At 33.7% G+C, this 143,080-nt stretch overlaps 8 protein-coding genes across 17 annotated transcripts; 4 read left to right on the top strand and 4 right to left on the bottom strand.

Annotated features, from left to right (window-relative positions):
• The first annotated feature begins 352 nt into the window (after positions 1 to 352).
• On the top strand, positions 353 to 24,426 carry LOC126771013 (hrp65 protein-like). 2 transcript variants are annotated; one of them, XR_007669506.1, is made up of 14 exons: positions 359 to 499; positions 572 to 747; positions 1,411 to 1,761; positions 2,068 to 2,265; positions 3,228 to 3,449; positions 3,538 to 3,839; positions 3,932 to 4,040; positions 4,121 to 4,275; positions 4,773 to 4,995; positions 5,078 to 5,143; positions 22,688 to 22,729; positions 22,922 to 22,979; positions 23,376 to 24,006; positions 24,360 to 24,426. XR_007669506.1 is itself a non-coding variant. In XM_050490645.1 (11 exons), exons 2-11 carry the CDS (start codon positions 574 to 576, stop codon positions 9,506 to 9,508), a joined length of 1,926 nt encoding a protein of 641 aa, XP_050346602.1. In that variant the 5' UTR covers positions 353 to 499; positions 572 to 573; the 3' UTR covers positions 9,509 to 11,921. The 2 variants fall into 2 exon arrangements, 1 of the variants encoding a protein (XP_050346602.1); XM_050490645.1 differs by lacking the exons at positions 22,688 to 22,729; positions 22,922 to 22,979; positions 23,376 to 24,006; positions 24,360 to 24,426 and adding an exon at positions 9,383 to 11,921 and having other exon boundaries at positions 353 to 499.
• A 117-nt stretch (positions 24,427 to 24,543) lies between these two features.
• LOC126771032 (lipoprotein lipase-like) lies at positions 24,544 to 26,511 on the bottom strand. Its single transcript, XM_050490680.1, has 3 exons — positions 26,361 to 26,511; positions 25,909 to 26,112; positions 24,544 to 24,805 (listed from the first exon to the last, which is right to left on the bottom strand). Exons 1-3 carry the CDS (start codon positions 26,473 to 26,475, stop codon positions 24,582 to 24,584), a joined length of 543 nt encoding a protein of 180 aa, XP_050346637.1. The 5' UTR covers positions 26,476 to 26,511; the 3' UTR covers positions 24,544 to 24,581.
• Positions 26,512 to 29,252: 2,741 nt separating this feature from the next.
• On the bottom strand, positions 29,253 to 83,749 carry LOC126771006 (protein turtle). Of its 8 annotated transcripts, none has more exons than XM_050490628.1 (17): positions 83,419 to 83,749; positions 44,164 to 44,289; positions 42,714 to 42,856; positions 41,547 to 41,693; positions 41,311 to 41,446; positions 40,790 to 41,031; positions 40,044 to 40,314; positions 39,173 to 39,433; positions 38,792 to 38,862; positions 37,211 to 37,402; positions 36,595 to 36,816; positions 36,374 to 36,482; positions 36,159 to 36,242; positions 35,766 to 35,951; positions 35,177 to 35,404; positions 33,656 to 33,725; positions 29,253 to 33,460 (listed from the first exon to the last, which is right to left on the bottom strand). In XM_050490628.1, exons 2-17 carry the CDS (start codon positions 44,234 to 44,236, stop codon positions 32,476 to 32,478), a joined length of 3,420 nt encoding a protein of 1,139 aa, XP_050346585.1. In that variant the 5' UTR covers positions 44,237 to 44,289; positions 83,419 to 83,749; the 3' UTR covers positions 29,253 to 32,475. The 8 variants fall into 8 exon arrangements, 7 of the variants coding, with proteins under 7 accessions (XP_050346585.1, XP_050346587.1, XP_050346586.1 ...); XM_050490630.1 differs by having other exon boundaries at positions 42,726 to 42,856; positions 83,419 to 83,748; XM_050490629.1 differs by lacking the exon at positions 83,419 to 83,749 and adding an exon at positions 47,130 to 47,304.
• Positions 83,750 to 86,941: 3,192 nt separating this feature from the next.
• Positions 86,942 to 96,886, top strand: LOC126771010 (polyphosphoinositide phosphatase). The gene is made up of 12 exons (XM_050490642.1): positions 86,942 to 87,107; positions 87,416 to 87,626; positions 88,914 to 89,334; positions 89,619 to 89,939; positions 90,486 to 90,830; positions 91,364 to 91,562; positions 93,013 to 93,146; positions 93,581 to 93,808; positions 94,030 to 94,213; positions 94,927 to 95,081; positions 95,233 to 95,427; positions 96,306 to 96,886. Exons 1-12 carry the CDS (start codon positions 87,033 to 87,035, stop codon positions 96,544 to 96,546), a joined length of 2,709 nt encoding a protein of 902 aa, XP_050346599.1. The 5' UTR covers positions 86,942 to 87,032; the 3' UTR covers positions 96,547 to 96,886.
• A 1,251-nt stretch (positions 96,887 to 98,137) lies between these two features.
• On the top strand, positions 98,138 to 103,801 carry LOC126771008 (synaptojanin-1). The gene has a single exon (XM_050490636.1). It carries the CDS (start codon positions 98,252 to 98,254, stop codon positions 101,537 to 101,539), a length of 3,288 nt encoding a protein of 1,095 aa, XP_050346593.1. The 5' UTR covers positions 98,138 to 98,251; the 3' UTR covers positions 101,540 to 103,801.
• Positions 103,802 to 105,991: 2,190 nt separating this feature from the next.
• On the bottom strand, positions 105,992 to 109,015 carry LOC126771029 (uncharacterized). Its single transcript, XM_050490677.1, has 3 exons — positions 108,811 to 109,015; positions 108,552 to 108,731; positions 105,992 to 106,204 (listed from the first exon to the last, which is right to left on the bottom strand). The coding sequence occupies exons 1-3, from the start codon at positions 108,883 to 108,885 to the stop codon at positions 106,064 to 106,066; spliced, it is 396 nt and encodes a 131-aa protein (XP_050346634.1). The 5' UTR covers positions 108,886 to 109,015; the 3' UTR covers positions 105,992 to 106,063.
• Positions 109,016 to 109,819: 804 nt separating this feature from the next.
• On the top strand, positions 109,820 to 110,744 carry LOC126771030 (ubiquitin-60S ribosomal protein L40). The gene is made up of 3 exons (XM_050490678.1): positions 109,820 to 109,932; positions 110,191 to 110,422; positions 110,509 to 110,744. Exons 2-3 carry the CDS (start codon positions 110,197 to 110,199, stop codon positions 110,670 to 110,672), a joined length of 390 nt encoding a protein of 129 aa, XP_050346635.1. The 5' UTR covers positions 109,820 to 109,932; positions 110,191 to 110,196; the 3' UTR covers positions 110,673 to 110,744.
• A 2,117-nt stretch (positions 110,745 to 112,861) lies between these two features.
• Positions 112,862 to 127,046, bottom strand: LOC126771011 (WD repeat-containing and planar cell polarity effector protein fritz). 2 transcript variants are annotated; one of them, XM_050490644.1, is made up of 13 exons: positions 126,853 to 127,046; positions 126,474 to 126,772; positions 126,279 to 126,403; positions 126,023 to 126,189; positions 125,169 to 125,283; positions 124,868 to 125,095; positions 124,152 to 124,285; positions 122,803 to 122,923; positions 122,386 to 122,627; positions 119,259 to 119,416; positions 114,959 to 115,599; positions 114,592 to 114,748; positions 112,862 to 113,869 (listed from the first exon to the last, which is right to left on the bottom strand). In XM_050490644.1, exons 1-13 carry the CDS (start codon positions 126,927 to 126,929, stop codon positions 113,814 to 113,816), a joined length of 2,520 nt encoding a protein of 839 aa, XP_050346601.1. In that variant the 5' UTR covers positions 126,930 to 127,046; the 3' UTR covers positions 112,862 to 113,813. The 2 variants fall into 2 exon arrangements, with proteins under 2 accessions (XP_050346601.1, XP_050346600.1); XM_050490643.1 differs by having other exon boundaries at positions 114,592 to 114,763.
• Positions 127,047 to 143,080: the final 16,034 nt, after the last annotated feature.

Here is a 143,080-nt window from a genome sequence, read left to right on the forward strand (position 1 = left end):
AAATAATACTAATAATACTACTAATACTAATAATAGAAGTTACAATAATGTCACTGAAAATTTAATATGTTGGCAAAATAAAAATTGGACGATAATAATTATCGTACAGTTGCAGCGACGTATTATCTTCTAGTATCGATATTAATAATAATATATGTGGAGCGATACGAATAAATATAACGATAACTTTTAGTCATTCAATAGACTATGAAATTGGAAAATTATTATAATTGAAATATGTATTGCCATCATATAATTTTTATTGAATTAAAATATCTTCTGAATGTTGGCCATTGTCATATCCTAAATTTGAAATCCGGTCTACGACGGATAATGGTAGCCATCTTACAACGCCATTTTGTAACTATCAGCGGCGTCACTGCTTGTGTTCGTTGCAATATTATTGCAAAAGATACTTTAATTGTGTAAAAACTGCAAAGAACTACTTATTTTTAGTAAATTTGAGAATCACTAGTTGAACTTAATATTTATTGTTAAGGTAATAGTTATTTTTATAATTCTAAACGGTAATTAATATTTCCTTATACTTTCACCGAACGGTAATTTTTAGCAATGCAAATGCAAGGAATGAATCAATACGGAAATAGAGGTTATGGAGGACCTCCACAACCTCAGCGTCAAGGAGGTAGACGCGGAAACAATAGAGGAGGCTTTCGCAATTCTCGATTTGAGCATAATCAAAGAGGAGGGCCAAATCATCTAGGAGGTCAACGTCCTAACAATGAGGTCAGTATTATCCGAATATGAATATGATGATCTATTATGCTGGTGGCTAATTTGCGATTAATAGTGAATTTCACTATTATATTACCTGATACGTTATAGGCAATAATTTTGTCATTCAAGATATAACCGCCATCTTGTCAGAAGTACATGGGTGAAGCAGAGGGATAAATGCTAAGTTTACAGCTATGTTGAGCCTATTAAGTGTATAAAAATTAAAAAAAAGTGTAATGGAACGAACTACTAATTCGATTTAATTAATATAATTTTATGTATTTTAGGTACTTTTTCAAAATCATCAAATCAAAAATTTTGTATTCCAAATTTAGAAATATGGTAATTCAACTTTTTAGAAAAATAAAGTCATATTTTTATCAGATTGTTGTGGTCTATTCTTTGCTTAAAATTATGTTTATCGTTCGGAAGTAATGTAAATTTGTATCTATGCAGTTTAACGTGCGTAAAACGTGTTTTTATTAGAAAGTGTACAATATTTTAATGTGAAACATAAAAAGAAACTTTTATTTCACTGAAGAGCACAAGATGTATAATAAACATGTAATCAAAAATTAAGATTTGCGCATCTGAACCATCTTGAGTCTTTTCATAAAAGAACCATTGTTTTTTTATACATATACTATTCAAATGTTTATTTTTATTATGTAGATGCCTAAGCCTGTGCAACAGAATGATAAACCACCACAACAATTGCCGCAACAACCACCCCAAAATCAACAAGCACAATCTATTCAAAAAGATAAAGAAATACCAGCTCCTCAACCTCAACAACAGCAGCAACAGTCACAGCAGAAGCAGTCACCTCAGCCACAAAAACCTCAACAACCACATCCAAAACCTCAACCACAAAATCAGCAGCAGCAACAACAACAGCAGCAGCCACAACAATTGCCAAACCAAGGCAATATTTCAAAATCTGATTCTCAAGACAATGTTGATAAATCAATGCCTAATGAACAAAAACATCAAAACCAAAATAATCAAGGCACATTCCAAAAAGTAAGTAAAAGTTAAATTAAAAAAAAAAAAAAAAACAATTATTAATTTTGAATGTTTATGAATGAGGGATGCTTAAGAAATTCGCATCTCGATTTTGATACTAAACTTTCTTTATTTTGCTTTATTTTAACACTGGACAGTGAATGCCTATAGACAATATATCTAATACTATGTCATATAAAACTATTTTGTCTAGTGTACTGTCCAGGTTGATTAACATTTATGATACTTGCTGTAGCCTTGATTGGTGGTGAATATGAGACCAGAACCTAATTCAAATGTAAATATTTTGTTTTCTTTTTTTAGAATATTAATGGAAACTTTGGAGGAAATAAACCTGGTGCATGGGGTCAAGGTGGACCTGGCATAAAGCAGGGTGGTAATTTTGGGCCAAAGGGCTTTAACCAGAAACCCGGAGGTCCTGGACAAGGACCAGCACGTAATCAACAAAGAAATTCTAATCGTGGTACTCAACAAGAGGGAGGAAAACCTGTGCAGAGAGAGGTATGGCCTTTTTGTAATTCTTTTCTTTTTAAAAAAATCATGATCTTTATGTTAGTTTCATAGACATAAAAAGTTGCAATATAAAACATTGGCTGAATACTTGAAAGCAGAAGTAAAAAGTAACGAAAATTGTTAAATGTTACCATAGCTTACATTGCCAATGTTCAACCAACCTTCGGAAATAAGATGTTATGTCCCTTTTGCCTGTAATTACTTGTTGTTAATTAATGCTGAATATACATGCTCTTTGTATATCTAAAAGATTAATGGAAAGATGTATATATATTTTTCCTAAGCTAACTAGGTACTTACTATAGAGATGAAATGGATAGTTTTTTGGTTGGATCCCCGATCAAAAGTCAAAAATCTTTATTCAATATAGAAGCGTTACACTTACTTATTGTCATAAATATACCATCGGTATCAACCAGTACCGGATATCTAGTGATTTGTGATAATCGGACTGATATTCAGCCAATTGCCACATTGTAAAGTGACACATTGAAATACTAAAGCCCGAACATGTAGTGCATATGTGATCGGGAAATTCATCTTTGTTAGTAAGCCAGAGTGCTAGACGGTACTTAATAGACTTTAAAAGCAGGCCTCATACAAAAACAAAAAAGTGTGGGTTATTGGTAAATACTAAAAAATTTCGTCATTGTTTAACGAAATTAACCATTATTTAAGTTATAAAATTAGCAAGAAAACTGTTTTAAACAAAGCAGCATTAAATTTTTTGTAGAGTTATTAGTTACTTATAACGAATATAGTAACGATTTATTATTACTATCAATTTTCTCTTACCAATATTAAAAATTAATTTGATAGAATTTCCTTATTTTACAAGTCAATTTTGTGATGTTCATCAATCAGCGAATATTCGGGCCACGCAACTAATAGAAATATTTGGCGTAATATTTGTTGCAACACTACATAATATACAATGTTTTATCATTCAGGAACATATGTTAGCAAATAAGTTGAAGGACCTTATGGGGCCGTTGATTGATTTGCCACCACTTGAACAAACTGAAGTTAAGTTCAATGGAAGAAGCCGTTTGTATATTGGAAATCTATCAAATGATGTGACTGAAGAAGAGATTCAGAATTTGTTCAGTCAGTTTGGAGAGGCTGCTGAGCTATTTATAAATAAAGAAAAAAACTTTGGTTTTATCAAAATGGTAAGTTGTATTTATATATTGTTTCTTTTTCTGTCTGGAAACCTGCTTAAAATGTATATATCTAATAAATAAATAAACATTATTTTAGGATTATAGAGTAAATGCTGAGAAGGCAAAACGTGAGTTGGATGGCAAGATGAGAAATGGCAGAAATCTTAGAGTTAGATTTGCACCTCACAACAGCGCTGTGCGCGTGAAGAACTTACCACCTTTTGTGTCAAATGAGTTACTGCATCGTGCTTTTGAGATATTCGGTAAAATTGAAAGGTCATATGTCAAAGTTGATGAGAGAGGAAAAACATTAGGAGAAGGCATTGTTGAATTTGCAAGAAAACCTAGTGCTCTATCTGCTATTCGAAACTGCAATGAGAGATGCTTTTTCTTAACTTCGTACGTTATTGATTTCTTGATTATGTTACCTATTTTGGTCATGTTATATTATCTCTTGAATATAATTTATATATTTTGTATAATGATTTAAGGTCACTACGTCCAGTCATTGTAGAAAGTTTGGAGGAACCTGATGAATTTGATGGCTATCCTGAAAAGAATATACCTAGAAAACATCCAGAGTTCTTGCGCGCCAGAGAGGTTTAAAGCACAGATTTTATTTAAAATACATGTTTAAATAAGAAGCATCTATTGCAGGTATAATACTTATCTTATTTCAGATGGGACCACGATTCTCCGAGCCTGGCAGCTTTGAACATGAATATGGAACAAGATGGAAGCAGCTGCATGAACTCCATCGCCAGAAGGAGGAGGCGCTGAGAAAGGAGCTTGCCGCTGAGGAAGAGAAACTAGAGGCCCAGATGGAGTATGCCAAGTGAGTGTATTTTTTTTTTAACAGTCGTCATAGGTGTCTTAGATTGTTCTGTCAAAAATTCTCAATAGGAGCCTGCAATCTAGAAGTTGGTAGTGTATACATTCCCAAGCTTCAGAAAGCACTTAAAGCTGTTGGTCCTGCGCCTGAATTTAGGAAGAGTCTTGTTGAAGAGGATTGCCGTTCCATCGGATTATGAGAGTTAGGGAATAAAGAGTGAGAGCACCTGTGTCTGAGTACACACTTGTGCACTATAATATATCCTGCGCAGTTGGCTAATCTCTCTTGAGATTGGCCGCCGTGCCCGAAATCGGTCTGGAGGATCTTACTTACAAAGGCGTCTGCTATGGTTCATTGCGCTCAGATCTGGCTCCCTATGGTCAGTATCAGTATATTGTTCCATCAGCTTATTTCGCTTTATAACTAACGTTGACATATTTACCGGACGTGCCGCGTCAGATATTACTAGCAGAGTTTGAGACGTATGCGGTGGTCGGCAGGTACGAGCACGAGACGGAGCTGCTGCGCGAGCAGCTGCGCCAGCGCGAGCAGGATCGCGAGCGACAGAAGCGCAGCTGGGAGATGGCCGAGCGCGCCGCCGACGAGCGCCGCGAGGCCGAGCGCCAGCAGCGCCTGCGCCACGAGGAGGAGCTGTCGCAGCGCATGCGCCAGCAGGACGACGAGCTGCGCCGCCGCCAGCAGGAGAACACGCTCTTCGTGCAGGTAGGCCCGCGCCTCGCCGCCCCTCGCCGCCCCGACCGCCTCCTGTGTGTGTGCACTTGCTGATTACGAACACTATTCACAGGCACAGAGGCTCAACTCGATGCTTGATCGTCAGGAGCAGGGCATGTTCGATCATCAGCAGCCTATGGTGAGTACGATATGATTTTTGAAATAGATTTGAATGTTGTATGTCTCGACTGGGACGATTTAATATGTTAACATTAATAGAACGATTATGCTAAGTCTAGGATTTTTATATTATCTTTAAACAACACATATTTGAAACATAGTAGTTTTTACATTGTCTTAATAAAATACATCAATTTATACTTGCGTGCCGTATTTACGCCCATAGAATCTAATAGTGCGTATACGAATTCTAAAAACAAAAATGAACCAAGCTCTATTTGCGCAATTAGCAGTATATGTAACGTTATAATTATTTTAGCCAAACATACCAGATTTGGTATCTCCGGTGGTTATGTTGAAACTAAGTACATTCGCCTTTCCTTTCGAAAAACGAAAATGAATTGCAATACTTGTTTTATTGAATACTACTAAGCTATTTAGTATCGGATGAAACGAATATTTCCGTCACTAAATAACATTAAACAAAAATTACAAAAAACTTGTAGTGTTATAAATTATCATACTCTTGTCGTAGTAAAGTTATTTATTTAAGACTCGTTATGTGTAATACTGGTTAAAACTCAAGACTTATGTCTTGTTTACTGCCAACTATTTTTATAAGCTATTGGTACGCATGACTTTATTAACTCTAAATCTTGAAAATATATCTCCATTACGTTATTTGTTCTTTGATAAATTCCATAGTACGCAACTTGTCATTTTTAATGAAACATTAAAAGTAAACTCAATATACTATTTGTAATCTCACAACCTTCTAAAGACGACTTAAAAAATAAGTGTTTAGTTTAGTGTATTATCCTCGCAACTGTCTTATATATTGCCCGCTGATCCGATTATTTAACACAAAATGCATGGTATTTTGTGTTAATATTAATTAATCTGAGCAAAATATTTAAATGTTTTAAAACGATACGAAGAACCTACCCCGACAGAATTGTATATACAAATTTAACAATCAATGTTTTTTTAATATTTCCATAAAGTTTGTTACTAGTTTTCATTCATGCAATGGTACTTACTTTACTACTTAACAGTTATTGAAAACATCGATTTAAGAGAATCAACTACATGAATAAAAAAACAACTTACAAATCTTACAATTGAACTTAACGAAACAGTATTTGTTACCACAATTACCAAGAAACTACTGATCCCATCTTATGTTATAAGATTGGCATTTGTGTCAATGCAAATTAATTCCGTAATAAAATAACATTTTGATAGCCGTTGTCTGCTATTCTAAGAGTGTAAATGACAATGCCAGATTCTGCCTTTCTATTAATGTACCATGATGTAAATTTGATAAAAATATGAAAATAGAAACTTTTGATATTAAATTGTATTGTACATTTTGTAAAACTTTAATAAAAAGAGGGTAATAAAAATGTATTTGCTCCCTGCCCATCTATCCATTTACAATCCGTCATGATTTCGCATTTTCCCGTTTGTTGTACAAAACATAATTGGACTGATTGATTATTAATATCATCATCATAATTTTGTTTGGTGGGTAGGCTTTTGCAAGCCCGTCTGGGTAGGTTCACCTACTCATCCGATATTCTAACGCTAAACAGCAATACTTAATATTATTGTATTCCGGTTTGCCAGTATAACTACGGGCACAAGTGACATAACATCTTCGTCTTCAAGGTAAGTGGCGCATTAGCGATGTAAGGAATGGTTAATGTTTCTTACATCGCCAATGTCTATTAGCGGTAGTGACCACTTAACATCAGGTGGTCCACTTGTCCGCCTACCTATAAAATAAAAGGTATATAAAGTAAATATAAACAATTTATTTTAAATACTCGCCCTCTCGCCGGCTCTTTGCTACTTGCCCATAAATTCTGATCATTTTTTGCGATTGAGGTAGTGACGTCAAGGGGCTTAATTTGTCACAAATGACAAATTATGTGTCATTACTACGGAAATCATTACAGCAGGAGGTATATACTAAGTCAAAATATTATATGTTGCGCTCATTGTTTAAATTCCCGTCCATTATATAATGTTTAAGTACGTTTGTTTATTTAAGCAGATGTTTTAACCATATCCCGAAATTTAAAAAACTCGCCAAATATTGAGGACAGAGCCATCTAGAAGTAAATCCAGTTAAATAACGAAAATAATATTGATCTTAGATCTTGCCCTTAATTCTCAAGGCGTGTTTAGGCTTATTTTTAGTTATCAGTAATAAAGTGCTATATCAGGCATGTATAAACACGCCATATATAACACGAACTGATTTTCTGTTGGGTCAAAGTTCTATAGTTAATAGCATTGTTCTTTAGTTTGTGGTAAAGGACAATACTAATCGGATTAAAGAAATATCTAATACGAAATGCTCATTTAATTTACGAAATCATGTCTATTTACGATTCATGGATGTTTGTTTCATTGTATTAACAGAAGTGACCAACATATTTGCTAAAGGAGAACTTCTAATGGAGAAATAATAAAACGTCTTCGAATAAACCCACTTTAATGTATAGTTTAAAATATGGTTACCGACGTTTTCAATAATTATTTTACGCACGACACGTTATTATGATATCGTCATATATCCCTAGTAAATAATTAAGAAAAAATTGTTACAAAAATGCGTCTTTACTATGATTACTTGTCAAAGGACAAAAAACAACAATGGAAAAAATACTATCGCTCTCATGGACTATTTTAGAAAATAAATCATGAATAATTTTAACGGTTTAATTTTTTGTTGTATAAACAGATTTTACATTTACCATTGGGAATGTAACCGCTTAATCCGCTGTATTACAGAAAAAACTAATTAAATGTCTATCACATACAGCATTTTCATATTCAATTTTATATTTCGAAATTCAATTATTAAAACATCGCCAATATGCTGACGTTCTTGTAATTGGCCCAATATATTTATCATTATCATTTTTGTGTAGCCTATTCCAACCATAGGAGGAGTAAAGAGAAAAAAAAACAATTTTGACATTGACGATGCGATATAATTGGTCGGAGTTTTAAATAATAATCTATGGTATAATATTAGCGCGCGATCAGAATGTTTGTTTCGGGGTCGACGACCCTCATACGTACGTCCCGTTAACGCTTAGGCGTATGACGGCGCTTATAATGCACACGTCCCTCCATCCCGATTTCAACGGCGTCCTAAGCCGAGGTCCGGCCTCACAGGAAGGCACCCTTAGGACGTCCGTCTCTCTTGAGCCCTCATGTGAGTCGGCTGAGTTCAACTCGCCCATTCTGCCCGGTAACGCTGTAGAGGCCAGTAGGGCCGGCCAACAGCAATACACAAACCGAAAAAAAAGCGATCAGAATGGGATCCTTTAGGAACTGAGACATGCGCTGTCCGCGCCCGGTAGCAGAAACATCGGCAAACTCACGTCGATGACTGACGAGACGTTACTTGTGTGTTAGTACGGGATGGATGGGTTTGCTCTTGTATAGTTTTTTTGAAAATACAACCACGAAATAATTCCTGCAGTTGCACGTACATACAAACACCTACATAGATATAATTTGATAAAATCGTATTACCCTTTTGGCTTTACCAGAGTTGGATAAATTACTTTTGAGAAATTCTTTGCCAGCCCTCTCCTTTGCTAGAGGACTATCATTTTCGTTATATTTTGACAAAGCTCCGCACCATTCTCATAGTGCTCGAAATATATTCATTATTAAGTTGCAAAAAATGGCGCTTTGAATATCGGCGAAGTTTTAACTTAAATCGGAAGTGAAATTAAAGCTCGATATAAGTTGCTGCACAATAGTTTCGTTGTTTTATACATAAAGATATATTAATCAAGAACTTTAGTGCATAATAGCGTAGCGTAATCGCATGATTTATGTTAATCTAAGTTTATATCTACTCCTTCGTTTGGAATAGGCTATACTTCATAATTTTTAATAATATACGTCATATACCATAATACTCTTACAGGTCAAGATTTTTTTTGTTTTAATTTGACAAAATATTGTTGGTGTACCTTAAAGTTGATACCACTGATATCAGATATCTTCGCTTCAAGTCATTGTTGCACACAAATAAAATTAATCGTAAAATAACGTCGTATTCGTAAATCGTATTCGTATTGAAGTTGACCAATTTTAACTAGTGTGCTTCTCGGAGTGTCTTAATGTCCGTCGAATTGTGATGACGCGATACATCGTTTCCTTAAACATAAAGGATCCTATTCTGTAAACAAGAAATATTGGCCAGTTTTATGATTGCTTACTTTAGGATGGAGGCTTCAGAGAGCAGTTCGACATGCCACGTGGAGGTTATGACGACATGCAGCAGAATCGCGGTGGTTGGGATTCATCGCGCCAAATGGATGATTTTCCTAATAAACGTCGACGCTTTTAAATAATTACACACTTGCGGTTCATAGCCCGACTCTGTTATGGGATATCCGCTCTACTAGATACATTTTTACTTTTGATTGTGATCATATAGGGGAATGATGTCCATTTAGTAGCGACGACTTATGTACTGATTGTATTAGCTTCAGTTAAAATGTCTATATCCTATTTGAAATGATCAAGGGTAACGTTTAATAAGATGTGCATTGTCCGTGAATAAAACACTTTCAATCGTTTAATTTTTAATATCACACTGTATTAATTGTAAGATTTAGAATAGCAAATTTTTTACCAGCGGAGAACTTCTAATGGAGAACTATAAGAATATAATTTTTATGTAAAGTGTATGGGCCTGTGCACTCATTTTCTTCTAAAACATAATCGTAGTACATTATTTATTGTAAGGATGTAGTTTTTAAGTCTTATATGATGCATAGGTGGATTTTAACTATGAAATAATACATGTCGTATCGTCTCGTTCTTGAATGTTAAAAAAGCAATTTCTTAAACTCCGACACTCCTGTCGGCTCAGATAAAACATAAAAATATATTAATTTCATATATATATGTAATTATATTTCAAACTGCAATGTTACTAGTAACTAATTACGCATAAATTATAATTATTATTGTTGAAATAAGAATACAAAAAAGCTACTTCTAATTTTTTTTATTAAAAGCATGAATAGTGCTTATTTTAAACCTCCTTATTACGTAAAATAGATAAAAAAAACATTTCACAATCATGGTTATGTTTATGACGATATATAACGCGAAATAAGCAGCCTGATTAATTTTATATTTTAAGTGTTTAATAATATTACATGACAAAAGCGAATGTATCGATAGTTTTGTGGGAAATAACACTTATTGAACACTGATATGAATTTCTGTTGTTTCTTTTAGGACAATACAGCTGATGCTTTTCCAAATGATTATCGACACAGTGCTAAAAAAATGAGAAAAAACATTAATATTATAATACTTACGTCTTATATATAACATTCGAGTAACTCCGGCATCAACTATTCTCTTGATCTTAGTGACTAGAAATGTCCTTTTTTCGGGATGTGACATAACATAGAAAATATTTGTTAACTGATTGACTCATACTTAACGCAGAAGCACGATATTATTTTATAAATTCTTTCTCAAATTTTCCAGTTCATTTTTGCTACAACTCTATGCTCGTCTCTGGGGGTTTCGTTACAAGGCAAAACTATCGATATTTTTGCAATCGCTTTCTATTTTAAGGTGTGGCGATGATCGTGTCATACGTGGGTACTACTAGCGATGTCTATAATATATTTTGACAAGGATTTGGCCAGAATTACATTTATCAGAATCAATTCGCAATTTAGCTTTATGGTTTAGTTACTTGTTGTACACTTCCAGCTAAATCCTTCATTAGATTAAGCAATGCATTCATATCCAGTTAATGATCGTTAGCATCCTTTAACTATAATTACACCCATTTAAAACACAAAAATGCGGAAGTTGAATCTATGCCGAAATAAGAATGTTCGCATCTTCATACAACAAAACTATTTTTAATTGATAAGAAGAATCGATGTTGATATGTGTAATTCAAGACTTGGACAGAAGGTCACGGTAGCGCTACGGATAATATTACATTAAAAAAGGGTTATCTTAACGATGTCAAACCTAGTAATTATCTTGTTTCATTCTACTTAACTAAAATAATTTTAAAACATGTGACAAAAGGATGTGTTGGTACTTAATAGCGGGAATGCTATACAAATGCACCTAAAACCGTACATTTCATAGTGTGCGTACGCTCATTTGGTCTATTATGACATTCTATACCAGTTTTAATGTTCTTATTTTTGCCGTTTAAAAATTATACTGGAAACAGTTAATTTAATAAGTGACGTGTTCAAATTATAGATACCTATATTTAAAAGATTTATATTTAGGATCGCGGTCCCGCGTTTGAGTTATCGAATTAAAGGAATTTGCATGGACGACTTGCCCAAAATATTTACGTCCGTTTATATTTGCTACCCGAGTTCAACCACCTGTTTGGTTATTAAGACACACGTTTGATTTAGCTGACAACTTTAACACAAATATATTAAATGAAATATTAAAAAACGTGTTAACCATAATGCGGCACTCAGATAGTAAACAATAAACTTTCTACCAAATTATTTTTTCGAACAAAATTGCATGCATTGGTCATATCCACCTCTGTCACTTAAGGTAAATTGTATAATGATATAATTTTGTGTGTTAGGATGCTAAATCTGTCTTAAGTTTATACTAAGTACGTGAGTCTTAGTTAAAATTTCTTATATTTAACTGAATTTAGTTTATTAGTAGGATCATAGAATAAACCTTGTAATTTTTCTAAGTTATACTAAATAAATAAACAATTTAATTAAAAACGAATGACTTTCTAATTTTTGTTTTTGTTTCCTGTTTTATGGTAAATGATCTTTGACTTTGACTGTTTCATTTAAGACAAAATCTTAACACTAATAAAGTATGCTAGCCTCAGATTTAATATATATAGATATATTAAATATTATATATATATAATATGTATTATATTATAGATGTATAATATATATTATGTTATATATGTATAATATATTTATAATAGAGATATGTAGATATTCCTACCGCAAATGCGTCAAATTATAAGACTACCAACTAACTTATCTACAACCTTATCAAATCTTATGAAATACAAATCCTTACTAACTTATCAATTCTTTTCTGTTCCAGCTGAACAAAGCTTTCTAGGCTTTAACAAACTTTATCGAACAAAGATTATATTAATTAATAGATTTTTATATTAATTTATTGACGTGAATATTTACAATAAAACAGTATATGCAAAATATATTTGAATAAAGATTTTAAGCCATTGTTCTAATTTTAGCCACCAGAAAATTATCATTCTGCTTGTGTTATGACATCACTATATGCTACATATATGACTGAAGGATGATAAAATCAAATGTACTGCCCGGGCAAATAACAAACAATGGTGTCTTTCAAGCTGGATTTACACGCTTAATATTAATTATTGTATGAAGTTTGACACAAAATCACATTGATTGAAATCAATTTATTTTTAAGTAAAAGATAAAGCGATCGTGCTTTTTAATTTTTAAGGTAAAAAATAATATATATATATATATATATATATATATATATATTTATATATTTAAGTTAAGTATTACTGTGTTTTAACTTAAACATATATATATATATATATATATATATATATATATATGTTTAAGTTAAAACACAGGTACCACAAAGGCTAACAAGTCAGCTTGAGCACTAAATGCCAAGAGACGCCAAAGCCCTAAAAGCAATTAAAAACAAAAAAAAATGATGTAGACAATTTCTGTCATCAGGCCTGCGAGTCTTAGATTATAATGGGCATAGTGTTAAGAGTTTCTTTATAGGTAATTTGATATAAAGATTACATTTAGACACGCATGATTATGATATGATGAATATTGCGCGGTCCCAGGGGACACCAAAGACCATCTCGCTCTACCCTGGAAAAGGCCTAGACATGGGACCTGTTAGAATCTAAAATTGATTCTAACAAACAAACAAACTTACAATGCGCTTTATATAGTAGTGCTTTAGTTCTGAAATAAATTTGAAATTATAGGCGAATATATATATTTATATATTCGCCTGGCTGTAGATCAGATTGCATACAATTTGCGCATTGTACTAATGAGTGAAATGGAAAATAGGTAAATTTGGGTTATCTCTCTTTTGCTAATATAAGAGATTTGGGCGGTGAAACATTTATAACCGTGAGAAAGTGCCTTGAAACATTAAGCATCGTATCCAACAAAATTAAATTCCTACCACAAAAAGCACTATCCGCTACTCGCATTATATATATATGTATATTATACATATGCCAGATGCCGAGATGGCCCAGTGGTAAGAACGCGTGAATCTTAACCGATGATCATGGGTTCAAACCCGGGCAAGCACCACTGAATTTTCATGTGCTTAATTTTTGATTATAATTCATCTCGGGCTATACGGTGCTGGAAAACATCGTGAGGAAACTTACATGTGTCTAATTTCACTGAAATTCTGCCACTTGTGTATTCCACCAACCCGCATTGGAGCAGCGTGGTGAAATAAGCTCCATAACTTCTCAAAAAGGGAGAGGGGGCCTTAAGCCCAGCAGTGGAACATTCACAGGCTGTTACTGTACTGTATTATACATATATTTTGACATGACTCGATATTATCCTGTATATTATCAAGTCATGTCATGTTTTTGTAAAACTCCAGTATATTATTATAATAAATATATTTGCTTTCAAACGACATCAAGATTTCAGCAATATATTTTTATGGAGCCGAGATGGCCCCGTGGTAAGAACGCGTGAATCTTAACCGATGATCGTGAGTTCAAGCCCGGGCAAGCACCACTGAATTTTCATGTGCTTAATTTGTGATTATAATTCATCTCGTGCTATACGATGAAGGAAAATATTGTGAGGAAACCTGCATGTGTCTTATTTCACTGAAATTTTGCCACATGTGTATTCCACCAACCCGCATTGGAGCAGCGTGGTAGAAAAAGCTCCAAACCTTTTCCTCAAAAAGTGGAGAGGAGGCCTTTAGCCCAGCAGTGGGACATTCACATGCTGTTACGGTAATTTTATTGACGCGGTCAGATAGCAATTGAGGGATCAGAGCGCAAGGGCGTGACGTTCGCAGCTTACGGTAGAAGTAATCGCCATTTTTTAATTACCAAAAAACGAATAATAATTAAAAGAGTGGTTAGATATTGTAAATGTGCAATCATAATTACAAAGTATGTTAACGTTACGAAAATTCTCACAAAAAGATATGGATATAATACTATTTACTGCAATCGAAATACTTTATATTGTTCATCGATAAAAGCACGTAATACGCTTTATATTTAGTAGAGAAACATAATATTATCTCACTCACTCCCTAGGTCTCGATCTTGTCCTCTTTGCCATTGCCATAATCAGCTAGTTTTGATTCGAATTTTGTTTGCGTTTTGGAAATCGAGGAAAGGTATCTGTCTCTTCAAACAAAAATATAAATCTTATAAAATAAAATAGTTTAGGTATTCCACTAATTATTCTGAATACTTATATTTGCTTGGGTAGATAATTTTTAATTTTTATTTCATTTTAAACTGTTTTATCAAATCACATTACATTTTAGTTACCAAGGTTTGTGGTGCTTTTGCAATATAAGGAATGATTAATATTCCTTGCGGCGTCAATGTTTATGGGAGGTCTGGTGGTCACCACCACTTACCATAAGTGGCCCATTCGTCCGTCTGTCCCAATCTATTTTATGAAATATTTATATACTTATATTATATCAAAATTTAATACGATTAGTAGTAGTAGTATTTGTGCTTAAAATTTAGGCCAAAATGTATAGTTTCGTGACAAACTCACTCGATCCAAATATTGTAAAGAAATTAAAACGTATCGGCGTGTCACTTTATTGAAAGCTTCTATTGTTTGCATTTGCACGCTGTATGCTGTAACATAAACACTAAAAACGTATGTTTTCACCTAGACATAAGTCGACACCGATAATATAAGTGTGTAGTTGCAAGATGTAAACGATATATAAGATGTAACCATCGCAACGGTTATCAAACTGGTGGCGCCGTGGCAAAACAGTACTGCTTGATAATGACACATCGACGCATACGCACGCACGAGGTAGTTATTGATTTTAACCAACTTCAAAAAAGAAGAATGTTTGACGAGTATGTGATTTTAATTTATTATGAGATACTTAAAAACTGAGACGGATTTCCACGAATTAAACTTATCCAATTGAAGTATGTTCTCATGTGGTCACATATATTTTTCTCTGATGGCACATATACCGTTTTTCAGAAAAAAACACATTTATTAGACTTTCATCATAAACTTTTCATGTATTTTCTGTTATTACTCAATAACACGACTATTTTTTATGATTAAATCTGCGTTATATTTGTTAAGATTAGGTACATTACCGCATATTTTTTTAGTTGAATACTGATATACATATATAACTCTGAAAGAAAAACTCCGGAAATATTTATCTCTTGTTGGAAGCGTTGGGCGTAATCAACCACTTATGTAATGATTAATACTCAGATTGAAAATTATCATGATTACATGAATTATTACGTTTAATACATGTTATTGTTAAATTTGATTATAGAAATCAAGATCACAAATATGTGTTATAGAGTTTAAGTTTGAAAAAGTTAGACAATGAATTTAATAATACTTAATATTGAGTTATAAAAACGTTTAATTTATGCTCGACCAACAATTGCTCTTCTCAAAATCAATCAAAAAATTATCAAAGTTGCGGATTACAAATGAATAATTGTAAATAATCACTGAATATGATTACTTTTTTTAATACTTTCGTTAATCTGTAATCATTAAACTGAATGTCAAATGCATTAAGAACTAAAAACGATAATAATATATCTTGTAAATACTCGTCTGAAGCAGCAATTGAAGTATGTTCTCATGTGGTCACATATATTTTTAACCACTATAGAAGGCACAAAACAGTCTCTTGTCGCCTTTGGATCCTCACTATGGCACTCATAGAATCATGCATATCTAAATCGTGTCTCGTTTATCACCCTTTCTTATTAATTAACTCTTACAACTTGTATTGGAGTTTCATTTATTTGTCATTTAAACTTGTCATTTTGGCGCGTTTTGCCACTTGACCTTTAGAGCGATTTCGCTCCGTCTTATTGTGGACATACTCTGGTCTGAAATCTACAAGCAAATATTTACGACAATGGCAGGCAGAAGTCGCATTCGCGTGACTATACCGCCAGCAGTGCCGTCTAACTTATTAAGTAGTTGGATGCGGTTTACAATGAAAATATTGATAATATTTCAATGAAAAATCTGCAGCCGATTTAGATATTAAATTGATCCAAATGTATACAGAGCACCTGAGGTGATTTGGATATCAAATAATCTACGAATGCTTATTTCGCAATCTTAACGTGGACGTGGTGGTATGTATGCATTATTTATTTAAAACATCACTTACATTGCAGCTGAAATTAATGGTAATATTATCGTATATTTATTGGTTTTATTTTTTCATCAAATCAAATTATTCGGTAATACAACGGTTGATTAAAAAATCTTAGGGCTTACTTCATAAAAGCCGATTTCAAACAACAATTTTTACACTTTATTACATTAACATATATGAATAAGTTTGACTTCAATGCATGCTATTAATTTACTTTATATGATCTGCATCTATGTAATTCAAAATCTTACTGTTTAGCTTAACAAGATAGTATGTTTTTTAAAGAATGTAGGTAATGTGTTATATATATATATATTTTAGTTTGTCTATATTAATCATATTTTAATAATTTAAAACGCAAACTGAGCTTAAACACAAGTGCACTACGGAGCTAAATGCCCCATCTAGCTTAATTTAATTGTAACTGTCATCTCAGTCGTAGTTATCTCAAAACTTCGTGTTTGTATTTCTTCATGTTCTTGATATACATATACAATTGTTCATCTAAAAATATTATCATGTTTTGTTCTACTATTGTATAGCTCGCAAACTTTAATATATTGAAATTAAAGTTTATGCCAGTACTTGACACAAATAACACCAAAAACGAGACGGAAGTTTTATTTTTGGATTTTAAATTTATCATAAAATAAAGTTTCCGTCGCATTATCGGTTCATATAAATTGTCATATCATCGTTAGTGGTCGAAATGCAAAATTTCGTTCGTAGCACTTTATTTTTTGAATGATATACTTAAGTTATAGTCCTATTCCCATTTAGATTAAATAACACTTTATAATTTACTTAATTTTTCGATATTAAGCATATTAATTATATGCTAATAACTACATAATTGTTTGAACTACGGATTCCGGCTTAAATTGTAAGTATGTTAATGTTACTTTAGTAACATTTTGTATTTCAGCAATTATTTCAGACATCAAGGTAACAGGCAGAAGGGATGATTTTGTGAAGATTGAGGACAAATTAATTTTGCATTTGTTGCACCTTCATCATTTTCGTTTTGTTAAAACTCTATTTATGTTTCTATAAAAAGTACTTATATTTTAATTTTTTTTCTAAAATAATCAAAAATAAATAAGGTCATTTGTACAAGTAACGTTTTAGTGCTGCTAAGCTGCATTTACAAAATATTTTCAAACATTAACACACTAAAACGTTTACTAACATAAATTACATTTTGCTATTATTGTAATTAACCATAACTGAAATGCATCTGAATTATTAACGATTTAAGAATTTGCTTCATATCATGCATCATTCTAATAGAAAAGTAATTTCAAAACAATTTTCAGGTGGTGATGCTGATTATTAACATTCTATAAATCATGATGACTTACAGTAATTGTTTACTTGTATATTTAATTATTCAATCAAAAAAAGTGATGGTAAAAAGCAATAGAAAATTATTTTATTTGAAATACAAACAGTAAACAAATAAAAGAAACGTTAAATTTAGGACAAACGCCAATTAAGATTCCACTTAAGAAATAATCTATTGAGCAAATAAAAATTAACGTATTTAAAATGGTGCGTTTCCACTGAGATAGTGGACAATTTATGTGCTTGCAACGGTTTTTAACCTTTCAGAAAGTCTTGTTGTAATACTGGCATCTATTAATCGTTAGATTGCTAATTAATGCAGTTAATGGAGTCTTAAACTTCCAAAGTTATAAACCTCGTGCAAGTTTCAACAACTATTTATTTATTGTATATTGATTTAAAAATAAAATATTAACAAAGTATAAAATATAATTTTAATAATTACCTGGATTAAGAAATCATTAGCACGCTTTTTGCTTCTTTTTTTTTTTTTTAATTCAGGAGCACGCATTAAAATTCCTTAGATATATAAGTAGTTAAGATTTACGGTAAATAAATCTAAGTTATAGTAACAATATTAACACAGATAAGGAAAACAATCTCGATTCATAATCGAAAAATAACTACAATTGAATATTTACTGTATACTGACTGTAACGGCGCATAATAATAAAATAAGTATGTTGCTTATTTCTTTCTCGAACTTCAGTTACAGCCAACCCCTCCCTAATAAATCAAACTCTAAATATGTACATCAACATTACATTTAACATCATCTTTGAATTCCATTCTCAATAGTTTTAAAATTAATGTAATATAAAGTCGAAAAAAAATTTTGCAATACTTGTTGTAATTATTGATACTACATGAACCAATCGATGCTGTAGTTAACTATTCATTAAATATCTGTCATAATGTTCACGAATCGTTTCGAAGTTATCTTAAAGTAATTGCTACATAGATTATTAACGTCCCCGAGTAATACACCCGATGATCGTAAAGTTCAAATTTAATAGAAAGAAAATCCAAGATATATGGTCCATTTTATACAGTGGCTTATTGTATACCGTCACAATTTAAAAAAAAAATGTACGGATAAAAAAGAAACTTTGATTTAAGAAGTTTTCGTTAAATAGAAGGGATTTTCGCTGTGTGGTTATATAATTAGATATTGTACCCTGATTTTATATGTACCTATATATAGGATCTGATTGAAGCCATAAAAAACAAAACTTTATAATTGCACATTTTCGGCTTATTACTCGGTGGCGTCGATATGGGTTTTTTATACAAATTTTAATATGTCTAAAATAAAAAAAAAAGCAATTTTATAACTGAAAATACATAACTAGCTATCAACAACAACCCCGATTTAATGTTGGCTAAGTAACCAGAATATATTTTAATAGGTACTAAATATATATATGTAGTTCATTTTATCATTCTGTAGCCTGTTGCTTAAAGGTCCAATATCAATCACTCTTACTTTTGCTAATATAGATATATAGACCAATGAACAGATGTTGGTTGTCACATATAATATGACATTGATGGGGCACTAGTTATATTAAGATTATGTTGAACGAATGAATTTATTGTTTTATTTTGCAAATGGCAACATTTACATTTTGCTCAAAAATGTATTTTGGCTCTTTTAGCAACAGGCCACAGTATCATATTTTTATTAAAGTTATTTTGTTAATATTTGTTTTTCCCATTCAATGGACTGGTTTTAGTAGTAGAATGAAAACAACGTTGATCTTACGTGTTTTATATCTACTGCGCAAATACATAACATGTTATTTCGTCTGTGCAGTTTATTCTTTTTACATTCTGGTCGATTTTTATACTCGACATTTGCATGCATGCATTTATAATCATGCAATTTCTTTAAAGAAAAAACAAACTAAATTTGGTTTTTTCAAATTTTTGTCAATACGTTCAGTAATTTTGTTTTTAAAATTAAAAAGTGTTTTTTCTACTAAAATAAGAAAAAAATATCAGTAAAAAAAAATATAATTTTTGTTATATGAAGTTACTTTCTATCCCCCCTTTTTTCTAATTATGTAGCTATTGGTAATATTTTGTCTTCTGTATTTGGTTAACCGAAAAGGCAGTGAATTACAACTTTTACCCTGGCCTAATTGTATTACGCTCATTCCACATAACAGCAACCTTATATCTCTGACGAGCGAAGATGCTGAAGAAGAGTGTAAAATTATGAAAATCGTCGGATTGACTTATTGAGAAAAATGTCTTTCTTCAATGAAGACACGACTTTGTTATTTTGAAAGTATGGTAAGTTAAGATACGATCACGTAAGATTTTCTTGTTGAATATCTTATTTTTTATTAATTTCTACTTCATCTTTAAGATGTAAATGTTGATGTAAAAAATATCACAGTGTTCAGCTATTTCGCGATTTTTTTAAAGTTGATAACGTTACGTTGTTGATAAGTTCGTAACGTTTTGTTACCAATATATATTGTACTTAATATTCTTAGTAAAACATAACCAGGATCGGATAAATAGTTCCTTCTTCTGATGATAATTTATATTAATAACAAAACGTAAGAGTGCTGAGAAGAGTTGCTACCCAAAAAATACTTTTAATAAGCATAAAACTAATTTACACACAATAATTAAATGTGTTTTGCTGTAACAAGTTAAACAATTTTGTGGTATAAAAAATATCAATTTGATATTGCGTTTTTAACTTATAAATTGGCATTTTCATATATATAAAAACCTTGATAATTCTAGGAAGTGTAATTTTTCTCTTTATGTATAGAAAACATAAAATGGAAAGTCAGTCATGTAAATTTCTTGAATAAGAAATTAAAACATGCAACTAATAAAATTTAAGCTGATAAACGCTACCCAATTTGGGTATTTCATAGTTATCGTTTGGTAACCAATAAAAAAATACTTTTTCAATGATATCGTAAATTTAAATTATATTCTAAATTTTTGTGCTTTTGTTTTTATTCTAGGTTTAGTCTGTAACGATACAGAAAAAATAAACTTATTTGCGAGGCCATTTTCGAACGTGCCTTTCATAATACCGCATAGTTTAGCCGAAAATTCGGCGGCGGCTGACAGCCACGCACCTGACCGAATTTTCGGTCAGTGGCGGGATATACTGTACGTTACAAGTGATTCAAAAAATCTTAAAATATCTTAAAAATGAGAAAAAGAAAACTAATTTGTACTAACGAGACATAATTGCAACTACTACGAGCAGTGTGTCAATAGTCTATTCTCCACAGTTAAATTATTTATTGTGAATTTGTGGAATGGGTATAAAAGATTGGCCAAATATCTGATTATACGGATCAGCACTTAATATTTATAACGTTTCAAGAAAGTAGTTTATTGTCAGAGTTGACACTACAAATAGGCATCTTGAAATAATTTTCACGGCTAATATAAAATGACCAAGTTATCTATAATTAATATTTTAGATTTTTTTCTTAAAAAAATGTTGCTACAGCGAATAACTTCATTTTTATAAATTACATGTTTTTTTTGTTGTGTTAGTGTTTACACTGGCTAATAAATAATGACTCCCAAAAAATATGTCGAATCATGTAATTTTTTAAAGTATAGTGACAACAACAACGACGTGTTAAGAACAAAAAAAAACTAATATTACCGAAATTTTGGTGATTCATAGATTATATATATTGTTTTTGTTTCATATATAAATATACTAAGTACACTGTTAAGTTTTCGAATATTAACATTAAATTTAAACCATTTGTAGTCAATAAACCTTTAATTTGTTTTATTTATTAGTCATTATTGGTAGACATTAATAAACACTATTGACTTTTTTCTTATACTGTATAGCTTTTCTCTAAAAAAAACGTCCGACTGTTTTTGTCAATGATGTATCGTATGCAAAGGTATATATAAGTACAAAATTTATAATGTTAAGTGACATTTTTAATAAATACCGCTTTAGCTCTGCTAAATTTTGCACTACAAATAGTTTAATATATCTTTATTTATAATACAACACTATTCTAACAATAATACTTCCAAAGTTCCCGTTACAACTTCGCCAACATTCAAAACTCCATATTTACGATCCATAAATAAATACGATAGATTATATTAGATCTTGACCAATGAGACCATGTTAATTCAATGTCATGTTATTTATTGGTCTTTACTCCGGTGTTTGAAATAAGCTATATTATAATAAATAATACTTTCTAAGACTGGTAATAATTTTAATCCCAAAAGCTGATTCCAAAGAAATAATTATCTCCGTCTCAAAAACTTTATTTACTTTAATTCCTTATTATTAATTCATCAAATGGTATTTTAGGTCATATAAAGGAGCATTTATCTAGGTAAATTAAAGGAGCCTGGTTCTAATACAAAAAAAAATTACCTTACATTTTTAAATTTTGTCTTTAATGCGTACAAGAGATTAAATTAAACTACATTATCGCTACAAGAAACAGTTATAATGATTAGTATTTCGCCTTGTGACGTAATTTTATCTACATACCTAAAATATTTAATATTACATAGGGATCGAAATCTTTATTATATTATTTTTTTCATAATTACGTATTAAAGTCACCATAATGTCAAATGAAACTGATAATAGTACCAAATATATTGTAAAATTAAGTAATTAAATTGACTTTAAATGTGTATGTTACTGTAATTTATTAATGACTATTTATAATCTATGGACATAATCTATATTTTTAAGTTACTAATATTTAACTTGTATTTACAGGTGTCAGTATATAGCTAGATGTGGGTTCCTATAATAAAGAAGGTAAGCAGCTCTCCGAACATTTTTTATTGTGATAATTAGGTTAGACCCCAATATAAAATAAATCTTGACTCCTTCAAATGGAGTTACGTTATTTAAATAGATCAAAATACGCATGTGTTTTATAAAAACTTACTTGATATATATTATAAGTTAAGAGAAGTTATGTTTTAATAGATTTTTTTTTTTTTACAGAGGGCTTTGAAAATAAGAGTCGTGCCGAAATTGGTTGCCGCTGAATTGCCGTTTAAAGGTAAAGTTTTGAAGATATCAATCATATATATTTTTGTAACACTAATATATCGTTTAAAAGTATATGATGATTTAATTTTTTTGTCTTCTTTTCCCGACTGATGCATAATGATGCAAAAACAATCTTGATCTGATATTGGAGATTATACTGTATTGTTGTAACTTTTTTTTTTAATTCCATTTGAGAAATATCAGCAATTTGATAAGGCAAATTTCTTTTTGTTTTCTTTAGCAACATACCTTATGTTTATTTGAAATCTTATTTTTTAGGAATTTTTATTTTAATTAAAACTATAAAATCATTAAAAGAAAAGTATAATCTCCCAAAGGAAAAAAAATTGAATATATGAATTATTTTTAGTGTTCGTACGAATCAAATGTTTTTTTTTATTTACAGAGTCTGGACATCCATCATCGTCGTTAGTGTCGCATACAAGACAGTTTCCTTTCAATTACACGCACTTATACAATTTTTAGAGTAGATGGTTCTAAGAATTTTAAGAAAATAGCATTAATTGAAAATTAAATTAAACTTATTAATTCTTAATGCATAGCTTACCAAAATAAAAATCGATAAACTTATATAATGATGGGTCTGTTAATGGAATATATTATGTGAAATTCATAGGTTCATAGAAATACTGTATATAGTGAATACGTTTCTTAATACGATTCTACATTTGATTTTTTTATTGTTTCATCGGAACGTGTATGTACTATTACCATTAAATAAAAAGTTTTTCAACCAAAAAAACTAATAAAGCTACTGAGTGTAGCATTGTTTTTAAAATACACACTTATATTGTAAAGTAATAAATATGTTAATAACTTATTTCGTTATATCGAGTAAACTTATTATATAACTTGAATATAATTATCAAGTCTCATTTGTCAATGTATTTGTAGCTATATTGAATGAAAACTATATTTGCAATCCATTATAATAATCAATATTTAAAATTCTTTACTGTTTATAGTTACAGATCCATAAAATTTAATATTTACAAGATGTCTACTTATTTTAAAAGGTAAGTTTTTAAGTAATTCGCTTATTTTAAATTAAATTTGCCATTATATAGTTAAATTTTATAGTGTGACATAGGTACAGTTAAACTAATGAATCGCAATGGCTGTAATAATTTCAGCAATGTTTTTGTTGCCACCAAATTTTTAAGAAACTACCGTAGAAATATATTTGAATTCTTGCAATTTTTATTTGAAATATTAACCTAGTTATAAAATGATGATTTATCAGTTTTTGTCTTCTTTTCCCATCTGATACATAATGATGTGTCTCTGTCTTATCTGAATAGCCATTGCAATAGAAAAGCGTTAAATTTTGTATGACTTTTCATTAAGCCTGTTTTTTTGCTTGTTTCAGATTAAAGAGAAAAAATCAAAAGCATTGAAGTATTTTAAGTTTATTGTAATTCGAATGAAAAGAAAACTTTTGGATGTTTCATACGAATCATTTGAAATATTGAATATTTTCGTCGTTGTATGTACAATGTAAATATTATGAATGTAAAAATACTGTGTAACTCAATGGAAGAATAAAAATTATCTTTTGAAGACATTTTATTGTTTTACCCAATATCAATTTCTAATCATTACCGATAGCGAACTTAGATTCGTTTCGAGTACGAAGATAGTGATTGCCAATACTCTTAACATTAGCGTTGTATCCCATACTAGTTGGATGTTCTTTGCATTCGCCATTGTCAAATTTTTTCCAATTTTCACAAGGGAAAGAAATAAAGCCTGTGTTATATTTATATTCTATTGATTCTTCAAAGTATTCGTGCGATCTGCCATGACTGCATGAATCTGTAAATTGAAATTGATTTAATTTTATAAAGTAAAATACATAGATAATTATACAATTTGAGTTAAATGCAGCCATACTCAACCTTCTTTTATAGGGGCCACAAACACGTGTTACGGTGTTATAGGCCGCAAACAAAAAATATGTTTTGGGATTAATTAATAAAAATTGAATTAAATAACTATGAATAGATCTATCGCGTATATTTTAACATTTTTTATCATTTCCTTATGTTTCACTTGGCAGTGTCCGTGGTCACAAGCAGTTGTTTAACTTAAATGATTTAGGTGTTAAAAAAAGCTTTGAAACATAAAATGGTTGAAAATACAAAAGCCTGGCGGGTCGAAGGTTGAGTACCGCTGGTATTAAACAAGTACATATAACCTTTTCATGACTACCAACAGGAAACCAGCGATAGAAGACACGAGACGAAACTCATGGTCTCAAGTCGTTATCACTGGAATTTGGAGCCTTAAATAACCAATTGTTTTTACTTTTCTTCTGTTATAATATAATACGCTAGTTTTATAACTTTCGATATATGGTTTCACTACACATAGGGCTATACTGTAAGAAAAAACTTGAAACTCGCCGCAGAAAACGGCCGTGAAATGTCAGAAAGTGATATGCGACATTAACCATTATAATTATAACATTTCAAGAATACACGCATCAAAATAGTATATTACAATAAGTCGATAGTAAATTTTTTACAAGTGAGTAATGAAGTGAGATTTCACAGAGTAAAACTGCTTAAGTTGTAATAAAAAACGAGTTGATAATTACAACTCAGGGTATACCTACATACATATATATCTAAGTAATCTAAATATATGTAGCAGGCATCTGGCTTATTTAGACTTAATTGATAGCCTAGCCTTTATACTAAACAGCGTCGTTCAATCAGCTGTCTGAAAGTCAGCTATTACTGCACAATTTCTACATATAAACATAAAGCTTAACTTTGCTACTACTCGCCTACTTTAAACCATCTAATTTTAAACCAATCACTTTTCTGTACCTTGACAAAAAACGTTATTAACAAAATGGCGCCTTAGACAAAGCAGTCTTTAAAGAAAAATATTTCTCTTTTTAATTAGCGTACCGGCTACTTGACGAACACCGCTACATCCTGGTTGCACTGGTTGTCCACTGTTAGGATAATAGTCTGCGTGACCGTAACTTCCCTGGTACCCATATATCCCTCCACAAGTGTGCAATATATCAACAAAATCAGCATCACTTTTATCTAGACGATAATCTGGAGAAACTTCTGGTATTTCAAAAAGAGGACGCGCAGGGTCCATTCCTACAAATAATAATTACCTATTGAATATACTATATTATGATGTAAGAAAATGAATAACCAAATTATTAAAAAAATATAAGTATACCAGATTTTTCTGCTTGAGTTGATCTTATCAATATAGCTCAATATTCATAATTAAAATATTTATCTCATCAGAAAGTTGGAAAAATATAGACATGCATATATTCGTTTTCTAATAGACTTTAAATGTGTCATCCCTAAATCATCCTCTTATCATGAAATCTTACCTGTGATACGATGTATTTTTTCCAATGAAAACATTCCTGCAAAACCCATTATATGTGCGCCTAAACTATGTCCAATTAAATGTATATTTCTTCCTTTTACGCCATATGTTTCCATTAAAGCATTAAGTAATTTCGCAATGCGATTCCCAACATAGCGTGTACTGAACGCCGCATATGGGTAAAAACTATTATGCGATAACTCGCTCCAGTCGATCGTAATTACATTTAAATCATACTCTCTTAGAAGAGAATACTTTATATTCTGTATCCAATTAACGTTTTCCCCAGAGAACCACCCGTGAGTTATGACTCGTATATCATTAGATTTATTAAAATTGAAACTTTCAATCGAGATGTTATTTTTTGGTATTTTCAATATTTCTGGTTTAACCATATTCTTTCTGTAAATAATAAACTTAAAAGTAGGATATTTTTTAAGCATGTACTTTATAATGATATACTTACTATCTACAATTTCTAAAACTTTGATTTTTAGGGCTATTCTGTAAGAACAAACTCGAAACTCACCGCAGAAAACGGTCATGAAATGTCAGAAAGTTATATGCGCCATTAACCATTATAATTATAACGGTTCAAGATTAAACGCATCAAAATAGTATATCGCTATAAGTCGGTTGTCGACATTTCACATTCTTACAGAATCGCACTACTGATATAATGCAAACTCTCAATTTATAAATTACGGATCTTAAACTCAAGCTTAAGATCTTATTTCTGTTTTAAAGTACCCGAAATGAAAACTCTAATCCCTGTAATGCGAAGAAAGTAATCATTCTCTTGACCTATTGCTAAAATTTGGAAGATGATAAATGATAATTTTTAGTAGTTTTGAGGTTTATTCCTTTAGCTTTATTTTTAACCTGACTCCAATATCACGAGTTCGTTCGGTTTTTAAAACGCTGTATGCCGAAATTATGCGACATTGTTGTAATATATGTAAATAAGTATTTACCTGGTATATAAATAAAAATAAGCGTTGCCAAAATGCATATCTTGCGTGTCATTAGGAACCGACGAGAAATTCATAATATGAGTTCTTCCGTTATCGCTCACAAAATACAACCATCCGTCGCCATAAGCCCTTTCTTGCTTATCCGAGGTCCATATAATAGTTGAATATGATAAAATAAAGACTTAAATAGAAGACACATTTAAACCATTTAGTCGTGAAATCGTCAAATAAAAAAGTAAGTAAAATAATTTATTTATACCTACCAAAGTAACAAATAATACGTAAACATATATTCTTTCTAAGCTGCATTCTAAATATTGTCTTCTATACTTGTTGGAAAAGAACTGTTAAGAAAATTCAGTAATTTTTCCTCATTTTATGAGAATTTAATTTATTCACATATTTCAAGTTCTTATCATAAAATTACTTCCTTTAACAGTTAAGTGTTGCGTTTGTAAACTGATTGTATACGAATAGTATTATGTAGGTGTACAACCCATAAGAACAAACTACAAATATTCAATTATCAACAACGGGTTCAGATGTTAATATAAACTTACATAATTATGTAGGTCAATAAAGGTAGCATGACAATCCAATGTATTGCGCAGTAATTCTACATCTACTGAAGGCCTTGGATCGGTTGCAGCGACGTGCAGTCCGCATTATTGGCGACATAAAGGTCACAAACACCTTCGAGCCTTTACAATTGCGTCGAGAGATAGCTGCGCTGAGCTCTTTCTATCGACTGTATCACGGCGAGTGCTCTGAGAAATTATTCTCTCTTATTCCTACTTCCCCCTTTCTTCATATGTCTACGCATGCTGGCTCTCTATGCCACCGCCTAACTGTGACATCAATTTCATCGCGCACAAAGAAATTTTGCAACGCCTTTCTTTGTCGCACTTCCAAAAAATGGAATTCCTTACCAGCTCACGTGTTCCCCTCCTCTTACAACCCGGGTTCCTTCAAACGAGGCGTGAAGAGGCATAGTGCGGGCCGGCAAGGCGGAGGCGGCTAGTGCAGAACATTCTTCCCGACTGTACTGCTTCTGTACTCTATTACCACTCCTACTCCACCATCAGGTGGAGTAGTCATTTGCCCTCCCGGCAAATATAAAAAAAAAACCATTTGATTCTATACATAAATACAATAATGGAGTCCACTAAGTGGTTGTAGGTCCAGGCCCACACCATTTTTTTTAATGGTGCCGTATTAATTTTTATTTTCTATCATGGTTACACTTTGTCGACTCATTATGTCGTGTAGTAAAACGTTCTACTATAAAAACGTTAATATAGCCATAAAGTCCAGGGAGAAAATCGTCTTACACTTTTTAAACAGGTAACAACAAGGTTTCTATAAGCTACATAATTTCTTTCTCACGTTCGGATTTTATCATAGGACAATTTCTAATGCAAACAGCCAAAGTGTGGAACTCTCTTTCATTGTTTTTATTTCCACATCAATACTCTTTAGGGTGTGAATGAACTGGGATCTTCTGAGTTTCATACTAGAACATCTTAACTTTTACCATAAAAGCGTGATCAGCTTCAATGCAATAGCTTCCAAAATGGCTCCTATGTTAAAGTTCGTTTTGATCGCCAGCATTTGCAGAATTTTACGTTTAATTTAGGAGCCGTTATTCTTTTTTCAATAATAATTAATCAGTTTTCGGTTAAAAAGTAACTTTAAAGTTGAATACATTCTACAGAAATGTAAAACTGTTAAATTATATTACATAATTATTGCATAATATCCATGATTGAAAATAAATAATTGGCCTTCGTTTGTTTAAGCCATTTATTTATGCTTTGGATTTATCGGATGGATGGATTGTAGGTAGGTACTGATGTAAGACTCGTAGGTGGTAATTAAAATAAAATATAAAGATATGATGTGAATAAATAAGACAAAAATTAAATCATAGCAACGTTATTGTATTTTATTTTTTGAATTGAATCCTTTGTGTGCTTACACAGTAAACACTGTTCTCAACACTTACAACTAAAAATACTCTAACAAAATTAAAAGTTATACTTTAAGTTATAAAATTGTGGCTCGTGCAATGGTTTGATTCCACCAAGGCGTAAGGTTTTAATATAAACATAGTTATTGTTTTTGATGAAAAAACTTTAATGGTGCTAGAGGTATATCCTACCTTGGATTTTGACAAAAATTGATATCACTTAGGTATAGTGCTGAGATATTGTGCATTATTCCTAATTTTTTATCATTGGGTGCCCCAGTTTCACCAAGTCATATTTTGCCAATGTGCACATTAATTTACTTTCGTATATTTTTTATACAAACTGATATATACGATAAAAGTTATTATATAATTCTAATATATTGCTATCTTTTCATTTTAGTCTATAGAAAACGTTTATGACTTCAAGTGCTCTATGTATAATTCTTAAAAATTTAATATTATATTGTAACAAAGGGCTTGTAATCAAACAAGTAAACGATTGATTGTGGTTCTTAATCTGAAGAAATAATGGCTAACCAGTGTAATATCCTTCGGTTAAGTCTACTATAATATTTTAATAAATTACGATATTTACGGAAAGGTTGTCATAATGGAGACTAGATATCACATGGTTTGAGCTATTTTGATTTTTTTCGTATTGATTCTATTCATGTCGAAGTTAAATTGCGTTTTGCAATATTAAAACAATGTTGCTATAATAGATGCAAAACTTCACGTTTCGCACATTTTTTTAAATATGTAACAGATTATATTAATAGACATTATTTTATTGATAGTTTCAGACAATTAAAATTGGAAATAAAAACACTGTTTACACTTAAAGAACTTATATAAAATAACAATCAAAAACTAAACTTTTATAACATAAATCTACTTTTCAAATCAAACTCTTATATTTTCTAATATATTAAATAAACGACTGTGATAACGGTCCTACAGATGACGTACATTACGGTGTTCCACGGTGACGTGAATAATTTTAAGTGGTTCAGTCGAAATCATTGAGCATACGATATCATAAATGTTAATGTAGTTCATAATGAACAATGTGTTATTTTATTGCACAAACAGTCGATACTAACGATCTAAATGTAACGCTAGGCGGGTTTACCTAGAAAACTTGCATTTAAAACAATCGAAATAAGTACTATAGACGTGAAATTTTATCGCAGCTTAAACTAGTTAACCGGCAGTGACCTGAGTGGTGACGCTCGTTGCTAAAGACGATTAATTACGTACACGCGTCGCGACGCTTGCTCCTTGTCGCTCACATCCGCTCGCTCGAACATACACTACTCCTTATTAGACTACCTATCTATTTGTTATCTGTAATTCATTTCAATTTCTTTAAAGCGTACATTTTATACTTACAATTAAGGAGGTTCTTATGACATTGAAAATTACGAATTTTGTCTAAATAATAGTTTACAAAATTGTGTAAAAATCATGCTGGCAAGAAATATTAATTAACGTTTAGTTTAATTTGTAAATAATCCTAATAAAACTAATGACAGTCTTCGCGATGACTGAACAATAAATAATATTTTAGGTTTTCAGGTGGGATTGCTAAGGAACCGAGTGGTCTCGCTAGGTATACAGACGTTAACGAATTATGCTCTCCTGTCTCTTTTTTATTTAATAATCAAAGAAATAGTACTGAAGTAAAATTTGGAATTTAGCGTTCTGTCAAACTTATTACGTAATTAGGTTGGATTGGTCAAAATATTATGAATTATTTCTTTGAGCACCTTTTATAGCGTTGTGCCACTTGGTTACATTCAGTATAATTAGTATAAGATGTTATAACTCTAAATAAAATTATACTATTGCCTCACAATTACTGGCTTAGTTCATGAACCTCACATAATACTTAAATAAATATGTGTATAATATAATACTCTAATATATTTTTACATATGTACAGTAAAAAAAAAATAAACAAAAGAGGTACATAACAAATAAAATAAAAATTTGTACTTGAAAAAAACTCCATTCAAAACATTACTCACTTATGTCGGTTCGAGTTTTTATATAATACTAATTCTAAATTATTTTATTTGTGTGTATATAATATCATTGCACGCATTCGGCACTGAACTTGTAGGCTGAAGTTCATGGAAACAGAGTTTAGAGTGCCGAGTGCGAGAATTCTTATTAAACTTTAATTGTACGTTATCCTTATTATTAACTACAATATAATAATGGTATGAGCGGTGTTGTGGATGCTTCTCCGCTCATACCTAAAGCGTTTAGGTGAACGTAATTTCGCACTGTCTGCCTGCCCTTTTCGACGCAGTACCTTAACGTTACGGTTACAGATGTGTTCATTCATCGCATGGCACATTCATCGTAATTATAATTAGTTCAACATTTTGGGAAATTTAGAGAAGATTAATGATATAATGCTTGTCCTAAACCACATATCTCAATTCGTTTTTGTTTGTATCACAATAATGTATATTTATTTGGCAACACCAAAATTAATGCAATTACATCGAATCGTTAATTGACTTTTTTTGTTCGTTGGAAAGCAGCCAGTGCGACTGCAAAACGCCACGGCATCCACAAATACACGTATGTACAATACTAGTCAAGACAAACAGCGTTATGACTGAATCTAGATTTGTTATTACAATATAGTAGCCAGCCCCGGCGGGACTTGCGACGAAGGTGGGATATTACACACGACAGTGTCTGCGAACGAATCATGTTTAACTGACGAGACAACGATGTCCATTCCTTACAAAATTATATAAATTAAGATCGAAACTATTTAGTCTACTTAAATAAATAGGTACGTAATAATTACCAATGTACATACAACCTATTTAGTCTCTCGTTGAATTGACTTATAAAATCAATGTAGGGAATTAGCTTTTAAAAGTTAAAATAATAAAATAAATTTGACGTTAATCATCGTAGTCCATCGTTGACTCGGATTAAACGAGACTAAATTCTGTAGTCTAGGTGGACTAAGTTGCGGGGTCATTACTCTGACGGAAGATCGTAACAGTGTCGCAAATAAACAGGTCAGTTCGTAGATTGTTATCAGGAATCTAGCTCTCTTCTACTGTAACCACGAAGAAAGAGTGGTAATCACAAAGCGCAGTATCGGTGGGGAAAAACGAGAAACATCTAATGACCGAGGTTCAGCACACCGTCTCGGCGGGAGCGAGCGTCGACAGCGGAGCCAGCGGAGACAGCGGAGACAGCGCGCCCAGGGGAGAGAGCGGCGGCGCGCCCAGCGGCTCCGGCGAGCGCCGCCGCAGCGCCTGGCGCTTGCGAAACTCCAGAAACTCCTCCTTCATGGCGCGCACGCGCGCTTCTACGTCGTCGCGCGATGCGCGCGCACGCGTGCGCTCCGGCGTGGAGGGCGTGGGCGTGCGCGTGGCGCGGTCCCACTCGTAGTGCACGTCCACCGAGCCCGCGTCCGCCGCCTCGCCCGAGCCGGGCCGCGGCGGTGGCGCCGGCGGCGGCGGCCGGTACGGCGGCGGCCGCCACTCCGCTAAGCTCTCGGTGCGGCTGCTCCGATTGTGCTGAGAGGACGATGCGTTTTTGCTTCCGAACCCGCTAGAAGACGACCTGCTCTCGGGCGAGGCCTCATGCGGGGGCGGCGGGGGCGGCGCGGGCGGCTCGACGGAAGGTCGCGGCCTGCCGTGACGCGGCAGAGGCCGCGACCTCGCGCGAGCGAATGCTCCCGTGCAGAAACGCTGCTGCGGCTCGAAAGCCGAGATATGCGGGGGGCGCGATCGGAAAGAAGGTGGCGTCGGAAAGGAACCGTCCGCCGAGCTCGGAAACGGCACCGAGCTCAGGTCGGAGATGTGGAGAGGTGACCAGGGCGTCCAGGCGGGAGCCCAGATGGACCAGGGCGGCCAAGGGGGCCAGTGCAGCGCGAGCGTGGGGGAGGACGCGCGGAAGAGGGGCGGCGCGGCGGCGGGGCTGAGCGGCGCCCGCAGACGCGGCAGGAAGCCGCCGTCGTCGGAGGCGGAGCTGGAGGGCGCGGGGGAGGGCGCGGGGGAGGGCGCGGGCGACACGCGGGGCCGCGCCGAGTCGCCGCAGCGGGACGCCGGCCAGATCCAGTTGACCGTGAATCGCAAACACTGCACTAGACTCGATATTCCGCTTTCTCTAAATCTGAAAATTTAGTTTGAGTAAGTAAAAATGTATTTTCAATGTGACCGGCGTCGGCCACGCCAGTGGTTGGTTTAACTAACTATCGGTTTGCATGACTGACCTGACTTCCTAGTAAGAGCGGCATGAAAAAGATGAGCGATAATCAATAAAGAATGATAACGTATTATAAAACACATTCGATAAATCAAAACTTACTTCTTAAAAGGCACTTGAGTGCTGTCTGCAGCGCGAAGGTCAGTGAGTCGCGCGGCTACCATGTTGTATGCTGCAACCGAATAATTTCTGGACATTAACGCAGTGCAGCGTACCGTCCTGTGAGTCCACGACCGCTGCCCGCCACCAACACTGCTCTCGGCCTTCGTCCCTCGCTCGGCACACACACCGCAACCGTGAAGCAGAACCCACACCATATTGTCAATTTAAAAGCCAGGCTTACCAAAAAATAAGGAATATGCACTATTGTTTTAATTTTATTTCGAACATTCTTTGTTTTTGTAACGTCATTAAAAGTATAGCGTGAAAAATCAAATTATAAAAGTTGCGTTCGCTAAAAGAATTTTATGAAAACTTCGTTTTCGATATCAGAAACAATAAATAAATTAAAAATATATGTATAAGAACAAACATAAATGACGTCACAAATTTACTAAATAGCTATTCGTTTTAATTATGAATAGATGTGTTTTAATATTACATGCATAATCCTTATTAAATTAAGTTTACCACAGTATTGTTAATATTATTTTGTTTATTTAAGTTAGGTCTTTTAATGGTATTGCCATTTAAAACAAAGTGTCCATGCAGACATAAACCATAGTATGTGTCGTTTTTAAACAAACAATTTTATCAAGGAATATACACATTAATGTCTTACGTCTGCAATGATAGAGGATTTATCAAAAATGCATATCTGTGGCAAAAAATAATAATGTCATAAATAAATTGTCAAAATAATTAATACATGTTAAACGAATAAAAAATATATAACAATAAAATACGTAAGTATGTCCATTGAATGCTTCTGACATTACTTATACTATTCTTCAAGTTTAAGCGTGTAATAATAATTTTACATACTAAGAAAAATACATATCAACATATTTAATTGAAGCAAGCTATAATTTTAAAAGCGAAAAAACTGATTTTTAGTGAATTTCGTTAAATAAAATCAAGCTCCAACACAACACAAGTGATCAAAATATACTCAAACAATCGTTAGAAGGAAGTGCAAAAGCTATAATTTCAATAAAAAAATTAACTAACTTTATTGGGTTACTCGGCTAGTAAAAGTGGGTTAGAATTGCAAGAAAGGAAAACATGCGTACTTACGCATCTATCTACTATCTACTTAGATAAACTTATAAAAAGCATGCGATGTTTGAACTAATGAGGTTTTTATTTAGAGCATTACTGAATATAAACTATGGTGGTATGATTAAAAATATCTCATAAATATGTTTGCTTGCTTCATCACCGACAATATGGTCATTAGCATGAGAGTTTTCTCAATTGTGACTTCACGTCATGTCAGAAAAGCCGCTAATCTAAGTTAAGATTTCGGGTTCAAAACTAGTTCCTTTAAACGGCATTTAATTGAAACTATTCGAGTCTAGAACGATCGTTCACACTTCTAGCAGAGGAGTAGGTCTAACATCGCCCCTCGGACGAAGCTAGTGTCGGGAGCGGGCCAGCGGCCGCTACTCCTTCGAGTCTCACCTTTTTCTTGTTTACGACGCTTGCGCTTGTTGCATATCTTGACCGCGCACACCGACAGTATAATGGCAACTATGAAAAACAATATGCCGCCCACCACGCCCGCCGTGATCGCCTTGTGCTTGACCCGCGCCGGCACCGGGAACTTCACCTCCTCCGAGCTCTCGTAGCTGGTCGCGGAGTTCGCCAGCACGCGGAAATAATAGGTTCGACCACCCACTAGGTTCTTTACTGAAATATGATAATCATGACATAAAATCGATGCAGCCTTAAAATAGATTCAATCCGTTGAAGCTCATCGTTTGAGATGATTGACGTCGAAAAGCTATAACTTTTATGTTGAAACAGATATAGTTGTACTATATACAAAATGCTTTCAGATAATATGAATCTTTATGGTAACTTAATAACGAGGTAATGTTAATAACGATAAAAATCTAGCCTTCCAACTTGACATCAGCGCGGTCTAAAGCGCAGCTCAAGTTTTCACAAAATTACATTATTAGGCATATATGCGCAATCATAATTGATTTCAATGCATCGCCGCGTCGTTAGTGGTCAAGTAGGCGACAGAACACAGCGACGGTCGGACCTAAGTAGCTCGTCTCCTCGGGCCGGATCTGGCCGCGGTTGAGCGTCTTCCACTGCGCGTCGGTGCGGTACTTGATGGTGTAGTACTGCACGAGCTGCGCGCGCTCCAGCGGCGCCTGCCACGTGATGAGGAACCCGTTGTGCACCTCCGTCACCGTCAGGTTGCGCGGCGGACCGGACTTCGGACCTGCCAGGGGCACTCGATATTATATCAAACGCACAGCTTACGTGGGAATTTTATTTTGCTCACTCACCACCACATAAGTATACTGCGATATTGTTAGACCAATTAAAATTAGTACCCAGTCATTAGCTAAGCATAATTTATCGATGAGAAGAAGATAAGAAAATGCGAGAGTTGTTACAATGTTAGTAATAAGGAATTAGTGTATACCGGAGCCTTCAGGTGCATTCTGAAAAATCTTTTCGTCGATCGGCCCTGGGACTGTGGGAGCCGCCTTCGGCTTTGCGCCCACATCTACAAAAGTTAGTTCCATAAATAACTACATAAATAACAGTATAGGACAATACGAAGCAAAAACCCACCACAAAATATTTTTACTACAGTTTTAGGAGTTATATATTATAATATTATTACAACGTACTTACCCAGAGTTCTTATCGTAATCGCCTTACTCATCATTCCTTCCCCAATTGTATTTTTACTATTAACTTGAAACTCGTACGTGGTTCCCGGTTGAAGTCGATTTATTGTCACCTAAAAACATTACTTTTTATCGAAACGAATAATCACAGACAGTACCGATAGTACAGGGCAATGCTTCTTAGTGTGACTATCATTTTGTCTATTTCGAGACGAATGGACTTACAGATGTGGCTCCGGATGGCGTCACGGGCACTTTGGTCCACTCCGAGAAACCAGCTTCTCTGTACCAGATGGTGTAGTCCTGCTTGTAGTCGGGCCCGCCCGCGTAGCCCGGCTGCCAGCGCAGCGTGACCTGGAACTCGGTGGCCGTGCCCGACACGTTGTACGGCGCGTGCGGCTGCGTGCCCTCGATCACGAGCTGCGTGTCTGCTACTATCGTCGCGACCTATTCAATGGGAACCGATTTCAAAAATAATACATTTAGTTTAATTTTATGGAATCAAATTATGTTTTAATTTATAGATCGAACATAGAAGCCTCTAAAATAAATAATCACTGCCCGACGCGGATTGGTAATATTATAAGAGCTATGACTGACTATGCACCAAACGTGTGACTTATTAATGTCAATACGTTACGGCTCTAGAAGCGCCAGGGCCAAACAGGCTGACTATCTGACTCAGTAAAAAATAAGGTAGAAATGAACAACCGCTATTAACCTATTTGCCTACGCATGTGCACACTATAAAATCTAATGCGCTCGGTCCGTTGTCAAGATTGGCCACCGCAGCTGAAATTCCGTTATTATTCTACTCGGCGGCTGTAAGCGTCAAAGGCACCTCATTGGAAGCGACGCACTGGTATATCCCGAAGTCCTGTCTGCGCAGCGTGTCGATGGTGATGTTGCCGCCCAGCGCGCGCACCCTGCTCTTCTGCAGCGGCAGCCCGTCGCGGCGCCGCCACACCACGCTGGGCCGCTGCGTGCCCTCCGCCTCCTGCGCCTCGCAGTGCATCTCCACCGACTCGCCCACCTATCCGACGTATACTTGAGTGCTTAACGTATTCGAATTACTTCTTATAGTGAGTTAATGCCACGTTTGCTTTTATTGTTCATTTTATAAATCTCGGAACAATGTGCTCTCACCTTTCGCTTGCACTTGTCAAATATTCTATTTTTAATATTCAAAAAAAAGGCCACAGACCGAAATGTTATTCCTCTAACGTCTGACCTATAGAGGGGCCATTGAAGTGACGTCCGTATTCTCCTCTTGCGGCTATTATATTGTTTGAGTTTTGGTTGAATTTGGTTCTGCTCAAAAATTGCTATTTTTACTTTAGTAAATTATTTAATTAAAAACTTTGGAGTTATTTTACTTCTTGGAATAATTACTACTTTTATTGAAAAGTTGAAACAGAGTTTTTGAAGCAATAACAAAGCAATGGCGCTATTCTGAATAAACATAAGTAAGGCTACTTTAGGTTCAAGGGATAAAATTATATTAATTTGCGATTTGAATTGTCTAACCTACTTGCCTATTAAGTGCACCAAATTTCCATAAAATACTTCTTCGTATACCAAATTTTTTATTCAATTTTAAAGTTAATTATTTCTGATATTCGAAAATAGTTTCATAATTAGCGGGTGGTTACCTAACTTTTTAATCCTTACGAACTTTTGCGCTGCTTTCTCTCGTTATAACTAAGATAATACTTGACACTACTATAAAAGGACCATTGTTGTTAAATCGGAAATAAAACACATTTATACTACAAGTATGATTATTAAAGGCTTATTAACTCTTCTTTTTAAATATGTCGAGTACGAGATCGTGTAATTGCACTTGTTTTTTGAACTTATATTATTAAAAATCATTAGTAAATAGTAAATGTTTAATAGTTCTTAAAGTTTAGTTAAAATTGCAATTTGATTTATTTTATATAAAAAAAATACATTGACCTAATATTTTCGCACATTTTTAGTTGTATATTATTTAATGTTAAATCGTTTTCAAGCTTGAAAGCAACGTAAATTTCAACAACAACGTGGTACAAAATAAATTACAATATAAAATAAACTACCAATTAACGATAGAATGTTGGCTACTAATTGAATTGATTATAAAAAATGTTATATATTAATAATAATTAATTACATGTACATATGTATATTTAGTGGATTTATATAGGAAATAAAAAATAGGTAAAAATCTATAAAGTGTACCGTAAAATAAGATTACTAAACAAAAAATAAGTATAGAAGGTAAGGTAGGCAAATATCAATTATGTTGTTTTTTTTCATGTTCAATTTCATGGTGAATTTAGTTAGAAATTGCTCATCTATATAGTTTCAATTCGAAATTTTAAATTACTCGAAAGTGTGGTGTACTTCATTCGTATTTTAATATTTTTTTATATCTTACCTTTCTTTGATACAAAGGCTCCGGCTCTACTGTGAACACAGGTGGTTTACGAACTAAGACCTCCATGGGACCTAGAAACAAATAGGATTTCAGTTTAAAAAGTACTTTACTCAGCTTAGAACTTTGTGCAAGCCCGGCTTGGTAGGTACCTTCTCGTCACACATTCTACCGCCAAGCAGTAATACTTAGTATTGCTATATAAGCTTTGTTCCGGTTTGCGAGTGAGTGAGCTAGTGTACTAATAACAAGGGACGAATAATATTGCTTACAGTTCCAATGACTGGGCAGTGGTGACCACTAAGTATCAGGTATTTGCCATCAGCCTATTTGCCAGTCTGCCTACCTATTCAAAAAACAACATAAATATATAGTTTGATTTACCCGACGATCCTTGCGTGCCTTGAGCATTATACGGCGTACAGGTGTATCGACCCTGATGATTCTGATTGACTCGTGTAAAAAGCAAAGATCCGTTGTTCATGATCACTATATCCTTCGTTTGGTACGGCTCTAACAGTCTCTTGTCCTTCGTCCAAGTTACGTACTGGAGTGGTGGGTTCGCTTTTATATAACATTGCACTACACCCGCCAAGCGAAACGGTAGATATTGTACAGTTGGCGTAAATGTTACTTTGGCGGGATCTGGAAACACACAAACGTATTGTACCCATACATATCATAATCTAGTTATCACAAGCTGTTTTTTAACTTCATTTTTTAACTTAATGTAAATCAGGTCCACGCAACTGGCTAAATTTGGCGCAGTTGACAATACAATAGTATTAAGAATTTAAATTATTTTAATATGTGGATTTTTTAATTGACTGCCTCGTTGGTCTAGTGGCTTGATGGAAGGCCGCAGACCCGGAGGACCTCCGGGTCTGTGGGTTCAATTTCCAGATTGGGTCAATAAAAAGTTATTGGGTTTTTCTTTCAGAAAATTCTCAGTAGCAGCCCGGAGTCTGAAAGTTGGAAGTGTGTTCACTCCTGTGCCTCGGAAAGCATGAAAGCTATCGGTCCTGCGCCTGAACTCTTTCCGGTCGTGTTGGCTTACCGTCCCATCGGATTATGAGAGTTAGTGAATAGAGAGTGCACCTGTGTTTGCGCACACACTTGTGCACTATAATATCTCCTGCGTAGTTGGCTAATCTCTCTTGGGATTGGCCGCCGTGGCCGAAATCAGTCTGGAGGTCATTATGTGGATTAAATTAAATAAAAGTTTGTTTAAGTTCGAGTTGTTAAAATTCCTCACATTCGACATTCAGATAGGCGGAAGCACTTTGTGGATCGCCAATTCCATTGGAAACTTCGCACAAATATTGTCCAGAGTCGTCTGCCGCTACAGGATTTATAACTAATGCTCCATCTCTGCGTATCGTCACTCTCGTCTCCAGGGCTGCGACCTCTGCCACCGGCGCCCCCTCACGGAACCATTTCACTGTCACATTTCCAGGCAAAGCTTTTGCTTCGCAAGAAAACTGAACTTTCTCTCCTTCTAACTTAGTCTGATTTGTCGGCGGCATCTAGACAAATTATAGTAAATAGTCTATTAGATCATCTATTATCATGTTAAGCTAATTCGGACATTTGGATAAAATTGATATGACCGTATATATGTTGTGTATGTATCCTACTGTGTGTTGCTTGTTTGCGGTTGTTTTTTTTCAATTGAGCACTATTGTGGTGAATTATATATTTCTGGTATATTAAATTTCATATTCGGGTAAACTAATTCGGGATCACACGGTGACAGTGTTTTTATTTGTGGTATTTCTACTAGCACAGTGCCTCAGAAAGAAAGTTAACATGCCCTGCACATGATCTCTCTCGGGTAGTGTCCGAATGCCGTTCCAGCCGATTATGAGAGTGAGGGAATAGAAAGTATTTACGCAGACATTTGTGAATTAATGTCTCCTGCGCAATGGACTAGCCTCCGTTGAGAATGGACATAATTATTGACAGCAAAATTTTCCATCAAACCTAGCAGTGTCAACTCACAGTGATGACAGCTCCGCCAGCGATGATAACTCGTGCAGTGTGTGAAACTTGCCCCTCGCCATTTCTCGCTATACACGTATAATCGCCAATGTCTTCGTGTCGGATATTGCTTATTCGAAGTTCCGTGCCGTCGTTAAAGATGCCAACCGTTCCAGATGGCTCCACCGGGTTCGCGTCTTTAAACCATAATATCTCAGGCGTTGGTGTGCCCTCCGCTTGACAGTTAAGAATAATAGCATCCCCTGTAGTAAATAATAACAATGTTCATCAATATTAAAATTACTATTTCAAAAACTATATTTATAAAAATTTTCAAACGCAGACGAATATACATTAGCAGAAGAAGAAATTTTAGGAATAATTTGCTTTGTTCTTTTATTTATATAATAAATTGGATCATCATGCGGTATGCTTAAGTCTCTTGATTTTTTTTTAAAATGATCGTACGGAAGTGTTACAATATTTTAAAAATGGATTGGGTTTAACAGCTTATAACTGTCATATAGATAAAAGTATCGAACCTAAATTGACGTATATAATGTCTTCCGGTGTGATGGAGAAGCGAGGCGGCGCGTGTACGTCGAGGTGGAACCAGGTACCATTTTTGTGTTGATTGGGTGAGCGATTGAGAAACACAACCTTGCACTCGTACCATCCCTAATTTAATGAAAGGGATATAATATGTCGTAGTAACTTAGTAAGTATAGCTTTACAGGATATCATACAAAATGGTACATAAGAAACGTTCACGCATTACCTGATCAGATTCTTTAATATTGGTGACGTTGAGGCTAGCGGCGCCGTACGGCGAATCCGGAGCGACTCGCGAGACTCTGCCTTCATAGCCTTCTCCACTGTGGGTCGGGTAGCTCTCATACCAGATGTATATGGGGATGTCCTGACCCTACATACATTGAACATGTTAATTTCTGCCATTCAGTTGGTGCGGTTCTCGAACGACTCCTGTTGAGCGCTAACTACTTAAATATAGACACAATACGTACATTTACTACCAATCAGTTTCCGAGTAGCCTCGATTTAAATACATTATCTCGTTACAATTAGGTGTTTTAATTGCCACAAGATAAAGCTAATCTACAACTTAATTACATTAACAGCGAACAAAAGCATGCAATGGTAGGAACGCAAATAAAAAAATAATATAACTGTGACATTTTACAAAAATACTTTAACCATAATTCTTTAAAGGATTGGTTTACAAGACTTAATGTTGTGAAATGGTATACTAAGAAACAAAATAATATGACATGCAGTTAGTTTGAGGAGGATTTAATTATTAATAATTACAATTTATATATTTGTCTAAATTTGCAGATAGAAAGTGGGTGAATCCGACAGCCACAGGAAGAGAGAAACAGACAGAACCGCCGCCAGTGCGCGAGGGAGTGCGCGTGCCCCGTGTCAGCCGAGTAAGCTACAACGTGCTCCCCATACTATCTTGGAAAGATAAACTGGTGCACCCAAAACAAAAAAATTTATAGCATTGTAAAAATAAATTTGTAATCGTATAAGATGTGGTAGTGTATGTGTTTGTTTATGTTATCGAACGGGGGTCTGCTGCTCTCTCGGACTCGCATTGAAGGCCTTTGTCACTGTGGTGTTAGTCGACCGGTCGGTGGGCGACGCGTCAAGTAATAGGCAATACGTTGAAGAGGCAGTTACATAAAAGGCGTGCGCGGAGGTGTCGCGGGGCGGCGGCGGCGGGGCGAGCCCCCGCCCCGCGGCACTCGCGGTACCACTAGCACGGGACAATACGAACTGTCGAAGTCGACACAAGCACGTTATATATACTTTACATTCTGCGAGGCGCGTCGTGGGGACGAGCCGACCTTTACTGAACAGAAACACACACACGATAGATGAGCAGCGTTGTAATGTAAGAGTGGAGTGTTGGCCGTCGTACCGTTTCGCCTACCTTCTTCTCCCACTGCAAGACGTACGGCACGGGGATGTCTTCGGGGAAGTCCACCTGGCAATTGAACACGACGCTCTCTCCGAGAATAGCTGTGATGTGGACAGCATCTTGGTGGTCTTGGTGGCAAGTTACTGCAAAAGTGCGTGACTTATATTTAATATTATTATACGTTATTTACAAAACACTTATTTATCAACAGTATAGAAGTGGTATGGAATCAAATGTATCTATTTACCTCAAACAGATAGGGAATTGATCTTATTTAACCTATTATCCTTAGCTATTAACTTTCAACAATAATTAACATGTAATATGTAAAAGTATCTTCTATAAGTTATTGAGAATAGCAGAATAATGTTTGCAATTATTAGTTTATTAATTTAAAGGATGCTAATTGTATATATTCTACTGTCCTGCTTTGAAGTTTTGATTATAATGGAGCAGCAATGTCCATGTAAAGATAGTTTAATACTAGGAATCTCTCTCTAAATAAATATCATCGTGGCCATTCTTAACGGAGAATAGCAAACTACGCAAGAGATATTAAAGTGCTCGAGTGTTTGACACAGTTAAACTCTATTTCTTCACTCCCATTATTAAAAGGAGCTAATCACACACGACTGAAGATCGTTCAGCAGGACCAACGGCTTTACAACGGTTTAATTAAAATAACATAATTATAACTTACCATACCAACCCAATATGCTATGCTATGTATATTTGCAAATTAGGTTTCTAAATAGGTCATTTTAAGGTCATATTATGCCTACCAAACTGCTTTACGCGATTTTGATGGATTAAACGTTATTAATCCGCTCGTGCGTCATAGAGTGTTGAGATATAGTCTAAATAAAGTTTTCTCAATAAAACCTCTAAGCCTCTGGTCTCTAAAGCAAAAATATTTTTTCAAACCCGACTGGTCGATCCTGAGATTAGCACGTTTAAGCAAACAAACTTTTCAGCTTTATAATACGAATATGGATTTATTGAATATGCAGATGCATCGACTAACGAAAGAGCACAGTACCAATTAAAAAAAAAGAAATTATAAATATTTAATCCGTGAATTCCACACATATATTTGAGTTAATGAGATTTATAAGGATTTATGAACGTCCATAAACCACATCGTTCTATTTTAGTTTTTTAGCCACCTTTGAAGTTCTTAGTGTTTACTTCAGCCGTTAGAAAGGCATTTGTCTTGACCCCCTCCACCATCTCTCGATTTGTACGACCATCACACTTTTTGTTCCAAATGTATTTAAAATATTATTCAGTTTAAAATAATCACATACACTAGAATATAACATGATAAACTAAACAGGTGACATTACATACGCAGCTCAACTCAACCCATTACATAGGCCAGCATCTCTAATGTAAGTACAATTTAGTCTTATTACAAGCGACACGGAGGGAAAATAATAGGAAACGGTACCCGGCAGGTTGACTAGCAGCAAGAGGAGCAGGCCGGCGGCGATGTGCGGCGGTTGCTCGGCGCGCCAGCCCATGCCTGCGCTCCCATGTCACGGCCGCGCGCGGCGACTCATTCTCGGTGCATCACCTGCACAAACAATACTTTGTTAGCGAATATATAGGTCAATAAGTAGGTATCATAGTTACAGAGCCAACAAAATTCCAAATTTCATCTACGCGTCCCTTACACGCCTTTCTTGATGCGCATATCGCGGTCCACATATTTTACAAACGTATGAACATTTTGAAGAATATAGTATACAATATTTTATTTTTAACTTTGAACCCAATTTACCCATACAAAATAAAATAAAACATTATCATGATATCAAGAGCCGAACCAGCCCTCAAAAAAGGTTAAGGTCATGGCCACCCGAAAATCCCACCCCAAATACGAGTTGGACTACGGAATCACTTAATAATAATAATCGATACATTGCATTCCTACAAAGGAGAAGCATAAAAAATTTATGACGCCCCCCGGGGACGCTTTGCCCGCATAGATCTGTAGGCACTTCTACCGAACTCGGGTCTAGAGTAGGGCATGCCCACCGTGCCAACAACGGTGGATCCGAGCCTACCGTACCGTAACCGTAACAGCCTGTGGTGCTTGCCCGGGTTTGAACCCACGATCATCGGTTAAGATTCACGCGGATTCTTACCATAGGGCCATCTCGCCTTTTTTTTTTTTACACATAATACATATTACTGTAATGTAAAAAAATAATGTACTTAATACAAGTTTATTTAGACTTTTATACTATATAGTGAAATAATTAAAAAATAAATAAAGATTAGTAAATATATAAAACTTTTTGGTTGAGATATTAGAAATTATGCATTACATCTCTTACTGTATGTACAACTTTGTGACAAGAAATTTTATGTCTGATATTTGCCGTTATTACATTTTGTCCCGCTTTTCTAAATATTTAATTCAATTTGCGGAATCCTTTATTAAAAGTACTAATACTATTTAAGTTACTCATTAGTATTTTTCCCTGTTAAGTAATTTATTTTATCACATTACAATAACGCAAACTGTATATGAACTGACAGTAAGCCACGTTTTTACGAATTATATGTTTGTATATAACATTGAAATAGACATTAGGTTGGTGAAATACACATTATATTGTCAATTCAATGTAGTATAACTCACCGGTTATACCCGCTATGGCCAGTACAATACCAATAAATTACTACTTGAACTTATTACTATTGAACTTGCCGCACGCCACTTTCATTGAATATCAATATTTCTTAACAAAAATGCTTATGTTTTTAGTGGTATAAATAAATACTTTTTTAAAAATATTGAACATAAAATGTAACTCAATTATAAAGAAAAAAATTTAATGTTTCTGTATTATTGCGTAGTTGGTTTAAAAAGCATTCGTCAGAAAAGCGCCCGCACCCTCGACTGCTCCCTCGACTACGTTGACATAATTAACTTTACCTCTCACAGTAAACAATATAACTGAATTATAGTATATCGTAATAAAAAAAAGTTTTGTACTATCAGATTAGCAGTTTCTGAGCAAATCAAAAATAAATCAAATGACGATACTTAACTCGTACCCACAACACATTATACTTGAGTACACAATCAAATCGTCCTTGGACTCGTTCCTCTACCGCAATAATTGCACTGCATCACGATACTCTAGCGGTATTTCCTACCTAGTTTAACTCTTGCCCTCTACAAGCGTTCGTGTTAGCGTAATCAGCTTATCGATTTTGTTATTAAGCGGACTTATAAACTAGTTTTGATTTCTGACGGTCGAGTTAAAAAAGCTTTATGAAAATCAATGTTAGCGAAACGCGCTTGCACTTGCGGTGCTTTCTTTCATTTACCATTTGGTTAAGTAAAAGATAAGACGCTGTAACCTAACTAGAAGACTAATACAGTCTTGGAAATAAAGTTTAAGTCACTTACTTTAGAAATGATAATAATTCCTGTTTTATGTTGATTTTTCTGTAGAAAATCATGAACGACAAATAAAATAAAATATTTCTAAATTTTGAAACGCTTTAAATTAGTAAACTGTCGATGTACTCATTATAGCACTAATGTATGATGTATTATAGAACTGTCGTTAAAGACTAAATAACAATTGTTATATGATTATATAAATTATTTTACGTGTTAGATTTTCTTTTTAATACATACAACGTATAGAATATAACTTTAGAGAGTAAAATGTCTCTTGGTTAAATGATAATTACTACTATAATATTAACACAGATAATAATGACTAATCTTTTTTCAGTCATTTTAAAATTCGAAATCGTTCTAATGTAACTTATATAAATGGCATCAATGATCAGTCAGTTGTTTCATTACAATATGGGCCACAGCCACAGCCAACTCCCATCGCCGATAAAAAAGTAAGTGCATAATATAATATTGATAGTGTGATTTCGTACTTATGTTATACCACGTAAATGTCTTATTAAATTTTAAAGATACACTGACCTTGATACACAGTTGTAAATGAATTTAACGAAACTTATTTTTTTTAATTGCTTCAAAATTTACCAAAGACAAAAATATAATCACGACTTTGTCTGATTTAAATATTCAGATAAATCCATGTATTAATTTTGTGATCCTAAATTGATATAGAATATATACAAAAGTGCGGGTCCATATAATTGTACCGTAATATATATTGAACCTTAAAAAAATCAAAAACAGGCTTTTGTGACAATACCACAATTTGAATAATTTCATTAGAGTTTATGTTATTTTTTAAAGGTGGTGTAGACTATAGGGACTTGCATAACGATGTAGTTTATTATTTAAATGCATATTTGCTCCGCGATGAGCAGTAATAGCCGAGTGCAAGAACTAAGGCTGGATGGTCAGCGCCTCGCGGTCAAAGTGGCTGCTGCGGTGCTCGCATGCCGTATCGATTTCCGTACCTTATCGTCGCACTATGTGAACGCGTTGCGGGACGCGCGGTTTTTATGGGCGTGCTGGGTGTGGGAAGATTACGGCGCTGTCGTATGATGCGGACGGGCTCCGTCATCTGTGGAGGGCAGTCATGAGCTCACAGTGCGGCGAAGGGCGCGTGGCGTGGCACGTGCGTATGGTCGCACGGCGGGCCGGGCACTGCCCGCCACAGCCGCCGTATTGATCGGTGCGCGCGCAGGCCGCCGCCCTTGTACATGAATGGTCCCCGGAGCGACTCACGTGCTCAACGCTCGCTCGTTGACGCTGCCCCAGCTCGCCTAGACACTGAGGCTCAACTCACCAATTTTTAACGTCTGTTTTTGCCAAATGTTATTCTAATTTTACTAAATTTAGTATATAATTAATAATATAATTATATTGGACATAAATGGTGACATTGTATATATTTAAAAAAAATCAATATATTGTTTAAGAAAACGCTTATCAAACGAATTTTATCAATTAGTAACCTCTGTAGCTCCCTTCCACACCAAAACCAAACAGAAGCTCTATATCTAACAATATTATTATATTGTAATTAATAATTTTTATAAAACGAAACTAATATCTATTAATTAATTTAAATTTCATCTCAAAAAACATTGATAAATAAAACTTATCACTGATTAAAAATAAAAAGACGATAAAGAATCGTGGAGTATTTGTTGATTTTCATACAGGGTAAATAAATATTTAATTAACATACATATACATACATATGTATATATATAAAGTGGTGGGAAATAGTAACTACTGAGTTTCTCGGTAGAATCTACATTCCGAACTGGTGATAGCTTTACATTTAATTCAATACTATAACATGACGATACAAAAGGGCTTTCTAAGCCAACTTGAACAAAGAATATTTTGATTGATTCGAGAGGTCAGTTCAGGAGTCCAGTCCAAAATATTCTTATTTTAATATCTTATTGCAGCATGTAATCTTTAAAAAAAAATTGAAAGAGGTATTAATAAAGTTGTACTTCAAAGCGATTTACTTGGTCCTTACACATGAAACTTTCGAAAAAATTTTAAGCGATAATTATTTAGTGTCTTTTAATTATTTTTCATGTTCGGACAATGAATTACTAATTCATTGTATTTACTTATGTACGAATATATTGATTAATTTAAAATGAAGAATGAACTTTTATATGATGTTTCTTATACAATTTATATTTAGAGTTTTTAAACTATATGACGATGAATATACCAGGTATGTGAAATTCAAAATATGTTAACAATATAAAAAAAGCCGAGATGACTCAGTGGTGAGAACGCGTGAATATTAACCGATGATCGTGTTCAAACCGAGACAAGCACCACTGAATTTTCATGTCCTTAATTTATGTTTATCTCGTGCTTGACAGTTAAGGAAAACATCATGAGGAAACCTGCATGTGTCTAGTTTCACTAAAATTCTGTCACGTGTATTCCACCAACCTGCATTGGACCAGCGTGGTGAAACAAGCTCTAAACCTTCTCCTCAAAAAAAAAAGGGAGAGAAGGCCTTAAGCTGGTGGCTTTTTTTATTTTAATTACAAAAATCATTAAATCATATCATAATTGGTTATATTAAAAACTCGTCTTTAAATATTTTTAATATCTTAAATCAGATTTTATAATAAGAAAATAAACAGTGACAGACGGTCGCGAATCATATAAAGCTTCAGTTTATTGAATGTAAGAAACACTAAAACTATTAGTAACTAACATAATTTAAAAATATTGGAAACTTACGTTTGAAAAATTAGAGGTGCATTACGGTTTTACGATATTTTTATATAAAGGGCGAACGCTCCTCCCAAATCTTAGATTCATCCAACCTATCCGTACTTCGTTTCGTTCGGTTTCGTGTAGGCTGCTGGTAATTTATAATGTATATAATATAACACTATCTCATTATATTTACAAATATAGCGTGAATAGAGTTCGTTGCTTTTATTTAAGTTACTGTGTACGTTTTTCGTGACTAATATTCATTACTTAATCCCAGACGCCTGAATTTTTTTTGTTTTTTCGTTTGAACTCATTTTGTTCAAAGAGTAATTTATCCAAACAAAGGACTTTCTCTTTACTCGGTTATAAATTAAGTATTAATTAAAAATTAAAAAAAAACCTTTCATAGGGATGAAATTTCATATTTGTACTAAATTCACAATCGCTTAAATTTGACTGAAATCTGAATTACAGCTCCGTTGACGTCATAGTAGTAACGAATCTAACCTAAATTTGTCCAAACTTTTTCAGGTTTGTGAGATACTCCATGTCAAAATATAATAAAATATTCATTAGAACTGTTTGTATAATGATGATATTCTCCTGGCCATTTGCGAACAAAGCGACTACTCTCAACGGAGACTAGCTAACTGAGCAGGAGAGAATAAAATGCTCAAGTTTATAATATGAGCATTTTTTTATATTATAGAAGGCAAACGGGCAGGAGGCTTAACTAATGGAAAATAAGTACCACCACCCATGGACATCTGCAACACCGTTGCAAATTGTATTTGTTTGAGTACTGACGAATTTTATGCTCGACACGATTATGGTATGTGTAGATAAACTTAACATAAAACACTGATTTAATTTTATCAACCCTATGAGAAACCAATAAAATATAATCTATATTAATTCACATAAACAAAGACATGAGCATTGCTTGTTATTTTTTTCGGATTGTATAATGTTGTGGCCTTGACAGCGTCACCGGATAGAGGAAGTGGGTGGAAGAAGTAATCGACTTAGAGGACTATAAAATGTGTGCCCATTTAACGAGTCAGTCTTACGCACGTACTAAGGATGTCCTGTAAAACACCCTAGGGCTTTATTTAGAAGGGTGGGTATTGGTTGCAACGAATAATATTCATAACTGTCTGCAGGACATAATAAACCCAAGACTTCCGGCCGGCTGCTTAAATGAGGATAATGTTTTGTCTATTTGGTAAATGTTTAATGGCGGTAAGTTGTCAATAGATGTTTTATCGTAGCATGTAAGTAGGTAAGATATTTAACAATACTTTGATAAAATATAAACAAATAATACTAATACGTATCAACTAATGGACGGTGTAAACATCACTTTTCTATTAAAGTTAAGAATTATGACCGTTTTATTTCATATGTGATTATTAGCAATCGATATTGCCATTTATGCGATCACTCGCACAAGTCGCAGCTATTCACATTAGTTACAGCGCTACGAATGTAACGAAGTCGGGGTCTTCGATTTGACGCACTTCGCACGAGCCACAGCAAATCGACTGTTTCTTTATCGCATTTCTAAGATATTTGATTATAAGCATGAAAAGAACGATGGAATGCAATTTGAAAATTCTTTAACGCTTCAAAAGGAGAAGGAACAATTTGATTTTAAACGAAAGTTATGGTTTCGAATTCAGATAGGCAACTAAATTGACTATTTTTGCAGTGCTAAGTTTGTGTTAGCAATTCAAGGCGGGTAAGGGCAATGAAGAACCTTAAATGTGTTGAAAGAATTTTGTTATTCGTATGCGTAATCACTCAATCGCAATGAATTAATGTAGAAAAATAAGTTCCAATCTTTCAAAACTTTTCACACAATAAAAGTAAAAACTTCTATGTTGCTTGTCATAAAGGATATATATTTAATTTTGTTCCATTCAATTGGGAAAAAAGTAACCACGAAATAGTTTCTTGCCAGTTCTTTTAGGTAGTTACTTCATTTCGAACGGGTGGTAAGTTTACATTGAAATGAAAATAACAATTTAAGTATATTTTGATTTTGAAAAAAGGTATTTAACCAATGTCGGATTAAGCCGGGCTGATGATAATGTCCATCTGGTGCCACTTCATACAATGATGTTTCAAGAGAAACGAGCCAACTGCGTAGGGCTTTGTGCAAGCTCGTCTGGGTAGGTTCCACCCACTCATCAGATATTGTACCGCAAAACAGCAGTACTTGGTATTGTTGTGTTTCGGTTTGAAGGGTGAGTGAGCCAGTGTAATTACAGGCACAAGGGACATAACAACTTAGTTCCTAAGGTTGGTAGCGCTTTGCCGATGTAAGCGATGGTTAACATTTCTTACAATGCCAATTTATATGGGCATTGGTGACCTAAGTGGTCATTAGGTCACCAATCATTATTATATACATATATACATATCATTAGGCCCATATGCTCGTCCGCCTACCTATACCTATAAAAAAACATATATTATGAATTATCATGATAATCCCAACTAAATTTAAGGTACCTATGTCTAATAAAAAAACTAAGTCTTCAACATTGACGTCTCTACAATCTAACGAAGCAAAAATAAACAAAATGCGGTCGGTGATTTATGTCTTGAAGGAGTTTAAGGAATAAGTAAAGCAATAAAAACATATCCACGTATGTTACACGATGTAGTATATTATATACAAGTAGCGCAACATTTTTTCAACAAACAATATAATTTGAGTATTACACTCATTCCTGTCTTTCTATGAACATCGAGTTACGTAATTAATACCTAAATTATGAATGACTATAATGTATGAGTATGAATTATATTCAATATTTAAATCTGAAATTTAATTTATGATTGAATACAATTGAATTTAAATATCCGCAATTCATAGCGTACATACAAGTAAAAAAAATGGTTGCAAAATCTTTCCATTTTGTAAGAAATATAGGAAGTTTACGGATCTAGTTCGAAGATCGATTGAAGTTGACACGGATCTTTTTAATAAAGACTAGTTATATTCTCATCATAGGTATGTACTATTTTAATAGGGATGTATTTGCATATCCTTTGTATACTCTTTTTTTTTTTTTTATAGAATAGGAAGGCGGACGAGCATATGGGCCACCTGATGGTAAGTGGTCACCAACGCTCTTAGACATTAGCATTGTAAGAAATGTCAACCATCGCTTACATATCCAATGCGCCACCAACCTTGGGAACTAAGATTTTATGTCCCTTGTGCCTGTAATTACACTGGCTCACTCGCCCTTCAAACCGGAACACAACAATATCTTAGCATTTCTGCCAACATTCCACGTGTTCATGATTTGTACAGTAGCTATTTTTAATTTTGATAGTAGAATATCTGATGAGTGGGTGGTACCTACCCAGACGAGCTTGCACACAGCCCTACCACCAGTAATCAAAGCCGCATAAGTTCCTCTAAGTTCAGCTCAGTTCAAGCGTGACATCCTGTTTATTATTTCGCTTGTCGCTCGGATAAGAAAGGTCACACTTAAAAAACCTCAAGTAATTAAGAAATATTTATATAGAGAAAGTTACTAACATATTAAGTATTCTAGCAAATAATTATTAGTTAAATAGTTTCTGTTTAGATATTTTTTGGATACATTGCTAGTTTCTTATTATATTTGTTTAAATTAAGTACTTCATTATTTTAATAGCGACCTTTCTCGACTTTAGTATTACATTTTTGTGTGATATGCACAAATTTAAATACAATACAAACAGTATAGCATCGAACGATATCGCTCTTTGCTTACCTAATTTTTTTTCTAATTTATTTATCTCTTTAATCTCCGTAATTACTTAAAACATTATTTTTTATTTCATTTTATTTTAATCTTCAATATAGAAAAACTATGTAAATAACGATACTATATATTAATTCTATGTAATGAAAAAAACTAATGTACTTGGTATATATAAAACCAGATAAAAGCAGGTAGAAAGGAAGGAAACATTGACGCCGGAAGATTCACTTACTGAGATACCGATTGTGTAAGAATGAACAGTAGAAATTATTAAGCTGAAGCCGTAGTTTATTGTAACACTTAATAATTAAATTTAAGTTTAAATTAAAAAAAATAAGTATTCATAGCCATAATTATTTATTATTATTTTTTTGTTATAGTATATTTATTTATTTCATTCCAATACATTAGTTTAGGCTTACGTTAGTTATTTATGAGTTTGGTTTTTCTTTCTCTTTTCAGCATCTGGCTGCTGTGATGTGTATCACTGTGTTGGTTGTAATAATTTTACATATTTATCAATCTCTTTATATATTTATATACCTATAATTGAATACAACGTATTTTTTGTATTTAATATGTAAAATGAATCTAAAATTTAATAATAAACCGTCTCGTTGGTCTAGTGGCTATATATGAGGCAGATCCCGAGGTCCTGGGTTCAAACACAAGGTCAGGCCGAAAAAATATATTAGACTTTTTTTGTCACAGATTTTCGGTAGCAACCCTGAATCTTGAAGTTGGAAGTGTGTACATACCCGTGCCTCGGAAAGCACGTAAAGCCGTTGGTCCTGCATCTGAACTCTGTCGAGTCGTGTCGGATGATAAACTTGAGAGTAAGGGTAAGAGTATTTACTGGTGGTAGGGCTTTGTGCAAGCTCGTCTGGGTAGGTACCACCCACCCATCAGATATTCTACCACAAAACAGCACTACTTGGTATTGTTCTGTTCCGGTTTGGAGCCTAAGCTTAGGGCGAGTGAGTCAGTGTAATTACAGACACATGGGACATAACATTGTTGTTCCCAAGGTTGCTGGCCCCAAGAAAGGATATAAGCTACCTTTTTATTACTAACACCTGTACAATTAATACGCAGCCGAAAACTAGTATTTTATATAGGTAAGCCTGGTTTAATTATTTTAAACTTTATTCTGACATTTGAAAAAAAGTAAAGTAAAGTAACAGCCTGTAAATGTCCCACTGCTGGGCTAAGGCCTCCTCTCCCTATTTGAGGAGAAGGTTTTGGAGCTTATTCCACCACGCTGCTCCAATGCGGGTTGGTGGAATACACATGTGACAGAATTTCGATGAAATTAGACACATGCAGGTTTCCTCACGATGTTTTCCTTCACCGAAAAGCACGAGATGAATTATAAACAGAAATTAAGCACATGAAAATTCAGAGGTGCTTGCCCGGATTTGAACCCACGTTCATCGGTTAAGATTCACGCGTTCTTACCACTGGGCCATCTCGACATTTGAAAAAAAAAATGTTAAAAATATAAATGCATGGAAACAATTTTCATACCGTTAATTAGAACAAAATAATATATCGTACTGCACGGACATGCAGACATAGTACAGAAAATATATCGGTAGCCTTCAAATTAAAAAAAAATTACATGTTTTTAAATAATATTAAAATATTTGTGAAACGTTTTTAGTGTTTACTTCATTAAACATATTTTAATAGATAGATAATAGACATTTTATTATATATAGGGATGAGGTTAACATCTTTGGTAAACAAAATAAAATATATTGAAGGAAATATTAAGTTTACAAACAATATTGTTTTATAAGAAGAATATATACGTTTTGCAATAAAGAACGGTTTTCACGGGTAATGATTGGGAATAAAAAAAAACAATATATATATACACGTACAATAATTAGTTAAGGTCTTTGAGAGAAAAAAAGAGAGCGTAATTTATTTTTTGTGTAACTCATATTTAAAACCATTTTATCTCAATTGCACATTAAATATCAACAAACTTCTCACTCCTTTATTTTCAAACCTTAAATTTGTCTTAAAATGAATATTTGTATGTGAAATATCTATTGGCGCGTTTCCTATTCTGAGATGGCAAAAGGTATGACGTCTCTTATACCGTCATATGGACATACGACGATCGCTGCCGCCGCTTTCTATACTACAAGTATATATTTTTATATTAATAACAAAATGTGAATAACAATAATTTATTTCAATAAATACTAATTTCGATGGTTTCTGTGACGACCAGATTTTTTTAAATTGCGTGTATGCAAAGTTATATATCTGCTGCACTGTATGTACCGTTTATTACTATTTTTCGTGCTTTTATTCAAATATCTTGTAATATCTTCATAAACGAACAGAACAAGCAATATCCACTAATTTTCAACCCTATTACCAACTACCGTTCCTTCCTTAAAGGCCTCCGGTGTTTTAGATGCCTATGGGCGATGGTCACTTTCCACAGGTGAGAAAATATACATAAAATATGAAAGATATTACGATATATAATTTTATGCATACAATTGAATGCATAAAATGTTTACTCCGTGAGATAAAAGGAAGTGGTCATTCATTGATCTGTATAGTTCAGTTTGCAAGATTTGATCAATAATTTAACTAACACTTGGGTTTTATTTAAATTTTTTACATTACAAGTTCAATAAAAATTTAAATAGTAATAGTTAGTTGGTAATGATTAAAAAAAAATTATATTTAATGGAAGTCGGTACTAATAAAAAATTTATTGTATTTCGCGCAGTGATTCATATTTTAATGTAAATATTAACGTATATAATTTAATCCCTTATTTAAGTAATGTTATGTGGTAACATCCGTTGACAAGAATCCATACGATTCAAGAGCGGAGATCGAAATAGTTTAACGACATCCTGTTCAAGTTTCATTGCACAAGACCGCAAGCCCCATCCTGCGAAAACCATAACTTGTCGCGACTTGATATCCGCAGTTACAAAAGTATAAAAACGGCTAAAGACAACTACCACGAACGGCCTCTTTTACAGATCTAGTGTTTTTTGTTCAACTTTTTTCACACCCTCTTTTACTTTGTGCATTGTTAAATATTTTTTTCCGGTCTGTTACCTGCTATCATGCTAGCTACACACACTTTAAAAGGCAAAATGGACCTCAGTGCTTCGGGCAATATTTTTACACTTCAACCAGTCGTCGCTAGATGGCGTTGTACATTGTGTTAGATCGCGCTAGTAAGATTTTTGTTGCAAACTACTAAGGTCAGGACAAGCCATCATTAAGTTGCTTCAAGCCGGCTCGGTCTACGGATATTTTCGAATTCTGTAGGCCGAGGATACTAACCTAACCAATTTCTTGGGCCTCTTTCGCGGGGTTTCGGGTCGATTTTCGAATCAAGAAAAATTGAAACCCCGTTTAAAAAAAATTGTAATACTAATAATGATGAAAATATTATATTGGATTTTTGATGGCAGGTTTAAGTTATTTTCAATCAGCAAGAATGATTAGGGTAATGTAATGGCTATATAGATACATGACCTTATCATTGCAGGAAGCATTATCCGTTACTATGGTTAAAACTATAGATGTTTCTTTACAAAAACTGAATAATTTCATCAATATCGCGCCAAGCTATCCACAATATCGTGCATGGCCAAACCTTTTTTTTAACTTCACCTGTTAGTATGTGTAGGTCTGAAATACAACGCGAGTCTAGTAAGTTTTATTTGTTTTAGTACAAGGGTCAATTAAAAGTTTTTGTACACTTTAAACTTTCGCGGTTTATTTTATACATTATATTTAAATCGTGATATTAACTTGCACGACTTTTCGATATTCGAACCTGTAGCGGTCAAAAGCTGTCCGCTGCGTTTATATTTTTTTTATAAGCTTCTTAAATCTTATATGGCAAACGCCGCAAATGGGGATTTATCATTTCCATAGTAACCAATAACCCCTATGATACGGGTATCAAATGAAAGGGTTTGATGAGTGATGAATATTTAACAGCGTGAGAAAAAGAAAGTGTAACATTGTCTTATTCGGATCGGAATATGTTTATTTTTAACTTTTATTTATTCGTAAATAATATTAGTTTGTTGTAAAAAAATACATTTAATTATTTAAACTTCATAACCCACCTCGTAATTATAGTATATTATGTGTCTTTAGATATCCAAAAAATATTGATAAATCAAATAGTTTTTGTTAAATACCTATAATAAATATGTCGTGTTTTTAGGTAACGTATTGTATCTTATATTATTATATATGTTATACTGTTAGTAAATAAACTTACCATCTGTAAATGTTATTTGTTTTTTTACCTGTTTCGAAATTTTTTTAAAAATGTCATTAATGTACAATTTTCATATTATTTTATTTTATAGTTTTTTTCGGACATAAGCTATACATGCTAACATAGAGAAAATTGTTAGTTAAAACACTTTTGAAACGAACGTTGCCTAAAGTATAACAGATACCAGACACTTTTGTATAAGAAATATGTCTTAAAAATTTCTACAGAAAAGTCAGCGACAGCATTACCTACCTGTCTTTTAAATTAAATAAACGTCTGAAAATTTACGCTGTGAGCGTTGTTGTTGTACAATTATTTAATTGCACATTTAAACGATTAGGTCGGTTGGTGAATGTTTATATCTAATTTATTAAAAATATGTCCAGACAAAATCCTTATTCATATCCAGATCGAAATCCGGAAAAGCCTTGTAGTTTATATAAACAGATTTTTATAACCTTATAATTAATGTTTTCATATATCGTTACAGCGTACGGCGGAAAAGCAGTTTGTTTTACTCTCACATAATAAGTTATATATTAACAACGTATAAGCAATTTTTGTATAAATCTATAAAAAACTAACAAAACTTACCTCCTTATAATGTTAGTATGATTTCAATGCCGAACAACAGTTATTGATTTTAGCACATTCATTTGTTTGAGACTGGGTCGGGGGTGCGAGGTACGCGCGGGAAGGCCATAAAACGGCAACCCCCACACGTGAATATTTGATATTTGGAATCTTGCTGTGGCTGCACTACACTAACATGTTAGTCCTTATCTAAGCTGTCTGACTGACATTCAAATGAAGCAAGTAGACACATTAATTGTGTTATGAGCCCATGTAGCTCAATGCAAAGATCATATGTGAATTCCTAACCAAAGATCGCGTTTCAAATCCGAGCAACATCGTTGAGCTTTTTTTTTTTATTTTTTGGTTTGTTTATTTTTGTAGTTATTTTTTTAAGAATTATTTTTTTGCTTTATTGTTTATAAATTGTACCCTTAAACCGTTACAGATAAACTACAGTGCTCTCGTAACGGGAAAATGCGTCTGAAGTGCGGCTCTGGCAAAAGAACCGTTGGCACACCGCCCAAGTGGAGATAGCCTAACACCTTCCTGATTACCTGTATATTTTTTTCATAACTGTATTCAAATTTCTTTGATAAGACGCGGTTTTTTTGTGTTTAAAAGTTAAAAGGAAGCTTAAAGATTCGTAATAACCAGTATTTCTAATGAAGTTATCTTTTAAAGTAAATAACTAAAAAGTTTTGTTATCAAGAAAGTATAAAAGATAAATTTTGTAGCTATGATTATTTCGTCTTTCTATAAATATGGCGTTCTCTCTTACAGGGAGATATTATTTTTTATAGAATCTTCAAAGTTGAACTAACTGCAGCTTGAACAATAATACATTGTCCGAATAAGAAATAATGATTTTAAAACACCTTTAAATATTATGTTTCTCTTACATCTGCTGTTCACTTTATTTAATAGGGTGAATAAACGAAATGATTGAAACTCACCATACATACTCTTAATTAAAGGATCATATAACATGAAAATTCGCGGAATTTCGAAATTTTAATGAATCTTTTTTCATGAATAAAATATAAGACAATTATTTAATAGTTTTTTTTAATTTGTAATAATTAAATTTTACTCCAAGAAGGACTTTTAATAAGCCTCATGACATGCAGTATTAGTATAATTAATTTAGCATGATATTTAAATCGTGTGTAACAAAAAATCGAGGCTATTGATCTTCTTAGTTTTCAAAGATATGCTCACTCGATGACAATTGAAAAGGTCAAGTCTTTTTTTAATTACATTTATTGAAGAGTGTTTTCTAAAAAGAAAATGTCACCCTCATACTTCTACTTCAATACAAATTTATAAAATAACTAAAATGTCTGCTATTACATATTTTGTTACCCACAGTTAATAAATAGATTCAAGCTTTAAATAAGGTTTTAATAAAATAAGTTTAATCGAGCATAATCGACACTAATTTTCTCTATTTTATAAATTACCTTTTATTAGTTTACAGCGTAGAATATAGGTCGCATACGCCTTAGTGCTGTTATATTATTCATGACTGTATTTGATCTCGGATCCTAAGTTTCTCTGTCAAGAGTTCTTAGGGATGATTAATGATAATTGACTTCGATCTACTAAGAGATCCGCAAAAAAAATTACGAACTCTTTTTAATGAAATTATTTGGACGCCAGGAGTTTACAGTCGAATCCAGGGTATGGTTGGAACACATACGAGTGCTACCAGGTGTGATTCAATAAAAGCTTGCAAAAAAGAGGACGCCTTTAATTTTTGAGGTTGTTAAATGACAAATAGTAGATCTCTTAAGAAAATATTTACATTCATGACATATTCATAAAAAAAACTTTTTTTTAATACCATGGATAATGGAAAAAAATAGTCTACAATTATATTGTTATTTGCATGTGTGCGAAAAAAGATCGCCTGCGAGATTTGACTCACACATTTACTTTTTAAGAAGTTATATTGTGTTTGTATGTGTGTGAAATTTTGAGAAATGAATAGATGACATTAATTTTGACTTCTTGAAAATAAGTAGATAGTTTACGACAATATATACTTAACATCATTTAAGGTATATAAATTAACGATTTAGGTACTTTTAAGCCTTCCCTTTTTTAAATTTCATACACATAATCCACATTTCTTATTTATAGAAATGGATGTTGGTGTATGTGTTTGCGATTAATAAACTTCGACACTGTTTGACAGATTACCATTAAAATTGACACTTATTTATTTTTGGCATTTATTTTTTCAAGAATTAATTGTATTATTAGTTTTTGGCTATATCTCTGAAAAACAGATAAACGAAGACCTCTTTTAAAATGTTTATGTTAATGATTATGATTAGTATGACTGTTTCGTTACGTCTAAACTTGCATCATTGACGCCTAAATAACACCTTGACATCGATTGCTTTGTCCGTCATTTACAAGTACCTGTGTAATATGTATGCATATCTAAGTAACCCACACATTATGAAAAACGGATTAATCTACTACGAGGCTGTTTAAATAATAAAATTTAAATAAGTGTTTATTAGTAAGTTATTGTTTATTAAAAGAAAATGTAATGTGAGAAACCACAAAAAAATATGCGAAATTCAAGTTAATTAAACTGTTTCGTTAATACATTTTTTTTAATTTGTATTTGAAATCCAGACGAGGAATTCGGACAACTGCTAGAAAGATCTTTTCTTGTTACCTTCAGTCATACAGTGGTATTGTCTGTCCCTTATGCCTGTAACTGCACTGGCTCACTCGACCTTCAAACCGTAACACAGTAATATAGAGCGTTGATGTTTTGCGGTAGGATAATCGATAAATGGGTGGTACCCACCCAGACGAGCCTGCACAGCCATACCACCGAGTGGTACAATTGAAGTCTATGTCGAAATATATTACGAAATACCTTATACAGCAAAAATGGCTACGATGTTTTTTATAACACTACTCGACATTCAAGTTTTTTTTTGAAAATAAAAAGAAAAATATTGTTTTATATACAAAATCGTTCAACTATGTTATAATACATTTAAGTTTTATTTCTGTTATATAAAGTCATTCAATATAGGAACGTAGATAATATAAAGAAAAAATGAATTTATATTTGCATTGACATTCCTAGCCGTTACACACTAACTAGTTTTTCTCTTCTTTTTTTTTATTTAAATTCTAAGGAATATATATTATTTCAGTCACAGGCAAGTTCTGATACATTTTACTGAAAATTTAATAGCTATAACCATAATAATCAAACGTTTAATAAAGTTAGCTGTGTCGTTCTCAGGAGATCGACGACCATATATAATTACATTATTGATGGAGATACAACATTACGCAAATGTTGCCTCGGTTATTTACAAACATAATACGTCAAAGTTATCTCGTATAGGCTGTAGCTTTCATCTACGTAAGTGATATATTATTTTACATCGAATATTTAATAGAGGTTTATACGTTATGAATTCCATTGCGGACATATATTTAATTGTACTTTTGACCTAACTATGTTAAAAGTAAGTTTATCTTAAATGTAGGGCTATTTATTATGTGTTCAGTTAGTTCAGTCCAAGGACCACAGTAATTGGTATTTCCAATACCCGAGGTATTTGACACTGAGGTATTTCGTAATTAGTATTTATTTGGCTTCAAAATACATTTTCACATAAATATGTATATGTATTAGTAAGTCGATTCGCTGATGGCGAATAATATATCGTGCAAATTAAAGTCATTCTTAGGTCAGTTACGACTATTTATTGCAATCAAAAATTCTGAACGTATTTTGTATTTTTTACTTCAAATAATATATTTCGTGTTGTTTAAATTTTACATCATTTGTTTGAAAAGATAGGATGATTAAGTGAGCAGCCTTGGCGAAGCCTGCGATTTTATTTAATATTTAACAATAGAACCTTAATAACATTCAAACTTAAAATTTAAATAAACGATGGTCGAATTTCGACCACTGGCTGACCAGTAGTTACAATTAAAACCACATCATCGCTACAATATGTTTTGAGTTAGTTAAGATTTTAAATAAAGTAATTTTGCTCAATCAAAAAATTTAGTATTATTTAGTTTTTATTTTACGTTATATTTTCCAAAAATCACGATCGAGCTCAGTGGCGTGCCATTTGAGAGGCCTATGTCCAGCAGTGCACGACGAAAGGTTGATGATAATGATGATGATTACGAAAAATATGTTGAATATTTACATTTTTAATAAACATGAAAATAAGTGAATAAAACATAAAAAATAAAAGTAAATTATTCTTATATTTCGTTAACTTCTCGTGTGCTTAATTTTTGTTTATATTTGTGCAGTAGAAAAACATTCTCAAGAACACCTGCACATGGCGGATAATATTATGCCACATGCGTATACACCAACCCGCACTGCGTGGTGGAATAACTTTCCTTCCTTCCTTGTGAAGAAATTCTTTCTGTTGGACTTTTCGCTGTAAAACGGTATAAAACGTTTTACTTTCATCATTAAATTATATTTGTTGGAACTAATGAGTTAGATGCAAATTCAAGGCTGATTCGAATGTGTGGCAGGCATAACTTGACGAAATAACGAATTGTGTATATAAAATTTACTCCATCAACAATTATATATGCATGGCTATTAGCAGTTATTCATGTTAGTCTGCAGACGAAAGTTTTTGATTCGTTTACATTTCACAGCAACAATGAAAGCGCCCTTCTTGCTACCTACTAGAGGCCGTTTGCCTAACATAGCATTTCGTAAATGTTAACTAATTTAATTTAAAAACGTTCATTTAATCCGGTTATTAATGTAGACAGATGTTTTTCGAAAACGACTTTACCGGTATTTATAATGATTGATATTGACGATGAAACTATGTACAATGAATCTATAAAGAGAATTATCTAAGCTATTTAAAACGAGTTCATAAAAACTAGATATCCGCTTGGTTATAGGCGCAAACTATAGTAAGTCATGTTTCTTCTCCGTGGCAAATAAGGATTCAACTACATCTAGAAGCCAGCCAACAAAACATCTCAACTGCATTGCACTCGATTCAATCTGTCAATCCACCTGGTCTTGATCCCGTTACGTCTTTTAATAGCAAGTCTTGTTAAACGTGTAGCGTAACGCGATGTTTGCATTGCATTGAAAACGGATTAAGAGATAAGACGAACAGACTTCGTGCCCTCAGCTCGTTGGACAGTAAATACTCTTTGCCGTTCATTGCCGTTGCTGCCTTTTAAATAAGTTAAACCAGCTCACTACACTATACACTATACAGTACCTACGAGTTTTATAATACATAGTTTAAATTTAAATATCAGTATAATTTATCCACGATGATCCAGTTAAGACATTTAGTTCAAAGTCACAATAGTCATATAGAATATATCAAAATCTTAATTTTTGTCCATAATAGATTAAATTTTGTTGCAAGAAAACATTAAACGTAACTAAAACATACTGATCTGAAATGTGCAGAACGAAACGGGCAGTAATGCAATATGCTTTTTTTATTGTCCGTAGAAGTAAAATGCATTATATTTGGTCAATACTATATATCAACTAGCGGAGAGTATGGTTTAAGCATGTTAGTCAGATAAATACCAAAAGTTTATAAAACTCATATTTTATACGAAATTCTACAATTTTAAAGATAAACCCAAAATTCACATGCAGTTGGCATCGGCTGTAAAACGTTAAGATAAAACAGGTGCTAACTAAAATACGGCTCCGCATTGGCGAACGACCTCGCTGCAGCTGTGTGCCGTTGCCGACTGACTTCCAGCGAATAGGCTAAACGTGCTTACTCGTACTAACTATATTTTTATAAATCTTTTTTTTTAAATAATGTAAACGGTAAAGCTTACTCTTCATAAAATAACTAGCACTACCCGTCAGAGTAGCGACTTCATACACGAACAGTTAAACAGACTTTTTAATCCGAAAAATGTGACCATATTTGTCTTATTATGCTAAAAAAGAGATCGTCATTTCAAGTAGGTGGATTAGATGTAGTTAAAAATTTGAGGGTTGTTGAGCCAGTTTCAAAATCGAAATTTTCTAAAATGTTTTCTTATTAATGAAACGACTATGCATTGATAAATCATCTCTCACTCGTGGTCGAGGCAAGGGAGCTGGTGTTAGGTAATCTCTATCCTTTTCTGTACCCCTACACATGAAAACGTGTATGCAAAATTTCATGATAGTTGGTTAAGTAGTTAAGACGTGATAACGTAAACAACAAACAAACTCACATTGTCAATTAGGTATAATATTATTAAGGATATCTTTGAAATAGATACAATAAAATTATTTCGATTTAAAACTCAGTCGTGCTGATTAAAGCCTAATAAATTATTCTAAACATCAATCAAGCTATGTACTTACGTCCGAGGAAATGCGTACTGATATAGTCTACGTATAAATTTATCCTAATTTCATTTTGGCCACTCCGGATTAACTGCACGGGACATGTTATAGTGCACAAGTAAGTGCACAAACACAGATGCACTCTTTATTCCTTCACTCTCGTAATCCGATGGGACGGCGATCCGACACGACCGGAAAAAGTTCAGACGCAGGACCAACGGCTCTACGTGCTTTCCGAGGCACAGGAATGTAAACACTTCTAACTACCAGACTCTGGGCTGTTACTGAGAATTTTCAACAAAAAAACCTAATACCTTATAAATAATAATAACCCAGGACCTTGGAATCTGCTTCCTTATATCTAGCCACTAGATAGGCCAACGAGGCAGTCATAGTGTTATTAAGACACTACAAAGTCCCCTTTTAAAGGTTTTTTGTGCGGTTAAATATTGTGCTCGATATAATTGCTTCTTAGTTGCACGTAACAATATAGGTCACCGATAACGTCTTACGCGTGCTTGCTGACATGCATATTAAATTATACACGATTATAGCTTGGGTAACATAAAGTAAACTATTGTCGGTTAATATGTTTAAATGCTTAGCGATGTTTATGGGTGAACGCATTTTTAATCTGTGTTACAAAATTTATAAACTAAAAAATATGTATACGAAATACTAAAATAGTGTTTATTTTACTTTCTAAAAAAAGGTTTTTCAGCCAGTGGTTGTATTAAAAATAAACAAGAAACTCATTGTAAAACAAACATACTACAAATGCTTTTTAAAATAGTTTAAGCTCTCATTGACTTTTGTATAAAGTAGAGACACCTGAAAAAATATCCGGTGTTCTGTTGTCTAGAACTCGTAGAGCCGCACACAGTTCTAGTGGTCAATGACCTAACCGGTCTGACGCGTGATGGGCAACTTTTCATATTATGCATCGTATGTTGGATATTAATTAATACATTTTATTGCGTACATCCTTTTTTCAAATATGTTTGAAAATAAAACAAAGTAAAGAGCTCTTAAGAGCCGGCTAGGCCGTGTCAAGTCTGCGCCGTGTGTAAAATAAACAAAAGAAATAGTCACAACGAATTCAAAGCGTTCTTATTCTTGTTACATGCAGCAATAGAAAAGCTTTATAATTTATAGTACATCTGATTTCAAAAGAGTTATTTGTAAAAAAATGTACAATTACGAAAGTACATATTATATAAATTAGGTTTATTTTATCGATATAACTATTATACAATAATACTAATAAACTGAACGACGTGGAACTTTTTTTTAAATTTATATTAGAAAGACAAACAAGAAAATATGTCCAGAGACTAAATGTCGTTGAATTATTTTTTATTCAAAAATGTAAATTACATTTTGCTGCATATATTTAATAAAAGAAAAACAGTTACGTGATTTATAGCCGTAGCCGTTTTATTTATACTGTTAGTCAATATATTATTTACACAACAATTGCAACATCAAAGTGTAATACAGTTTAAAATGTATATAATTTATACATCACTTAATCAGTTCAACTGAAAACAAAATCCTACACAAGTAACCAATACAATTTTCTATTCTTTGAAAAAATATATATTTATATGTTTCTACGTAGAAGCCGAGATGGTCCTGTGGTAAGAACGCGTGAATCTTAACCGATGATCGTTGGTTCAAACCCGGGCAAGCACCACTGAATTTTCATGTGCTTAATTTGTGATTTGTGATTATAATTCATCTCGTGCTTTACGGTGAAGGAAAACATCGTGAGGAAACCTGCATGTGTCTAATTTCACTGAAGTTCTGCCACATGTGAATTCTACCAACCCGCATTGGAGCAGCGTGGTGGAATAAGCTCCAAACCTTCTCCTCAAAAAGAGGAGAGGAGGCCTTTAGCCCAGCAGTGGGACATTCACAGGCTGTTACGGTACGGTACGTAGACAATATGTATATAAACATACGGAAGTAAATTTAGTGACAGCTTGTTGATATGTTAACAGATAGTTTCCGTTTACGTTCCGTTTAGTAGTTAACGTACTAAAGTACGTTACTATATTCAAATATTTTCTTTTTATAGGTAAGTTCAATAACAACACCAAATTTCTTAATGTGAATGTAACATCGTGAGCCAACAATTTTAAAGGGAATGTAAACAGTTAAATGTCAGAAATGCCGCGCGTGTAGCGACTAGAGTCGAACGAATTAATGCGTAGGCGCCTGCCCCTGTATCCATTCAAAGTTTCAAGCCAACTGACACAGATGTTACGCTGTGTAAGTAATAACTATGCGGAATGAGTCGCTATTTAATATGTAATAAGACGATTCTTAGTCAAGGCTGGTTATACGATTCACTTGATGTTCCATTAAATAATTATGGGAGTTTTTTTGCAACTTAGCTATATTTTTAAATGGAATTTCAAAGTACCAATCTTCACTTAACTTTAACCGCCACTAATATAATATTAGTTAATGATGTTTTTTTTTTTAATTATCATTTTTAAAATGAACTCAGTCCTAATCGTAGTTTTCGTCGTAGATGCCATTGAATCGATATGAGATAAAGAGTTAGTCAGTAAACACAAAAGGGCTTCCCACGCAAGCGTATTTTCTTGTCTAGTTTCTATGGTACCCAAGTAACATATTTGCGAGCCAGACGATTGTTCCAAGATTGTCAGATAGATTTGCACTTCGATTTTACCATACACCAAAGATAAACGAATGAAAGATATGACTTAAGATTATTAAATAAGATCTTGGTTGTGTGTTTAATTGTACTGCTTGTGACAATAAGAGACGAATATGAATCTTTAATAAAATTATAGAATAACCATCCCTATGTGTATTGATTTCATAAATAGATCGACCAACAATAAAATTTAAGACTTAGAACAAAGTGGACAGAGAATAACATCATTAAAAATTTTATGATCGCTATAAAATTTATAAAAAATATTATCTTTAATTTCTTATTTGAAGTAATAATTTCGCTTTATGAATAATTTAAGGAAAATTGTGAAGTACAAGTTGTCATGTAGGCCGTGTCCTGAAGGTCGGAATTGAAAAGTTTTTGAAAGATCTTCCGGTTGCCATCTAACAGCAAAGAATCAACATGGCTTTTATACAGTTTTTAAGATACTTTATCATTTACAGTACTGCCAAAAACGAGTTTTGGAATACTTATATTAATAAAAGCGTTGATTAGCGAATAAAACGAATTTAATAGGACATACGAGCTAGAATTTTTAACATCATTGATGAAATATCGATTCAATATTTTAGTTAGTTCTTTAATTAAAGTATCAATAGTTTTTTAATGATTACTAATCACACATGCACACACAAGATTTTCAATCAGCTACGTCTCAAAAACCATCCGACTTTTCTTAAATGTTAGTAGCTCTGCTCTGCCCTTGCCTCGGCCGCGACCAAAGGGTACAATAGAGAGGATTGAATAGCAGCACAACTCCTCGTCGCGACTCTAGATAGAAAATACACAGATACCATAAAACATTCGTCCTATATTCAACTATCAATATTTCATGCTTCTATTAACACAAGTTTAGGTTGTACTTTATCAATAAGTATTATTCATACAGGATATACCGAACGAATATTGCTATCAATTCTAAATAATTAAAACGTTCAACAAGCTCTTCCTGTAGATATCAGCCGCTTGTTTTCCGGCCAGCGCAACTGATATTCCAACTAATACGAAGCAAGTCGTTTATCGAATATATTTCAATTTAAACAGTATTTATTTGCTCATCTCTCTCGTCATATATTTGAATATTCAATTGGTTTTTAATCGAAACTCACTACAACCAATAACCGTAACAGCCTGTGAATGTCCCACTGCTGGGCTAAAGGCCTCCTCTCCTCTTTTTGAGGAGAAGGTTTGGAGCTTATTCCACCACGCTGCTCCAATGCGGGTTGGTAGAATTCACATGTGGCAGAATTTCAGTGAAATTAGACACATGCAGGTTTCCTCACGATGTTTTCCTTCACCGTAAAGCACGAGATGAATTATAATCACAAATTAAGCACATGAAAATTCAGTGGTGCTTGCCCGGGTTTGAACCCACGATCATCGGTTAAGATTCACGCGTTCTTACCACAGGACCATCTCGGCGACAACCAATAACACTGCGAAATATTCCTAATGCAAAATATATATTTATTTAAATGCCTCCTATAACTCTACATTAGGCAAGTACTGAATTTTCATGTGCTTAATTTGTCTTTATAATTTCATCGTGAGAAAACCTGCATGAGTTGGATGTAAATCTGTCACATGTATTTCCACCAACCCGCATTGGAGCAACGTAGTGGAATAATCTCGTAACCTCTTCCTCAAATGGAGAGCCCTTAGCCCGGCAATAAGATATTTAAAGGCTTTTTAGGCCAGTACACTTTGTAAGTTCAATTCCATATTATATATTTATATTCAATTTCATTCCATTCAATGACCATAAGTATCACTGAATGTTAACACTATAAATGTTGTACATACCATCGCATATCAAATCAAAATCGACACGAAACTTATAGTAATACGAAAAATGTATCCGAAGTAACTGTCTATATGTGAACCTGTTTCAAGATGTCAACATCCTCATAAGCATACTGGTACTTCAAGATATTTTTTTACTTAATTTGTATAAGTGAGAAAAATTAGAGATATAATTTAATTTTATATTTAATAACCTCTGTTGTTTATGACTTATCAATAATAATTTCTTGGCTTTCGAATTTATTTTTATTGAATGTTCTTTCTTTATTTTAAGTGAGACTATGAAGTATTTTAAGATATGACTATTCAGTATAAATTTTCAATTTATTAGTTATTTATTGCGCGCGAGATAAAAGTATTTATAACTAACCAAATCGTCTGTCTGTCAAAATTGATTTTTTTAAAGAAAATGTACGTGTTGTTTTGTAAAACAAACACGGATACGGAAAAGATACCATTCCTGGTCACGTGGCAATTTCTTCCATATTTAATTATTTTCGAAAGATATGTACTAATATTAATTATTTCACGTTAGAAATTAGGATACATACACAAATGCTATTGTAATCGCACCAATCCTGCCAATGATATGGAAACAAGTAAATGTATTATGTCCACATTTTGTATCATTATCACACATTTTTCAAGGCGGCAGCTTGCTCTTAGCCTTTATCTTGAACATTTTTGTTAAATACAATTATTATAAAAACGTGCTTGATGTATTCACTCGGAATTGACTTTAAATTATTTTTTTTTTCTACATATAGCAATTATATTTATGTTAAATATATCTAATATAGCTCGAACAATACTTTAGTAAAACACCGACGGTTTGAAGGTTCATTATATGAACAGTGTAATAAGTAGATACGCAAAAAATATTAAATTACATAATTAACAATATAATGCAATACACAGACATATACATAAAAAAGCCAAAAAAATCATCACAAATACTTTGAATGTTACAACCTTTTAAAAGCGTAAGTCATTAATAATTAATTATCATTTGTAATTTATATAATATTGAAGTGTATAGGTAACACATAAGTAAGCGTAAATAAGCGTAAGTACATTATGCAACATTGTTGCGTGCGATCAAATAAAAAAAGCTTTCTAACCTCGTCCTCTTTCGAGTAATAACTAATTTAACCATTAGTTGTATTGTTGCGGTACGTTCTAGATAAAACCATTTGGTATATACCTCGAAACATAAATTTGAACTTAAGCAAAATATAAGATTATTTATGCTAGCTACTTGCGCCGGCTTCGCACGCGTAGAATAATTATGTAATATATTGAGGGACAAACATACAAAAAAGAAAAAAAAATTTTTTTGAACATGTAACCTTCTTGGACGTACGCAGAAAACACCTTTTTTTATCACAATCGAACGAATAGTTTAGGATAAATACAAACATTAATTTGTATTTATTGAAATAGATTAAATATAAATTATAATAACAATAAGTAAGTAAAAACTATATATATTAATGAAAAGCTTTCCCCCAATCTCTCACAAAGAACCTAGAACGCTGGCAGGTATTTTTTACTGATTGTGAATAGCGAGGATGACTCTTTGTAAGTAAAAACTGTCCCTGTGCCCTGCGGTCACGAGATACTTCAAAGGTATGAATCGCTTTTTATAAATGTTTATTGTTAATTAAATATAAACGATATTAACATTTCAATAAAACCATTTATTACCTACAATAAATTTACGCCAATTAATATATTTCGATTCGTATCGCCAATTAAAAGGTTGCCGAAACGATGTGAGAAATGTACATACAAATAATATATTGTATAAAAATATTTTACCTAAATAATAGCAATACTAATAGAACTTGAGCGTGGGAATCTTAACCGAAGATTGCGGGTTCTAACCCAGGCAAGCAACACTGAGTTTTTTTATGTACTTAATTTGTGCGTATAATTCATCTCGTGCTCGGCGGTGAAGGAAAACATCGTGAGGAAACCTGCATGTGTCTAATTTCATTGAAATTCTGCCACATGTGTATTCTACCAACCCGCATTGGAGCAGCGTGGTGGAATAAGCTCCAAACCTTCTCCTCAAAAGGGAGAGGAGGCCTTAGCCCAGCAGTGGGACATTAACAGGCTGTTACTGTCGGCGGTGGGGGAAAATATCATGAAGAAACCTGCGTATGTCGGATGTAGCTCTATCACATGTGTATCCACCAACCCGCATTCGACCAGCGTTGAATAAGCTCCAAACCCTTCTCATCGAAAGGACAGGAGGCTCTTTAAGTCGGTATCAAGAATTCACTAGGTCACGGTGGTACACTGGTTTAGTTGAATATTATAACGAAACACGACAACGTAGAGTTATACCTTAGCTGAAAACAATTTCGGTGGTTAAGATGTTTGTACTCAAGCAGGCCTTTAGCTCTTTATTATAATCATAGGTAATCAAAAGCTTTCATACATGAGCATCTTTTTGTGCTCTCTCACTTATAAAATATATCTAGAGACATATTAAGATATTATTTCATTTATTAAACATATATAAAATAAATAATAATTCACGCAATTATTAGACTAATTAGATATATCAATTCGTTAATGAAGCATGTAAATTCACGTTTCCTTACAGCAGTTAGTTACTAAGGACGGATACTCGGTAACATGTTCGAGATACTCAAGCCTCCAGACGACACAAATGACTGCATTAAAACGTGAACTTGATCTGTGCAATTTGACACTATGTGGTATAAGTAAGCAGGTAATCGGTGTTAAATTACATTTATATAAGGCTCAATTATAAAACTACGCTTACGGATTTTGTAAAATTATACATTATATCGCATTATAATTTCACTTACAAGTAAAGGTGTTGCCAATCGACTTAATTTCGTACAAAATATCGGATCGATTTTAATTGGTTAAATTGAAATTTGTAATTCAATTTACTGATAAAATAGTGACAATGTAAATAACTCTAGTCAAATTAGTAGCACATATACGTTTTGCGCTTTCGCATGTTTAATTGGTGGATATTTTTGATAGTGACTGCACCTTACGTAATTTAGCATGTTGTACGTCAAAAGTATCATTAAATCCATTTCATAATCAAACGGTAAAAGGTAAAAAAAACGATTGTAATGTCACAAATTAATTATAATAACACGGTTATGTCAATAATCTGCGATATATTATACATAACTCCATTTGTTTTAAATAAATTTGCTGATCGGAATTTTTGCAATGTCACATGCGAACCTGACTGGGATAATATAACAACATAAAAAGCAATAAATAAGTACAAACGTTATCTCTACTAAAATTTAATCGAAATCTTAATTAAAAAAGTTACATATCTGCCAAGATATACACAGTTTTTTTATTTTCAATTATAACAAAGTAATTAGTATTTTAAAATAAAAGATATATAGTAACACGAGTATATAAACATTGCTAAGTACGAGTACATACATCCTCAGAGTTATTAAACGTATATAATAACGTAATAACTTCATGAAAATGTTTGCACAAAGAAAAGTTATTAGAAAAGTAAACGTAAATAAACTTTAGACAAGTATAGGTACCTCATTCTCTTATAAAATAAAATTATATTCATACTACAATAGAACATCGGTAAATAGAAAATACGGTAGGAGTAAGCAACGATTTTAGTAAACTTGAAATTTTGTATGCAAGTCAATTAAAGATACCCAAAAGAGATAGTAATCATAAAAATGCGGCGCAGAAATTTTAAATATAGTTTGTTTACATTTTTGTTTTTTTTTTTGCGTCTCCCTTAAAGAGGTTTGTTCAAGTTAGTTAGTTTGTTTACTGGTGGTAGAGCTTTGTGCAAGCTCGTCTGGGTAGGTACCACCCACTCATCAGATATTCTACCGCAAAACAGCAGTATTTGGTATTGTTGTGTTCCGGTTTGAAGGGCGAGTGAGCCAGTGTAATTACAGGCACAAGGGACATAGCATCTTAGTTCCCAAGGTCGGCCCATATGCTCGTCCGCCTTCCTATTCTATAAAAAAAAAGACTAGTAACTTGGTACTACTGTACATATTTCTAACTACAATAATCGTGTAACGTAGTAACGTCTATGGGTAATTTGTTTAACTAAAAATTATCTAATTATGCTTTTACTAGAAGAAATGTTAATATCAATGCACATAATTAGTAATATTATAAATACGATAGTGGTTTTGATTGATATGCTTACATGGATTAACTACTCAACCAATCTTTTGTCATAACATAATATAATAATATGTCATAAAAATTGTCAGAGGTACAGAAAAGGACAAACTTAACACCTCCCTCTCTTTTCCCCCTAACGCGGGCGAAGCCGCAGGCGGAAACTAGTCAGCTACTATTGATATAAATATTTAAAACACATAATTATAATCTACACTTTAACATTTGCATAGAATAAAAATTCTTTTATACCAACAATAAAAGGCCTTTGCGGTTGTCAATCTACTTAAAAAAAAAGTAAGATCACGTTGAAGACATAACCGATCGATTCGCTTCGATTCGATCAATCGATTTAATTAAATTATGAATAACAATTGGCATTCACTACTTCTAATAACTCACTGTTTGCAGTTGTCACAAAGTGACTAAAGTACATTGAAGTTCGCACACAATCACTCGAATGAAATTCTAAAACGAAAGTGACGACATCAAAATAAAGTTGTTTTTATATATAAAAATCAAGTTATCGCAAATAAATGCAATGTATGCTTCGACTAGATTATTAATACTTACTATAGTTTTATGTGTGATAAACCCTAAATTCGACATTGGCCCAGCAATCTTATCAAAATCACTAATATAATATTATGTTTGGTTTAACTACGTCCTCTTGGCTAAAATTTTCATATTTTTAAATAAAACTGCGATGTCATATGCGCCAATATTTATTAAGAGGAAATGCTTCAAACATATGCCTTTATTTTGATAAGAACTAATGTTATCGTTGATGTTTTTTTTTATTTTTCATACTGGCTTACTCACCCTTCACGCGAAACATCTACACAAAGTATTTATTCAAAGTTGCGGCAAAAAACAAACCGTCGTGCTTAAACAGAGCCCTAATATCTGTAAACTTTGTCAGGAATAAGTGAAATCTTGAAAAAGCAATAAATTGTCTGTGGTCTTATCCTAATATCCTTGATAATATAGTAATTGTAACAATAACACAATCTTATTTTTTAAAGAGTAAACGATGAGACCGATATTTGTAGACATTTAGAAGATATACAAAATTATACACCAAGATTTCACTCATATCTTTATATAGGTCATATGTATGAGGCATCGTTCACTTAAAAAACGCCCATCTGTTCAATCTATTTTGATATGTCAGATAATAAGCAGTAGCTCAATAATATATGTACATTATGATAACTTTTGATCTTTCACATTTCAGGAAGGAAACAGCCAATATCCGTTTTGAAACGTGGAAATTTTATAACAGAGTATATATAACTTGACACTGACGGTAACAACCAACAAGAAAATATTTCTTTATACGTAATAAGGATGATAAATACTAACTCAACAATGTTACAACATGAGTAGTTACATATAATATACTGAAACCACAGTATAATTGAAACGTTCGCGTTCTCTTCACGAAGCATTCTCAAGGGTTTACTTCTGTTTGTTACGTCACGACTCGGACATGCCGCAGGAGTCAGGACTCGAGAGAAGTTAGTAAATATTGGAAGTAGGTATTTACTAAGGTTACCAATAAATTAGACAGAACGGCAAGTTCCGATAACACATTATTATCTCAATAAATGTGAAAGTTTGTATGTTTGCACGTTGGTTTAACGGCCTCTAATGAAATTGGGAAATCTACTTCAGATTATATTATAGAACTAACATAACACGATGATTCGCCACCGTGGAATTCAGTTTGTCACAAAAATGCTTAAAAATCCGATATTTTACGTACATAATACCTATTTGACATTGTATAAAAGGTAGTCTAAAATAAAATAAAATGATTGTTTTGGTTTAGGTAAGTCGCAAATAACCATTAAATATTAACTTAAAAAGAGAGTAATTTTGAAATCATTTATTTGTAATGTAATTTTTTGGGATTCCAAATTTTGTCAAACCTTTATTTTTATTCTTCTTTTCATCTTTTAATAGAAATATGTCTGTGTATATAGTATAGATACTGTATGTATATCGTATGGTCGTGTTCATTTCTTTTACCTCGAAAATCTTAATTACCAGTGATGTTATCTACTCCGCACTAAATGCATATATTAAACTGACTAAGCTTTCATTAATTTGATGTAGAAGTTTGCATTATTAAAAAAATCTAAAAATAGAAAACGAATATTGATTCTCGGACGTTAAGTGGAAAGCCACCAACAATCAATCACTACTTGAAAGCAAATACATTTACACATATTTACTGCTGGTGGTAAGAACGCGTGAATCTTAACCGATGATCGTGGGTTCAAACCCGGGCAAGCACCACTGAATTTTCATGTGCTTAATTTGTGATTATAATTCATCTCGTGCTTGACGGTGAAGGAAAACATCGTGAGCTGCATGTGTCTAATTTCACTGAAATTCTGCCACATGTGTATTCCACCAACCCGCATTGGAGCAGCGTGGTGGAATAAGCTCCAAACCTTCTCCTCAAAAAGAGGTGCGGAGGCCTTTAGCCCAGCAGTGGGACATTCACAGGCTGTTACGGTTACTGCTGGTGGTAGGATTTGGGATTTGGTTTGGTACTACTACCACGAGTTATTCTAGTACCAGAAGGCAATACTTTCTATAACTGTATTTCGGTTTAAATGGTGAGCGAGTCTGTCATTACAAGCACAAGGGATATTACTTTTCCTCAAAATTGACAGCGCATTAGCTGTATTAAAAATGATTTATATAGGCCTTCTTACAGTATTTCTAAGGACGAAGGCACGAAACTTTAAATATATAAAAAAATATATAACTAGACCGTTATTTTATTATTTTAATAGAAATAAATCAAACGGTAAAGTATTTGTTTTTACCTAACCCATATATCAAGCCATTGTAACAACTATTCTCCAGCCACTCATTGGCCTCAGTTTGTATTTAGAATTACATCCGTATCTGATCGCAAGACGTATAAGAAACTACAGAATATTAATAAATATATAGATTGATCTTTCAATATTTATTTGTAAACATTAGGGGGATGCCTAAATACAAATAACCTGTTTTAACAATTTCACATGGTTTTCATTTCAGTAAACATCTACTATACCTTTTAACGTTTGGTACATTTTTTATGGTCCAAATTTATACCATTATTTTTTTATTTTTTATATACAGTGTGTGTTTACAAGCTTTTTTTAACTGTAACTGTTAGTGTTTGTAGGTGAAATATCGCAACTGAATTTTAAACAATTTCCAATCCACCGATTGAGCTGAACTTTACTACACAATTTGTTGCTGGTGACAATACGATCTAACTGGTTTGCAAAATATGTTTGTTTTTTAAATTGCTTTCAAACAAATGCCTATATTAAAAAAAAAAACGATATTTGTTATATTTTATTTTATTTTTAACTGAAACCATAGCAGACCTATACCGGTTGCAGAATAAGTTATATATGCCTACCATTAATTTTTCTGGTTCACAATTGGCTCACAATATCTTGACAAATGGGCCATCTGATGGTAATGGTTGTGGCCATAGACATTGACAATGAAAGAAATATTAACTGTCGTCAATGCGACACCAACCTTGGACCCTAAGATGCTATCTCTTGTGCATGTATGTGTAAATGTTTGGTGCATAATCAGAAGGGCTTGCACGAAGCCCATCCACCAAGTGAAGATGATCGATTATTATGACAAACAAAGTTTATTCGGTTTTTTTTTTCACATACAAGTTCCAATAAACAAATGTTCAATATAGAACAACCAACAAAATATCTTTTTGTTATTTTCCCATGCATGTTATAATTTGTTACCTAACAACGAGTAAAAAATAAAAATATCCTTGAAAATGTTAAGGCCACAGCGGATAGCACTCGTCATACTCGTTTATCATATTTGGGAAGACACACACATCAATGCTCGGCCCGGTGTCGAACCGGCTTGCCCAGTTCTCATCGCCACGAACATTTAACATCCGTCAAGCGTCAACTGCAATGATGTAACGAATTCAACGTTAAATACAAATTCAAATACAATCCGTCTATTACATAACATGACGATTTGTTTAAAAAAATTGAATAATTTTGATTGTGACTGCCTGGAAATGAAAACATGAAGGCATAAAACTATCACACTATTAAATTGATAAGAATATACAACAGAGGCCAACAACACATGTGTGGAGACTACAAGACAACAAAAAAAAATCATAAAGCGGTTTTAATTAACCTTTGATTACTTACATTTGTAAATACTATACGTAAAAGTACAAAAAATTACGGCGTATACTTAATTACATTTTCATTTATAAACATGTATTAAATATTTGACTGTACTGCCTTTATGACATTACACAGTATTTTATGCATATTTCGTTAATTTAAAATAAAAGTTTTAACAATTAAAATTGAAATATGTTTGAATATTAAAAATCTAAGGGCGTACCGCAAAATATAGAAATATCACTTGTAATTATCAAATATGTATTCCTTAACAGTTATAAAACTAATTTGAAAAACGTAGTTTTGTAGAATGCCACCTCTCATTTTTAGGAAAAAAGCTTTGAAGCTTATTCCATCACCAAGTATAAATATATTTTTACAAATCAAACGATTGCAAACGAACCGAGAATACAATCGTATTGCGGAAAAATTCTCGTGTGATTTAGCACACTTTTTGCGAGTCGAATCACAATACGTAGGAAAGTGTATGATATAAGCACAGTTTACAGCGTGTGGTTTTAGCAGATACCCTGCTTTCACCGATTCCCTGCTCATTAGTGATGCCGCACCGGCACTCTTCTGAAAACACTTGACGCCTACAAATGGCACCTCTTGTTCCACGCAACGTCTACACTCTACATCCCTGCCATCTTTTACACAAATGAGTTTGTGAGCAGCCTTCAGATAGCTTGCAAAGATGTGACGCTTTGAGTTTTTTATACACGTCATAAACATTTTTACTTTCTGTAGGCATTAAAAATAAATTTCCTGATGAATGTTTTTATTGTGTTTCCATTAAATGATGTTTTCTATTTATACTTAGATTAATATTAAGAAAACTACGAATTTGAAGACGCCGGTTTGTCGTTTTTAATTTGAAGCGGCAACGATGCAATTAAAATATTGCATGCCTTCCTCGGCTCAGTGTAGTTATAACAATTATGTTTTTAAATGATTCTTATTTAATTGTAACAATATTATATATTTAAAAGACATTTAAAGATGTCTTTTATTATTAAAGGGTTAACGTGTTTCAGCTACTGGGGCAAATAAAAATGTATCATTATTACATGTTTAGCCGTGAGAACTTTTAAACAAAAACTGCAATAGCGTTACGTAACGAGTTTCTCATTTTACTTGACTTTCCTACCTTTCAAAATATTTATTTTGCTTTTTGTATTCATTTCACTATAATAACACTAGTTTCCACCCCCGGCTTCGCCTGCTTGTGATTCAGGTTTTAGGTACCATATCTCCTTTTGTATATCTTATATCTTTCGTAAATTAAATTGAACATACTGGATATCGAAATTGAACGTTCCGAAGACACTCGTTTTGTTTTCGTGTAGGATGTACTCGTATGTACTCGTGAGTATGAAAATTCAGTGGTGCTTTTCGGGGTTTGAATCCGTCATCTTCGGTTAAGACTCAAGTGTTCAAACCACTGGGATATCTAGGTTCACGCGATCGAAAGGATGGTGCTAGTAAATATACAACAATGAAAATCATATTTTATTTAGTTTATTTCTTAAGTATTGGAATTGCTAAATTGAAGTGGCAGTGGGCGGGCCACATTGCTCGCAGAACCGACGGCCGCTGGGGCAGAAAGGTTCTCGAGTGGCGACCACGAACCGGAAGACGCAGCGTGGGCAGGTCCCCTACAAGGTGGACCGACGACTTAGAACGAGTCGCGGGAAGCCGTTGGATGCGGGCAGCGCAAGATCGGCCAGCGTGGAAATCCTTGGGGGGAGGCCTTTGTCTAGCAGTGGACGTCTTTCGGCTGATATGATGATGATGATTGGAACATGTTGAGTTGTTAGTCATGACATTAGAGTATAAATATATCTCGAAGTTTTTTGTTCATACAATTCTGGCCCAGGTGAATATATCCATATTAATGAAAACTCAAATCTTTGAATTGAATTACCGTTAACGTATTCAAAAGCCAGGTACTTTGTAAAGTAAACCGCTTAAGAGTTCCTGTTATAAAACCGAAATTCTATTCGTAATCCCAAAACAAAAAAAACTTCAACTAGTTTCAACGTCATCATTTTTAATATTTTTCATTTGAGATAAGATCAATTTAATTGGCTGTTTATAATTTTATTAACATCATTATTAATTAAACAGTAAGAAAGATGTGTAGAAGGTACTAGATAGTTCATTTTATAATTACTATGAACATTAAATTTCGTCAGTAATTCACTTAGTTATACTAATTTACTCAGACGGGCTTAGACGCGGGCAAGCCTGTCTGAGCAGGTACAACCCACTCCCAATATATAGTACAAAAACCAAACCAAACAACAACACTGGGTATCATTGTGTTCCGATTTGAAGAGTGAGTGACATCACAAGGGACATCTTAGTTTCCAAGGTTGATACTGCATTGACGATATAAAGAATGATTATTATTCCTTACAGCGTCAATGTGATTTGGCAACTTTGACCGTTTAGCATCAGGTGGAATATTAGCCAGTCCGCCTACCTGTTTAAAAATAAAAAAGATAATGTCCAAGTACGTTTTAATGTTTGTACAAAACACTTGAAAGTATACCAAAAAAGTATTTATTTTTATTTTTAAAGGAGTTCGGAACAGGTATAACAAAGTTCTTGACAACAGTAATGTACCTAAAGCCACTCAAATGCGTTGTACAATTTTATTCCAAACAACTAAAGCACCGTATAGTGCAGTAATAATGGGAATTGCTCCACGAGTTCACGCTCAAGCGCTCGCGATGTATACAGTAAGTCCTCCGACATATATACATATTATATATAGCGTTTTACATACTTACATACGTAAACAAAGAAAAGTAATTTGTTCGATCTTTCTTCAGCTCGTGATTTCTGATTCGTCCGGGTTACGAAAAATCCAGGGATTATTTGGCGAAGGTATAATAAAAGTTCTATTTAATAAAAAAAATGAAGAGTTAATCTGCTAGTTGCTATCTCGCATTTCGTGGTGTTTTTAAAATGTATACATTAAAAAGTTGTAACTTAATGATGTTATATTACCTGCACAAATGCTTAAAGTCATTTCTCAAATATATTATTCGTCTAAAACTAGATGAATTCGTGTCTATCTTTGCGCGCCAGGCGCGAAAACTATTTGTATAAATTACTTTAAATTAAACTCAGTATGTTGCTATCTTAATGGATTCCAAGGTAACAGACAAAATCTTGATTACAGCCGCGGATGTAACTCGGTTAAAATATAACAGGAAAAGAACAATTAAAATATTGAGTTTTTTATGTAATTAAAATTAAAATTTTATAATCGACACATTACTGGGAGAATTAGTAAAGTAATAGCTTGTAACTCTCCCACTGCTGGGTTAAAGCCTCCTATTGAAGAAAAGGTTCAGAGCTTATTCGACCACGCGGCTCCAGGTGTTAGTTACCTTATGCCCTTTTCTGTATCCAGGACAAAGTGTATTCAAAATTTCATGATGAATGTGTTACGGAAGATGTCAAGTCTAAGGAGTATGAACTCGAGTACTGTTAGTCATTAAGTTGTGTCTCTCGCCTCCTATCTCACCATGATACTAGATCGATGGTTCCAACTTGTCAATAGAGTTGCACAAATGTAGAAAGTTTCACATTGATATTAATTATGGAAATATGTCATAAGTGGTAGTAAGTTATTAGTAAATCTGAAAGGTACTTATAAGCGTTTTAAGCCTCTTGCATTAATTTCGTAAAATTAAAACAAAAAAAAAAAGACAATCAATACAATTTATATGTATGTTACATACATATAAATAAACCTTACTTACATATAAATAAACTTTACTTAATTATATCCACTTTAATTTTATTTACAAAGTTCCGACAAAAACTTCGCCGACGTCAAAACGAACGAACAACGCAAAGGTACAATGCATTTTAAAAAAAAATCTTCACACCGACTTCGCGTAATCACCGTTTGAAATTGAGAGCAGTGAATCAGTCGTCGCAAAAATCAGTTTGAATAGAAAGTGACTTATCTGCCTTAATCCGTTTTGCATTCGCAGAATTAAAATAGGTAGGTAGAGGGTGTATCTATCCTCAGAATAAAGATACAGTACAGTAACAGTAACAGACTGTGAATGTCCCACTGCTGGGCTAAGGCCTCCTTTTTTGAGGAGAAGGTTTGGAGCTTATTCCACCACGCTGCTCCAATGCGGGTTGGTGAAATACACATGTGGCAGAATTTCAGTAAAATTCGACACATGCAGGTTTCCTCACGATGTTTTCCTTCACCGTCAAGCACGTCAAGAATTATAATAACAAATTAAGCACATGAAAATTCAGTGGTGCTTGCCCGGGTTTGAACCCACGATCATCGGTTAAGATTCACGCGTTCTTACCCCTGGACCATCTCGGCTTTTTTAGAAGAATGCAGAATAAAGATGCACCTAAAAAAATTTTTTGACTTCATCTCGCCTTTCTTTCAAAACGCTAGATGAATATATATATATAGACTTGTCCTGACTGACTCATCAACCCAGAGCCTAAACCACAGGAGTTACAAAACTTGAAATTTTAAATCCTAATCCTAAAAGGGTGAAATAAGGGATAAACGTTTGTATAAAAATCCGTCATTTTCAAAGTTAGAAGCATAAAATTTTATATACAAGTTTCTGGTTAGAAATAAATAAATATGCGTTTCAGGGTTTTTGAAAATCTAGCCCCTAAAAAGGTGAAATAGGGGTTGAAAGTTTGTATGGGGAGTCCATCATTTTTGAAGTAAGAAAAATGAAATTTAATATTAAATCTTCTGAGTAAAAATAAATGCCTACGTATTTTGTCATTTTTGGAAACTCAACCACAAACGGGAGAAATGGGGTGGAAATAGTAGTAAAAAAATGTTCTGATCTGCTTGAAATTTACTGTTTGTATTCTTGAATGAATTGATAGACATGTATTTCAAATCTTAGGAAATTGCCCCACACGGGTGGGTCTATTTTTTTTTTTGTTGTGAAGGGTTGGAATGTTTGTTTGGACATATTCGCTAAAAAACTTCATATACATATTTCTGGGTGCAAATAATAAAAATCAAAATATACAATGTCCCAAGATAAATATCTCATAAAAAGGTACAAGAAATACGTTTCTTTATACAAAACTTCACTACCAAAGTCAAGTAGTGCTGGTAAAGTGCAGCTTCCCGATTATTTGCCTATACCATGCCAGCTTGATCATGGGTCAGCATCTTGAACACAAACATTTCATGAACTGTATTACACAGTATAATTAATTTAATTATAGTCTGCCAAATCTAAAGCCATTACACAAAAAAAAAATAACGTGATGTTATAAAATAATAGAGTTGTAAGCCAAGAAATTATGTATCTATATATTTATAAATTAATATGTGAGAATTTTTCAGCAATTTTCAGAAAAATAACAAAGATACATTTAAAAAGCGTTTTTTTATAGAATAGGAAGGCGGACGAGCATATGGGCCACCTGATGGTAAGTGGTCACCAAAGCCCATATATATTGGCATTGTAAGAAATGTTAACCATCGCTTACATCACCAATGCGCCACCAACCTTGGAAACTAAGATGTCCCTTGTGCCTGTAATTACACTGGCTCATTCACCGTTCGAACCGGAACACAACAATACCAAGTAGTGCTGTTTTGCGGTAGAATATCTGATGAGTGGATGGTACCTATCCAGACGAGCTTGCACAAAGCTCTACCACCAGTGACCAGTGGAACGATACAGTACTACTTCTCTTAAATGAAAAAAAAATCAAGTTTTTTTAAAATAGACACTAAAATAAAGGAATATAAATAAAAAAATATATTTATAAATCGTCAATATAAAATTAAATTACCTTGATATAAAATTTCATCGTATGATTGTAACATTTCAATAAGCTTATCGTGAAGTAATAATAAATGCCGAATGGCCTTATTTCAGCGTGAAAGAAATTTTTACGAAATAGTACCTCAAATGTAATAAAATAGATACAAGTTCTGTTAATCACTATGATTCTACTGCAATGATAGCCTTAACTTTAAAAAAACATCTCATGTTTTATTGAATTACCTAACACCGTATTTTTTAATCGATTTCACTCTTCTGAACCATCGAAGTGTGACATAATAAGAACAGTTTCAAATACAATGAGCGTGGGAAAAATACGTTCTACAAATAAAAACTACAATGCACATTTCGAAATGTATTTTATGAATTATTTGTTAATAGTAATACGATTCCATCGTAAATGTAGTATTATGAATTATATTATTTTGTAATACGTACTTGTAAAATTTTATACAGTCCAAAACAAAACAAATCATATTCGAATTCGTAAAACTTTGATGTTAATAATAATACCATAAAAACTGACCTTGTAATAACTGTTACATCTCGTATCTTTTATAAAAAAATTAAACGTATTTAATTATTTTGATTAATTAAAAATTAACGCACAACTTCGTCACAGCCTCACACAGGTACTTATCTAGCGTTTGAACTTTCATAGGTATGTTTACATGATCATACTTAACGCTTCAAATATTATTTATCCCAAAACACATTTATATGTTATTGATAGAGTATGAAGGAGTATTGTGAAATAAAAAATTGCCCTTATAATATCCGCTATGTTCAAACAATTATTTTAAAATTACAAATTATTAGACTTTCTCATTATCCACTTACCTTATTTTGTATGAAATAGTCGATCAATCCCAGTGCTTATATGGGCCCCGAGGTCCGCAGTAGTTAAAATTGCCGCATTCCACTACAGCCAGGCGCGGGGCAGACGCAGCCTCCCTATTTCAACCGGTTGTTTAACCGCGTGTAATTCATTCACGTTTACTCGAAGTCATCACTTAAACTACTATTGAAACACCGTGCTTATAATGAAGTTTTGGTAATCATGGCTGCGCGATGTGTTTTAATGGGATCATTCATTTACCACATCAAGACTTTAAAAAACTATAAACAGGTTGATTTAGTACGACGACGCGCACTGAACTGGCGCGAGTCGCGACTTCGACCGTCGACGCCAGCGACCTCCCGTGCCGCCCGCGCATGCGCAACGGATCTCGCACTACCACTCGGGAAAGCCGACCCACAGCCTCATTTACACATACACTCGATATGAATTTATCATGTAACAAGCTCCTACAATTTTAATGAATGCAAATACACTGAAGCGTTACGTATATATATATAGATATAGCTCAAAACTGCTTAAATGCCGAGTGGCTTTAAATGCGTAACTGAAGAACAATAAGTACATTAAACTTATTTTAACAAAAAAAGTCCTATGACCTATTTTTCCAAATCTGCATTATAAATTGATATCAAGTTATTGTTTATAGGACACAAATAGAATCTTCTGCAGTAAATTTTATGTTATTTATATGTAAGTAAAAAACATAAAATAAGTAGGTACACAGGTTGCTACAGGTTTGACCTACTTGGATCTACACAAATATTTGATTGAGTATGGGTGTGGACCTTACCTTGCCACCCTGATAACTGGAGGACCGAACGCTGCGACATATAAACATACCTACATTACTTAGTTATACCATATACGATTATACCATTATACCATATACTGATGTATCATAGAGATAATATTTTATACAGGTCATCACTGCGATTCTGGTTGCAAGAGATTGTAATGGAAAAATACTTTTTACTCCTATTTAAAGTAATTTTTCTTAATATTTAAGCGGACACAAAACCTTATTCCTTAATAGAAAATATGATGGAGAAAATTTAAGGCTGAAATTCCGATATTGGGACTCAATTTTATAACGTTCTTTACCTTAGTAAATACATAAAATTTAATAATAGACAGATTAAAAATTATTATAGATAGGTCCGATGTTATCTCTCGTCCATTTATATATAATTAGAGTCCATTTTTGGAAAAGCAATTTTTTATGTGCATAAAATATTCTTCTCCGTAGCAATTTCATCTGGAACCCTGCTCTTAATAGCTCAAAGTAGGTACATCTGATTTAGTTTTATTTAATATTAATTCAATAATTCATTCAGTGGTTAATTTTTAAAATAAAACCTCCTTACAAGGTACTATACCTATCGTCTAATTGAAAAAAATAAAAGAATTTCATAGTGTGAGCAGACTAAATTGTACCCATTTTTTTTCATTACCTCATTTTCATAGATATTTCTAAAATAATACAAAATTACACGTTTTAAAATTTAAGGCAAAAAAGCAGTGCTTAGTGACATAGTGTCTCTTTACTTCCTCTTCGATAAGAATTCTCTGCGTTTTCATCCCCGATATACATATACATATAATCCTAGATGTACGAGTTTTATAGTATGCCTGTTTCAAGTACATTATTAATGAATAGGTATTTGCAGACAGTGCTATATTGGGCTTATGAAGTATTTAATCCAACTGCGCAGGACATATTATAGTGCACAAACAGAAGTGCACTCTCTATTCCCTAACTCTCATAATCCATCGGGACGGCAATCCGACACGACCGGAAAGAGTTCAGGTGCAGGACCAACAGCTTTACGTGCTTTCCGAGGCACGGGAGCGTACACACTTCCAACTTACAAACTCCGAGCTGTTGTTTAGAATTTTCAGTACCTCCGGGTCTGCGGTCTTTTTTTTATTACTATTAATAGGCCAGCGTTTGACCGTTGACTTGCCTGATATTCAGCATCGACACGGTCTAAGATGAAGCACGCTTGCCTATAAGAAACCTGTTTAATAACAAAATTATATGGTTGAGTAAACCCTAATTATATTTAAGCAAGAGGCTATTGAATAGTTTACAGATTTTATTAAAAAGTTATTTCTTACTTTCCATATAAATCACCTTGTAATAAATAAACATATTATGTAATTAATTATTGTTAAATATTTAAAAACCGTAAAATGAGTTAAATGATACTTTGTCTACTGGCTGGTGGTAATGACACAATTAAAAATGATGTTGTTGATTGTCTATAAGGTATGATGTTTCATGCTAAGCATAAAAACCAATGTCATTTCGAATCCCCCAATGTCATTTGGAATCCCTCCGCACCCCTCCTTTACTAACTGACTAACACAGTCTTTACTTTGATGACATATTTTTAGTTTACAAACTATTTTAATATTTAAAATACAATATTATATTTTTAAATAAACAAGTTTTTTGTATGGAATACTTTTTTTATCCGCATTTCAAATATAGTCTTTATTGTTACATTTTTTATGAATATCGATTGAATCCACGACCGTTAGTGTAAATATAAATAACAACCCAATAGTTTGGCAGCCATGTAATTTGGACAGACTTTTATTCAGAAAAGGCTAATTTTGTTAACATTAATCAAAAGTCAATAGCTATATATTTTTAATGCAATTAAAAATCAGTTTTATCTTAGACATATTTTTCATCAAAATTATTAATGTCAATAATTTAGAAACTCTTTTGTTAATTAAATTCATTAACTGTATTTTTGAAAACTTTATTATTGTTATTTTATTTCTACTACATACATCGAGCCGCAGAACCTTATTTTCATATATTCTTTTTGGCGAGTATTACAGTCTTGTGTGATCATATTATATGTGTGTTTGTTTCGTTGAATAGATATGAAGCATTCTATGATATGTTTCATTCTAATTTACCATAAAATAATAATAGATAAAATATATTTATATACTGTCTATGAAATTTATTCAACATTCAGTGCATTAAATAAAGTCAGTACGGCTAAATCCTTCTACTAAATCTTAAAGATGCATCAATTGACTTAGATTTTCATAATTTTGTTAGTAGTAATGGTTATTAAACACGACCGGAGACGGTTCAGGTGCAGGCGTTGCTTAACGCTTTCTTGGCACAATAACTCAACAACTTTTTATGGATCTGACCTGGGCTTTGAACTCAGGTCTTTGAGATCTGCGGCCTTATAGAATAGCCATTAGGCCGACAGGACAGAAAAAGTAGCAAGCATTTTTATAAAAAAGTAGCAGTAGTTTAAAGAAGGCAATTCACACAAGTCTTATAATTCAAAATTCATTATAAAGTTAGTGAAGTGGCGTAGACAGAGAAACTAAACTTTGTTTCTCTGTCTACGTTAAGTGAACAGTTCATAAAATTTCAACATTGTCATGTCATTAGAGCTCTGAGTCCTTTGACTACTGAGTCGACAGTTGTGAACAGCTGTCAACTATCAAATGTGACTTACACACTTGTCAAAAAAAGGAAAATAAATATTGTTCCCAAATATAAATGCTTGTTGTAATAAAAACATTTTTTGTAAGATACAAATTATAATTCACAATGTCTAAACAAAATTTAGTATTTCATCCAATTATAAGCTCTATTCAAAGAATAGCTTTATATGAAACTAAAACAGTAAGTATGAACAAATCTTACATATTACTTTATATAAATTTGTATTTTTTTAATGTTTAACAAACAGTAAACATATGTCCACATACATATTTGTTGCCCTTACTTTTATCGTATCTATTTTTTTGATTTCAGAAAGATATTTTTATATTGCCTGCATATTTTACTTTCAGAAAAATAAATTAATTGCAGGCTCAAGCCCAAACAGTTATTAAAAAATGTTTTAAATGAAATCATCAATCATCATTTTTTTACTATCATTTCTAAAGTTGCATCAAACCAGTCACAATTAATAAAATTATAATTTCCAGCGATTTTATCTAATTGGATCAAATAATACACAAACAAGATTTCGTGTACTAAAAATAGACAGAACGGATTCAAAAGAACTAATTTTAGTTGATGATAAAGTTGAATACAATAAACAGGAAATTCATCAACTGTTAAACATGATTGGATTTGGTAATAGGAGTGGCCGATCACCCGGATTAAATAAGCTGGTATCAGCATTTGGCATTGTGGGTTTGTATTCAAATTTGATTAAACAAATTACCGATTTAACAAAAGATGTGAGATAGTAAGATGGACTCATTAACAGAAAGTTATTGTTTCAAGAGAGTATGAGTTATTAAAGATAAATAAATATATTCATCTTGTATTTAGTGGTGAAGAAAAATCTACATGAGAGAAAAGGGACACTGATCACGAGTAATAATGGAACAGTTTTCTCAATAGGAAGCTATGTTCTGATAGGCAGTTATTTATTTTATCATTTTTAATTTTTAAACTAACTTTATAAATGCATCAAACAGTAAAAGCTTGTGAATATCCCACTGCTGGGCTAAGGCCTACTCTCCAGTTTTGAAGAGAGGGTTTGGAGCTTATTCCATCATGTTGCTCCAATGCGGTTTGGTGGAATACACATGTGCCAGAATTTCAGTGAAATTAAACACATGCAGGTTTCCTCACGATGTTTTTCTTCACCATCAAGCATGAGATGAATTATAAACAAAAATTAAGAACATAAATCAGTGGTGCTTGCCCGGGTTTGAACCCACAGACATCGGTTAAGATTTCATTCTAACCACTAGGCCATCTCGGCTATAATAATTAAAAAGTAAATAAGTTTATTAATTTCTTCATTTGCTATTATGCACATGGGCTTAATGGTATTTAATTTCCAGTGTTTATACAAGAATTCATAGATAATTAGTGGTTTTAGAAAACAATAATTCACATGTTGTTAGAGTCATTTCAGTTATTCAAGTCACATAAATTATAACAAAAGTTACTATTTTATGACATCGATTTACCTTACATTTTATGTAAAAATCTTAGGCAATATTTAAAATAAAGTTCATATGTTCATTCATTATATTTGTATTATTAGTATTTTTTTTATTAGTATTTTTTTTGTATTACTTTTATTTTTAGTTTTTCAAAATTTATTCCTATATTGTAGTCATTTAACATAAGAAGTTCTGTTTTTTGTTTTAGTTCTTTAAGTCATATCATTTTAAATTTGTGGACTTCCTAATTTTAATTTTACTTTTTATATTAGCTGTTATTTAGTTGTATATAATGGATGCTGTGGTTTCCTGTTACTGAGGAGGAGCACATAGATTTATAACTCGCATAATGTATTTAAAGCTTGTCATGTGTATTCCTTGTTGGAGATCCTACTAAAATAAAATGTAAAAAATAATTAATAAGTATCTAAAATAGATGATTAGTCTTAAATATTTTTTGTTCGTTTAAATGCTTTTATTATATTAATAATGTAAAATCTATGCCTTTTCGTTCTTACAGGGTTCATAAGATTCCTAGAAGGCTATTATATAATATTAGTAACAAAAAGACGTAAGATAGCTGTAATTGGCTCACATTCCATTTATAAAATAGAAGACACAGCAATGATATACATACCTAATGAAAGCAACAAGCCAATGCATCCAGACGAACAGCGATATGTTAAAATGTTCCTTGCCATAGATCTCTCAACGAACTTTTATTACAGTTATAGTTATGACATAACACATACCTTACAAATGAATATGGCTCCACCGAGGAAATTAGCACCAGCTTTATTTCCCAAACCAGTCACAGCAGCCGTATATCAATCAAACTTGAACTCTGAACAGGAAAAATGCACATGTAATAATACACAAGACGATGAAGACATATTCGAGACATGGAAAAAACAGTTGCAAGAGAGACAACTAAAAACTGGGTATATTTATGCTATATTTACATTTGATTTTTTATGCATTTCATATTCCTAATGTTTGCCAATGTTGGAAAGAACATAATAATATCTCTTGTTTGGGTCTGTAGTTACTTTTGCTCACACTCTTTTCAAACTGAGCAATAAAAGGTTTTGGTGTTTTGTTATAAAATCATGGTGATCAGTAAGGTAACCATGAGGGGCCACCGCACATTCATATAATCAGTAAATACAAGTTTTCTATACAATTATTATAATAGAGCGGATGATACTAGTTTGTTTTTTTTTAGAGTACAAAATACAAAACTAGAGTTTGGTGTGAGAACAGTACCACAATGGAGATTTGTTTGGAACAGCCATCTTTTATCTGTTGTACATTCACAACTGCATCCTGATTGGATTCTGTACATCATACACGGGTTTATTGAGCAGAGTAATTTAAATATATTCGGTCGTCCAATATATTTAACTCTTATTGCAAGAAGAAGCAATCGATATGCCGGCACTAGGTTCTTAAAAAGAGGTGCTAACATGCATGGTGATGTCGCTAACGAAGTGGAAACTGAACAGATCGTTCTTGATGCAATGATCTCCTCTTTCGCTGCTGGCAGGTATAGAAAAAAATCCAATAATACTTGTTATTATGCTTTTAAAGTCATTGTTTAATCTTAACCTTGTGTGTAGCACTAGCTTTCCCTATTGTCAGCAGATTCCATTAATTTTCAAAAAAGATTTTGATAATATAATAAATTTGTTAACTGTTAGAAGAAATATTACTCTTGTGTCCAACATTAAAATTATCATAAATTGTATTGAAAATCAAAGCATATTTTTCTCTTAAATTAAATATGATTGTTATAAATAAATACATGTTTAACTACCCTCTAACTCTTGTGACGTCATAATGTTAACGTCCCCCATTAAACCGTCCCGAGTCGACTGACACAAGCAAAATTAAAATTATGACGAAATATGCTCCCTGAACAACTGTCAAGAGTGTCGAATTGTACTTAACAAACTAAAAGTTTATTATAAAACTAAAACCGGAAATTAGTTTTTTAAATATTCTTTTAGTTTCTCTTCTTCTGTCAATACTAATTAACTTGATTATTTATGTATTTCTAATATAATCTAAGTGATTGTTTAAAATGTTTCAGATTTAGTTCATTTGTTCAAATGAGAGGTTCGATTCCCAGCTTTTGGTCACAAGATATATCTAAAATGGTACCTAAGCCGGCTATAATGATTGATCGCAGTGATCCATACGCAGAAATACCAGCGAAACACTTTAATAATCTGATGACGCGATACGGCTCTCCCATTATGATACTTAATTTAGTCAAAAAGAGAGAAAAGAGAAAACACGAATCTCTTCTAACAGAAGTTATCAGTAATGCTGTGAAATATCTCAATCAATTTTTGTCTCCTGAACATGCAATACAATATTTTCATCTGGATATGGCTAGGATGAACAAAGGCGCCGACGCTAAAGTGCTTGACAAGTAAGTTTATTACAAATCTAACATGTGTATGAAACAAGGCATCTCTTTTTCTCTATTTGTTCTTTTGATGATGATCATGTCTTCTGACAGATTTCGAAAGCCTTTCTCGGATAAAATACACTAGGCGGAAAGAGGAAACAGTCTTAGAGCAAGGGAGAAAGTTACAGTCATTGATAAGATATACATTTATCACAAAATAAAGTACAAGTAATAAATTCATAAAATAAAAGGATACTAGGCCACTCAGTTTACCTAGTACCTATTTTATATATATATATATACTAAAATTGTTAAGCTAGACTATAATCGACACACATTACAAGAAGAATGTCAGGATAACTTGTTATATTTCTTATTTAAAATAAGAAAATAATAATTAGAAATATATTTTTGAAGAAGTAATATTAATAAGACGAGAAGCCTAAAAAGTTATAATTTTACTCGGTTACAGTAAAATTAAAGACTAAATGCCCTGATTAAACGTCGGTGATATAGGAAGCGTACAGTAGCGCTAATTAACACAATTTTTTCAGGCTATCTGCTATAGCCCGGACCGTGGTTCGCCGGACGGGTATATTTTTAAGCGGCAAGGGTTACGGCGAGGAGATGGGCGTGCCTGGACACCAGGCCGGCCGGCTGCAGACGGGACTCGTGCGCGTCAACTGCGTGGACTGCCTCGACAGGACCAACACCGCACAGTTCGCTATCGGCAAATGCGTGCTGGCCCAGCAGGTCAGTGCCGCTGTAATCTATTATTACTCGTCATACGTCACTACTAACCTTGAATTAGTTGGTTTATTTTTAGCTGACTTTAAAGAAGAAGAAGGTTGTCAAAATAATAACGTACTAATGAGGCACATATTAAAACAATTTCTTTAATTTTGCCGAACTATAATTCCAAAATGTCCATGTGACCTTTGCGTATTTATTAGAAGATGTAGCGGATAAAAAAATATCAATTAAAAAAAAAAACGATTATTACATTGAAAAGGGCATTTCAAACGTAAAGTCGTATCAGGGTCGTTAACTACTTATTGACTGACAAAAAATTTAGTATATCGTAGAAACAACTATATCTATACATATAATAAACCTGTAACTGATCGCTGTCTGTACATGGAAGTGTATGAGTAAAACTAACATCGAGGGCCTTTATCAACGCAATAGAACCCAAAACAATGATTGTAAGAATTGTTGTCTGTTTCTCTTTGCGTTTGTGCACGCTAATCTTAGAAACGTTTTAACGGGTTTAAGTGCGGTTTCACGGTCACTAATATATTATGGCTAACTTCACTTAAAAGTTAGTGTTTGTTTTACTTCAATCGGTTCATAAATAGTTATGTTAATTTAAAAAATTACGTCGAACATTTATTCAATTGCTATAAAATAACTGTACATCCAATGTAAGTTGAACTCAGATCTATATGATCGATCATATTAAATAGGGTTCAGCTTATGCTAGTATTTGTCGGTTAACTCGCCCATGCGTACATATATTTCTATCTTTTAAGGTTAACTATAATCTTTTGTATGGTATTCAAATTTGGAAAAGGACTTTTTCTTTCATTCAAGTATGTCGGAATAGATTTAAGGGAATGATCTTTTTCTCATGTATGATTCCATTTTGTGTTGCCCTATCTAGATCCGGGTGCGGCAAAAACCGAATAAACACTAATATCCCACGAAAATAAAACTAAAAATGTTGTATATACTGAAATATTATAAGTCTGCTCTTTATTGTTTTTTTAAAGTTATACGCGAGTAAATAGAAACCGCGGTCACATCACACATAGTCATAGAATAAAAGATGTATGAGTGGTGTATAAAAGCATTATTAAGCCTGTGTAGTGGGGTAACGTTCGTTACTGTCACAACTTCCAAAAAATGGTATAAATACACATAGCACTTATATTAGTGAATATAGATATAATCCTTACTAATATTCCAAATGTAATGGTGAGTTTGTTAGTTTTTTTTAACTCTTAATCATGATTAAATTTTGCGTACACGTTGAACAGTAGGGGTACAAAAAATTAAATAGGGTACGAAACTAGTAAATTATACTTGTATATAATATGACGAGTGAACATAAGTCGTTTATTTAAGAGTCGGTAATAAACTGTCACGTGTAGTCGAATGAAATTATTCCATACAAATAATAGTGTTATGAAAATTATTACAGTTGTATGCATTAGGATTAATCGAGGAACCAGTTATCGAATTTGATTCGGACTGCGTTAGACTTTTGGAAGGACTATACGAAGACCACGGCGACACGCTCGCGTTGCAGTACGGAGGCTCGCAACTTGTTCACAGGTACATATATTGAGAGTCAAATAAATGGGTTTTGTTAACTTTAGAATGTTAAGCTTAGTCTTTAAATTACACTGTGCAGTTCCAGCTGAGCACGTAAGAGATGACTAAGGGATTTTGCTCAAGTAATCGAGAACTCGTCATCATCAATCCGGACCAGAGACCCAGCAATAACATTACCAAAAAAAGGATTGGTATCAGGCAGTTCGGGGGTCGTAAATTTTTTGCCAAATCCTTTCCGTTTTTGTGTTTTTACACACTACGTCGACTCTTTATGATAATAATTATATCTTCTGTCTTCGATTTGCCTATATTTAAAAGCAAACAGTCTTGAATCTCGTACTTCGTGCGAAAGTTTCTCATAAAGTAATAATTTCGTACAGGTATACATTGTTTAATTAATTAAAAAAATCTAAATTTAAAATTTTAAATTCCAGAATAAAAACATATCGTAAAACAGCGCCCTGGTCATCCCACGGTAACGATATCATGCAGACCTTGAGCCGTTACTACTCCAACACTTTCTCGGACGCAGAGAAACAAAACACTATGAACTTGTTCCTTGGCCTCTTTGTACCAGACCCCAGTCAACCAGCGATATGGGAGTATCCCACGGATTATTACTTACATCACCCAGAGACAATGGCTTACATACCAAGTAACAGGTATTTTGTTTGAAGTGTACATAACTATACAAGTGAAACGATAAGAATAGACATACGAATTAAAAATCTAGACCATTAGTGCCGTAATGATTAAGCCCTGTTAAGCTCAGTATTAAAAAGTTATTTATTTTCTTATTTAAAAATAAAAAAATATTTTTAGCTTTAACTAATCTTTTTAGGCGAAGTGTAGTAATATATATATACTACATGGCACGTTCCAGGTCGCTGACGCGCTGGTGGGACGAGAGCGCGGCGCGCTGCCTGCCTCGCTCGGCGCTGGAGATGAGCAAGCTGTGCTGCGAGGTCATCGGCCTGCAGGGCGACGCGCTGGAGATGGTGGACCCCTACCAGGAGTATAACCGTCCCTTCGAGTACACCGTCTTTGCGGACTGTTTCGAGTTTAAGGTATACGTAAACAATACTAAGTACTTTTGGACACATTTTTTTTGTTTTATATGTTTTACCTTTACTGGTGGTAGAGCTTTGTGTAAGCTCGTCTGGGTAGGTACCACCCACTCATCAGATATTCTACCGCAAAACAGCAGTACTTGGTATTGTTGTGTTCCGGTTTGAAGGGTGAGTGAGCCAGTGTAATTACAGGCACAAGGGACATAACATCTTAGTTTTCAAGGTTGATGGCGCATTAACGATGTAAGAAATGATTAATATTTCTTACACTCTATGAGTGATAGTGAAAACTTATTATCAGAAGGATGTCTGCCTAATTATATTATTATAAAAAATTATATCTAAGGCAACGAGATAATAGCGTCGATATCACGCTATCAACATTAGAGAACTGGACGAACAAATAAATACTAACCGAGACGATAATCGTGACTCGGAAAAATCTTTTACGTTTTATGTGATTATTCAATTAGTCACTCTCAGTGTACACTTTTAGAACAACTAATAATTAGTTTGCCTTATTAAACCCTAATATATTGCAATGATTTTTAATACTGATACACTGTATTCAAGTATACATACATTCATAAATAATTTTCACCTTAATTTTGGTAATGTTTTATTTCATTATATAGTTAAATTTAATAACGTATAAAGAAAATATTGTCTTTATTTTGATAACAAAGTAACATGTTAATAAACTGTTTCAGATGTACCATACATTAAGAGATCTTGCTCCAAACTCTTATGAGAACTTAAGCCCTTTCGTTGTGCGCGGCCGTTCTGTGGGACAAGTTAAAGGGCCTAGTTCTAAAAATCCGGTGATTAGCGGAAGATCAAGCACTATTTCTAACAATTCCAGCGAGTGAGTTGTTTCCTAATAAGAAATGCTTAAAACATTTTTAAGAATTACAATAAATAATATTGTGAAATTGTAGGAAATTGATTGGAATAATAGATAATAATATTCTATACTATAGATAATGAGTCGAAACTTCAGTACATTTTGTTCCTAGATCAAACAGTGACTCCACGTCAGATGATGACCTCACAAGCTCAACACCAAACTCCCGCCAGTTTATCATGTCTCCCATCACAATGGTAGCCAAGTTGTTGGAAGAAAAGGAAGTTGAGGAAACGCCGCTCTTTCCAGCCATTAAACGGTTTAATTGCATCAAAGTACAAGAGCCTGACAAGCGAGATATGTTGCTGTAAGTATTTCTAACTAAATGAAATTTGGTATATTAGTAGTTTACATTAGTATTATCTATCGACTTCTGTAAAATATATCAAATAAAAAACTATACACTGCCGACTGCAACAAAGATCTTTAGACAATCCAATGACACTGATAGGGCTGTTGAATATTTTTAGCTTAAGGGTTACCATTTAATAAAATTCCTTTACTTATCGGAAATAGCATTTGTAGTTTAAAAAAAACTGACTGAACTAAAAAAAGAAATTATAATTTATCATCATACTTAACATTGAATACCACCTACCAAACCAAATATCTTTAACTATTGCCAAATATAGTGTTAAAATACTGAAATTACGTCATAAAGCTTCGCTTTTATTGCTATAATATTGTATGTATTAAATTACTTAGGTTATGTCTAAAGAATGGTCAATCGCAAAATGTATATCAGGTTATTTTAGATTAATTATGTTCTTCATTATTTAAATTAAATTGTCTCATGTCGAAGTCTTGATGATAAGAATCATCTCCCTGGTGTAACGATTTTACTGAATTATGCTTCATCCATTTCTCGTAAGTATGTAAGTAAACACCCGAAGAACACAAAATATACTTACTGTTATATATATAACAGATAAGAATAAGACCATCAGTTAGAAAATTTAAGATTTCCAATTAGATTTTCACTTATTTGTTGCAGCGACTATCAAAATATGACACTGACATAGATAAGATGTTGATTTTAATTCCGATTTCGGCCACGCGCCTAATAAATATCCTTGTCAGGCTGTACACATAATAATATGATGTTCATAAAAAAATTGTCAAAAATTAACTTACAATTAAAATTAATTTATAAGTATTATTGTATAAACGTATTTATGAATGTAGGTACAAACGCTATGTGAACTTCGAGCGTCGTTCCAATCCACGATACAAACCAGATATCCACATTGTGATGACTGTGAGCAGCGCCTTCACCATTGACAGTTCCGTTGACGTCATTCCACCCACCGTAACCAAGGCCTCCAAAGAAATATACCAGGAATATGTTGCACGAAGTACCGGAAAAATTATTGTAGCGCAAGAATCCATCGCGTTGTATAATAGATACGTCAATTTTAGTTTGTAAAAATGATTTTTTTTAAATAGAAAGTACGTTCAATAAATATTTTCTGGAACATCTATGTTATATTTAAGCTTAAATCCCTATGTAAATATTTGAAATATGAATATTTTAATCATATATTATATTGTAATATGTTTAAAAGAATGAACTATATAAACATTATGCATAATATGAAATGGTGTATTGTTTAGTTTATAGCTTTAGTTTTAACATATTAATAAAAAACATATTTATTACACATAATATTTTAACTGTAACAGACTGTAAATGTTTTGTTCCTGGGAAAAGATTGGGGAAGCTCGTAACTTGGGTGCCTGACAGTTATTCAACCACAATATATAATGTAAAAAAACATTAGTTATATATTTTTTTAATAAATAATACAAAATATACATTAATCTTATCTATTATACATATTTATTTTCAACTTCAAATCATAAATATTATTTATATTAAAGATGCCATACAATAACATAAAAATTCAATGGAGTGCCAATAATATTGATTATTTGATCTTTTATATTAAAATTTGAAATATATAATTATACATACTAATGTTCGTCCAGTGACCGAAACTCGACCATAATGATTATTATAGAAAATTTGCGAAGAACAATGAATTTGCATGTTGCGAACATATTTTTTTTACTGTTATTTTAATTTTTTCATTGTTAAAAAATGATTATTTTCAATTAGATTATTATTCTCAAATCGAAACTACTTGATTACTGGTGGTAGAGCTTTGTGCAAGCTCGTCTGGTTAGGTCCTACCCACTCATCAGATATTGTACCACAAAACAGCAGTACTTGGTATTGTTTGTGTTACGGTTCGAAGAGTGAATAAGCCAGTAGAATTACAGGCACAAGGGACATAACATCTTAGTTCCCAAGGTTGCTTAGGTTAGGTCAGGTGGCCCTAAGTAAGAACGGTACGCACGCAAACGCGTCGTTGGAGCGATCCTGTCAGCCTTCGAAGCCTAAACGAGACGAAAGCGATGAGTCACCTTAAGACTTACGCAGGTAAAGGTGGCCCTAAGTGTTCCAAGAACAAAACCCTGCTGCGCCGTCCACAACGCGTTATGTCGATCAGGGTAATTAAAGCATACCGTAAGGCATGTGTTTTTTAAGGCATGTGTGCTTGCTCGTACTCCAACTTGGGATCTAGTAGCGGAAGTGCTAGCAGCGATATATTATCGGCGTACTGAACATCGAAACTCTGCTGTTCTATATTCAGAAGCTGAACAGTCAATGTGGAGAGACAACGTTCAGGCATTTCCTGACATCCTTTACAAATGGCACGAGAGACTGGCCAAGCAAACTGCTGGTCACCTCACGATCGAGCCTGTCCGGCCCGTTTTACGGAAATGGTTAGCAAAAAGAGATGCTCCTCTTATTTTCCGTTTTACTAAAAAACTAAATTCAATAAAAATAATTTCTTTTCCTTTTTTAATAACATATTCATTATTATTTCTACAATTACATGCTTTTTTTTTTCAATCGTTGATTAAAATTGTAAGATTCCGAGTCACGTTAAGTAAGAAAAAAGTTCATATGACGTGCTTGACGTTAGTGACATTTAGATGGTGGGCTGGTCATAAGCATTCAGCCGCTGGTGTCCTTATATTAAATCCAATTAGTTCATTATTTAACAAATAATTCATTTAGGGGGCGGATGTTTATCGATCAGAAGTAAATCCAGACAGCCACCATGGCTATGTCTAAAGGTTTTAAAGTACTTGAAAAATCTTCTCCACCTAATCCGTATAGTGTAATTTTACAACACAGAAATAAAGATACCGCATTATTATTCGAATCTCAAGCGGTGGTTTCTCTGTCGTTTCAAGAGACGGAAACTTTGCGTAAACAATATCATAAAATTGCTGATGCATATGGATGCTTAGGTGTTCTACAGTTAAATTCTGGAGAAAGTTGCTTACTACACCTTGTTCTCGTCACAGGCTGCTGTTCCGTTGGCAAGGTAGGCGACATTGAAGTTTTTAAAATAACTCAAACACAATTTTTACCTCTTTTCTATCAATCCCAAAGTGAAGATAAAGTTTCAGAAGTGAGAAAATTACTTAACTCTGGCACCTTTTATTTTTCATGGAATTCCGGTAAAAATACTGATAATTTATTTGATCTTACTCTATGTTCTCAAAGGAAAAGCAAAGGAGCTAACTCAGATAATAGATTCTTTTGGAATAGAACCTTGTTTATTCACCTTATAAGATTTGGAATTGATTGTGATGATTGGCTTACAAGGGCAATGTGTGGATCAGTTGAGATAAGAACTATTTATGTAGGCCATAGACAAGCAAGGGCTGTCCTAGTGTCGAGGTTGAGCTGCGAAAGGGCAGGAACAAGATTCAATGTTAGAGGTTGCAATGATGATGGTAATGTTGCTAACTTTGTTGAAACTGAACAAGCAATTTATATTGATGATTCTGTAGCATCATACATTCAAACCAGAGGATCAGTTCCACTGTTTTGGGAACAGCCTGGGATACAGGTTGGTTCACATAAAGTAAAAATGTCACGAGGATATGATGCATCAACTAGTGCATGTGACAGACATTTCTCTCAGTTGAAGCGTAATTATGGGTCTATTGTAGTTGTGAATCTTTTGGGCTCAAGTCTAATAGGAGGAAGTGAAGGAGAAGCAACTCTAAGCAATGCCTTTCAGAGACATCTCAATGAGTCTGCCCATAATGATATTGCACAGATTATCTTTGATTACCATCAGGAAGTTAAAGCTTCATCAATTGATTCAGCACTATTGAAATTTAAGAAAATTATTGAAAATTATTATGATAATATAAGCATTTTCAGTGCTAAAGGTACTGATATTTATAATATTCAAAAGGGTGTAATTCGAACTAATTGCTTAGATTGTTTGGATAGAACAAATGCTATACAAACATTTATTGGCTTAGAGATGCTTGCAATACAGCTCATGTTACTACAATGTGTTGATAAAAAACAGAATGTTAATAGATTTGAGGAAGTTTTTAAACAGATGTGGGTTAATAATGGCAATGAAGTGTCAAAAATTTATGCAGGCACTGGTGCTATACAAGGTGGTTCTAAATTGATAGACGGAGCAAGATCAGCTGCCCGCACCATACAAAATAATTTGTTAGATAACTCAAAACAAGAAGCTATTGATATATTACTTTTGGGCTCAACTCTAAATTCAGAATTAGCAGATCGCACAAGAATTTTGCTACCATCTAATATTTTACACACATCCACACCCGTACTCAGAGAAATGTGCAGAAGAGCAAATGAATTTACCCAACCTTCTAGTATACGTATAACAATTGGAACATACAATGTGAATGGTGGAAAGCATTTTAGAAGCCTTGCATACAAAGATGTTTCGTTATCGGATTGGTTACTGGATTGCCCAAATTCTGCTTTAGTAAACACAGTAAATTTAAAAGATCATCCTTCAGACATATTTGCTATTGGTTTTCAAGAGATAGTTGATTTAAATGCTAGTAATATTATGGCAGCTAGTTCTGATAATGCAAAGGCATGGAGTGAAGAATTGGATAAGATACTAGCGAGAGATGCTTCTTATACGCTTTTATCAAGTCATCAGTTGGTGGGTGTCTGTCTTTTTGTATTTGCAAGAAAAGATTTAATTCCACATATAAGAGATGTAGCACTTGATTCTGTCAAAACTGGGCTTGGTGGAGCAACTGGAAATAAAGGAGCTGTAGCAATTCGCCTGGTAATATATGGGACATCCCTTTGTTTTGTTTGTGCTCATTTCGCTGCAGGGCAATCTCAAGTTTCAGAACGCAATGCAGATTATACTGAAATCACACGAAAAATTGCTTTTCCTATGGGGCGGTCCTTATATTCTCATGATTACGTATTTTGGTGTGGAGATTTCAACTATCGTATTGATCTAGATAAGGATGAAACTCGATTATTAGCATCACAAAACAATATGCAAAGACTTCTAGAACAAGATCAACTATTACGCCAAAAATCACAAGATCTAGTTTTTAAAAATTGCTTTGAGGGAGAAATAACTTTCCTTCCTACTTATAAATATGATTTATTTAGTGACGATTATGATACCAGCGAAAAATGTCGGGCACCAGCGTGGACGGATCGCGTCTTATGGAGAAGTCGCAAGCATACTATTGATCCAGAATCGACTTCAGAATTAGCCGCTGGAAAAATATTGCACTATGGGCGTGCTGAACTTAAACAGAGCGATCACCGTCCGGTGATTGCTATATTAGAAATTGAAGTTTCACAAGTTAGTTACACAAAGTGTATGGAAGTTTTTTATGATGTGGTTAAAGACTTGGGTCCGCCTGATGCTAGCATTATTGTCCAGCCAGTGGACGAGTTTGATAACGAAGAATCTATTTTTGATGATAACTTGATGACTGCTGTTCTACAAGAATTGGCTATTATTGGTGAAGTAACGTTAGTACGTTTCATTGATGATCTTACATTGAGTATAACATTTAGAGATGGTCAACATGCCTTGGCGGCAGCACAGAAAGGACAAATTTCAGCCTGTTCAATTCCATTACTAATATCATTGAAGTCGCCTAATTGGATTGATATTGTAAAATCAGAAGTTAACTTGTGTTCCAACAACACAATTCCATTATTCGGCGAAATACCTAGCGAACGCCCTCTGCGGTCTGCTCCGCCTACACCTCGTAGACAACAACCGAGTAGGCCTCCAGCTCCATCACCTACACCCTTGGTACCATCGAGGACACCAGCAATAAGTCCAGCAAGACCACCTCCACCTCGCCCTGCGCCATTTCAAAATGAAATAGCTGGAAATGTACTACAGTCTGTACCGACATCTCCTCCTGCTGACATTCTTCCTCCGCCACAGTGCGCACCTCCACCGCCACCAGCTAGCAGCACTCCTCCTCCCACTAGTCATCCTCCTCCAGTACCTGCCCGCCAAGGAGCACCGCCTCCTTTGCCAGCCCGCCCACGACCAGTTATTTAGATCCATATTGCGGCATTTGCTTTAGATACTTTGTTATAGATAATGAATATGCTATTCTATATAATAGTTGAGACGTTATAAATTTAATATACATTGTTGAATAATTTCATACACAATGTACTATCATCTTTATCTTATATACTATACATATATTGTAGTTCTATTCAAAATTATATCATAGATATGACCCTTTTAAGATTATTTTAATAGGCTGTGATGTATTGATCAAAATATCCTAGTATTTCTTTATATATAATAATTATAATTCATTTTTGTTCTACCTAGTATTTTTTACTTATTTTTTTTATAAAAATCAAATATGGTTAGCAAAGAAGATGTTTGTAATATTTTTTTATTCTAAAATTTATATCCAAATAGAAACGGCAGAATTTTATTATTGATCTCATTAGACGTCTTTACATTTTTTTTACGTAATTTAATGAAACATTTTAATTCCTATATTTCGCACGCGGCCAACGGTTATTTTATATAATTTTGTTTATTCTTGTTTGGGTTCCTATATGTTTTATAAAAACTCGGTACTTGTTCATTTAGCTATTAGAAGTGTAATATAGAGCTTTGTACATGATTTGATCGTAAGAAAATTACTAATAGGAAATTTATTGATTTATTATTATTAGATAACAACGAAAAGTATAGTAAGTATATATTCTTCTGTAAATTTTATTATGATGTTATAAATTCTAAGATTACCCTACCTATTAATTATGATATGTTATTATATCAAAATTATGTAATTATAGTTTAAAATTAGAACATTTTTTTTTGTATCGAGTATAAAATATTTGTTACAAACTATGATACGTTGATGCAATAGTACGATAATTCCTAAACTGATAATGTAATCCGCTTATTTTTTTTGTAGTCGATTACTTCACCATTATAATTATTTACAACACTAAGCAACTGGTAAGGCTAGTATGTCTAAATATTTTTAGTTTTAATTCTTTATTTATTAGAGTCGCTATTTATTGTTTTCGAAACAAAGTTACTTTAATATATTGCTTTAAAAAATATATTTAGCACATTACGAGTCTAATTTTTGTTAAAACAGATATAATAAAAAGCGAGTAAATATATATCGCGAAAACATTTCCATAACTTAAACTTACTTAAAATTGTGAGATTATCTTCCCTTATATAATATAATTATTCAAGGATCCGCAATACTTCAAATGAATGGCAGTATAAAAGTGTATTCTATCGTATATGTTTTCTAATTAAATATGAACAAAAAAGCTATTGTTATAATTTATTGCTTTAATCTATCAGTTTAAATATTACATACGTAAGCAATTTAATTTTAAGGTTGCTGTAACAGTTAACGAAAGGTAAAAATATTTGAAAGAGTTGAATTTAGTTATAAGTTATTTATATTATGATGTAAGTATTATTTTTCTGTATTTTATTTACAACATGTCCATTACAATTTTTGAATTTAGAATCATTAAGGTACAAGGTAACCGTATTTGTCTATACATTGGGTGCAATCAAAATTAAAATAATTTGTAGAAAGTATGTCACAACGTTAATTGTTAATATCGACATTATTAGATGTTATTATCGCTTTATGTCGCTGTATTTTGTGATTCTAGAATCTACAGTTACAGACGAACATACAACATCTGTAGAGCGCTATGTTAGAGATAATTTTATTGATATTGAACGATATATATATATATAGCCATAATATCCTAACAGGGTACAGGCAATTTCAACTCATGTTTATACTATCGCTTGAAGTAGTATATTGTATTTTTTATATATAATTTTTAAAGATAATTGAAAAATATTTTCCGACCACCAGTCATGTGTAGAAGGCTTGTATCTCGTATAAGATCCACGAAGTAGTCCTGTTACAATAGATAGAAACAATCGAAGAATGCTTGAAAAGTCAAGCATGCCTTTCTATTCACAAGCCTCCTTGTCAAAGGACAAGAAATTACTTTTCAGATTTCAGCTGTGCAATACATATTTGTTATGATGCGCTTTTTTTGTTCTCTACGTCACTTATTATTTATTAATATAAGTTTTAAATCACGAGTTAAAAAATAGACGTACTTACCTGATTTGCATTTGCTAGTTTAATAAATTTATCAGAATTAATAATAATCATAGGGTAAATTGTAGATATAGTGCTTTATAAATGTTGTATCAAAAATTATTAGCCGATGGTAGTTATAGACAATTTATGTATTTTGAAATGGCATAATAAATTGTTTGGGCGAAAATATTTCAGTACGTTTCTTTTTTATTTACCTGCTCCATTTAAAATAAACATTCCTATTTTCATTTTAAATGACTGGAATGGAAAAAAATACTAAGAGAAGTCAAAAAGTGGTGTGAAATGTAGTCTAAAAAAGAAGGTAACTAACTAAAAACTAACAATATATATTTCAAACATTTACATTATATAGAGTTGAGGGCCATTAATAATTACCAAATGGTGTCTCTCAGGAGAAACGCGTTTTTTTATAATAAAATGTAACTGATCGCTGTCTGCACATGGAAGATATGAGTAAACCATTATCTGGGGCTTTTATTAACGCAATAGAACCCAAAATAATGAATGTTAGAATTTTTGTCTGTGCGTTTGTGTAAGCTAATCTTAGCTTAACTGAATTGGGTGCGGTTTTGAATAATGTATTTTGGCAACCTTCACTTAAAATTTAGTGTTTGATTTATTTCAATCAACTAATATAAATAAAAATGTTATATCAATTTAAAGAATCATGTCGAACATTTATTCAATAAAAACCTACAAAATAACTGTGCAATAGAAGGATAAAGAAAGTTAGCAGAAATTACAATTAATAAGAACAATATACAAAACCTTGTTGCTAGATGGCTTTTCCTAAGCATAATTTTTTTTTCATATTGGTAGGTAAGTCGCATTGAAACTTAAAGACATTACTTTTCTGTAGATATTTTTCTATAGCATATTTCAGGTTATAACACTAATAACTGTATTTTTAAAGTAAGTTGGGAATTATTGTTTTAAATATTTATAATATTTCTCGAAAACGGTCTAATATTGACCTTGATTGAGGAGATTAACAGAGAGTCAACAAGAGCGAGAAGAGAATAGCCTTCTAGAAGTGCTGCGTCTCGGGCTTGAGAGACTTTTTCTGGACGAGAATAGCGTCCTATCCTATCCGCCACGAAATTTTACGTTCTATAGAAACGCATGAAGAAAGATAGTCGTGTCTATCTGCTAATTGCACTCGCTTCGAAATCTCGCGTTCTGTAGAAACGTACGAGGCATGAGAGTTGCGTTTTTTGGCTGATCGCACCGAACATGAAATCACGCACTCACTAGAAACACGTGAGGAAAGAAAAAAATGTGTTGAATTTTTTATTTGGCAGAGATGATTTACACTCTTTTTTTTATTCTCTCTAATTCCTGCTTCCCCCTTCCTTCTTAAGTCCACGCGAGCTGGTTCTCGATGTCACCGCCTAACTGTGACATCAATTCCATCGCGAACAAAGAAATTTGGCAACTCCTTTCTTTGTCGCACTTCCATAAAATGGAATTCCTTACCAGCTCACGTGTTCCCCTCCTCTTACAACCCGGGTTCCTTCAAACGAGGCGTGAAGAGGCATCTTGCGGGCCGGCAAGGCGGTGACGGCTAGTACAGAACGTTTTTCCCGTCTGTACTGGCCGTCGTCGCGTTTGGACTCTACTACCACTTACCATCAGGTGGAGTAGAGTCATTAGCCCTCCCGGCGAATATAAAAAAAAAAAAAAAAAAGACAACACAAGACCTACCAGAACCTTTGATAGGATGCACAAAAATAAACGCTTTTACCTCCCCGTTCCAAGACAATTTTAGTGGTATTTAATTGTCAACTGTCTGCAAAAATAAAGATATAGATACTTGATTCTATATTCCACGCGTACGAAGTCGCGGGCAAAAGCTAGTATATTATAAATATATAAATTCCTTGCTGTTATAGTAGCGTGTCTCTTTCTTGTAATATTTCGCGGTTGTATAAGACTGTGAATGTTTTAATATTTATTTCGTCATAGGTATAACACACACACACACATATATAACAGTAATTTTTATGTTTTACTTAGTAGAAAATTCATTATTAAAGTAAGTTCATAAGAGAAGTTAGAAATATATACATATAATTCCTTGACATCAGTTTAAACAGTGCACTGCAAATATTCAGTATCCATTTTCAGATAAGATCAGACAAGCCACTGGACCAAAATAAACAAATAATTTAGTCCACTCCTGCTATAACTTGCTACATCCACGGTAGCTAATATTTTGAATTGAAACAAAAATAAAACAAGTAGGTTTACAGTTCATCAAAAATAATTCAATAGAATTTAAATAATTACAAAAGCATATTCTGAATATGGGTTTATAATAGTATGTAACCACTAAAATTAGATTGATTAAAATAAAACAAAACTGCTGTAGTTCTGATTTCTATTTAAGCACAAGCAACTAATACATATTATAATTTAATGAAATGTAACTATATTATTTATTGCTTCTTCGGGACAGCGTGGGTGTAAACAGTGTGGCCAATACCAACTAATCCAATAACACACAGCAGCATCGTGAATCGGTATAGAATGCCATCAAAGGGACCACCCTTCAGGAAAACTGGCACATCATCCTCTTTCTGAAAAATATAAAAAAATATGCTATTATACACAACCGTAACAGCCTGTGAATGTCCCACTGCTGGGCTAAAGGCCTCCTCTCCTCTTTTTGAGAAGGTTTGGAGCTTATTCCACCACGCTGCTCCAATGCGGGTTGGTAGAATTCACATGTGGCAGAATTTCAGTGAAATTAGACATGCAGGTTTCCTCACGATGTTTTCCTTCACCGTAAAGCACGAGATGAATTATAATCTAAAATTAAGCACATGAAAATTCAGTGGTGCTTGCCCGGGTTTGAACCCACGATCATCGGTTAAGATTCACGCGTTCTTACCACAGGGCCATCTCGGCTTTTTTTACATAAATATATATTATTATACATAAATGTTATTATATTATAAATGTTATATATGTTATATTATACATAAATGTGATCACAATTATATTTTGTTATTGAACTTAATACAACACAATAAATTAGGTAACAAATCATTTTTTCAACCGCAGATTAATAAAAAATGTAAATTTTTAATTTGTGGTAATAATTAAGGTCAATTCGGGGAAGACCGTCGGGCGGGTAAGGCCGTACACTAAGGAATACGACTAATTCTTAATAGCTACGTACATAGCAGCATGATGTACGAAAACGGTTTACTATTCTAATATCTATAAATTTAAGCACATGACACTTAAACACAGTTAGTTAAAACACAGAGAGAAAAATCTTCATTTGAAATTTAGTTTGTCATTAACTTTCATCAAGACGATACCACATTGCTAAAAAAAAAATACGCTGTGTGTTTTTGTGTGATGTTATTCGGATCTGCGCAGGTTAGTACATTAGTTTACAATTTTATAAAACAATTTCTTTATCTAATAATTATCTCAAAGTTGCATAAAACTCATATTTTAAGAAATTACTCCTAATGATACAATTATAGCATCTAAGTACATTAGTGGTTAAGTCCGTCTAGTTGTTGGAGGCAAAGACCGGTATATGCTGATCTTCGCCGTATTCAGATATCTTAAACCGTTTCCGACTTAGCAAGGTTATTATTATTAACTGATGGCCAAACCGTAATTTACAATGAGTGCTTTTATTGAATTTAGCTAACTAAATACTATCAGTTATTATCACCATTAGGTATTCAATTTATTTAAATAGTCGAAATAAGGCCATGTGGTTTACTTGAAATAAATTACATTTTTATTTTTGTTTGGTTACTGTTAAATGAATACTATTATGAATAAAATTAAATTTCCATTGATTAAATTTGAATGTAAATATTAAATTATTTTCAGGTAATTAATTTAGTTAGTCCACAATAGGAAAGTATAACAGAAAATCCAACAGAGGAACAATACTTTTTTGTGAATTGTGATGAGAATTCGATATACTTTTAAATTAATACATTATCTTTTTAAATCAAAATATGAATGTTGTCTATTTTTTGTTTTGTTTTTTTTTTTATTTTTTTATTATTTTTTGTTGTGTTAATTACTTAAGAAATATTAAAAGCTGATTTCGTAAATAAAATTGTTAATTTTTGATTAATGAAAGTGTTTTTTACCCCTGAATGGCGTTGTGTGCCGGACTTATCCGACAAACGCTTCATTTTGAGGTAAAAGCCACCAGGAACGATTTATTAAAAATTTGACAGAACATTTTGAACAAATGTTTAAAAATGCACACATAGATTATGTGTACAATTATGTAAACTGTCTATTTATAGATTTTTTTTACATTATACGACATTATCCGACATGTCAGAAAAGTCCATCAATTTGATTGTTTTTTAAAAGTTATGATTTTTGCATAAACAAATGATTTTTAAGTAATTTTGACTGTTTAATTTAATAGTCAATGAAATATTTAATCATCCTGTAGTAAAATTTGTCTAAAATGTCGTAAAGGTAGCCTATTATGATCAATAAACTAAGTTTTTAATAAAGTATACCAGTCTTCGCCGAAATGACCTTCAGTCTTTTTTCAAATTTCACTTCAGATTTGTGAAATTTCACAATAACCACCAGTACAGTCTTAATGTTACAAAACTATCTTTGTAGAGGAGAGTAGAGACATGTATTTCATTCAATTTATTATAATACAAGTAAAAAAGTAGTATTTGAAAAGCTAATTTAGCCACTTTTTGAAAATTTACATAAATTTAGGATACGATTCTCTTGTTCTAAGTTCATGTAGTGGTTATTATTTATACGAAAAGTGCTTTTACTGTTACTTGAAAACAAAGAAAACATAATTTCCTTAATAAACCCAATAATTTGACTTAAGACTGTGCATTCCTTATATATTTTAATTGATTATTTGATTAGTGCTACACTGAGTAATAAGTTGAGTCAAGTTACCTGGAAGAGCTCTTGACGTTTCATAATGGTTTCGCTAACAGGCGGATAGGGAATGTTAGTTCCAGGCATAAGACGTCTGGACCCAGGAGCTGGGCAGGCTGAAGACTCAGTCACCGTTGACATTTGAGCAGTGTTGTACTGAATAGCTGGAGGGTCCACTCGTTGGAGAGCAATGGGAGCCTTGTAATTAATATGAATTTAAATATCTTGCATACCTAGCAAAAGATAATATTTTAAAATATATGTATTGTTTACTTACAACTGGAAATAGTGGACTCTGAAGATTAGTAGCAGCGACCAGCCTGCCAGAAATTTTGCTTAGTTGGTGATACATTTTGCAAATCTTTGAACAGGACCTATTTATTTCTCAAAAACGAATGTGCTTAAAATCCGACCTGTTACGAAACAAGTACTTATCGAATATGGGTGACGTTCAGAAATTTTCAGAGTTACCCCGTTGAAAATGTATTATTATATTTATACAGTAATGTATATATATATTATTAATATGAGGAAACAAAGAATCAATATTTTGCTTTATATGAAAAATAATTAGTAGTTGTTATTGCATTAAATAAAATAATATAATAATTCGATTTCATCCCATTGTCCTTATAATTTGAATGTATGTAATCAAGCTTCATTGTTTTTAAATGTGTACAGAATCTTTTTTTATAAAATATGGGACGAATGAACATATCGTCCACCTGATGGTAAGTGGCTTCCAACGCCCTTAGACATTGGCATTGTAAAAATTGTTAACCATCGCTTACTTCACCAATGCGCCACCAACCGTGGGAACTAAGATGTTATGTCCTTTGTGCCTGTAATTACACTGGCTCACTCATCCTTCAAGCCGGAACACAACAATACAAGTACTGATGTTTTGCGGTAGAATACCTGATGAGTGGGTGGTACCTACCCAAACGAACTTGCATAAAGCCCTACAAAGTAATCGAATTAATAAGCCAAAAAATAAATAACGTATACATAAACTGATTGTTTTCTTTCTGCCTAATGCCAAGTAAGTAATGATCTTATTTTATTTTGTATTATTCAATAACATTCATTGCATCGAATGTCACTAACACTTAGATCTGCTACATAAATTGCAACCGTTATAATTTATGATGACTACTATTAACTTTAAAATTGTATTTGTTATGGGAGCATAATATATGTTTTTTATTTATTAAAAGTTTTTAAGGAATATTTATAATGAAGAAATAATGAAAAAAGTAATAACATATTATTTCGATTTAGTCTATATTTTTAAATAATTATGTGTAGTCTGTGCCGTCATTTCTGCTAGTGTCAAGTAGTCATTTATAATCTTTCTTTTTTGCGGTGTTTGACAATTCATCGAGCACATTTTGAGAAGGTTAGTATCAATATTTAATTAAAAAAATTAAGTTCACCCTCTTTAAATGAAACTTTTCTGATTAGTATACTTTTTTATAGGTGATTTTAAATGAGTCTTTTAACAACTACAATGAGTTGTTATTAGCATTCGATATTTGAAAATCCGCGTGGCATGTCGTCTTGTCGAAGACGGCTTGATTTTGTTTTTCATTTCACATTTCAAAATCAGTCAAAATTAAAAGGCGCCTAATAAGTAAATCTAAACTATATTTTTCAGTTCACAATGCAGATCTTCGTCAAAACCCTCACGGGAAAAACCATCACTCTTGAGGTGGAAGCCTCCGACACTATCGAAAATGTTAAGGCCAAGATTCAAGATAAGGAAGGAATTCCGCCGGACCAGCAACGTTTGATCTTTGCAGGAAAACAATTAGAAGACGGGCGTACATTGTCAGACTACAATATTCAAAAAGAGTCTACACTTCATCTTGTACTCAGGCTTCGTGGAGGTTAGTTTTTCTTTTATAATAAGTGTAGTAAATATATGTATTTGATGATCTGTAATTAATTGAGTTATAATTTAAAACATTTTCAGGTACTATTGAACCCTCCCTTCGTATCTTGGCTATGAAGTACAATTGTGAAAAAATGATCTGCCGCAAATGTTACGCCCGTCTGCACCCTCGTGCAACCAATTGCCGCAAGACCAAATGTGGACATACCAACAACCTGCGTCCCAAGAAGAAGCTTAAGGATTAAATTAATTTTCTTTTAACATCCTTATCCTGTGGCTAATTTGCAAGTATAATATAAAATCTAATAAAAAAGGCAGTCTGTAGTTTTCATTCCATTATTTATTTATCAAAAGCAGAGGATTTGTCAATTTCAAAGTACATGTAGTACAGTAATAAAAAAAAAATTGGTTTATATGTTTCCAGAATAAGTTTTTTGTTGTTGTAGGCTATTACTTCCAGATTTGTCCTACTAAATTTTAAGTTAAAATCTAAATTTACAATAAATGCATGTAAAGTCAATCTCCAGCCTGTGGAATACTATTTTAATTTAAAGACTGAAGAGCTTTATTGCACAATACTATCATATAGTAATATTATCTTCCCAGTTACATATGTATGTACATGCAAGTTTTGAATCAATACAACATTTAGAGGTATAATAGGTTAAAATGAGCTTCCTAGATTTGTTTTGCTACTTACTCCTAGTTGAAAGTGTAGCTAATATTAAAATAAGAATTGTACTAGTCCCTCGTCCCAAATTTGTATGGGCAAAATTCATATTTCAATTCTTCCATTTCCTCAAAGTTGAAATTTCAAAAATCCTTAGCTGTAACCTAGGATGCTTATGCTATAAAATAAACCTATGGTCACAACAAACAATTAGATTTCTATGATAAACAGAGAATTAAAATAGTTAACTAGTAACAATAATAATTCAGTTTACTCTGGGGTAGCTTTTATATAATTTATGAACGGTAATTGTTGAACAATTGAGAACCATTTAAGTGATGAAAGAAATAAATGACAATTAGGATATTCTTTTGGGTTTTAATAAAAATTAAAAATCATCTAGAAAGTAAATATTTTTATTACTAGTTAAAGTTTACTAAGGTAAAAGGTTTTTTATCAATATAATTATTATTACAATATAATTACAACTTAACAGTCTAGAATCTATATAATATATGGTTTTGGAGAAATAATTTATTATTTAGAAATTTAAAGGTATGTTACAGTAAGGCCTTCGCTTCTGTTCCAGCGACATATACAATTTATATAATGAAAAATTTCGTTTGTAGAAAACACTGATATTTATATACAGTGAATGCAAAAAGTATTGTATACTAGGCTTTTTTGCAAAAATAATGTAATTTTTTCGAACAATATATATTGAACAAATAAACATTATTAATTCTTGTTCTCTCAATAATTCCAAATAAAAATAACTAATAAATGAAAATATTTTAATTTGGTAAACAAAAATATTAAGAAATGGAGATATTTCGAACAGAACAAAAAAGATTTGTACACAGTAGTTGTTCCCTAATAAAATGAAATGAATACATTGTTGGGTATCCTATTGAATCAATTATTGACTGCAGTCTTCGTTGGCATCGAATCGACAAGATTTTTTGTGATGGTAGGTGAAATTTAAGTTCGGCGATTGGGGAGGAGTATGCAATTGGTAAAGTATATTATACAATAGTCAATTTTTGGTATTGTAAGCTGTGTGCGTCGGATCGTTGTCTTGTTGAAAACTGTAATAGCTTGTGGATTCATTCACATACACATTCTTTTTTAAAATATAATATCTTATGGTCCATTTTACCTTAACTAAAATGTAATTTTCCGATTCCTTCAACACTCGTACAACCCCACACGATAACCGAACTACCACCACCACTAACTTTTACATTTTGGTCTTGCATTGTAGCGACAATCCAAAAAAAAAAAACGCTCATTATTACGCTGAAGAATGTATAGTCGACCACATGTATAAGAATTTTGCATCGTTTTTTGGATCGGAAAACTGATCAATAATCGATAGAATCGAGAGCGAGATCGTTGAAATTTGCGCGAGACTTTTCACTGATTATGTAGCACAATATTTTTTTTCTTTCTTTTCAGTACTTTTTTTTCATTTACGACTCATTTACCATATGTAAAACTGAACGATGTAAACTCGTATACGAATAGTGTTCCTAACCTTAGACCAAATGTTCTCATTGGTATCATACCGAACGAATACTTCTTGTGCTGGCTGGAAACCCTCTTTGCCGTTATTTTTTGTTTTACAAACTATTCTCATTTATAAGTTTATTTTTTGGTTGGAATTATTGAGAAAAGAACAATTTATAATTATTATTTGTTCAATATATATTGTTAGATATATAATGTAATTTTATATACTATTTTTTGTAAAAAAAACCCAGCAGCAGTAAAAAGTATTTGTAATACTTTTTACACCCACCGTTAATATAATGGTAGGTATTTAGTAGTATATATACCTACCACCGTGATCAAGAACTCAGAAGAAAGATGTACTTAAGTCGAATGCATTTCATCAACTTATGAGAACGAAAAATAGTATTTTCGACTTAGCACTGCCTAGTTTCTGCGCGCATATTGTGTCTTATTTCTTCTGAGAATGGCCAGTTCGAAATTTGGTCAGAACAAGTACTATAAAATCTTAAAATGTATAGTACATTTTACCTAAGATGGTTTATATGGCAGCTCGGTGTAAAATATGTTTTATATATACTTAACCTTATCTAGATAAACTTAACAAGACATTGGAAGACTTGGTTTTATTATATAATAGGCATAAACAACATTTTTTCGAAATTAAGCCTGTCAAACAGTTAACATTAAAGTTAAAATTTTACATGTGGGTTGATGGTGCTTTGACTGTCAAGTATTCCCAAAAATCTGTCATGTCACTATTTGCATACTTTTTAGGAAAAAAACAGAGATGTATTACATCAGCGGTACTCAACATGCGGCCCACTTGATGTTACTTTATTTTAAACTATTTTTAATTTCAAAGGTTTTTTACTAACATCTTAATTATTTGAATTAAACAAATGTGTGTGGCGAACACTTCAAAGTGTTTTAACGTCACGAAATGATAAAAAAATGTTAAAATGCGATAAATGTTTGCGCCCCTCGACACCATGACAAACACGTGTTTGTTACCTCTATAAAGAAAAGGTCGAGTATCGCTGGATTAGATCCTTATACTAGAAGAGGTAATCACGGTGTAAATATTGATAGTAAAATACATTATTTTCTTTATATTATAAACATAAAACAAATTTAAAGCTTATAGCAATAAATGGACGGAAGATTTAAGATAATAATTTATTACCACTATTGACATAACAACCTACACCATTCCAAAATGGACGACTTTGATTTTTAACGGCTTCGGGGTAGCATTCTCTGTAATATAATAACATATTTTGTTTATAATTACTTAATTAAATTAAATTTAACTTGCTTATAGAATAATGAGAAGAGATAACTCATATTGTCAATAAGAAATGAATGAATAAAAAATATTTATTATAAAGGCATTGTTCATTCTTCAAGTAAACAAAATCTAAATCACTTAAATTGCTTGATTTATTTAATGATCATTAAATAAATCATGCAATTTAGGTGAAATGGAATTGACATTTGTGATTTTTTTTTAATGATAAACCTGTAGCTGTACTTTTTATACAAATATAGTTTAGTGTTCAACATAACATGCTTTTGAACCAAAAAAAATGTCTACCTATAAAGACAATAATGGTCGCAATCGTCAACCCGGCAAGCAGCATTGATGATTTAAACACATCATTCTAAAATCATGCCGTTCCTTCTATGGTGACTGACGGATGAATCTAAAGCTATTTTTTGTGAGATAAAGCCTCCATTACTAATTTGGGTGATTAATATTGTAACTTTTAATGTGATCGTGCATTACAGCGTGAAATAGACTGCAACACGACTATATCATCCTTTTGAAAAATACGATACGAACAGATTATACAATTATATACTCCATTCATGCATACATGCATTAGCATACGAATACAACGAATCGTGGCCGAGTGTGCAGTCGGAGGTGCGGGTTATCACAAACATGCGTCACACTTCGACGTAGTCGAGCGTAGTACCGGTCGGAGCGAGGGGCGGCGCGGGCGGCGGGGCGGCGCGCGCGGCGGGCGGCGCGGCGGGCGGCGCGTGCGGCGCGAAGGCGGCGAGGTAGCGGTGCGGCGCGCACAGCGGCAAGCTGTCCGCCAGCTCGTGAGACGGGTCCGGCCCAGGCCTCTCCTGCGTTTGGTGTTTCTTATCGATTGGAAAACATGTCATTCAATTAACGATTTTTGTTTACATTTTATATCTGTTTTTGCGTATGAGATATCCGAGCTAATAATTCTACTATAAAATCTAAAGTAAATAAAGCTTCTTCATTTTAAGCCAATGTTATATGAATATTATTATGAATTACATGAACACTATTGGTTGTAAAGATTTACTCACGGGAACGACGGCGATGGTCACTGTATCTGAAAATTTCACTTTATTCTTTTCAGATTTAACTCCCGTGCAAAAGTTATCTTGCCGGTATCGTTCGTTGAAATTACTATTGGTCGATGGCACGTTGGATGAAAATTGACCACTACTTGTCTCTTCTCTCAATTCTGTTTGAAACAAATGTCTGAAGTGAGCCGATATTCTTTCGTCTTGTGAACGTTGTATGACCTCTAACAGACCGTTACCCGGGTTCGCACGTAATGTCCCATAGCTTGACGAATTTTTAATGGTTCTTTGAATATTTAATACGTTGTCCATACTGTTCCATCTCATATTTTGAGAATGAATGGGTTTTATAATTTCTCGCTTGCTATTGTTACTAATGTATGAGTCATCCTGGACATTTTTACCCCAAATTGTACTGTCTCTCTCTAAATATTGGTGAAGGTTAGGTCGAATACTGTTGGTCGTGTATGTGTCATTCTGGTTTATAGGCACTGTTAGTATTGACTGGTGAGATGGTAACGACACCCTCGGTAATGGTGGTGGGTTCGTTTTAATCGCTTTAGACGATGTACTGGATTCTTCTTCTGAACCGGTATATGAATGCGAGCTGCACTGTGAACAGGAATCTGAACATTCTGAATCTGAAAATTGAGTAATTTTTTTATTGGTATAACACGTGCAAATAAATGCCGTGGAGTACCGGCTTAGAATAGTACTCCCCCAATCTCATCCCGTGGGTGTCGTAAGAGGCGACTGAGGGACGGGGAAAAGGGGGGATGGGCAGCAGCGTCCCCCCTCCCATAAACATCTTACCCCCTACTGCGCTCGCCAACACGCCTGCCCAGCGCGGCGAGTATGGGCAAACCACCTCCCTAAATGGCAGATGCGCCCAAAAAAAGGCCCCCAGTTACCGGCAAGCCCGCTAGGCCCGACCAAGGTAGCGGTCGCGGTATCGGCAGGGCAGGGGGTGCTAAGAATCACCGGTTCACGGCAGGCTACCGTATAAAACGACTGAAAATGGCAACGTATAATGGACGCTCGATGAGGCTGGACCATCACCTCGCCGAATTAGAAGTAGAGTTAAGTCATATAAACTGGCATATACTGGGGTTATCTGAAGTCCGAAGACAGGGGGAGGACACGATAACTCTAGAGTCCGGTAACTTACTCTACTTCCGCGAAGGTGATAACCTCTCCCAGGGTGGTGTCGGTTTTCTAGTCAAAAAGGATCTCATTAGCAGCATTGTGGAAATCAGTAGTGTGTCGAACCGGGTAGCGTACCTTGTCCTAAAACTTTCCGACAGGTACTCCCTGAAGGTTGTACAGGTATATGCGCCAACTTCGACATACTCTGATGATGTGGTCGAAGCGATGTACGAGGACATCGCAAAGGCCCTCAACGACACCTCGAGGGCCCACTACAATGTTGTTATGGGAGACTTTAATGCTAAAGTGGGAGTACAAGATAGCGGTGAATCGAAAGTCGGACCTTACGGCTTGGGCTGCAGAAATCACAGGGGGCAAATGCTGGTAAACTTCCTCGAAGCGCAGGGGCTTTTTTTGATGAATTCTTTCTTTCAAAAGAAGCCTCAGAGGAGGTGGACCTGGCGAAGCCCCGATAACGTGACAAGGAACGAGATAGACTTTATCATCTCGAATAAAAGGCACATATTTAGAGATGTTTCAGTGATCAACAGGTTTAATACCGGAAGTGATCACCGCTTGGTTCGAGGCACTCTAAATATCAACTTAAAAGCCGAAAGATCGAGAATGATGAGGTCTACTCTCCGACCAACCATGCTCCAAGCTGCTCAAGGCTCCGAAAAGTTCCAAATGGAACTTCAAAATCAATTCACCGCGTTGGAAACCATAAGCAGCATTGATGAGAGAACCGACACGCTGGTCAAAATACTGCAAAACACATCCCGCAAGTGTTTTCCGCCACAGAGAAGAGACAACGCACCAAAACTCTCTGCTGAGACACTCGAGCTCATGAGAAAACGACGAGAACTACCATCGTTTTTGTCAGATAAGGCCTTAAACCGAACAATAAAAACGCTGACGCGACGCGATCTCCGACGCTCCAATACCCGTGCCATCAAGGCTGCGATTGAGCAAAATCGGGGATCGAAAGTGTTCGCTCGCAAGTTTGGGAGGCCGCGTCTGACAAAACTTAAAACTGAAAATGGTGGGGTCGTTACCTCTAGGCCTGAGATTATCGGAGAAGTAGAGAGGTTTTATGGGCAGTTGTTCTCTTCAAGATCGGATAAACCCATGGGAATCAGTATTGATGACCAGCGCGCCCCTCTTATGCGCCATTACTCCGAGGAGCTCCCGGTCGTTGACCAAGGAGAGATTAGGGCGGCTCTAGAACAGCTTAAAAACAACAAATCTCCGGGAGATGACGGAATCACAACAGAGTTGCTTAAGGCAGGCGGGACTCCGGTCCTGAAAGAGCTAGCAAGCCTCTTTAATTCCGTCATCCAACATGGCAAGACCCCGGAAACGTGGAGCGGGAGTGAGGTGGTACTGTTTTTCAAGAAAGGTGATAAAACCCTCTTGAAAAACTACAGACCAATCTCCCTCCTGAGTCACGTGTATAAGCTGTTCTCAAGAGTCGTCACGAACCGTCTCGCCAGACGACTTGACGAGTTCCAGCCCCCAGAGCAAGCCGGCTTTCGATCAGGCTACAGCACCGTGGACCACATCCATACTGTTCGGCAGATTGTGCAGAAGACCGAAGAGTACAATCAGCCGCTGTGTATGGCATTTGTGGACTACGAGAAAGCCTTCGACTCCATCGAAACCTGGGCAGTGCTCGACTCATTGCAGAGATGTCATATCGATTGGAGATATATCGAGGTACTGAGATGTCTGTACAACGCCGCTACAATGACTGTCCACATCCAGGACTGTAAGACGAAGGCGATCCAATTGCGCAGAGGGGTGAGACAGGGGGATGTAATATCCCCGAAACTGTTCACCAACGCGTTGGAAGACGTTTTCAAAACGCTGGATTGGACTAGGTATGGAGTCAATGTAAACGGCGAGTACATCTCACACCTTCGATTTGCCGACGATATCGTCATCATAGCAGAGTCGCTGGAACAACTCACCGAAATGCTGCGTAGCCTAGGCGAGTCTTCCCGGTGTGTCGGTCTCGGCATGAACTTGGACAAGACCAAGGTCATGTTCAATAGGCATGTCGTGCCGGGACCGATATACGTCGAGGGCAAACCTCTCGAAGTTGTTAGTGAATATACCTACCTAGGACAGATTATACAAATCGGTAGGAACAACTTCGAGAAGGAAGCCGATCGAAGAATTCGCTTGGGATGGGCAGCATTTGGCAACCTTCGTCAAGTCCTCAAGTCGTCTATACCGCAATGTTTGAAGACGAAAGTCTTCAACCAATGCGTCTTACCTGCCATGACATACGGTGCCGAAACGTGGACACTAACTGCGGGACTAGTCCACAAATTCAAAGTCGCTCAGCGTGCTATGGAGCGAGCTATGCTCGGAGTATCTTTGAAGGATAAGATCAGAAATGAGATTATCCGGAAAAGAACCGGAGTCACCGACATAGCTTGCAAAATTAGCAGGCTGAAGTGGCAGTGGGCTGGTCACGTATGTCGTAGGACCGATGGCCGTTGGAGCAGACGAGTCCTAGAGTGGAGACCGCGAATCGGCAAGCGCAGCGTAGGGCGCCCTCCAGCCAGGTGGACCGACGACCTTAAGAAGGTGGCGGGCACCAACTGGATGCGGAAGGCGGAGGACAGGGAGCTTTGGCGCACCTTGGGAGAGGCCTATGTTCAGCAGTGGACAACGATTGGCTGTTGATTGATTGATTGATTGTGCAAATAAAGAAGTGAATACTATAGTAGAAAGTCCAAACTGTACAGAACAGCTAGAAAAATTATTAATATTTTATTTTGTACTTGTTTTTAGCATTCTTAAATGTCTTTGTGAAAGAAAAGAAATAAAAATAATTGTAACATCACATGTTGGTTTTATTGCTCAATTTTTTTTTAATTAAAACGTATTTTCTTTCATATTAACAAATTTGTTTTGTGTAAGCAAAACTAAAACCCATTTACGATAAATGATTTCAATTATTATAGTACGAACTATCAATATACTTATTGAGCTGATATGCTTTTACTGTTATAAGACACGACATAATCTTTTAACTTCTAATGCTACGTTACATTATTTAGAATTATAACTTATGTAATCATTTTTTTTTAAATTATATAAAACTATCTTTCAAAGAAAAGCAAGTAATTTTAGTAATACTAACCGGGTTGATTCAATTTTGCATAATAAGCGGCACAGGTAGCAGCTTCCTCAGCGAGGTGTGACATGTTTAGTCTCTTGGCAGCCCAACGCGCGTCGGAGAACAGGTCCCAAGCCTCTAGGTCTACGGCTAGACTGAGAGCCTTTTCTATATGACCACGCCTATGCAGAATCAAAAAACAACAGCTCTTTTAGAAAACTAATTTCGGCGGCAGATTATTTTTATAAGGTTGAAACACTCCAACGGGCATTGGAGCAGAGCGGTGCTTCAAAGCTTTTCCTGAAAAATAGGGCTAGAGCAGTGGGACATCTACAAAAGATACTTGGTTAAGGTTGAAGGTTTTTGTTTTTACCTTTCATTGTGACACATGCATTTTAACCCTTCGTATGCCGCATCACACACCATAAAAAATGCTGTATCTGCCGCCGATTTATCGGGTGAAAGAGAAAGAACATATACCTAAGAAAGAGATAGTTTTTTTCTGTCTCTTTCATAGGGCGCACGCTATGATTTGGTATAGCCAGGTATAAACTTTATTTTGACAGTATTATCGAAAGTTTTTGTATACTCTTTTTTATCACTAGCTCTCATATCCAGATTTTTTTTAAATATTTGTTGAATGAATTGAAAAGTCTGAGTGTTTTACTCATTTATTATGAGTGTTTTTACTTTTTTACAACACAATTGTAATTACGTTGATTGTATTAGATTTAACACAAAGTGAAAATACCATAGAAACATAGAACAATCTAGATTTTACGAATAGGGTTAATGACGTAAAAAAATACTGTATGGGATTATGTTACCGCAGACTAAAAGATTTTTCAGAATTATTCTCGGCTATGAACGTATAATTGGTAAAAAACCTTCTTTTATAGAATAGGAAGGCGGACGAGCATATGGGCCACCTGATGGTAAGTGGTCACCAAACGCCCTTAAACATTGGCATTGTAAGAAATGTCAAGCATCGCTTACATAGCCAATGCGCCACCAACCTTGGGAACTAAGATTTTATGTCTCTTATGCCTGTAATTACACTGGATCACTCACCCTTCAAACCGGAACACAACAATATCAAGTATTGCTGTTTTGCGGTAGAATATCTGATTATATATATATATATATATATATATATATATATATATATATATATATATATATATATATATATACCAATTCTCCGTTAAACCCTTGTATTTAAATCGTGCATTGGCTCCATTAACATATAGTATATCTGCCTACTTTGGCATGAAAGTTTATGAACTTCCTTGAAGCTGAAATAGTTTTTTTTTATTAAATATGTAAACGCAAAACATTCGCAAAAATAAGATAACATCATCGGATGGGGTACTTGTATATACGGCAGCCTTGTAAAAAATTGTCCTCAAACCTATGATAAATGATCTTAATTAAGAGCAAAGTTGCTAATCTTAAACTTGATTTTGCAGAAGGTGAATCCAGTTCATGGTGAAAAATATTTTTTTTTTTTTTTTTTATAGAATAGGAAGGTGGACGAGCATATGGACCACCTGATGGTAAGTGGTCACCAAACGCTCTTAGACATTGGCATTGTAAGAAATGTCAACCATCGCTTATAGCCAATGCGCCACCAACCTTGGGAACTAAGATTTTATGTCCCTTGTGCCTGTAATTACACTGGCTCACTCACCCTTCAAACCGGAACACAACAATATCAAGTATTGCTGTTTTGCGGTAGAATATCTGATGAGTGGGTGGTACCTACCCAGACGAGCTTGCACAAAGCCCTACCACCAGTAAACTATATTGTATACTAAATTATATTGTATGTATAACTACATTACAACTTAAAGGGTCTATCAATGATTATAAACATTAAATGATTATTTTTTATCGATAAAAAAACACGAAGTGACCCATGATATTTATTAAATGCTTTAGTTTATTGAGACCAAAGCTGGAAGATTGATTGAATTTACTCATAATCTAGGGTTGACATTAGAGTATTTTTGTTACATTTATTATAAAGAAAGGTTTTGGCGCTCTACATTGACTTTTCTTATTCCAATATTCATCATTGCGACTGCGCTCTCCAAATTTAAATTTATACTATTTCGCTACCATAAATTCATAGCAATCCTGAAGACGAGATTCGCGAGGAATCCCTTACTTGCCAACCATTGATACGATGAAAATTTTTTCCATTATGCTTTTATCCCACGTTGTAAAAATATTTCAAATATATCTACTAAAGAAATTGGGTAAATAAGTTTTCTTTTTACCATAAAATGTTAAAAATGTATCTATTCATATAAGGTTTTCTCAGTCCGATATGGTCCACGGATCGTCTTTACGCCTTTTCATCTAAATGATATCACAAAAACATAAAAAAACAAAAAAACATAAAAAAAAACATTTCCTTATTGCTTATATAAAAATACTGTTGTTAATGTTAATTATATTCGAAAAACTTTTTGCAATTTACGAAATTTCCACAAATATGGCCGCGAGCATTCGAAAAACTGATGTTGACGCGCGAATTTGCGACGTAAATTTCGTCGTCGCTGATTGGTCGAAATGATAATCTAATAAAAAGAGCGAGGGAGGCAAATATATATCAATTACTATGGATAAAAAAGAACTAGGTATATGTTTCTCGAGTGTAGTGTAATACAAAAAAATTTGAACTATGAGATAACGTTCGAGCGCATATCTACGCTCCGGCATACTACGGGTACAACATTGGGCGCGCATATATGCGCTCCGGCATACGAAGGATTAATAGACAAATATCGTCTGATCTCTCACCCGCTAAAACATCTAAATTTCTGAGTCTATAACAATAATTTGATTATATTTTTTCTTTCATTCATTCGTCCCTATTCGTATAAGATAAGCTGAAAGACTAACAGCGCTGTAAGATACGATGTTATTAATGAAGAGAGGCACAATCTCACCAAGTAGAAGATAATAATATGCCCGAAGTCTAAAAGTGACGTGAAAAAAAACCAACCACTTACAAAATTAACCGACTTAAAATAAAGCTTTTTAACTGTAACGGCAAGGGGTGCCTGCACCTTGTCAGATTGGTTGACGCTTCTTGTATGGCTCAACCATAAAAATTCTCCGATTTGATGATAGAGTCACTCACCTCAGCAAGTGGTGGAAGAACTTCCTGGCCAGGTCGTGCACGGCGGGCGCGTACCGGAGCGCGGCGGCGGGCAGCGGCGCGGGCGGCGCCAGGAAGGCGCCCAACGCTCGCTGCGCGCCCGCCGCGCCGCCCGCGCGCACGGCCGCGCGCGTGGCGCTCAGGCACGCCGCGCCCGCCTCGCCCCACTCCAGCGCGCGCAGCAGGCTCACCGCGTTCGCGAAACGCTTCGAGCGGATCCACGCCTGCGAAGCGAACGCTGACAAATGTGTCGTCGAAAACTTAGTCGTGGTCTGTCTCCCTCGGATCGCCGGTTTCAGGTGATTTGGAGGCGTTTGTTTGCTTGGAATTAATGTTAATATTATTGTAGTTTTGTTTTGTTTCATTTTGAACGACACATTTGTGTAGCTATTAACTTACATTTAACAAACGCGGGTGAGTTATTCGCAGCAGCACCAGCGGTCCTCCGGCGAGCGTCGCTAGAATAAGCGACCCCCCTCTACGACTTTGTGTCGCCAGTAACTGTACGCGTTTTGACTCACTGAAACGATTGAATGGCGTATAATATGGAAATGAAAGCTCGTAACAGAACTAACCTTACACTCACTAAGCTCTTATTGCAAGACTTTTATCTGTATGACCTCTCTAAGCTTCTTATCTTATCGGGTCATTAACTTTGGTTAACAACTTAAAAAAAATTAACAACGAGCTAATAAATCATCGAAGCAATGGAAAAACTTGTATTGGAAAATGGCATGTTGAAGAAGAAACAGCCCGTAGCATTAGTCAGACATTACCATTTTGGCATGAGTTAAATATGTAAGATGGACTCTAAGATGGACTCCAAGTTGGCCCGAATTGTTGACGAAACTTATGTTCATCATTGAGACAAGCAATGCTTCAAATGGCACACTTAAAATATTTAATTCGTTTTAATCTGCCCGAAAGATTAAGGCGACCATTATTTGGTATACTGAAAGCATCCTTTTGATCGATTATTTATAAAGAACGTTTTTACAAGGAGAGAACTACCTTTTCTTTTTAGATAAATTAGTGGTAGGACTTTGTGCAAGTCCGGCTGGGTATTACTTATATACCTACATTATTGTGCTTCGGTATGAAGGGCGACTGAGCAAGTGTAATTATAGGTACATAGAAAGGATGCGGTTTTGAACAACTACGCCTTCCATCAAACAGTCAAGCCTCAGCGACTATTATTTATTTCCTAGGATGGAGATAAAGTTGCGTGGTATAAATTTAACAACGATATTGATGTCGACTCTGCGATTTCGACCTATTTTGACGTCCGATACATTTTCTTTAAAGTTATATGACGGAACCAGAAAAATGTATAAAAATTAAAAGAGTTTTTAATTTTTATACATTTTTTAGAGAATAGAATTAAACTGAAAAGGTAAAAAATAGGTAAATCTTTCATTTCATCCGCAAACTTTTTGATAAACCCTCGAAAATACACATAACATTAGGGCATCCAGTATGTTCTATGCTGCTGTCTGCAATCATATCTTACCATAGATATTGATAGAATCTCCAACATTATTAAGTAATTTTAAAAATCACTCAGTAGTCATATATAGAGCTACTGTTATTAGGATCTTGGATACTACTTTATATAAACATTGAAATAACAGAATATTCTAATATTATTAATTCTAATAGTATTGCTAGAAGTGACGGACGTCGGGCCATTGAGTAAAATATATTGGGGTCGATATTAATTTGATAACAATTTGTTGTTATTTATTTACCGCATATAAGACGTGAGGTCGAGGCATTTGGAGTGGTGATGCAGCAGAGACAGGGCACGATCAAAGCACTGCAGACGACCAGCTTCCTCAGCTGCCACTATTAGCTCGCCCGCCCAGCGCACATCTGTCGCTATCTGAAATATATGTTTAAGCTTCATAATGTGTGTGTCTATTTATGCACAATTATATGCGTTCACTTTGAAATGGCTGATATCTTCTATCGTATATTATATTATTCCGTATTTCCTGATAGGTACAATGTTCTTCAAATCCAGAGTAAACAGGTTTCTAACACGTTGCTACATCGATGCTTAACATCAGGCAAGTCAACGGTCAAACGATGGCCTATTAATTGTAAAAAAAAAAGTATATGTAAACTATTATTAGTATACAGCGGTTTCTTCGTATAATATGTATGTGCGTTTTCATAGCCACATTTATTTATCATACTAAAAATACAAACCCCTTTAACGAATCAGAAGATGTTGTAAATAGGAGTAGAGCATCCTTTTTGAAATGCAAATTTCGCTAAATGTCAACATAGGGCATCCCTATAATACGAAGGACTTCTCTAAATTTTAATTCCCTATGTTTCATTAAGTTAATCAATCGACACCTAAACTTTTGCATATCAATAAATATTTAACACAAAATCTATTTTGTTATTGCAATGATAAATTATATAATCCAAAGATAATATTATGATATGAACTCACAAAGCCGGCTTTGGTAGAATGGGTGAGTCCAGCAACATTGTGCACCACATGTATGGAAGCGTCAATACAAGCTACTAGAATTCTAATATCACATGGAGACCGCCTCGCTATCCGAGCTGGAGCAGGCAATGACACTTTAATTGTACTTTCATGAAGTGAAGATAATTTTGTCATTCTATTGCTCCCTTGCGGTAGTTCGTATCTATGCCAAACTAAACTTGCTCCTGTCTAAAACAATAAAGAAAATTAAAATAGGCTGTTTTTTTTATTTTATTTATCAAGTTTATATTGATATATTTACCTTGTGACACGCAATTTGTTCAACAATGTGAATAATATGATCATGTTTATGTGAGAGTTCTGCAAATAACACTTCTTTCTCTAATTGGTGGTATGCTAATAGTGATACTTGATGGCTGAAATATATGAACAAATATGTATCAGTGTACACTCATTTGTAGGCCTTGCCCAAGCTCGGTGCGCTGCTAAGACATGTGGGAGAGGCTGCCACAAATTTGTCAGGTTTGGAGTCCCTTAGTTGCTTACAAAACACATGGAAAGAGATAGGAAATTGCTAATGCAGCACTTTAAGGATGTTATGAATAGTTATAATAATTGATTTGTCTTTTTTGTTTTTGTCTACATTTATTCTTCCTTTTGTGTATGTAGATCTGTTAAAGGAGTATAACCAAGACTTTTATGCTTTGTTTCAAATTGAAAGATTGAATTTAACTAAATAATACCTGCAACGAAAACCTTGTAAGCAGTAAATTTTCAGTGGTGAAGGTGAATTCAAGTATGATAATGAGGGCTTCTCCAAACAAATGAATTAATGAGGATGTACAACTAATATGCTGGTAATAATGATTAAAATTATTTTGATAACTAGTAATTACCTTGAACAAGTTATATATATTAAATTTTGATGTTAAGTGTTGTTTGTTCGGAGTTTGAATAATATGTCATTGGGCCAGGAAAATGTTAGACAGAAGAAGAAGTTTGAATTAACTTGTATTTTTTTTTTAATATCAAGGATGGTGTTAAAATTAAAAATGTTAGCAAAAATAATTTAAATTATGGTTTTAGGGATTATCATATATAAATGATTTTGTAAGTTTTTAAGAGTGACATTTAATAATAAAAAAAACTTTATACCCGATAATTTGGTATAAATGGAGATTAGCATGATCTTCAAGCACAGGACTCCAGGGTGCTGGTTCTGATACAGTGGCTCCCCATATCAGTACCCTCACATAATTTGAGCTCTCACATGAAGAAACTCTACGATCAACTTTTCGTACACATCCACCAAGGTCTAATATCTAAAATAATGTAAAAGAAAAATTTTAACCATATTAGAAAATTGTAACAGTTCTAAGTAATGTATTTAGCATTTATTTAATTTACTTACTTGTAAGTGTGGATCTCTATCTGATATCTGACAGGGCATATCATTGTCTATACTTTTTCCAAAGGTAATCAAAGTCGCCACTTTGTCCATATGTATTAATAATAAGAGTTTCTTACATAAAACAACTGTAACATTTATACCAAATATAGATATGGGTAGTATATTAATAAATTATGATTAAAAAATGCTACATACCACCAGTGACTGCTTGACTGTTTATTTTTCCAATACAATATCTATCGAACAGTATTTGTGTTACATCTAAGGTGCTATATTTTACTGTAACGTACGCTATGACACCAGACGAAAATACAACCACAATAAGGGATTCGTTAGCCCATTCACAGTAAACTATATTTCGGTCACGAAGTTTCGACTCTAATTGTCGTAGTTGGCGCGGCCTCGGTGATCGCCAATAACCTCCTCGTCTTTCACAATAACTTCTTTTTCCTATATCATGTATAGATTCGTCAAGTTTCTTCTTACTTTCATATCTGTGTCGAATTCAAACAAATATACTTTTATATTTAAAAAAAAAAACAAACATTTGATGATGAATTTCTATAAAACATACTTATAACTTTTAAAGTCATTGTTTTTTAAATAAATTAAGTCGTCGCTTGTTAAAAACTTAACGTCGTATGTAAACATTTTTCTAAAACTTTATTAGTTTATTTTCATTCAATTGTGTAGAAACGAAAAACAAACATTACTAGTGTTAATTGTTTAGTTTTTATTTACTAATCTAACTTTAGCTTTCGTGTGTCAAACTCAAGCCTCTGGTCACTCAAGTCTCAAATGTCAATTCATAATTGACAATTTGTTACTTGTTTTTATTAAATTTTATTTTTTAACTGATATCTACCTAGTGCTTCCATGAAAATATTATTACAATATATGTGAAAAAACTATGTAATTATTTATTACTTTATTTCAAAATAACTTTATTGATATCTAACCTAAGGTCAAACTTAAGCCAACCAGTTCAAACCAAAAAAAATAACAATAATGATTAAAATGGCGTGTTTCCAATAATGTAAAATAAATATAACTTAAGAAGTTTATCGGCGAATTATGTATGACAAAACTTATGTTAACGCTACTTACTAATAAATGATAATTTCTTTTTGCATGCATTGAATAATAATAAAAAAATATACATGTAACACAACGACAAGACATATTCACAAATAGTGTGACTAATAAATATTGAAATTAACTGATTATAATCATACTGTAACTTTGTAGACTTAAAACACTTAATTTTAATAATTCAAATAAAATAAAATTCCATAGCGAATAGAGCATTTTATTATTACACAAACCATTATTTATATATTATTAATTTAAATGAGATCCAATAACATTAAACAAGTTCATCAGATTAATAATACGTATAATCAAAATACATATATATATATATATATATATATATATATATATATATAATGATTCAATATAAATCTAATAAATAGTATATGAAACAATACTAATCCGCTCAAGCCTCAGGGACCTCGTTACCGCCAGCGGAAACGGTGAATGTGTGTGGTATGTAGTGTTTTATACGAAGGGAGCTATAGCGATGTAATCCTATCATCTTTACCTACCTTAGTCCGTCCGGAAGGTTTCCTGTAAGGGATGTGTAAGAACAGGGCTATCAGTGGATTACAATGTTGTCTGGCTCTCTCTATGTACACCGTAGAGAACATTTTAAGGTATTTGAATCAATATCGAAGTCTTTATGAAAGTAGGTGGTGCAAATATACCACGGCGCGTTTGTGGCGAGTTTTCATTATCTTTAAGTTTTCGATAAACGTGATCCAAGTACAGAATTGCTCATCCTATCGTGAGGTGACACGAAGAGCACATGTATAAGAACATGAAAGTCACATCTATACACTTAATTTAAAGTGGGTGAAATTGCGAAGTGCTGCTACTTAAATATTAATACTATTATATACTAAAAACTTCGTCGAAACGCGCTGCATCTTCAGGTTTGTTTTAGTACATATATTGCGTTGGTAGATTTTTTGGTTACGTATTACAAAAAAAAAATCATCTAATTTGTCTGTATATATATAATTTATGTTTTATATTAATAAGTTACAAAAATAATAAGTTTTTTCATTTTTATATACAAATTCAAGATATTTCTTATTACGGTTTATTTATATTTATTTATTATGGAATTATTCTCTTGATGTTAACTTAACACTTTCTAAATATTTCTGAAGGGACCTAAACTGGTGAAAATCTGAAGGTGCAAGGTGTATTAGTGGCTATATGGTGGATGCATCAATACTTCCTAACCGAGCTCTCTCAATATTTACTGAGTGGCTGAAGACGTAAATGAGTACACGATGAGGTTTCCTTCAGTGAGCCTGTGTGGCACCTAAATATCGAGCTTTTATGTGTATCCAGACTTTTTGAAGTAGGTTAATCGTCTAGGTCAACGTCTAGTTCTTCAGTTATGTCATAACTATTAATATGCCGATCTCGCTCCATTTTTTCCAAAATGGCTTAGACTTTATCCGTAACAGAAAGCCCAGAGCGAGCTTCACCGTTGACATTAAAATTCCTGGACTAAACACATTTGAACCAATTTTCTGTTACCCTTACTGACACTGCGTTAAGTCCATAAGTATTTTTTTAAATCTAGTATATATAGTTATCAATGCTCATGATGCATGTATTTCATACCGTTGAAAACAGTTTTGAGTTATATTATAGTTTAATACAGTCCTGATGATTGTACTTATGTACTTATATAGTTTAATTCCATACGAACGATCCACCGCCACTGCAATCTCCATTTTTTTCAATTGTACTGTTGTTTTATTTGCATTTCCGCTCATCGCCTGAAAGTATACGAAAAAAAAACACGTGTCGCTTGCCACTGTCGTCGTCGTCCTTTTTATATCGTTAAGTTTTTTAAGTCTCTGCAGGAAATTAAAAGTGAAGTTATATAATCATGTAATTTTATTTTGTTTTTATAATGTATGAGTTTAGTTCTCGAATATATAAGTGTATATTATCTTGTTAGTTAATTGTACATATGTTGTAATTTTGAACTGCAAATTGAAAATGTTTAAATATACTGACTTAAATATTTAAAAAGCTATCATGCTATTAGCTTTTCGTACTATTATTGGTAAATCAGCCTATATTTTCTTTTCGTTATGGTAATCATCTTTCTTTTTCAAAAGTAAAGAATAAAATATGTGAATAATACTTGCGAATCACTTATAAAACAGTTTAAATTTCCTTCACTTGTTGTTGACTTCACTTCATTTCTCCTTTAGGTACTGTATGTAAAAGAGAAATAGAGTGAAGTGAATCACTTCACTGTGAAGGGTATAGTTTAAACAAAATATGTAATTGCTCGTTAACACTCTGGTAAGAATTTAATTAATAATTCTTATTATTAAATAAATTCTTCAATGTAGGTACTTTATGTTTTACACTTAAACGGGGTTGAACAATTTCATACTTGATTACATAATAACACAGAAAACGTGCGTATAAATAATGTTGTAAGAAATTATGAATTTATTTTATATTCAGGTATCCTTGGACTAAATAATAAAGATATATCATAGAATTCAGACGAATTGTTTCTAAAATCGTTTTCCTAATCTACGCGACATTAAACACAACACAACATTTAAACAAAGTTGTTCTATAATGTTTAACTAATATTTGCCCTGATTTTTACATATGTTGTTTATTAATGTCTTTGGTCATGGTTTGTAACAGTAATAGTTAGTTTTTATTTATGAATTTGTATTTGTTTTCAGTTGTACGAAAATGACCTCAAGGACAAAAAGGATTAAGCTGTTCGTTAATCTGTAAATACCTACGCATTGCTAAGCTTCCTATAGTCTGAAAATTGAGGATTATCTATAGATAATATTATGCAACATAACCTAATTATTTTAATTAGGCAAGTGAATTTCCTAATTTTGACACTTTAATATCTGATACAAGGCACGATTTTTAAATCTAGCACGACAGGTCGTGGCTTTGCTCTTTCACTCGTCACCCCTTTTTATAATTCTTACCGTAAATTCTTTTTATTTATTTGTCTTCGGAATTAAAAATAATAGCAGTTTGAATATCACGATTTGGTAAACTTGATTATCGATAGTATGCTTTGTACATACATTGTCCTTCTTGTAAATATAATTTTGCGAAATATTTTTTTACAGCGTCAACATTAAGAAAATACCTATCATAGGTCTCGAGTAAATTTCAAGTCTCTATGTATTATAGTAGATATGTATTGATAAATAGTACTTAAGTTAATTTTTTTTATAAAATACTTTTCGGTAAGTATGTCTTTCATAAGGAAATTAGAATTTGTAATTGTTAAGCAAATTACATAATTATTTTATATGGGATGCCCCGAATCAAGAATTTTTCATGAGACCTGAGAAAAAGTTTATTAGTGTCGTACACGACTTTTTTTCCTTTTTTGTATATTGTAAATTGAACCATATTCTATTAGAGTAAAGCTTACTTTTAGTAACTTATAAAACCAGGGGTTGGTCTCTTAGTGGTTTCTTATGTATTCTTTCGTCGTTTTTATTGGAAATCGATTCATTTTATTGTACCACCATGGACGACCACATAATATAACATGCGACTGGTTTTTTGGGGACTGGTATTCAGATAATGGACTGCTCGTAACCCAACCTAGAATCGTATTTATTTGGTATATTTATATAACTATGTGGTTATGAAAAACTCACACTGAACTGAGCTTTAGTATAGGTATAGGTTGCAGTTTTTAGATAACAGGAGGTCATATAAAGTTCTGTGTATGTTCTACTGTTTAGATATTATAGTATGAAGGGTGATGTACTTGTGTGCGTGTACAACTTTCATTACGTTAGCTGGCATGTCTGTATCTAGCAAGGTGGAGGTGCTCACAGAGGTGTACCTCTTCCGGGCCGAGGCGAGAGACCGCGGCGACCGTCCAGGGTCGGCGGATGTCGGGCGGATCATGGCTCTAGCCCAGCAAGCCCTGATAGCCCGATGGGAGGAAGATCTGAGGTCCCCCACAGCGGGCCTGGCGACAGTGGAGGCGGTACGTCCCCACTTAAATCGCTGGGTCAAAAGAAAACGAGGCACGCTCTCGTTTAGGTTAACGCAGGTACTTACCGGACACGGCTGCTTCGGTAAGTTCCTGCACAAGATAGTACGGCGGGAATGTCACCTTCCTGCCACGAGTGTGGTGCGCCAACCGATACGGCGCAACACACCCTGACGGAGTGTGCCGCGTGGGGGCCCCAGAGGCTTTCTCTGGTGGCAGTTGTCGGCGGAGACCTCTCCTTGCCGAGCATCATCAACGCGATGCTCGGAAGCGATGAGTGTTGGTCGGAAATGGTCTTCTGTGATAATGTAATGTCGCAGAATGAGGCCGCGGAGCGGGAGCGGGAAGAGGACGCCGCTGCAAACCTGCTCCGCCGAAGAAGACTGGGGAGAAGAATGAGGCGCTATGCGCACCTTCTCCCTCTGCCGCAATAGGCGTCGCTGGGACTAGGGGGTTCTCAGTACCCTGGTAATCCCCATAGAGAATGGAGGCCCGCATACGCAGGCCACCCGTCAGAGCGTCGCGGTAGCATGCGCAAGCGATCCCGTGGCGCTCCTCGTTATGACGGAAAGGGTACCGCTGGTTTTTTAGTATTCCGTTGTTCGGGGCGCACTCGGCGCCTCGGACATCGGCGAGCCCCATATACACTCCCACTGTTCCCGTGGGGGAAACGCGTAATGCGTTTTTCCAGCGTAAAAAAAAAATGTCTGTATCTAGCAAGGCATTGCACAGGCAGATTATACAAATATTCGATTTACTGGCAAGCAATATGAGGGGAAGCGGCCGTCTGCAGATTTAGCAGGTGTGAATTTAAGCGACGTCTTCAGGAGTGTTTCTTCATCTTCTCTTCTATTTTTTAATTTCATTACTTTAGACACACATTCCGTTGCTAGTAGCGATATAACATTATTTACTTCACTTCGAATGCTTTCCATTGCAAAAACCAAATACATAAGACATTTACTGTGAGACTGGCTCGTATTGTCTGGTGAACTGGCTCGTGTAGACAGCTTGCAACTAACAGTCATGCAAGAAAGCAAATGACATGCAAGTTAATTAGCAAATATATACATAGAAGGCCAGTTACTTGCTTATGCCGTTACCTAGCATGCAAGCTATGATGGTATGGCTTAGTAATTATAAAAAAGGCATATTACATATAAAAAGGAAAGAAGAAGTTTGGTTAGACACGGCATTACGTGTTTTGGTGTTCATGGGGCTGTTACACTACCAACTATTTGAAGTTCCTTTACAGAAACTTTTGCTGGCATTCGAAAACGATCTACCTCGAAGGATGTCCGGGTCTGCAGCCATATAAGCTAGCTTTTAGATTAAGGAGGCATTTACGTGCACATATTAAATTATGTATGCAAGCAAATTTACAGTTCAAAATTCTCCGCCAACTAAATTAGGTAGTAATTGAGGACAATTTATTGGGTATCTTATGTTCTTAGAATAGAAGTAATTAAATGCCCTCATTTCCTTTTGTGTTTAGTAAGACATAAGGCACTTAAAATGTAGGGACTTAGCATTGAATAAATGCAGTTATATGAAATTACGTAAAGTCGAAAAATATATATTATATATTCATTTTTGTAAATTTTATGTAACAAATACAGAGTTTATAAATAGTTTCTAAGTATTTCGAAGACGTTATAAGTCTTACTAAATTAAAAAAATTTGGATATTGATTTTATTATAGAAGTGTACATTTAGAATTCATAAATTATTATTATTATATGTCGCGTCAGGGTTCGCCGACGATCGTCACGGTAGCATGCGAAAGCGATCCCGTGGCGCTCCTCGTTAAGACGGAAAGGGTACCGCTGGTTTTTTAGTGGCTATTCCGATGTTCGGGGCGCGCTCGGCGCTTTGGACACTGGTGAGCCCTACATACCCCCCCCCCCACTGTTCCCGTGGGGGAAAAGCGTTATGCGTTTTTCCAGTGTTAAAAAAAAAGAAAGCGTTCGCCGGCGGTAACATCGGATGTTTTTTTTATTTCTACCTAATTCCCCGCAATTTATATTTGTGGGCTCGTATAGGTTCCCCTAGCAATACGGATACAAAAAAATAGTTAAACACTATTCAACGTCAAAAGTTATTGAGTGAATTTAAAAAAAATATTGTAAACAGTCTTTTAGCAAAATCCTTTTAAAATTATTTTTTGTAATTTTCCAAAATTATTTCATACATAATGGAATAATTTATGAAAATTACAAAAAAAAACAGGATTAAATGAGATGAAAAGAAATAACGACAGTCATCTGGCTTTAGGGACCGCGACCAGGGTCGATTGTAATGGGTCGACCCATTACAATAAAACTTTAATTGTATTATAAGTTAATTTAGTATGCTCGGCGTAAGAACTTTACCTCAATTGTATATCACTACTTTTTACATAATCGTATTTGTTCTCTACGTTCATATGTTCTATATCTTTAGTGTATAAAGTATATTGAGGGAAGAAATGTTGTCATTCATTAGCTTGTGCAAAGTATATAGGTTAGTGATGTTTCATTGTTCCAAGGAGTTCAAATCTTAAAGTGTTTTAGTCTTTAGCTGTAGTCCCCTTTGTATTGCCGCTGATGGACTTGAGTAAATGATTAAGCATTAATTTGAGTGTAAGTGAAAGGTCAGCACAAGGTATTTTTACAAGCACTGAAGGATTCCACATTCAGTCAGGTGTAATTTTCGAACAACTAAGTTTTTTGTAATTTAAATAATTAAGTTTTGCTGATAATTATTTGAGATAGAAGGTGTTTTAGTTGAATTGTTAATAAATTTTATATTAGCTATGTCCTCTCTAGATGTCGCTATCTTATCATCTAATCGAATCTGCAAAAACTTGGATGCTATTTTTGATTGTTTAAAATTCCCGAAATATTTTTAGATTACCCTTAATTTGAAGCTCGGTAGTACTAAGAAACCTTGAAGAACAATCGTTAATTTTTTTACGCGCTTCAACACTGTAATTATCATAATTCGATCGATTCGATTTTTGGTATGTGTTAAACCTTGATCTAATTTTTCCATTTTCTTTAAAGGGACTTTTCAAACCAAAACTAGATAATTGATCTTTAGAAATGATAGTATTTAGTCTTATATAAAACATATCACCATATATGGTCTTTGAATGGATTCCACAATGGATTTAGAAAATATTATTTCTCGTCTGTCCAGTCCATTTGGGGGTAAGACATTGTGCTAGCTCGGCTGGCTAAGTACCACCCACTCGTCACTCTTTGCACCGCTACACATAGTAGTAGGTATTGTGTTTCGATTGGAAAGGTTTGTAAGCCAGTGTAATTATGAGATGTACCCAGAGTTAGTGGTGCATAGGCAATAAGATATGTAAGAAAAGTTAAAAAGTTCTTACAACGTTAGTGTCTATTGATTTTGTTAACCATTAACCAATAGTTGGCCCATTTGCAAGTCCGCCTAGCTATTATAAATAATAAATAAATGAATAACATATAAATTTTTGATTGATTAATTTGTACGTTTGGGTTTTACAAAGTTAAATTTAGAAATAATTTGTCAATAGGAAGGTGAGATCATAAATAAGTTTATTAATTGATAAAAGTGCAGTATTCAAATAAGTATCCAAATATAATCTATTATCAACATATTTTATATAGCTATATTGATCATATCAACCATTACAAGTCCGATCATCACATGGCGCCAGTTAATTAAAATTAAGCGGCCATACACATAATCTATTAATCAGATTCATAACTTTTAATATCTCTAATAATAATCTACGAGAGTATAAATAATTATAATATTATTTTTAAGCTGTCAATCGGAGTAAGTTCCACAAAGTTCACCGTCTTGATGATTGATTGATTGATGTTTATGGCTGTATGTTTAAGATCTTAATTTAATTGGTATAGTCTTAATAAACGGATTATACAACACAAAAGGAATTAATCAACTCGGTTAGGTAGTACCTGTGATTAGCGTTATCATGTTTACACCAAGCAAAGCAATAGCAATTACTATATTACGAGTATATTATTAGAGAGATTATGTAAATGGCTATAAATAAAACTGTTATCTGTGTAAGTCTTTTATAATTCCGTACCCTTAATATGCGGCATCGGATTCGATTCTGAAATCCCTTTTATTTTCCTCTCAGTGGTTATAATTTTTCCTCACAAACAACTTATTGTAATTGAATAACTGAACAAATAACAATCGATTGTCATGCAAATTAAATCCATCAACGATGGGTATTGAGATGACGCCGTGGTCCGGAATGGCATTGGGTAATATGGGTATCTTAGGTTTTTTGTGGCTTATATGAACAAAAAAAACTTTATTCAAGTAAGCTATTAAAGGTTTTGTATCGTAATTTTGCAAGATTAGATTATATTATTTAATGTTAACCTTACACGGCTTAGAATTTAAATTATAAAAAGAATAATTAATCAGTGAGAAGCTTAGAAGCAAATGTGTCAATTACTTACATAGGTACGTAGGAAATTACATATAATTAAATTTATATATCCTGCAAACAAAAACAATTAACAATTCCACGCTTTTTACTCAATGCAAGACCATAAAAGTGATGGTCTTGCATTGAGTAATATACCTTTTGTTAATGTTTTTTTTATTTGTATAAGATTTAATTAAATTAATTTGTAACATTATAAAATATTTTTATAATAGAAACGGATGTTCTGCCCCATAAAGTATGTATTATTTTGGTTTTGCCGTACCATGCCAAAATTACTAATCCGGTAGAAATTCAGGTTTAATATTGTGATTTATTAATGTCTGTATTTATAAATTCATAAACGCGCATAATTCATAAAGACGCAAAAAATAAAAACACTTAAATACCAACAAAAATTTAGGTATGTATTTTAGGAGAAGCTCAGGTGACGGTTTTTTCACTTCTAAAAGACAATTATCATACAATATGTTAATTCGTTTAAAAATGGGTTATTGAAATGATTTCCCTAAATAATAATTTACGCATAAAGTTTGTTTTTTGTTCGAGTAGCTTAACGAAAATAGTTGTACATTTAAATTTAATTGTGCTGACTAATATTACGTATGCGAAAGCGAGTTTGTTTATTTGCTTGTTTCGTCTTAACTATTTATTTAGATCATCATAAAATTTTGCATATCTACGCGTAGTGTAGAAAAAGACATAACGTAACAAATGACCCGCCCCAGTCATACGTGGTTGAAGCCGCGGGCGGAATGTAGTACATTATAAAGCAATGTAATCTAAAATATTTTACTTAAAAAATATTAACTTCATATTTTGACTGATTTATTGACATGGAGTTATTAAATGAGCTCTCTTGTTCTAACGCCTGTTAGTAATATTAGGCATTTGTATAAAATTACGTTTGTTTAATGAATTTGCTAAAATATTTTATATATATATATTTTAATTATAAATTAGGTAGGCGGACGAGCATTTGGGCCACCTGATGGTAAGTGGTCAACAATGCTCATAGACATTGGCATTGTAAAAAATGTTAACTATCGCTAACATCGCCAATGCGCCATCAAACTTGGGAATTAAGATCTTATGATCCTTTAGACTGTAATTACACTGGCTCACTCACCCTTCAAACCGGTGCAGAACAATATCAAGTACTGCTGTTTTGCGGTAGAATATCTTATGAGTGGGTGGTACTTAGCCAGACGAGCATGCACAGAACCCTACCACCACTAAAAATATATACAACACCAAATTAGTTTAATGTTGGAAAAAAAAGTGTGCTAAATAAACCTGAAATAAAATGCTGAAGCTATTCAAATAAATAGGTAATAACATATTTTGTTTATTTTCTTTATTAAAACTATTTTAAGAGGAAATTACGTTTGTACAGTTAAATATTACCTATGGTGTTAGATAGATAAACTCACAAATTTGATAAATACATAACCTCTAGAAAAAAAAGAAGTTTTTTTTAAGTAAATTTTAACAAACAAAACAATTCGTAAAAGTGGCTAAAAATGTACAAATTTTGAATTATATATAAATATCCCAAAAAGTGCCTATATTTTTGGAACAGCATTATCGAAAATATTTCACAGAAGAAATTTAAAAAGCCTTTGTGTAGTTCTACCCCGAAGGCATAAAAGACGGGTAAAGAAATAATACATATAGTTAAGCTGGAATTTGGTAAATATTATCAACAATAGTTAAATAATTTAATTAGAAACAACTTACAACATTTTCATACCTGTCCCTAATATATTACTCCTGTTATAATAATTATATATCGTTTACTAAGGTTAATAAAAGTAATTCTTAGTGTGAGAAAAACCATAAAGTGTATATTTATCAAAAAAATACATAATTATAAATAAATTCGTTGATCTCATATTGGTTCAGAAGATCGAGGTCGACAGTCGAATAGCCGCCAAGTACATAATTACAATGTCATCTGTCTATGTTTTTTCTTGGGTCCTATTTATTAAGTTTATCTTTATATTGTTTGTGAGAACAATAACGAGTAATTTATCTCAAAGAAGGAAATATATTGTAACAGTTAACACCGCAAAGCAATATTTATTACATTACATACATTTGATAAAAAAGATGCTCTCTGCAATAGTTTATTTTATTCGCCTTGAAATGTAGACACGTTGCATTTCAATATATAGTCGTACAAGTTTAGGTTTGTTTATGTTCAATCGGATTGTGGTCATTGCTTGCAGCGTGAAAGCAATTTACTAGTGGTAGGGCTTTGTGCAAACTCGTATGGGTAGGTACCACCTAGGTATTGCAAAACAGTAGTACTTGGTATTGTTGTGTTTCGGTTTGAATGTTGAGTGAGCCAGTGTAATTATAGGCACAAAGGACATAACATCTTAGTTCTCGAGGTTGGTGGCGCATTTGCGATGAAAGGATAACATTTCTTACAATGCCAATGTCTATGGGCGTTGGTGACGACCACTTACCATCAGGTGGCCCATTTGCTTGTCCACCTATACTTTACAAAAAAAAAAACTGTAAAAGTGACGGACCCAGTATTTTAAAATGAAATTGCAACGATAATAATGTCGCTTTGCTACAAATAAGAACTAAAAGAAAAGAGAACCGAAAACAATATAAAAGAAAATGTGGGGGAACGGAAACAAATATTTGAGCTTTATATAACAGATTTAGGAGAATTTTAAAATTTCCAGCTATGAAAATTTTTGTTCGAATTTTGCAATATGCATTGGAAGCATATCATTGATCGACGAATTCACCTTGGTATTCTGTCAAAATTTAGACCTTCACAACATGGATGCTTCATAGCAAAATTCGTATTAATATCACACAATTTGATGCGGGTTTTCTATGGACGTTAGTTTTAGTTACGTCGTTATTAATTTGAACAGATACTCGTATTTCAGTCCAACCCGCCCTTTGATACAATATGAACGAGATAATCGACTGATATTCTGGGTCAGAGTACGTTAAAGACATTATAACGGATATCCTCTTGGCTATGTCATCGTTAAAGGAGACATAAAAATGATAAAATCTTCTTATTATTCTAAGAAAAACTATTTCCGTAAGATTTACATTTGTCCTTAAGTAATATCTCTCACGCTAGGTTGAACTTCGCGCTGATATGTGTGTTTAGAAAATTATTCCGCTATGTAATGCTTTATACGTAAATTGGACATAATAGATATACATATATATGTACATAGACTGATGTTCCGTGAAACGGAATACATATGCAATTGGACATATATATATATATATATATATATATATATGTATTAATAATAATATTTTTTACCCAATTGTCATCAATAATTAATGTTCGGTTGTTGAGAGGAGGTACGAGATCGAATGGACGATGTAACCGTCTAAAGAGGAGAGGAATTTACGATTTTATTATTATATTAGTTGAAATTGAATGAATTATTACTATAAACCTTTTTTATAGAATAGGAAGGCGGACTAGCATATGGGCAACCTGGTGATAAGTGGTCACAAACGCCCGTAGACATTAGCATTGTAAGAAATATTAACCATCGCTTACATCACCAATGCGCCACCAACCTTGGGAACTAAGATGTTATGTCCCTTGTGCCTGTAATTACGATAAGAATATTATTGTTTATTTGTAAGTTATATTATTTACCAGTCATGACTAACTGATAGATGTAAGGAATCCTCAGCCTCCCTCAGCTTCCAGACTTTACTAATTTTAATATTAAACTTAGTTTAATTAACATTATGGGATTAGGTCAACAGTGAATGTGAGATGTGTCCATACACTTTCCATACATGTAATGTACCAACAAGCAAGTGCTTTCCACACACGGAATGCACTTGCTATTATCCGTCGCAATTTGCTGCCAGCATATGTGGAGTGTGCAAGTGAGATTAAACTCGTACATTATTCGTTGCGTAGAATCGAAAATTTAAAGACGATTTGAAATTAAGTATCGATTTTATTAAAAAGTGTACTAAATAGCAGTCTTTTTATTCATATGAAATAATATGCGAGGCAGAAAATGCCTTAAAAATGATTCTTCTATAATATTTACTTGTTTTACTGTGTCAGTCTGTAGTCTATCTATAAATAGTAGGTATAAAACAAAGTCGCTAAATTCTTCGTTCTGTTTCCGCTAACTCCTAAACCACGCAACGGATTTTGATATGGTTTTCACTAATGTAAAGAGCATTAAACGTGGATATATACATATATAATTTTTACATATTTTGTACAAAGTAGCTGAACTATGTTGGTTCAAAAAAACTTTTTTCGTACGCTTACAGCGCTAAAGTTGGCTTAACTTTAGGATTTGCATAAAAACAGTGTACTAAAAAATTGTAGCTCTTAAAAAGTCTACATAAAATTTCGCGATAGAATCTATCTTTTATCTAATACAGATCAGTAAATAAAATATATGTTATTAGCGAAGCGAATTTCTCGAATTCATTATTAATATTTTTTCAGATAAATATTTAAATTACCACAGTTAGCATTTAATTTAGATTAAAATTATCTATTCGAACGAAATAATTCGAATGAATACTTTAGAAAACACCAACGATTATAAGATTACGTGCCATCAAAGAAATTAGGAAATCGTTGCAAAATGGATAAAACTGACAATAGCAGTTAAAACAATTCAAATTTGAATCTTTAAGGCGTGGATCAATTTTTTCAATAAAAACGTTATCTAATAAATATACCTACTAATAATATTTTGCCTGCGTACTTCGTATTATTTTTAGTTAATTGTCCCTGTGCGAATCCGGGGTGGGTCGTACTATATAATATGTAACCTTGGGTAAATCTCTAGTTGAAAACTTCGTTGGTAGTCCGAAAACTTCGGGTCGATTTTGGAAAGTTCGAAGCTTCAATTTGATAGTTTATTTTATTATATTATAAAGTTGCCATTTTGTTTAACAAAAGAAATGCCGACAGTACCATCTTTTCGATTATTGTGTCATCATCACAATCGTTCAGATTTTTTTATTTCTTTTTAGGAAATCAATTTCCTTAGAAGGCAACATGATACCAATTAAGGGGTATATGTATGTATTCAAACTGCAAATGATTCAAGTGTTAAATGTTAAGAAGCTTTATTTGAAGTAAGCCTGCAGCATTTTTTCTTTAGAATGCACTCAAATGTTATGAAATTTAAAGATATTTTATATGGAGTTCCATTTAAAATAGATAAGTGATAGTGTTATGTATTGAACCTAATGATGTAATTGAAATATATAACCATAATGAAAAAAAATATGATTCTAAAATAACACAAGAAATTTAAGGATTTTCAAGGTTCACGTTAATGATGTGCTCCATCTCCACAGGGCCTCCAGAGCGCAATAACGAATCGGCCTAATATATTTTCTATTCGACTCACTCCAATATAAATCGATATGAAAGAAATATAATAATGTCGTATTTATATCTTTTATGTAAAAGATGAATTAAAAAGCTGAGATATGTAGAAAATTCTCTTTTTAATTTTAACATAAAATGACATAGGGTACCAAAATATCCACCCCTTTATAATGAAGTTAAAAATTTCTTTAAATATATAAATATAGAACTTCATATTTACTCTTGAATGAGAATTTTTCTGGCAATCCACAACAGTGCGATTTTTAAGGCATTTTCTACCACGAACAACCACTATGTGGAATCATCTTTAGTCGGCGGTTTTACCGAACCGAAATGGGAACCTTCAAAAACAGAGTCTACTCATTCCTTAGCGGCTAGCAACGCACCTTTTAGCCCTCCGGTGTCGCATATGTCGGCGGCGGTGGTAGTTACTTTCCATCAGGTGAGTGAACTGTCCGTTTTCCCAGTAACAGCCTGTTAATGTCCCACTGCTGGGCTAAGGCCTCCTCTCCGTTTTGAGGAGAAGGTTTGGAGCTTATTCCACCACGCTGCTGCAACGCGGGTTGGTAGAATACACATGTGGCATAATTTCAATGAAATTAGACACATGCAGGTTTCGTCACGATGTTTTCCTTCACCGTCAAGCACGAGATGAATTATAAACAAAAATTAAGCACATGAACATTCAGTGGTGCTTGCCCGGGTTTGAACCCACGATCATCGGTTAAGATTCACGCGTTCTAACCACTAGGCCATCTCGGCTTATTTTCCCACTATTCTATAAATAAAAGTATATTAAGGAAATATTTCAAATATACACACACTTTTGTAATTTAATAAAAATAAAACAAACACAATAAATTTTAATCAACTCGCCTTTTACAATCAGTTTAAATCGACATTATACAAGATTAATTCAACTTAAAGCTTCTACCTGCTTGGAATGCCGATTACATACTATCGAATCTGTGAAGCTATCGACAAGCATGGAGAATCGTTGGCTGTCAGCCTCGATATCTCCAAGGCTTTCGACAGGGTCTGGCACAGAAGTCTTCTCTCCAAGCTACCGGCATATGGTCTGCCTGCTCAGCTATGCACCTGGATTGCCAGCTTCCTACACAAGCGTAGCCCTCGTGTTTTAGGAGATGGTTGCGCTTCACAATTCTATGTAGTGAATGCTGGGGTCCCCCAGGGATTTGTGCTATCTCCCACACTCTTTCTTTTGCATATCAATGATATGCTCTCTCTTGGGAACATACATTGCTATGCAGATGATAGTACAGTGCATGGTGGATACCACGGACGCGCAGTGGCTGGGCGGGCGGAAATCAGTCTCCTCAGGAAGAGGCGGGAGAATCTTGTCATTGAACTCGATAGGACGTTAGAGCTCATCGCCAAATGGGGTTCTGATAATCTTGTTGAGTTTAATGCCAAGAGAACACAGGTATGCGCTCTCACAGCGAAAAAGTCACCATTTTACCCTCATCCCTCCCTCTGTGGCACACCGCTGATGATACAAAGCAAAATCGCCATGCTGGGGATGGACGTTCGCTGCGACCTTAGTCCAAGGGATTACATCGAGGCTATTATAAAAAACAGCTTCACGGAAACTCGGAGTTCTGAACAAGGTGCGGCGTTTTTTCACGCCACAACAATTGTGCCTGTTATACACAACACAGGTACGGTCTTGCGTCGAATATTGCTCGCACCTTTGGGATGGCTCCGCTAAGTACCTACTGGAGGCCTTGGACCGGTTGCAGCGACGTGCAGTACGCATTATTGGCGATGTAAAGGTTACAAACACCCTTGAACCTTTACAATTGCGTCGCGAGATAGCAGCACTGAGCGCTTTCTATCGACTGTATCAC

This window comes from Nymphalis io, chromosome 10 (genome assembly GCF_905147045.1).
Source record: "Nymphalis io chromosome 10, ilAglIoxx1.1, whole genome shotgun sequence".
Classification (NCBI taxonomy): domain Eukaryota; kingdom Metazoa; phylum Arthropoda; class Insecta; order Lepidoptera; family Nymphalidae; genus Nymphalis; species Nymphalis io.

Bases quoted from the DNA above. Each gene is read 5' to 3' on its own strand.
- LOC126771013 (XM_050490645.1), top strand. From the start codon at position 574: ATGCAAATGCAAGGAATGAATCAATACGGAAATAGAGGTTATGGAGGA. The intron at 3,450-3,537 runs GTAAGTTGTATT...ACATTATTTTAG, and splicing joins ACTTTGGTTTTATCAAAATG to GATTATAGAGTAAATGCTGA. The intron at 3,840-3,931 runs GTACGTTATTGA...TAATGATTTAAG, and splicing joins AGATGCTTTTTCTTAACTTC to GTCACTACGTCCAGTCATTG.
- LOC126771032 (XM_050490680.1), bottom strand. From the start codon at position 26,475: ATGGAAACATATGGCGTAAAAGGAAGAAATATACATTTAATTGGACAT. The intron at 26,113-26,360 runs GTAAGATTTCAT...TATTATTTGTAG, and splicing joins AAAAATACATCGTATCACAG to GAATGGACCCTGCGCGTCCT. The intron at 24,806-25,908 runs GTACGCTAATTA...TTCAATTTACAG, and splicing joins CGGTGTTCGTCAAGTAGCCG to ATTCATGCAGTCATGGCAGA.
- LOC126771006 (XM_050490628.1), bottom strand. From the start codon at position 44,236: ATGGGCTGGCGCGCCGAGCAACCGCCGCACATCGCCGCCGGCCTGCTC. The intron at 42,857-44,163 runs GTACCGTTTCCT...GCACTTTTGCAG, and splicing joins GCTGCTAGTCAACCTGCCGG to TAACTTGCCACCAAGACCAC. The intron at 35,405-35,765 runs GTCCGACCGTCG...ATCATATTTCAG, and splicing joins CGAGGAGACGAGCTACTTAG to TAAAGAACCTAGTGGGTGGT.
- LOC126771010 (XM_050490642.1), top strand. From the start codon at position 87,033: ATGTCTAAACAAAATTTAGTATTTCATCCAATTATAAGCTCTATTCAA. The intron at 87,627-88,913 runs GTTTGTATTCAA...TCGTTCTTACAG, and splicing joins ATCAGCATTTGGCATTGTGG to GGTTCATAAGATTCCTAGAA. The intron at 89,335-89,618 runs GTATATTTATGC...GTTTTTTTTTAG, and splicing joins GAGAGACAACTAAAAACTGG to AGTACAAAATACAAAACTAG.
- LOC126771008 (XM_050490636.1), top strand. From the start codon at position 98,252: ATGGCTATGTCTAAAGGTTTTAAAGTACTTGAAAAATCTTCTCCACCT.
- LOC126771029 (XM_050490677.1), bottom strand. From the start codon at position 108,885: ATGTATCACCAACTAAGCAAAATTTCTGGCAGGCTGGTCGCTGCTACT. The intron at 108,732-108,810 runs GTAAGTAAACAA...ATTAATTACAAG, and splicing joins AGAGTCCACTATTTCCAGTT to GCTCCCATTGCTCTCCAACG. The intron at 106,205-108,551 runs GTAACTTGACTC...TATATTTTTCAG, and splicing joins AACGTCAAGAGCTCTTCCAG to AAAGAGGATGATGTGCCAGT.
- LOC126771030 (XM_050490678.1), top strand. From the start codon at position 110,197: ATGCAGATCTTCGTCAAAACCCTCACGGGAAAAACCATCACTCTTGAG. The intron at 110,423-110,508 runs GTTAGTTTTTCT...AAACATTTTCAG, and splicing joins TGTACTCAGGCTTCGTGGAG to GTACTATTGAACCCTCCCTT.
- LOC126771011 (XM_050490643.1), bottom strand. From the start codon at position 126,929: ATGTTTACATACGACGTTAAGTTTTTAACAAGCGACGACTTAATTTAT. The intron at 126,773-126,852 runs GTATGTTTTATA...AATTCGACACAG, and splicing joins AATGACTTTAAAAGTTATAA to ATATGAAAGTAAGAAGAAAC. The intron at 124,286-124,867 runs GTGAGTTCATAT...CATATATTTCAG, and splicing joins ATTCTACCAAAGCCGGCTTT to ATAGCGACAGATGTGCGCTG.